The following is a 109185-nucleotide window of genomic DNA, read 5'->3' as shown; positions in this document are numbered from 1 at the left end:
TTCACCAAGATTATTTGAAAGATGTAAATTAACATCTATCGGGGTCTTTATTGGTACAATGTCTAGATTCTTGCATTTTCCAATAATCTTTTCTATATAGTGAGACTGTGATAGTGCTAATCCTTCAGATTTTTTATGGATTTTAATTTCCAAAATAACATCTGCGACCCCTATGTCTTTCATATCAAATTTACTTGTGAGCATGCGTTTGGTTGTCTTAACAACCTCACTATTGCTGCCTATTATAAGCATATCGTCTACATACAAATACAAAATGACAAAGCCCTTATGAATATTCTTAACAAATACACATTTATCACACTCATTAATTTTAAAATCATTTAACAACATGACTTGGTTGAATTTAGCATGCTATTGTTTCGGTACTTGTTTCAAGTCATAGAGAGACTTGACAAGTCGACATACTTTCTTTTCTTATCCTGAAATAATAAACCCTTCAGGTTGTTCCAAATATATTTCTTCTTCTAAATCCCCATTTAAGAAAGTCGTTTTCACATCCATTTGATGGATTTCAAGCTTATACACCACTGCTATGGCAATTAGCATCCTTATAGATGTAATTCTTGTAACAGCTGAATAAGTGTCAAAATAATCAAGACTTTCTCGTTGCTTGTAGCCTTTTACTACAAGTTTAGCCTTTTATTTATCAATAGTACCATTCGCTTTTATTTTCTTTTTGAAAATCCACTTACATTGCGGTGGTTTATTACTATGAGGGAGGTCAACCAACTCCCAAATATAGTTTGAAAAGATGGATTCAACTTCACTATTAATAGCCTCTTTTCAAAACGAGGCTTCTAGGGATGCCACAGCTTCTTTAAAGGTCAAAGGTGCACTCTTTAACAAATATGTTAGAAAATCAGGTCCAAAAGACTTAGAAGTCCTTTGTCGTTTATTACGTCTAGATTCATCCTCCAAAGGATTGCTTCTAGATGCAGTGTTCCGAGGCTTCTTATCATTATCAATTGGTTCATATACTGTGTTATACGAAAATATATTCTCAAAGAACGAAGCGTCCGTTGACTCAATGAACGTATTAAAATGTATATCCGGGACCTCGGATTTATGAACAAGAAATCGATATACACTACTATTAAGAGGATATCCAAGAAAGACATAATTAACAGCTTTCAGTCCTATCTTAACCTTTTTAGGCTTGGGAATTGCAACCTTAGCTAAATACCCTCACACTTTGAGATATTTTAAATTAGGCGTTACGCCTTTCCATTTCTCATAGGGAGTTTGTTGTATCTTTTTGTGAGGTACTCTATTTAAGATAAAATTCGATGTCAAAACAGTTTCCCCCACAAATTATGTGGTAAACCGGAACTATCCAGCAATGCATTCATTGTTTCCTTTAAAGATCGGTTTTTCCTTTCCGCCGCTCCATTAGCTTGTGGCGTATAGGGAGGGATGATTTGGTGAATGATACTCGACTCGGAGAAAATTTCCTCAAAAAGAAATTCATATTCACCTCCTCTATCACTTATTATCATTTTAATTTTCTTATTTAACCGAGTTTTAACTTCAGACTTATAAGTTCTAAAAGCACTTACAACCTCATCTTTGCTACTAAGCAAGTAAACATAACAATACCTCAAATAGTCATCTATAAATGTAACAAAATACTCCTTACCACCCTTTGACAGTATTGTTTTCATATCACATATGTCCGTGTATTAAATCTAAAGGTTCCGTGATTCTATTATCTACGTAATGAAAATGAGGCTTCAAAAACTTAGATTCAACATACACTTGGCATTTTTCACTTGGTCACTCAAACTTTGGCAATAACCCCATGTTCATTAATTTCTTTATTGACTTATAATTAACATGTCCTAATCTAGCATGCCATATATTAGGAGATTCAAGCACATAAACAGAAACAACTTTATTCATATCATAATTGGGTATAACAGTTATTACATTCAACTTGAAAAGACCATCACTAAGATAACCCTTTCCTACATACATCTCATTTTTGGATAATACAAACTTATTAGATACAAACACCAACTTGAAACCATTTTTGCTAAGGAGAAATCCGGACACTAAATTCTTGTGTATGTCCGGCACATGTAGCACATTGTTTAGTGTCAATATTTTCCCGCATGTTATCTTCAGAGTAACCTTTCCAACACCTTCAACCTTAGGGGTCGATGAATTACGCATGTAGAGTTTTTATCACCTCCCACAGGCGTGTAAGATGAGAAAATCAATTTGTTGGCGCAGATATGACGAGTTGCTCCATTATCAATCTACCATTCTTTGGGATTTCCCACCATGTTGCACTCGGATATCATACGAGAAGATTGATATCATCAATGCCACTAGAAATCTGTTCCACCACATTCGCTTGAGTCTCCTGTCTTTTCTTGGCTCTATAGTCTTTGGCACGATGTCCAGACTTTCCACAATTGTGGCATTTGCTAATGAACTTTTTCAGGCTTGGGTGGATCCTTCTCCGTACTTTTTCCTCTTCTTGTTGGGTTTCGATCCTTCCTCAATAACGTTGGCCCGTGAGACCTCCAGATTTCTACCAACTTTCTTCTCAGCAAGCCTATTGTCTTCCTCTATCCTCAATTGAACAATTTATTATTCAAGTGATAAATCATTTCTCTTGTGTTTGAGATAATTCTTGAAATCTTTTCAACACAGTGGTAACTTTTCAATGAAAGCATCCACTTGAAATGATTCACTAATCATCATACCTTCAGCATGAATGTCGGGCATGATCACTTGAAGTTCTTGAAATTGACTTAAGACTATCTTGGAATCTACCATCTTGAAGTCCAAAAATTTGCCGACAATGAATTTCTTCTATCTAGCATCTTTTGTTTTGTACGTCTTGTCCAAACTTTCCCACAACTCCTTACCCATTTTCAGCAGATTATAAACGTTGTAAAGGGAATTGTCTAGAACATTGAGGATATAGTTGCGACACAAGAAGTCGAAATGCTTTCATGCATCTACAGCAACAATCCTTTCCTTGTTTGTCTCTCCTTCATCCTCATTGAGAAACCTTACCAAATTCAAAGTTGTGAGATAGAACAACATTTTCTGTTGCCATCTTTCATTGAACTTATCCGGCTTCTCTCCATGAGTCGGAACAGACACAATAGGCTTCATCGATGTTGAAACCGGTTCTATTACAAAAAACAGAACACTTACAACGAAAAATGAACCAAGCACACAAATTTGTCTTAAGATTGTAGTTGCCTAAGCATTTGTATATATATAAAGTAAGGTTGATCGACAAACTTGAAACAAGCGTAAATGAGTAATCCAAATGTAAACGAATGATTCGAGCCCAACGAATTCAAGTTGTGTCCTTAAGACAAATTTGTCCCCTTTACCGGTACCCAAGGTTCTTGGACAATTACCTCATAGGATAGAACGGATCGCCTTTCCTCTAAAGCGGTACTTCTTTAGAGGAAATCTTCGAACACAATTTTGCAGAATAATCGCACAAATGATGAAGATGGAAAATGAATGGCGAAAAAATATATATTGGTTTGAATGCAGCAGTCAATGTTTATATTTATAGGCAATGAAGGGAAGAGTCACGAAATGGTAATGAAGAAGTTAAGTATGATGAGTCACGAACCCGAACGGATCTCTTTCAAAGGAATATGTTTGTTCAAAGAAAGATTTCAGAAAAACGTGTCCGTTCGGACAAGAAAATGTTTCCAGACAAACACTGTCTGTTCGAACAAAAGGAATTTTCCAAACAAACATGTCTATTCGAACAAGAAAAATTTACAAACATGTCTGTTTGGTTAAATAAAAATAAAATAAAACTGATGGGTTTAAAAAAAATGAGAACAAGCCAGCCTAGGCCCGGGTCCAGAGCCGAGGCGGCCAACGGGCCACAGTGGCTGCGCACGTGTGGATCAACCTTAGCAAAGCCTGGGTCCTCTCCCTTCCACAAAAGTGGGGTACCTCTTGAGGCCCATCTCTCAACTACTTTTTTTCTAAAGTGAGACTCTCCATCCCTCACTTCTCATTCAACTTTCTTATGGGACTTGGAGTTCAAGTTCTCAATAATTAAAAGTTCGGAGACTACATTACACATTGAGTCAAAGTTCACAATTATTTATGTCATTTTTCCTTTCTTTAGGTGAAGTCGCGAAATTTTATTTAAGTTCTGCAAATAAATTAAACTGTGTTGATTATTTTGCGGCCGAAGAAGTGGTTTGTTTTGGAAAGCCCCGCCGAAGGAATTGGATAAAAATATTTGGTTGAAGAAGTCGCTTACTGCGGCTTTCAAAGTCGTCCTAGTCGAAATCACAGCTAAAAAGAATTATGCAAGCTTTACCCCTCAAGAAAAGTTAAAAGCATGGATGTCGAACGGTACTACTTGTATTGACCAATTTCATGGGCCGGAACCTTTCGTATATATATCATTTGTTGCCTTGTCATGTTTCGTTAGTGAAAACTCTGAAGCTGTCAAGTCCCGCTCGATCTCCACATATTCATTCAAGTTCATTGACCGACGTTTATCGGGGAAATTGTAAAAAAAAAAAGTCCTAAAACTTTCGTACTTTTACCAATTCAATCTTAAACCTTTTAAGTTTGCTGATTCAGTCCCAAACCTTTTCACCTTTTGTCGATTCCAGTCCTATCGGTCGAAAATTGCTGGCGTGGACGCCGGATGTCCTACGTGGCACCGCCGTCCTCGACGTGGACAATTTATGATAATATTCTAATATTTTCTAGAATTTTAATATTTTTTCTTTCTTTTTTCCAAATTTTTTTCTTCAAAGCCAGGCCAACAGCTCCTCTGACCATCGACAGAGGCCGGCGACCCCTTCCGAACACCGGGCGAGGGCCGTGACCCCTCGCCTCCGGCTACGAGGGCTTTGCGGCCCTTGTCCAGTGTCCAATAGGAGTCGTCGGCCCTCGCCGGCTCTTTCTAAGGGTCACCGGTAGACATGGTCACGGGCCGGTTTGGGCCCGGAGCTAGCCCGTGGAAGAACCGGAACCGGCCCGGCCCGTCACGGGCCGATTCCAATTTAAAAAAATTAGGAACCGGCCAAAAAAAAAAATAGGGAAAGAGCCGTTGCTCTTTCCCTTCCCCCCGAGCCCCACCGCGGAACCGGAACCGCCCCTTCAAGGGCCGGTTCCGGTTTCATAGTGGCCACGAATCGGAACCGGCGGTTCACGGCCCGTGGCCATGCCTAGTCACTGCTGATCGTCGGCCTCTGCCGATGGCCAGAGGAGCCGCTAGCCTGGCTGTGAAGGAAAAAAAATTAGAAAAAGAAAGAAATAAAAATAATATTAAAATTCAAACAAATGTTAAAATCTTATTATAATTTGTCCACGTTAGCACCGACGGTGCCACGTAGGATGTCCAAAGTCCAGGTTAACAATTTCTGGTCAATAGGACTGAATTGGTGAAAGGTGAAAATGTTTAGAATTGAATCGGCAAACTTAAAAGGTTTATAACTGAATTAGCAAAAATGCGAAAGGTTTAGAACTTTTTTTACAATTTTCCCAACGTTCACCCGAACCTCTTTGGACGAGTTTAATCGGCAGTCGTGGTTGAAAATCCCTTCTTGTCATGATTGGTTTTGGAACATTGCTTTTAGTCATTTCATGAATGAAGATTTAGTTTGAAGTTGTTGCGACAAAATATGTTTTATCGAAAGTGGTTTTTCAGCTCGGAGACCAGATTGTGTGCCAACTCCGAATAGGAGATATCTAGACGAGTATAAAAGCTAACAGCTTTATTCCAAACGGGATTATACAATCGCAAATCATGCCAAAATTCAATCGACGACAAGCTTGGAAAGTACAATCGGTACAAACGAGGCACACGTTGAAACCTGCCAGAACTTAATCGACGACAAAGTTGATAATCTTGCTCGAGGAATTCGAGGGAGGGTTTTCTTCAGTTTTGTGTTGCAAATTGTCAATCTAACAAAACAGACTATACCAAGGTATTATGTTCATAATTTCACATGTTTTTAAAAAAATACCAACCGCCAATTCCTAATGCGGAATCATCATCTATCCTCTCGCTAGAGACAGCCAAAGTTTCAAATCACGTCCGATGTGTACTGAAAAATGGAGGATAATTCATGTCTCTACCGGCAACTGGGGAGGAGGTTACAAGATAAAAGAGATCGACCGATACTTTGTAGGAATTGTTTGTCCCGGATGGATGTAATACTAATGCAATTTGTACTCTACGTGATCTACAGAAGATGAAGTGAGAACTCCATGGGTGTTCTCATAGTAACATCTACTGAGAAAGTTTTGAGGACTTGTAATTGAGCTTAATTCGCATAGTAAAGTATATAGTGCACACACTACAAAAAAACACGGATTTAGCCACGAAAAATTTGCCACGAAAAAAATTCGTCGCTAATTTCCGATGAAAATAGTGACAAAATGAATATTCGTCGCTAATTGCGACGAAATAAGTGACTAAAACATTCGTCGCCCATTAGTGACGACTATAGCGACGAAAAATAATTCGTCGCTAATTAGCGACGAAAATGGCCACGAAAAAATTTTCGTGGCTAATTAGCGACAAAAATTGCCACGAAAAATTTTTCGTGGCTAATTAGTGACGAAAATAGCCACGAAAAATTTTTCGTGGCTAATTAGCTACGAAAATGGCCATGAAATAATTATTCGTCGCTATCTCCTTTGCGACGAAAACGAGCTTCGTCGCGAATTAGCGACGAACGTCCTTTTTCGTCACAAATTCTTTTATTAAAAGTTAGCGACGAAAATGGACGTTTGTCGCTAATTAGCGACGAAAATAAATGTTCGTCGCTAATTAGCGACGAACTTTTGTTTTCGTCACAAAATTAGCACTATGAATAAAAATAACAAAGAAAATATTAAAATTAGCGACGATTCATTATTTTCGTCGCTAATTTAGCGACGAAATGTATTATTCGTCGCTAACATGAAGGAAATAAAAAAAATAAAATGTTCAATTTATTTAATTTATTCTGGAAATTAGTGACGAAATTATTTTTTCGTTGCTAATTATTTTTTTTATTTTTTATTTAATTTATATCAGCAATTTGCGACCAAATGAGAATTTTCGTGGCTAATTAGCGACGAAAATGACCATGAAATAATTATTCGTCGCTATCTCCTTTTCGACGAAAACGGGCTTCGTCGCCAATTAGCGACGAACGTCCTTTTTCGTCACAAATTCTTTTATTAAAAGTTAGCGACGAAAATCGACGTTGGTCGCTAATTAGCGACGAAAATAAACGTTCGTCGCTAATTAGCGACGAACTTTTGTTTTCGTCGCAAAATTAGCACTATGAATAAAAATAACAAAGAAAATATTAAAATTAGCGACGATTCATTATTTTCGTTGCTAATTTAGCGACGAAATGTATTATTCGTCGCTAACATGAAGGAAATAAAAAAAATAAAATGTTCAATTTATTTAATTTATTCTGGAAATTAGTGACGAAATTATTTTTTCGTTGCTAATTATTTTTTTTATTTTTTATTTAATTTATATCAGCAATTTGCGACCAAATGAGAATTTTCGTGGCTAATTAGCGACGAAAATGGCCATGAAATAATTATTCGTCGCTATCTCCTTTTCGACGAAAACGGGCTTCGTCGCCAATTAGCGACGAACGTCCTTTTTCGTCACAAATTCTTTTATTAAAAGTTAGCGACGAAAATCGACGTTGGTCGCTAATTAGCGACGAAAATAAACGTTCGTCGTTAATTAGCGACGAACTTTTGTTTTCGTCGCAAAATTAGCACTATGAATAAAAATAACAAAGAAAATATTAAAATTAGCGACGATTCATTATTTTCGTTGCTAATTTAGCGACGAAATGTATTATTCGTCGCTAACATGAAGGAAATAAAAAAAATAAAATCTTCAATTTATTTAATTTGCGACGAAAAAACAGTGTTAGTCGCTAAATTTGCAACGAAATAATACATTTTGTCGCAAATTTATTTAATTTATTCTGGAAATTAGTGACGAAATTATTTTTTCGTCGCTAATTTTTTTTTATTTTTTTTTTAATTTATATCAGCAATTTGCGACGAAATGAGAATTGGTCGCAAATTTTGCGACGAAATTATGTGTTTCGTCGCTAATTAGCGACGAAGGACTTTATTTCGTCGCTAAATTTTTGATGGAGCTTTTGAAATTTTGCGATTCCCACTCTCTCCTCCCGCCTAATCCCATTCTATAAACTCTCCCGCCCCCTTTCTATCATTCCCCCCACTCACCTTCTCTCTCTTCGTCCTTCTCTCTCTTCCCCCCACTCACCTTCCTCCTCTTGGTGCGAACAGACCCCCCTTCCCCCTGTTCATCATCTTCTTCTTCATCTTCTTCTTCATTCGGCAGCCCCCCCAGCCGACGCCAGCCTCCGGCTGACCACCACCCACCTTTGTCGTCACCCCGCCGTTGCGACCGTCGCCGCTCGCCCGCCAGCCCCGCGTAGCCGTCGTCGACCTCCACCCCACCGCCTCTCTGTTCCCCACAACTCAGGCCGCGACGCCCACAGCCTCTCTCCGTGGCGGAAGGTCGAGTACATGCTGGCCAGGTGGCTGAGCCCGCACACAAGAGCCGCCTCCGAGGGCGAGGTCGAGGCCGAGGCCGGCGCCGGCGTCCCCGATCCGGAGAAGACCGGAGGCGAGAAGGAGGAGAGCGAGTACGGCGAGTTCGAGTTGATATTCGGCGTGGAGGAGTCCGCACCGCTGGCGGAGAGCTGGGAGGCGTCGTCGGGGGGTGGTGCTGCGACGGGAGAGTGGCGGCCGCCGGCGGTGAGGCCGAAGAGCGTGGAGATGGGAGGAGCCAAGGTGGTCACCGGACTGGCTTCCCTCCTCAAGGAGAAACCCTAACCAATTTTTGGAATTTTCATTTTTTTTTTAACCCTCACCCTCAACCCCCCACCCCCCCCACCCCCCGCCCCCCCGGGTTTTTTTTTTCTTTATTTGGCCCTTTCCCCAGCAATTTTCTTCGGCTAAAAAGAAAAGGAAGAGAATATCTCCATAAATATGTAAAATGGAAAATGAAAATATAAATATATATATGTACCGAGGTATATATCCCATATCTAATATATATAGATATCGGAGCTCGTGCAATTCGTGCTGTCCTTTCTAAACGACGGATGATAAACAAGAGTAAAAAAAACGGGAAAATAGAAAATCTAATATGCTTTTTTTTTTAATTATCCACATAAAAAAAGGGGGGAAGAAGCGGGGGAGGGGGGGGTTGGGATGGAACTGCAAGTTGCAGGGTGGTGGGAGAACCCTGGGTATACTGGGTCGGACCGCTCATCGGCGCCGGCATCGCGGCCATTGTGTACGACAACATTTTCATCGGAGACAACACGCATGAGCCTCTTTCGGCAGCCGATTTCTAGGGCTTTTTCGTTAATCTTGTTTAATTCGGCGAAATGCAAAAATAATTGTCTTTTTTGTCAGGCATGATAGAGAGAAGTTGGATTTGTTACATTGTAGCAAACAAAGGTGCTTGTTTTGTGTCTTAGAATTTTTATTGTCGGGGTATGGTTGAAATGTTTCTTGTACTCTGTTAAGATCATGAGAGGTTTGTTATGGTTTGTTCTAGACCTTTTGTCTTTTTCCACGTTTAGTTCTAGTCCTTGCATTTACACGTCGTTCGGGGCAATTTTGTCATTGAAAAGGAAACAGAGACGAGGAGAACCATCCTCTGGTGGGATGCTAAGATGATTCGTTGACACCTTGCGTTCGGTTGGGTCCGGAACTTGAGCAACCGAAGAGAGAGAGTTGACACCTATGAATGCAAATTTTGCCACGAAAAATTCGATAAAATTCGTCGCTAATTGGGTTTTGCGATGAATTTTGCCACGAAAAAAAATTTGTGGCTAATCCGGCGTCGCAAAATTTAGCGACGAATAGAAAATTGGTCGCTAAATTTAGTGACGACATTTTTTTTTTGTGGCTAATTAGCAACGAATAAGTTTCGTCGCTAATTTGCCATGGAGAGTAATTAGTCGCAAAATTCGTGGCTAATTTGCGACGAAACTTATTCGTCGCTAATTAGCCACGGATAAATGGTCGTCGCAAAATTCGTCGCTAATTAGCCACGGATAAATAGTTGTAGCAAAATTCGTCGCTAATTAGTGACGAACTTTATTTTTTCGTCGCTAAATTTTGCGACGCCGAATTGGCGACGAATAATTTTTCGTCGCTAATTTTCGTCGCAAATCGGTTTAGCGACGAATTTTGGTCAATTTTTCGTGGCAAAATCTGTGGCTAAATCCTTGTTTTTTTGTAGTGACACATATTATGATTATGATTACCGGCATTTCGAATAACCACGACATATAATTTGTACTGAAAAAGAAATAAACAGAACATGTGCGGATCCACATTTGCATGGCATCTTCTCTGATGATTGTTTGGTTTAATAAGATAGTTGCCCTCCATTGAGAATATACATATTCATCCTCCGGTCGCTGGATGTTTGTGCATCTCTTCCTAAGGTTTTATTTCCAAGGAGTTCTTGGAGTTCAGATGTGTAATGACTTTACACGTTGGTGTGATTTCATTCGATACTTCTAATGTAGTATCTTTGTCTATCGAAAATATGATACCGTGGTATAGTGGGATCTCTATGAGTTTCTCGTAACATCACGTGCTGCTGTTGACCTGAAAAACATTTCTATATCGTCCAGCAATCTCCCCATGCCGATTTGAAGTCCTCCATAAGACTCTGCTCGTCGTGAATCAGATGTAATCAGATCGTTGAGAAAATCGATAGTTGCTGCCGTGCCATCGTCAACGGCGATAACCTTCTTCAGACATTTCTCTTTGCTTTCTGCTTTCAGGTTTCCACCGTACGTGTGGCTCCTGGATTCCTGCATAACATAGATTTGTCATCTTATTGGTCCGGCGTTACCTTTCCTCGCATTCTTTAAACAGTAGTTAAAATCAACTTTCATTATCCACACAAGTTGGGCATTATCTAGCCATCTAGACGATAGGATGAAAAATGTAAAGACTGGACATGAGGAAGCTACTCAGCCGCAGGTGACTACCAAGCTCATGGGAACCATGCCAATGGGCAAGCAACACTAGTAGCAGAGCAAGATGAAAGGAAAAAAAATGCCTGAAGCACCCTGTTTAGGTTAGCCACATGATCAGCAGCACGCAGGAGCTTAGAGTTCAACAGCTCACGCAATAGGAGGAAAATCTCTGCGCTCAAGTTACTGCCTGTGAGGTTTCCAAGTATACCAGTCAAGAAGGTATCATTAAACACAGACCGCAGCCATTCTGGAACTTTAGGTAGCTTCAGTAGTGCTACAGCTACGATGATAGCAGCCTTGTGATGATTAGTAGAAGATTTAGATGCTAAAGACGGAGCTGCCAGAGATATCACCAACTCTTCCAAAATCATTCTGCACCACATACTTCTCCTGTTGAATATTTTTGCTACTTCCTGTTTTACCCACTTTAAGCTCATTGCGAGGCAAAGGCTACTGTTCATTGCCACTCTGTTATCATTGTACAAAAACAAGCCTTCAAATACAGCCATCAGTGACATCCAGTATTTATTCGTGCATAGGTCCTCATGCTCGCTGTCTCTCTGTTCAGATAACCTAATAAACAACTCCAGCAGACAGTATGAAGCGACGAGCTTGACAAGAGGAAGTCCGAAATGCATCACCCTGCACAAGTCATGGCACTTGATGCTTAAGAAAGGACATGTCCCAATGCATGTTGATTGACCAATCAGATTATCCCAGTCCACTGCACTGAGTAAAACGGCATGCATGCTAAGAAAGGTATGTGTCAGTACTTTTTCTTAAGAATGAATTCCAATTTGGGACATCCAATCAAATAGCTAACCTTTCTCTTTGATAAACCAAAAAGTTCAGATAGCTAACCTTTTGAAAGCAAAATATTGCAATAAAAGCACATGTAACAAAGTTTCTCCATCCGTTGTTCCCTCATCAATGTTATGCATTGCTGGTCCATTTGGACAGGCCACATGAATAGCACTGGACAAGGTTGATGCCAATGAAGTGTTGAGAAGAACAGTTTTTGAAGCCTCCACTAGTGCTCCATTTGTTCAGTGGTGCAAAACCAAACACAAAATGCCCAGAATCAAGCAACAAGTAGAGCACTTTCCTATGTCACCCGAGTAAATCAAGTGATCCATCAACTATATGAAAAAGAAACAAAGTGGAGTCAGCTACCCTGCATTAATAGTGAGATCTAGGGCAGAACTTATACCAGGTGGAGTTATCTAGACAGTCACCTTCAAAGCAACTGCAACCCAAGCTTCATCATCAGCAAGAACATCTGAGTCAACTGAACTCATATGTTGAAAATGAAAATTGCCGTGGCTGTGTATACCTGTGAGGATGGGCTTGACTCATTATAGAAGATGTGAATTGCCTTTGCTATTCCATTTAAGCAAAATCTGTTAGAAGCCTCAGGAAAAATACGTATGACATCTTCCATGAGATTCAATACTGAAGTCAAGTCATTCTCTAGGTTATTTTCTGTGACAACCTCTTCAAATATGTACACAAGTAGTTTTGCAGCGTAATTGTCTTCTGCTGCCACCAATTCTGCAATCAACTGCACATCCAGACCATGAATCTTTTTCCCATGGACAATTAATGGGTTGTCGGATTTAGGACTAATTCTGCAGAATGTCAAGATCTGACAAGACAGTGATTCGCAGGGTTTCTCTTGTTGAAACAACCATTTAAGTGACGTAGGGTGAATTCTAGCAGACAACAGATCCCATGCACTTTTGGTGACTAGTTGTATAAAGAGCCTCTCAGCTTCTGGACTCTATGGCATTTGGTAGCTCATCTTGGCAAGACCCCTATACAGACTATATACAGCAACTAGTTGAATAACAGCTGATGAACTCATAGAAGTGCGTGTTGGATCACACCCATTGACAAGGATAAATTGTTCAAGGGAAGCTAACACTATTTTATCAGCTGCAAGCCTGCCAAAGATGCTTATGTCAAGTACGATATGGGAATTAATGGGCTACACTGGACCACACATCATATTGCTAAATACGTGAATTCAGGATAGACAGGCTAAATACCTTTCATCAAACAAAGAACTGCAATACAAAATTTGGAGGGCCGCAGATTGACAAAAGGATAACTGCATATTATGGGAGCACTGTTGCCCTGGCAGAAACAGCAAGGCATTTGGATCAGATGGAAGGTAAGACACAGCATCCCTAATGTTCTGCCCACAATCATTTCCAAGTAGAACTTCCATAAGTGAACTCATCATCAAATAAATTCGGCTTTTCATCCTCTCTGTTGGATATAAAGCCAGACAGCTGGATGAGAAGCAGAACCAAGAACTAGAGATCGGGTCCTCTGTGAATTCACTAGTTTGGTCGTCATAGCTGTGAATAAGTATTGCATGAAAAATATCAAGCATACCCAGGAGAGTCTCCTCATCCTCCACTTCTCCTTTGATGGATGTCCATAGCCAAGGCAATAGCCAATGTCTACATATATCGATGACACAATGTTGCAATCCATTCTTGTTGGAGCTGTTGACAGGGTAACCTCCACAACCATAAGCAAAGCCTCTTTCAGTAGAAGCAAGGAATGCAGGAGGAGGTCTGTATGCTCTCTGGTGGCACTTAGACAAGCCAAAATGGCATCTTTTAATGACTCTTGAATGCACGTTGTTAGATTTAAGACATCATGAGAAGTTGGGGAATTCATCGTACTCATCAAGATAGAGCATACCAGCATGAATGATTCTGAAAGCATGCCTGTTTCACCATCATTATATCTTCTAAGCATCCTCGCCAAAATAACAGCTAGTTGTTCACTTTGTGAAATTGATGCCACTCCAGGGCAGTCAGAAATGCAACTAAGGACGAGCTTCAGTGGCTGAAACTGACCAGGATGAAACGGCACTTCGGCAACATAAGCAAAGACAGGAATTAGAGAGGCAAAGCCAACCGCAAGTCTCTGTGTAAAAGCTTGTCCAGCATTTGACAGGAGATCAAGAACTCCAAGGCAAGAGCTGATGACAGGATCTTTGCATTTTATTTATCAATGAACAACAACAATCCTTTGTCATGAGAATGAGGATTTTCAATTATAGAGGATTAAGGCATTTAAGGAAGTGTGATTTTAGTTAATCCATAAAAGAAGGTAAAAGACACTCAAACATCCCAAGACCCTGGAATGTTTCTTCTCTTGAACCGGGAAATGCCAGAGACCATGTGTGCCATTTTCTCGTGAAGAAACAACCAAGCAATCTACTTGGGTTTCCGGAGGATCTCCCAATATATTGATCAGAAGTACTTATGAAGTACATGGAATGAACAAATGGCTACTTTCACCCACATAAAGCATCAAATTCATGATTTGGAAAGCTAATTGTTAATGCCTTTTTCCGTGTATGAAAAATGATCCAGCAATCATTCGAGTAAAAGATTACTTGCCTGATAACCTGAGAATTTCAAATACATAATCCGCAATATTAGCTTCCACCAAAAGTTGAAACTGCTTGACTGAATTTAGTTCACGTAAATAATAGGCAATTAACTCTAATGTGCCCATTTGGACTTGACCATCTGATGAAAGCAATGGACCTTTAATGGCCTCTGAAAATAAGGTGCAGAGGGAAGAGATATCTGATAAATCAACTGTAATTTGTACGAGACTATCAGCTTCAACAGAACTCAAGTTGCTCATACAACCTTCATATGGATCTTTGAGAAACCCTCTTTGAACCAGCATTGACAAAAATGCTAACCAAGGAAAAACGAAATTAGTTGTGGGTAAGAAATGTTCATAGGTACAAAGATTCTGCTAAAATAAATGATGCAAACGAGTTGTTTCAAACAGATGTATCTAAGTTCATTTAATGGCAATCAATCAAATGACAAACTGTCAATCAATGATAGATAAGCACCGTTGCCAGTTGCCAAACCTCACATATAGGCACAACCCGACACTGAGCGATTTTAACACAATTCCAAGTAATACAGAAGTTGACAGACCTACACAATTCAGGCGAACATCATCACTTTGGGTCTTCAAGAGGACATCCAATGACAGATGAATGAGCTTGGGACTACAAGTAACAAAAGGCTCACTTTTGTCACTCTTGCGACCTAAAAAAATCAATTTAGGTTAATGGATTATTAGGTTAATTAGATGAATTAACTAACCTAATACGGACTCTCCCAAGCCCTACCAATTCGCAACTTAGGTTTGATTTTTGATTTAGGAGCCGCCACTAATCTTTTTTGGTAGGTAGATTAGATACCTAAATAAAGTACGGGAGAATAGTTTATTTTCCGCGAACCAGAGATTTAGGGTTCGGGGACTTGATTATGTTAATTTTTAATTAACACCCTTTCGGTATCAAATTTCATGAAAATGCCTTTTCCTGATTGATGATTTGTGATTTTCATTTCCTTTTTTTTTGGATTTTCCATTTTTTTTTTATTTTTTCGAATTTTTGAATTGAAAATGATGAATTTGAACAAAATTAAATAAAAATGCCCATAATATACCTTTAAATCCAATTTTCCGATAAATCTTCTCATTCCCGAAGATCCGGGCTAGAGTGAGATTTTATTCGCTACATTCTCGGAGATTTGAGCTAGTATGCGGATAGTGGTATAAGATATCAACGTCCTTTCTCGCCAAAGGGCAGAATACGAAATCTTATACTAAATTGCCGTCCCATCCTATAAGATCATGGTTAAGGCTTGCAATTTAATATTCTGAAGGGTCAGGCACAAGGGAGCATATATTATAGGCAATTTTGTTTAAAAATGTTCAAATATTTATTGAATTTTTTAAAATCCTTAAGGGATTCTGAAATTTTCAAGGAGATAAGCTCCTATCCACAAAGGATTGATATCTTTTAATTCAAGAAAAGTTATCTCTCGAGATCTGAAATTTTTTAGATAATTCCTTGAATTTTAAAGATATATTCAGAATTCCCAATTGAGATACGAATCTTATCCGATATGCTTAGGATTCGGAAATTTTCAATAGAGCAACAAAAGATGTCAAATATTCTAGAGATAAGCATAATATCCACAAGATTTGCTCGAAATTCAAGTTAAGCAATTATCACGTAGATATTAGAAGATCAATCCATATTCACCCAATATTCACTCAACATTCAAATTAAGCAAGCAATTCTCAGAATATTTCAAATCAAGATCGTTACCTAATCCCGAGATCATGTTGCCAAATTCAAAACGATGACAGACTGGACAGCAACTACTTTGAAAGAGCTCGGTCCGTCACAGTGACTACGTTTGCTATGAATATCGCTTGACGTCTCTTGGAAACTCACCGAACGATTTTTCTTACGTAATCGGTGAACTCGTCGGATGTTGTCCATGACCTATCCAGGATTCTCGAAGTGTCAGAGAGGAGTTTCAGCATTATTGATCTTGCTGAATTGTGGTTGAGTAACCTGTGAAAATGCCAAAAAGTGCTGCCAACAAATCAAAAGCAATAAAGGATTAAAGTAACAAGGCTTAAAGTGCTGGAGATCGCCAGAACGTGGTCAAAGGCTACTCAAGAGGGTCTTCGCTCGCGGATCAGGATCAGTGCAACTGGTTAGAGGACTGACGCAGGCTCGCAGTTAACGCCTATCGGGTGCTCCTGGACTTTTAAATAGAAATCTTTGGTCAAATAATGAATTTTTGACCCCAAGCTGCCCTCCATTAAATCCCAGCATAATGAATATTAAGCAAGCGAGAAAGGCCTTCCTCCTGCGTGTTCTTATATCTTCTTTCTATGGATGACTCCCCATCTCTTTTGTGTCGGGACTTTGAAGCGGAAAATTAGATTGCAAGGATACTAACAGGATTTGACCAAGGAAAATTCTGGTTCAAAAGTATTGTTCTTCTCTTCTCCGTTGACGTGAATCTCCAAATATGACGAAGAACACTTTTTGGCCTCTTCTTCACGTGTTGGACGTATCTCTTATGTGACACTGGGCCGTGTCTCTCATCTCAATGAATGAAAGCCATGAATGTCTCCTTTTGATGACTTCCGGAGAAGCCGTCTGCTTCTTTCTTCAGTTGATCCCACCCAATGACCCGACACAAATCTTCGCTAGGCAACAACAATGGTGGGCTGAAGGATAAAGCAAAATCAGAAGAAAAAAAAGTTAATCGGTGCCAGAGTTTAATGGAAAAAGAAACGACCCATCTCGTGGTAGAAATAAAGATTCGCTAGGAACTCAGTGGATGGCGTCGCTGAGGTTGCACAGCTGTAAGGTGGTGAGGAAACCCATAGAGGCATCAATCTGTTGTGGGGAAGCTAGAGCGCAGGCGGCGTTGATGGAGGAGAGCTGGCAGCTATTGCTAGTGCGCCGATTTAAGAAGCCGATATTGCTGGCGTTGCAGGTTTAGGGAGCTTGGCAAAGTTTCTGATCTTGGTTGTACAGGACAAAGGCGCAATCTTGAAGGTGCTGCGAGTGTCTCAGCGTTGGTGAGGCAACCGGCATGGTATGGGCGTGAGGAGTGGCAAGCACCACGGGGCGAGACCTTCTCTTCTCAAGATTTTTCTCACGCTTTCTTCCTCTGAAGATTAACCTCGTATGGCCGTATATGACAATTGTATTCCCCCCCAAATGTGAACCCTACATGTGTATTTATAACGGTGAGGTAGGGTTTACGTGTTATTTTCATTATTTGCAAAATTATGCCTCAACTTGTGATAATCGCAATTTGATCCGGAGACAAAATTCATCCATGAAGCCTCTTTTTTTTTCAAATTAATGGACATTTTTAATTAAAAGGATTTTCCCAAATTAAACAGTAAATGGGCTGATTTAAGCTCAAAATTATTCCAATATTGTTAATTTTCAGCACACTCCTTCTTGACTGCCGAAAAATCCAAACTAAGCCTAATCTAGTCCTCTGTCAAATTGAGCTCAATTGCTTTGCCTCCGGCCCGAATGCAATGATATGCATGACTGACAAAAAGTAAATATGTAGTGCATGAGAAATTAATTTTTGTGAGAACTATGATAATTCTCATTTTATACTTAAATGAATGATTTACTAAAAATCAAAATTTAGGTGTCAACAGTCACCATCCCCATATTCCCGCTGGAGGACTGACAACTTGTACAGCACAAATAATATCTCCCCCTGGATGTCGTCACTGCATGGATGGACAAAATGAGCATGACACTCGAGATGTGCGTGAGAGTATGTATAAAGTCTTGATCTCTCATCATATATTGCTTGTTACCTCGGTAGTTGAAGACCATCCATAAGATGAACAACAAGGGCATGTTTATCTTTAATTGAGGCATAAACATCAATTGTCCCATGGTTTAGAAGGATTCCAAAGCAGTGGAGCTGCAATTGTGGGCCACGATGCGTTAAGATGGGTGCAATTCTGTCCAGTTGCTACCCTATTGCCCAATGCACAACTCTTAAATTGAAACGACCTCATCTTGCGGAAAAGGAGGAAAATGAGTTCATCACGGACAGAAGGAATCAAAATTTCAAACACTTACGCCTGCATGTGCGAGTTCACACGCAAACACAGAGGAAACGGAGAGGAGAAAGATACGAGCAGGAAAACCAAATACGAGAAAAGAATGAACCAAAATTTTGCGAATCAGAACTAAATTGCACAGTCAACGTCCATTTTCGTCGTTTTCTCGTCACACGCCATCAAATTCGCGAAGTGGCTCTTACCACATAAACCTGGCGTCGACTCCACCCCAGCGCGCGAGAACAGAGCAGGCCCGAAACCCTAGACGCGAACTCACAAGCCAATGCCGATTCGCGGCCGGAATCCGACAGTAGGATGACCAGGTGGATGACCTGGCAAGCTATCGGCTCGTCGTCGGAGGTGGAGAGCGCGTGGACGAGAGGGAAGACGAGGAGGTGGGCGTGGAAGGTGAGGAGAGATCGGAGGAACGGGGGGTCGGAGAAGGCTCGAGAGAGCTGGGAGAGGGCGTAGGAGACGTGGACGGTGGGCGGGCGAGGGGCGGTGAGGAGGTTGGAGAGGCAGAGCAAGCAAATGGCGCCTCCATGTCGAGTCCTGAGGTTGAGAGAACATCTGTGGCCTTGCGAGCAAGAGCTTGGAGGCGACGATGAATCCTCTGTTCCTCCTCCTTCTCCTCCTTCTCCTTCTTCTTCTTCAACTTCGTCTGCGAGCTCCGAGGATGTAGCATTATTACATAGAGTTTCCCGGCGAGCAAATTTTCATTTATTTCTTTTGTTTTCAAATTAACCGCTCGAAAACGGCGTTAATTTGACTCGTCGAGAAGAAAGGAAAACTATGTATAGACTTTTTTTTTATTTTTTGGGCCGACAACTATGTATCGACTCGAGAATTGCGGCACGTGGTAGATAAAATCAGTCATATGTGATTCACTTAATCAATGAAAGATCTGGGATTCAGGGCGAGGAGGACGAAAGTCGGACGCCGAGATACGTCGTCGAAAAATTTCGTTGCCTGAGGGCCTTTCATAAACTTATGCAAGGTGAACCATAAATTGATTGAAGTTAAAAAGAAAAAATGGAACAGAAAGTTCAATTTGAATTTTTGTAATTTGCTATCTTAAATCTCATACATGGATAATTCCTTTTTAGAGAGTCCTAATTCCTACTATGTCAAGGTCGTCATGGATAGCATCTCATCGCCCGTTAAAGATCGGCTCATCTATTATCATTAGCTGAGAAAAGTAGAAAAAAAAGTAATTAATTTATTGCATTAGTGTCAATTCAGTCCTAAACATTTTAATTTGATCAATTCAATTCTAAACATTTTTGTATTTGTGCCAATTGAGTCAATCTAATCAACTTTGGCTGGAAATCACTGCAGTCGATGCCGAAAGCGCCACGTTGAACGGCCAACCCCGATGTGAATATTTTGTTAAACAATATTGTGAATTTTTATTTATCTTTTATTCTTTGTTTTTTTTTTCCTTGAGAGCAGCAAGGGCTATTGGTTAACTCTTGCTAGACCATCTTTGATAGAATAATTAAATAATAATTCGTGCATTTATTTAATAGCTTGATCTTTTAGGATAGTTAATAGTGGTCCCATAAAAATCTGACATGATATCAAAATTTATTTACCTCCTCGATACAACAATTGACAGTGATCTCATAAAAATCTCATATCGTGTCGATGATTATTATGCCTATTAATGCACGTCTTCGGTAGTTACCCAGTCCCCTGGCCAGTCATGTCAGCAATTATTGTGCCCATTAATGCACTGTCTTTTGGTAATTCCCAGTCGCTATGGTGGGCAACAAAATGAATTAGACCATGTTGATTTTTCTGTTGCTGAAGAAGTGACACTATTAGCACCACCGAGGTTCGTTTTCAGAAAATTAGTTAGCACTTCATTTCCTTAATCAATCATATCCTATTTTGCTAGATGATTGTTGTCCCATTCTCCATCGTGACTACGGTTCCAACTCAAATGTGTGCGACGAATCGTAATTTCATTTGCTAAGTCGAGTGATAGATTTGGGCGAGACGAGAATTCAAACGTTCGGCATGCATTGAAGAATTCCAGTTTTGGGTTACTTTGGAAAATCGATAAATATGGTTGACCGACTTTTGAAACAAAAGTGTGTGAAGGGCAAAAGATTCAAGCGGCGGAGAATGCGGTTTCCTGGAAGCCATGGCGAAGTTTTCCATTGGAGGGAAAGCAATGAAGGTCGCGCAGTTGGGAGAAGGCCTAGTGATATTCATTGTCGACGTACCATCACTGTCTTCTGCATGTGAAAAATTTGGGGGTGTGAACGCGACGGTGATTCGTAGACCAACCTTTGGATTGTCAGGAGCGGTGTCGTTTTGGGATCTTCTTTTCACATGGAGGGAATTGGATTCCCCAAAGTAGTAATGGTGGTGGGGGGTGCGGCTTTCACATTCTCTGCTAAAAAAAATTCTCATTCTTCCTTCTCGAGGGAACTTTGGAGCGGGGAACACTGCACAAGGCCATCTCTTTTTTCTTTCTTTTTCTTCTTTTTTTTTTGGTAATTTTTTTTAATGTTTTTAATTTTTTTAATTTTTTTTTCTTTGCTTCCTTTCAATGGACCCACAATGCAAAGACAAGGAAGGTTATTATAATTTTATCGGGACTGTTTCGCTGTGCTTTCCTCCGACCAGTTTTCGGATCGGTGGATTACAAACACGGTCGTGCTTTGTCTTTACTCAGATATACTTTTTTGTAATTTCATATTTGCTAATATTTTTTTTTTGGGTGGTTTATTTTAATCTTAATTGGTTAGTTTGCTTTTCTTTTGGGTGAGAGACAAGAATTCATTAGTCAATACGCGTCAAAAGTTTTCACTTTTTGGTCACTTCAAAATAATGAAAAATATGAGGGGCCCACCTTTGAAGCAAAAGCTCATATACTCCAATATGCGCAAAAAAAAAAACTAAAAATGACATATTTTCTGAGTAGTCACGAATTGCTATTTAGAATATGCAAAAAAGAAAGAAAAGAAAGACAAATCTAGATTGGTTGTTGAGCCATTTCCTGGAGCCACAGCGAAGTATTTCATTAAGGAGCCAATGGAGTAGCTGTCCTTTTTCAACGAGATGACATAGTTTATATATATATAGTGGAGATGAGAAATTTTAACTTTCATATTAAAGAAAGAAAAGAATGACAAAATCTCATTGGTTGCTGTCCTTTTCTAATGAGATGACGTACTTTTTTTTTTTTTTTAGAGATATGTTCACTAGAAGTCTTAAAACTAGTCACGAAAGTGTAATTGAGTCATACGACTTGCAAAAAGTGCAATCAAGTCATAAAACTTGTGAAATTGATTCAATAAAGCCTTTTTGTTAACATCATCAATTTGTCAAATGAAAAATGCTGACATGACATTTTTAAATCAATTTTGTTATCTTACGGGGCATTTTTAGCGAAATTTTGTTTAAATTAAATTAAAAACTGAAAAATCGACAACATTTATTTGAAGAAAAAAAACAAAACTAGGAAAAAAAAAGGGTGAAAGCTCAGCGGTGAGTCCCTGCTACCGCCGTTGCCCATTGCTGGCCCTAGGCAAAGGCCGTTAGGCACATGTGAGACCTCGACCAGATCCGGGTTGCCCATATTTGGGTCGAAGGTTTCTTCAACCCGCATTTGGGCATTGACGAGGTAGCAAATAAGAACCCAAATTTAAAAAACTACCGCTAAAATGGCACGGATTGAAGAAATAACAATTAGAACACATAACCAACGAAGATCCAAAGCTTTAAGTCCATGGAACGATCGTAGTTGCAAAACAGAGCATCGAGCGAATTTCCAACCGAAAGCACTAAAAGAAATAGTCTTGAGGTCTGGGTTTCTTTAGCCCAAATATGGGTGAGGCCTCGGCCAAGCCTAGCGAGCCTTGGCCGAGGCCAGGGAGGGCCGCCCACCCTCGCCCACGGGAACTCTTGCACTTTTTCCAGTTTTATTTTCTTTTTCAAATTAATTTTGGTTTTTTTTTCAATTTTTAATTTAATTTAAACAAAATTTTGAAAAATAAAATAATTAAAAATGCCATTCGAAAAATAAAATAATTAAAAATACCACATAAGGTAAGAAAATTAATTTAAAAAAGTCCCGTCAGTATTTGTCGTTAGATAAATTGATGGTGTTAACAAAAAGACTCTATTGAATCAACTTGATAAGTTTAAAGACTTGATTGTAAGTTTTAAGACTCAATTGCACTTTCATGATAGGTTTTAGGATTTATAGTAAACATATATTTTTTTTTATAATGGAGATGAGATATTTAAACTTTTATATTACAGAAAGAAAAGCAAAGGGCTAAAGTTCTTTTCTACTTTATTCGAATTCAGTGTGTGTGGGTGCCGAAAGGGGGAGTTAAAGTTGACGGTGGGGGCTACCGGAAAGATGTAAAGACTTTGACCCAAAACAAAAATGAAGAAGAAGAAAGAAGTAAAGGCAAAAGGCTGAGAGGGCAGCGTGGGTTAAGCCAAATTTTTTGGCAGTGTCGCTTTGTGCCATTATTGCGATCATTATTACTATTGTTATTATAATTAACATGTCTTCAGAATTTGTTGGCTTTTACTACGCTTGATTCTAGGGAGAATTATTAAAAAAAATTATAAATATTTTTTTGTCAATTTAATATTAAATATTTTGCATTTATATCAATTTAGTCCATTCACCTAATTTTTACCGGTTGACGTTGACGTGGACTTTTTTATAAGTTTTTAAAAAAAAAATTTATTTTCTTTAGTTTTTTTTCTTGGACCTAGGTCCGATGAGGGCCGCACGAAAAGAGAAAAAAAAAAAGAAAAATTCAAAATATTAATTAGTATTCTTAAAATGTATCCTAGTGCACTAACGTTTGAGAATGACGGACTGTGGTTCATCCGACAATGAAATATATTGCCTCGACCAATAATTTCCTTTCAAAGACGAGATTAATGACCAAGTGGTGTGTGCCTTAAGAGACTCAAACCTCCGACCAAAAATTAAGAAGAAAAAAAATATAATAATTACACCAATTTCAATTTTTTTTCCCTTCTTATATGAAAAGGCCTCAACTTTCTCTTTTCGTGGCAAATAATAATTTAATAGATTGAAAATACTGTGAAAATAGCAAGTGTCACCTGTGTTTTTATGGTTTTGCCAAACGTTGAGAATCAAAATTGAGCCCTCTCATCATCTGCTCGCCTAATTTTTTTTTTTATAATCCCATCATTTTCGTCGTCGTCGCCGTCGCCGTCGCTTGCTTTGCGAGACAGAGAGGAGGGGGTGACGCAAGATGAGAGAGAGCGCTGGGAAGACACAGGATGAGATGAGAAGATGAGCGAGGAGACAGAGTGTTAGCGTGGGGAACGAGATGTTTCCAAAAAGTAAAGACGATCTTTTTCCACGATCAACGATCAACGATCTTTTTTCAAAAAGTAAAGTAAAGGGGACGATCTTTTTCCACGATCAACGATCTTTTTCCAAAAAGTAAAGGGGACGATCTTTTTCCAAAAAGTAAAGAGAGAGTGGGGTAGGGGCGCGGCACAAAATCAGAGAGAGGAGAGAGATCATTGGGAAAACGCAAGATGAGAAGATGAAGATGAGAGAGGCATTAGCGTGGGAAAGACGAAAGATGACAGGAGAGAGAGAGAGAGAGAGAGCATTGAGTTAATCTAATCAACTTTGGCTAGAAATCACTAAAGTCGATGCCGATAGCGCCACGTTGAACGGCCAACCCTGATGTGAATATTTTGTTAAATAATATTGTGAATTTTTATTTATCTTTTATTCTCTATTTTTTTTTTCCTTGAGAGCGGCAAGGGCTATTGGCTAACTCTTGCTAGACCATCTTTGATAGAATAATTAAATAATAAATCGTGCATTTATTTAATAGCTTGATCTTTTAGGATAGTTAATAGTGGTCTCATAAAAATCTGACATGATATCAAAATTTATTTACCTCCTCGATACAACAATTGACAGGGGTCTCATAAAAATTTCATATCGTGTCAACGATTATTATGCCCATTAATGCACTGTCTTTAGGTAATTCCCAGTCGCTATGGTGGGCAACAAAATGAATTAGACCATGTTGATTTTTCTGTTGCCAAAGAAGTGATGATACTAGTAGCACCACCGAGGTTCGTTTTCAGAAAATTAGTTAGCACTTCATTTCCTTAATCAATCATATCCTATTTTGCTAGATGCTTGTTGTCCCATTGTCCATCGTGACTACGGTTCCAACTCAAATGTGTACGACGAATCGTAATGTCCATTTGCTAAGTTGAGTGATAGATTTGGGCGAGACGAGGATTCAAACGTTCGACATGCATCGAAGAATCCCAGTTTTTGGTTACTTTGGAAAATCGATAAATATGGTTGACCGACTTTTGAAGCAAAAGCGTGTGAAGGGCAAAAGATTCAAGCGGCGGTGAATGCCATTTCCTGGAAGCCATGGCGAAGTTTTCCATTGGAGGGAAGCAATGAAGGTCGTGCAGTTGGGAAAAGACCTAATGATATTCATAGTTGACGTAACATCACTGTCTTCTGCATGTGAAAAATTTGGGGGTGTGAACGCGGCGGTGATTCGTTGACCAACCTTTGGATTGTCAGGAGCGGTGTCGTTTTGGGATCTTCTTTTCACATGGAAGTAGTAATGGTGGTGGGGGTGGGGCTTTCACATTCTCTGCTAAAAAAAATTCTCATTCTTCCTTCTCGAGGGAACTTTGGAGCGGGGAACACTGCACAAGGCCATCTCTTTTTTCTTTCTTTTTTTTTTTTTTTTTGGTAATTTTTTAAATTTTTTTAAATTTTATTTTTTTTTCCTTTGCTTCCTTTCAATGGACCCACAATGCAAAGACAAGGAAGGTTATTATAATTTTATCGGGACCGTTTCGCTGTGCTTTCCTCCGACCAGTTTTCGGATCGGTGGATTACAAACACGGTCGTGCTTTATCTTTACTTAGATATACTTTTTTGTAATTTCGTATTTGGCTAATTTTTTTTTTTGGGTGGTTTATTTTAATCTTAATTGGTTAGTTTGCTTTTCTTTTGGGTGAGAGACAAGAATTCATTAGTCAATACGCGTCAAAGGTTTTCACTTTTTGGTCACTTCAAAATAATGAAAAATATGAGTGACCCACTTTTGAAGCAAAAGCTCATATACTCCAATATGCGCAAAAAAAAAAAATGACATTTTTTGAGTAGTCACGAATTGCTATTTAGAATATGCAAAAAAGAAAGAAAAGAAAGACAAATCTAGATTGGTTGCTGAGCCATTTCCTGGAGCCACAGCGAAGAATTTCATTAAGGAGCCAATGGAGTAGCTGTCCTTTTTCAACGAGATGACATAGTTTATATATACATATATATTTATAGTGGAGATGAGAAATTTTAACTTTCATATTAAAGAAAGAAAAGAATGACAAAATCTCATTAGTTGCTGTCCTTTTCTAATGAGATGATGTACTTTTTTAAAAAAAGAGATATATTCACTAGAAGTCCTAAAACTAATCACGAAAGTGTAATTGAGTCCTACAACTTGCAAAAAGTATAATCAAGTCATAAAACTTGTCAAATTGATTCAATAAAGTCCTTTTTTTAACATCATCAATTTGTCAAATGAAAAATGCTGACATGACATTTTTAAATTAATTTTGTTATCTTACATGGCATTTTTAGCGAAATTTTGTTTAAATTAAATTAAAAACTGAAAAATCTACAACATTTATTTGAAAAAAAAACAAAACTAGGAAAAAAAGGGCAAAAGCTCGGCGGTGAGTCCCTACCGCCACCGTTGCCCATTGCCGGCCCTAGGCAAAGGCCATTAGGCACATGTGAGACCTCGCCTAGATCCGGGTTGCCCATATTTGGGTCAAAGGTTTCTTCAACCCGGATTTGGGCATTGATGAGGTAGCAAATAAGAACCCAAATTTAAAAAACTACCGCTAAAATGGTACGGATTGAAGAAATAACAATTAGAACACATAACCAATGAAGATCCAAAGCTTTAAGTCCATGGAATGATCGTAGTTGCAAAACAGAGCATCGAGCGAATTTCCAACCAAAAGCACTAAAGGAAATAGTCTTGAGGTATGGGTTTCTTTAGCCCAAATATGGGCGAGGCCTCGCCCACGCCTAGCGAGCCTTGCTCGAGGCCAGGGAGGGCCGCCCACCCTCGCCCACGGGAACTCTTGCACTTTTTCTAGTTTTATTTTCTTTTTCAAATTAATTTTGGTTTTTTTTTCAATTTTTAATTTAATTAAAACAAAATTTTGAAAAATAAAATAATTAAAAATGCCATTCGAAAAATAAAATAATTAAAAATACCACATAAGATAAGAAAATTAATTTAAAAATGCCCGTCAGTATTTGTCGTTAGATAAATTGATGGTGTTAACAAAAAGACTCTATTGAATCAACTTGATAAGTTTAAAGACTTGATTGCACGTTTTGCAAGTTTTAAAACTCAATTGCACTTTCATGATAAGTTTTAGGATTTCTAGTAAACATATTATTTTTTTTTATAATGGAGATGAGATATTTGAACTTTTATATTACAGAAAGAAAAGCAAAGGGCTGAAGTTCTTTTCTACTTTATTCGAATTCAGTGTGTGTCGGTGCCGAAAGGGGGAGTTGAAGTTGACGGTGGGGGCTACCGGAAAGATGTAAAGACTTTGACCCAAAACAAAAATGAAGAAGAAGAAAGAAGTAAAGGCAAAAGGCTGAGAGGGCAGCGTGGGTTAAGCTAATTTTTTGGCAGTGTCGCTTTGTGCCATTATTGCGATCATTATTACTATTGTTATTATAATTAACATGTCTTCATAATTAATCGGCTTTTACTACGCTTGATCCTAGGGAGAATTATTAAAAAAATTATAAATATTTTTTTATCAAATTAGTACTAAACCTTTTATATTTATATAAATTCAATCCATCCTGTTAATTTTGGCCTGATGCTTACGTGAACGACTTTTTTAACTTTTTTTTATTTTCTTTAGTTTTTTTTTCTTGGACCTAGGGCCGATGAGGGCCAAATAAAAAGAAAAAAAAAGGAAAATTTATAAAAAAAAATTCAAAATATTAATAAGTATTCTTAAAAAGTATTCTAGTGCTCTGCTAACGTTTGAGAATGATGGACCCGACAGCATTTGTACGGAGAAAATGGCGTGTAGGGCACACTAGAATACTTTTCCACCACACTTTTCAAAGGGTTTCTTTCCGGAGACCAATCAATTCATCGGGCCTACAACTATGGTGTGAAATTATTGTCATAAAAAATCTTCTCTTGTTGACTCAACAAATTAATTGGCCATATCAATTAACAATAAATCCAACATTAATGAAAGATTTGTGTCCCTCAGGTATCTAATTAGCACAGCAAATGTGATCTTTAATAAAGAAAAGTTCCGCACGCAAATTTTCACCGCCTTTGTGCGCGCAAAATAATATTTCTAAAAGACCTAGTAATATTCACCGTTGACCCACAAAAAGGAAAGTCATGGCACCTTGGTATAAAGAATGTGCCGAGACCATCAAGTGGTGAGCAAACTACCTCAAACAAAGAACCAAATCTTCGGCAACTCATTGCTCATTGTTAACCTCCTCTCTTCCTTGATTTCCAATGGCTTCTTCTTCTTCTTCCAAACCTAGAAAGAGTTATGACGTCTTCTTGAGTTTTAGAGGTCCAGATGTCCGCAATTACTTCCTTGGTCATCTCTACACAGCTCTAGACCGGGTGGGAATAAGCACTTACAAGGACGATGAAGAACTGAGGAAGGGAGAGCGAATATCAACCGAGCTCATGAAGGCGATTTGGGAGTCGCGCATTGCGGTCGTCGTTTTCTCCAAGAACTACGCCTCTTCGACGTGGTGTTTGGAAGAGTTGGTGGAGATCATGGAGTGCAAGGAGCAAGGAGACCTCATGGTCTTTCCGGTGTTTTACAAAGTGGATCCTCATGAAGTGAGAACACCGAGAGAGAGTTACCTAGAAGCTATGGCTAAGCATGAGCGAAAATTCGGGAAGGATTTGGAGAGAGTAGGGAGATGGAAGAATGCTCTTTCCGAGGCTGGTAGCTTGTCCGGGTGGCATTTTACTGATGGGTATGGCAGAACACTTCTACTTTCAATTAGACTTAAGTCTTTTCATACTTAATTTGCTCTGAGGTTTGGGATCTCTGACGATAGGGGGTAAGTTTGCCCTTAACTCTCTTTCTCTCTCGCTTGCACACACTCTCATTAAATACTCGCACAGCACAGAGCACACTTAAGAAGAAAAAAAACTAGAGCACCACCATGTATGAGCCGTTCGTCTTCTCCGAGCCTCTGCTAATTCTTGACACGCTGCCGCCCAAGTACTCCGTCCCCATGCCGCTCCAGCCGCGTCACTTCAGCCCCTCTCCGTCTCTCCGTGTCAAGCGGCTTTGACGAAGCTAGGCATGCAACTCCAGATCTAAGGTGTCAAGCCCGGGTCGACTTGACAAAAACAAAGAAAGGGAGTTGCGAGAACCGCTGGGTCACGAGAAGGTGACCAGATGCGGCATGGTGGCAGGGGCGCGACGGTGGGGGGAACGCAATGAGGGCGGCCGTGGGGCCAGTGGTGAAGGCGGAGGGGAGCATATTCTTTTCTCACTTTGTCTCAGAGTCAGTTATTCCAAATTTGTAGAATAACTCTCTACTTCCTTCTCCAGACACGGGGCATCTTGCTAGTTGAGCATATTTTGACATTCATCTCCAAATATATTGTGGAAAAGTTTCTTGCTCAGTGATTCTCTTTGAATATGTAATCATTTCTATGGATTGCTCTAAAAGCAATTTCTAACTAAATTTCCCTTGTCAGATATGAAGCAGGCTTTATACAGCATATCGTAGAGGAAATCTCAACTCAACTGGATCGAGTGCCACTAGATGTAGCCAAATATCCGGTTGGGATAGATTCCCGAGTACAACAACTTAGAACAATCTTGAATCTACAGTCCAAGGATGATGTTCTTATTGTAGGATTATGGGGACAAGGAGGTGTAGGGAAGACAACCCTTGCTAAAGCCATTTATAATGCTGTGTTTAGAGAGTTTCAAGGTTCTAGTTTCTTGGAACGTGTTAGAGAAAATAGCAAAAGTCCCAGTGGTATGGTTGCTTTGCAAGAAAAATTGCTATCGGAGGTATTATTGGGGAAGACCTTTACAGTTTATAGTGTTGCAAGAGGAAGTCGTTTGATTCAAGATAGACTCCATAATAAAAGAGTTCTCATTATCCTCGATGATGTTGATGATGCATGGCAGCTAGATGCTTTAGCTGGAAATTGCCAATGGTTCGGCAATGGAAGTAGGATAATTATCACAACAAGAGATAAGCATATTCTAGTTTCTCATGGGGTAAATCGGGATCATATGTATGAAGTTGAAGCTCTTGACAATAGTGCAGCTCTTGAACTTTTTAGAAAGCATGCTTTTCAAGGAAATCAAGAAATAGAAATAAGCAGCAATCTTGTTGACAGGGTTTTACATTATGCTAGAGGCCTTCCTTTGGCTCTTGAAGTGTTGGGTTCTTCCTTGTGTGGTAGAGGAGAAAATGAATGGAAAAATACCCTGCAAAAACTTGCAAAAAGTCCTGACAAAAAAGTCAATGACGTGCTAAAGGTAAGTTATGATGGATTGGAGAACTATGCAAAGGAGATTTTTCTCGACATTGCTTGTTTCTTCAAAGGACGAGATGCAGAGTACATTAAGAAAGTTCTTGATAGTTGTGATTTTGACACGATTATTGGGTTAAGCATTCTCATTGAGCGCTCCTTGATTAGGGAAGAGCAAGGGACCTTACAAATGCATGACTTAATACAATCAATGGGTATGGATATCGTTAAAGAAGAATGTCGAGATGATCCCGAAAAACGCAGTAGGTTATGGCTTTATGATGATGTTCTTGATGTTCTACTAGGAGATGTGGTAAGGCTTGTTATCGTATAGGAATTCATATTATGTTCTTGGCTTTGACTTTGTTTACTATAATTGCAAAGTAAATCTGATTATATTCGAATAAATATACAGGGAACAGATTCGATAAAAGCCATAGTACTGAAGCTACCAAAGCCAGAAGTGACGTACATTGGCCCAAATGCTTTCACAAACATGAGAAAGTTGAGGTTGCTCATCCTGCATAATGTAGAGAATTCTTTTTCTGGTCCCATCCATCTGCCTAATGAGTTAAGGTGGTTTGAATGGCCTCAATGTGCCTCGATTCCAGAATTTAGAGATGGTCCAAAGAAGTTAGTTGGACTTGATCTATCGAACACCAACATCGCAGGAGTGGTGAAACAATTTAAGGTGCGCATCTACTCGGTCCTTTTTTTTATTCTTCACTTTTTATAGCTATATATATGAAATCTTACCATGTTTATATTGTCCTTAGGAAAGAATCCACAATGATTTTATACTTTATACATATTAAAGCATCAAATGTAGGTTGTCAATCTATATGTACTTCAACTGCTGTTCTAATCAAGCCCATGTTTTTTAAAATTTTCTAATCATGTAACTCTACTTACATAAATTGTCTAATAAAGTCTGTCCAGCATTAAATCCAGCCTACGTGGCCATTTGAGATTGCCGAAGTGTGACGTTGATTGAATATTGCTTGCGTGGATATCCCCATGGATAGTGAATGGTGGGAGATGCCATAAGCTGTTTGACTAGCTTCCGCTTTAAGCTAATTCTAAGAGTGCACATACATACGGGTTGTTCAACGGCCACTTTAGCTAGATTTGATACTAGAAATACTTGATTAAAATTTTGTAAATAGGACTCAATTAGAAAAATAAAAACTATAGGGACTTTGTTAAAAAATTGTGGGGATAAAAGTGAAAAAAAATAATACATATAGGAAAAATGCCAAAATTGAGCTCAAACCACCATGACTTTGAGCTGAAAATTGAAACAAAAACTTCTTAGTATGTAATTTAACATTTGAATACCGAATGTGTTTAAGATATGCCATGATTTTTTTTTTATTTGTCGGTTTTTGACATGTAGTTGGTAGTAGTCTAAATGTTTTTGAAGATCCTTACATTCAGAGAATTATGAAGCCACGTCTTTATAACTCTTTCGATGGTAATAGGTATATCTCCTTTACTTGTTAAGTTTCAAGTAGTGTGCTAGATAAAAATATTAGAATTTCATAACGAATTCAACGAGAATCAGCAATTCTATCAATGTGATTGAGGTTGCTCCATCTTATATTATGAAATATTTAAAACGCTATATTTATAATTAAGTACAAACAAACCTTCAGAGAAAAGTCATTGTTCTGTTTTAATTAGTTAAAACCAATTCTAAAGATGTAATAGCATCATTATGTAATGCAAATTCTGGCACAACCTTTCCTGAAAATACAATATACTGTTTCATGCTACTAATGTCTTGTAGTGTAAATTTCAAAATCATTGGTAACTAAATTTTGATCGGATCAGCAACTTATTTTGCGTGTCGCATGTTAGTAAATTACCAATAGTTTTATGGAAACAACAATACTCATTTACCCTGGAAATATGTTAGTAAGTCACAAAAATTTTTCTGGAAGTACCGACAATTATTTCATTATTCTAGATTACAAACTCATTTTTGTAAATAACCAATTTTACTTGTGCAACTTACCAGCATATTAAAATAACTAACTTTTATAAAAACTTACTAACTCCTATTTAAGTCTATTCACTAACTCTTATTTGATTGTATTCAAATTGTCAATTATTTCAAGAACTTATCAACAGTTATTTGCTACAGTTACCATCGTACTAAAGTCACTAACTATTATGGCAAGTTACCATCAATAATTTGAATGATTTTCCAGCTCCTCACACAGTAGGTTAACATCAAGTTTTAGTTTTTTAATGAATATTTGATTCCTTTGATGACGTTTATTTAATGTTTTGGAGATCACTTCCAAATATAATAATTTACCAACATTTAATTTGCAAATGTTATCGGCATGTTAAAGTTTCCAACTCTTACAAAAACTACTTATTTCTATTTCAATCCATTTATCAAAGTCTATTTGATTGTTACTTAAACAAGTTGGAACGTTCCCCAAGCAAATGTGGTAGATTATGTGAATAGTTGATACTTTTGAAACAATCAAATAAAAGTTGATAAGTGACTCAAATAATATTATGTATCTTAATCACCACAAATAAATGATGGTAAATTTTTGTAATGATGTTGGGTAATGGTCAACAGAATTGGTAATTTCATATGAGGGTATAATGTTAACATGCAAGCAGACTTTCCAAATTAACGCTGGTAAACTATTGAAACAGTGGGTACTTCTTAAACAATTAAATTATATTGGTAATTAACTCAAATAAGAGTCGACAATATTGGATATGAAATATTAACCTTTCTAGTTGGTAAGTTGCCACAAATGTTATTAGATTATTGGAACGGTTGGTACTTTTGAAACTGCCAAATAAATATCGATAATTAACTCAAAGATCCGTTGGTAGTTTCATGTAAGAGTTCTTAAATTAGCTCCGCATATAATTGTTGGTAAATTATTGGACTAGTTGATAATTTTGGGAATAGTTGTTAATTTAGGATAAGAGTTAGTTTAACTCGTCGATAACTTCAACAAATAATATCAGTAAACTATAGGGATAACTTTAATTTCTAAAGAAGATCTAATAAACATTGGTAAGTGGATTCAAATAACAGTTGGTAATTTTCTAGAAGAGATAAACAAATTGGTAAGCTGGAAAATAAACATCCATAGATTATTATAGCGGTTGATAATTTCAAAACACTAGGAAAAACATTAGTAGATACTCAAGTGTGTACTGTACAAATACTACGACATTTGTGGTATCCTTATCCTCTTCCCATGCTTCATATGGGACAAATTTATGATCTCTCAAATTTCCTATCCCGGTCGGTCGGCGGACCCATAGACATCGATTGTGTTGGAGGGTAATTTAGGTCTCCCTTAGCCTAACCGCCACTTTGGTAAGCCACTTCAAGGACACAACACTCTCTTGATCACTCATGAAATTAACAGTGTTTACAGTGAGGAACCAAGAGGTTGTTTATAGCTAGGAGGCCTAGGATAACTTTGAATAACATACAAGTTTAGAAAATACAACCTACCTAAAATGCGAACTTCGAATAAGCAACAATATTACCATAATTTTGGTCAACATCAACGCATTCTTAAAAACATTATAAACAAACTTACAGATCAAGAAAATGTCATATCCATACTATTGAAGTCACAAGAGAGGATCCTGAGATCTTCTAATACGGATTCGATGTACTTCCAATATCAAAATAATTTAAAAATTCGAATAAAATTTTTCCACATCGGCGCCAAAGGCGCCATCGTTAGTGCCACCTGGCCAAATGGACTAAATTGGCACAATTACAAGAGGCTTATGACTGAATAGGCAAAAAAAAAGTTTCAAGATTGAATTGACATAATTACAATAGATTATGAATTTTTTTTATTTATAATTTTCTCTATAGTAAACTTTGAGCTCTTACACTACACCAACGTATATGTAGCTAAAACGCAAAAGCTAAGCAAGATGGCTTGGACTTTATTATTGTCCAATTTTTGGTTATATCTATGATCTTCTAGGCGTACAAAATAAGCCATTTAAAAAAAAAAACAATCAACCAACCACCACTTCCTGACTCTATTTATTTCGCGCAAAACGAGTGATTTGAAAAATATTTTCCTGAAAATGATCACATGTATCGCTTGAAATAATTAGTCACATTATCCTCTGAAACATTTACTTAGATGTTGAAAATATTTTCCGCTTATTCATTTTTGTAAGAGATATAATCGATTATTTTTTAAAAAATTTTCAAATCACATATTTTTTGCAAAACATACGGAGTCTAAGTGATGATTAGAAGAGATTCCCAACCTTCCACCGCCTTGCGAGATCTACAGGTTGGTTGCGAATCCCTACATAAGATTCCAGATGTTAGCTTAAATTCATGTGACGAATTAGTTGGCAAAGGATTGACCGTGGCTCATGTGCTCCCACTTGAGGTTACACTCTCTTTTTCTGTTTGAATCACAAGTACCGTTTCCGCACGTAAATATCGTGGAAGTGGCCACGCCGCTCTAGTGCGTGGTGAAATTATGATTATTATTCTTTTTATTTTCTCTCTTTTGACGGATTCATTGTTCTTGCAGAGCTTTGGAAAGTTGAAATTCATTAAACTCAGCATGTGCCAGTCGTTGGTTTGTATGCCGGACATCTCTTGTACTCCAACTCTCGAGGAATTGGATCTCTCTTGTTGCGAAAACTTGGAGCGCACCCATGAATCAATTGCATATCATGGCAAGTTACAAAAGTTAAATCTAGGTGGGTGCTCTAAATTGCAAAGATTTCCTCATATTCCAAATAAAAACAACAGCTTGAGAGAAATTTATTTATCACGGACTTCAATTGAGGAACTTCCTGCATCCATAGAAAATCTTGTCTCTCTTGAGGAAATGCAATTAAGTTATTGCGAGAAACTGGCGGTCCTTCCATCTAGCATTTACAAGCTGCAAAATCTTCTCGAGCTAGGACTTAACGGCTGCTCAAAACTAATCAAGTTTCCAAAGGAGGAGAAGGATTCGAGTGGTCCTCATACAAAGACAGGATTTCCTATGTTATCACAGTTGAACCTTGGAAGGTGCCATCTATCAGAAGTAGAGTTCCTGGAGAATTTTTCCTGTTTTCCCCGCTTAGAATTTTTGGATTTGTCGGGAAACAATTTTACTAACGTTCCCACATGCGAGAAACTATATTACTTGGAAAGTTTGTATATTTCTGATTGCCAACAACTACAAGAGATCCCCAAGATTCCAAGAAAATTGAGACAACTAAAGGCGACTGGCTGCAAATCTCTGAATAGAATTCCGTCCACCATATTTGACGTGGAGAGCGTTGAGTTAGATTCATGTCATGAACTAATCCGAAATGGGTTGTCCGTGAATGATTGGTTCAAGTTTGAGGTTAGACTCTCTCTCTATACAATATATAGTGTGTTTGTGTGATTAATATGGAGTCGTGTACATATTGGCTGCATTGAGCGTTTGTATATTGCAAAAGGTTGAAAATTTTGGATTGGTGGGCTAATTAATTAGAAAAAAAAACGTATAGAAAGTGATTCTGCATGTATATGTTGTGGAGGTTGCTATAGAGAAAAGCAAAGGATATTCTCTTTTTTTTTATAGAACTCTAGTTCGCTGTTGAATTACAGGGATCACTCAATGAAAACCCTCAATAATGCATGTTCATCCAGTTACAAAATCTTAAACAATACATGTCATGTTTCCACCAATTAAGTACAAAAAACCTTCTCAATGCTTTTACTAAATATATGTAAACTCTAGGACTACGCACTTAATTCATTGAAACTCCTCTTTTTAGTGCCAATTTTGAAAAACTATCTAACAGTCCAAATCTATTACAGAAACTTCATCGCAAAGCACAAGGCCAAGTTATTCTACCTGGAGGAGAGATGCCAAAGTGGTTGCTCCCTAATAAAGAAGGTTATATATCTTTCGTGGCATCAAAGAAATTGTATAAGAAGTTTCTAGGAGTAGCTTTCTGTATTGTATTCCAAGCAAAGGGAAAGAGGTTTTGCAGCTTTAAGCTCGATGCATCCGTTGGTGGTAGACAAGGTAAGGTTTATCGTGGTACTCTCCATTCATATAATTTGGACCATGTTTGCCTTGGGTATCGGGAAACAAAGGATTTGTGGAGATTAGATGATTTTGGTCCAAATGACTCAAGTCATTTCCACGTTAGCATTAGAGTATATGATAATGTAGGCAGCAGAGTAATTGTGAAAAAGTGTGGATTCCGACTAATATGCAAGCCATTGGAGAATGATTTGGAGGTTTTGCTTCAAGACGATCAGTTTTTGGATCCAGCCTTACTTTACGAAGTTGGGTATGAAGATAGTCAAATAAGCACCGAGGAAGATAATTCAAGTGAAACAGAAGATTTACAAGATAGTCAAGTGAGCACCGGGGAAGATAGTTTAAGCGACACAGGATTGAACGTTGCTGACTTCTCAATTGAGGTCTCTCTCTCTCTCTCTCTCTATATATATATTGTTTGTATAATGCAAAAGCTGAAAATCCTAGACACAGGAACAAATCTAATATAAAGTGACTCTGTACATAGATAAAGCTAAACAAAATCTCACAATGATGCAATGACAGAGACCCAATTTTCATACTTCCAACATTGAAAAATAAATGTTAAAATTTAAGAAAATCTAACAAACACTGGACACGAAGATATTGATGTTACGATTGATCATAACAACCATTCTCTATGACTTTAGGGTAAGCATATCTGTAATCGTTGTTGTATGAAAGGGCAAATTGAAACAACAGCTGTATGATTATATTGTTGAGTAAGGACAGTGGTTTATATTAAAGAAAGCTATAGACTGAGTAGACCATTAAATAATGGGTTATATTGAACACTAAAACAAAAACATAAAAAATTACTTAATATACAAATTTTGTGAGTTGATTTTAGTAAGTCTAACAACCTTTTGTAGTATAACGGAAACAAGTTCCAAGCAAATTATTCATTCCTGGATTGCCAAAATCTTACTTTGATATAAAAGAAGACAAGCCGCATCAATCAATCAAATGAAAGTTATCAAAACAATAGAATAATTGCTGGTTATACTTTCATGAACTTTAACATGGAATAATTGCTGACCCTAATCCACATTTCTATTTTTGAGCATCACAATATAGTTTCATCTACTCATTGCACTACGTGCCTCGCTAGGTAACACGTGTCAATTGCCACACGCATTTGATTTTCCTTTTTTTTTTGTTTAATTTAAGTGCAAGTAGAAGTATTTTTCTTTCATTTATTTGAATAATGTCAAGTTAGTTGCAAGTAAATTGGAGTTCAATTAGGACAGGTTGCACTGAAGAATCGGCGATGTGTAAGGTGAATACTTAACAATGAACATTAGACTGTCGGGTCAACATGGGAGATGTCTATCTAATAGTAGGGGTGGCTACGACGCTTGCAGGGGAATGAGTTCTATCGTAATGCATATAACGCAAGCAAGGATCAATATGTTTAATTATTATATAACTCTAGCTTTCATTGAATTACTAGATACATGCTCAAATCAACCTCTTCTTCTTGAACTAATCACAAATTTTCATACTGCTAATAAAATTTACCCATATGATATGACAGGAGCATCGCTATTCCCGTATTCATCCTCATTACCGTAATGTTCGCCCTGGAGGAGAGATACCAAAGGAGTTCGTCCTTGTTGAAGATAGTACCATATCATTCATGGCATCACAGGACTTGTATGACAACTTCGTAGGATTGGTCCTCTGTGTTGTCTTCGGTGTAGAAGATGGAAAAAAAGAAATATCTTTCGACATCATGCCGCATGTTAACGGCGAAAGACGGAATGTGCTAGCGGGGACTCTCGGTTCATTTGATTCGGATCACATGTGGATCCAATATCTTGTACCAAATGTGTTGTGGGGAGTGTTGGAGGGAGCAGTTGATTTTGGTCAATTCGAGGAGAGTTATCTACGATTTAGCCTTGCAGTTAGAATACTGGGTGGAACTGTGAAAAAATTGGGATACTTGCTGAGTTGCATGAGACTAGAGGATGATTTGAAGGTTGCGCTTGAACACAATCAATTAATGGATCCAGCTTCACTCTGTGAGGATTTTGATTCAGAAGACGATGACGTGAGATTTCGTTTACCGAAATACTTATGCAGATTTCACATTTTTCCAAGCGCAACAAATTAAGTGGGAAGAGGCGAGTGGAGTATTGTTGGCATGCAGATCTTAAGGAAGCAACAGATGGCATTCAGTTCAATCTCTAATGTCAGATTCAAACATGTGAAATTGGATGGAGGGTGACTTGGCACACAACATTCATAGCAATTGTTTGTTTTTCATATTTCTTCGTACTTTTATCTGAACTCCAGATCATTTTTTTTTATCACAATTGCACCTACTTTCTTTACCAGGGTTCCAAGCATGGTTAATTTTCTAATATGGCTGTTAGATTTTGAAAAACAATAAATTAAGAAGATGAGATTGGGTGGCAATTGCCAATAAGTATTTTGTGTTTCATTGATAGAATTTTTGTACATGCTTCGGCTATGCAGAGTGGTGTCTTTATATAATACAAGCTAGAGTTACATAATTAATGAAGGACACAATCATGATCTCTTCTCTTTGGAAAGAATTGATCTTTATTGATGAGCAAGTGGTAGAGAGATTGCAGCTGATGAGATTGTGCTTGATGAGCAAGTGATGGAGAAATTGTAGCTGAATCATGACACATCATCGTTTCCTTTGACAGGTTTATCCAATTGGTAAAGTTACATAACTGGCAATTTTCAAAAGAGGAGGGTAATTCCTCTCTCTCTCTCTCTCTCTCTCATAGAACAAAATGGCCAGAAATTGTAATTGCAAAGAATGCTAATTGGAGCGGTGTTTTCTAACAATTTTTGGATGTTCCTTAGGGCTTCTTGTTCTTGAAATTGTAAAAGAGGTTCTCGAGTGGATGGAAGGAATGTGATTTTGGGGCACTCTAGGGAGCATTTTCTTTTTGTTTGCGATAATCCCATGATCCAATCTTATATGTCCTTTCAACTTTAGCTACAGCAATTGGGAAACTGATATTGTCCTATTCCTCATTTTTTCAGAGTAGTAATATTGAGCTATGATGATCATCGGTAGGGAACACATCTCGTAATATTAATTTGTTATCGCGTTCTTGTTGTGTGATTTCTTTAAGAAAATTCGATTAATCGTCTGACCTCATTTTACAATATGGGTCTTGACCACTAAAATTAATAATAACTTGTACCAACACTTTGAAAATTGACTGAATCAACAAATAAAAAAAAAACACCTACTTCGATTAGAAATATTTATATTTCTAAATCACAATGAGCGCCCTTTAACAAATCCATATTTAAAACTACAGGAGTCAGAATCCAAAGGTAAGGAAGATTTTTTTTTACCATTTTCAAAATCCTATGAAAAAAAATACTTAAATACAACGATATACTTGCAAATAACAAATTACATATGCGAGTGAATTTAATGATCAACAAAATTGATCTAGGGTCAACATAGACCTAGTTCTATAACTCTCAAGGATAGTTTGACAAAATATCTCTTCATATAGCGTGTATAAGTTTTTTAATGAAAATATTTGCATGATCGAAAACAATAGTTTGGAACCTCAAGGAGATAAAATTGTGAATAGTTTTAGAAGTGCAGGGACCGTCACTATCCCATGTTGATTATTTTTGCAAGTCCTACTCGACTCTTGTGAGGATATTTTTTTAAAGGCATAATGACATAAATGATCTATGAACTTTGATCCAACATACAATATGGTTCATGAATGTTTAATTTGTTTAATGTGATCTTTGAACATTAGCCCATTGTGTAATTTGATTTTGAACTTTCAATTTATTCAATGTGGTCCCTGGACTTTTGGTGCATGTTTAATATAGTCCATGAACTATATGAAAATGTTTAATGATGTCCTTCCATGTTTCAAGTTCGGGGACAACATTGAACATTTTATATAATCTAAGGACTAAATTGAACATGTATCAAAAGTTTAGGGACCACATTGAACAAATTGAAAGTTCGGGGATCAAATTGTACATTGGACTAACGTTCATGGACCACATTGAACAAGTTAAAGATTTAGGGGGCGACATTACATATTGAGTCAAAGTTCAAGGATCATTTGTGTCATTTTCCTTTTCTTTAGGTGAAGTGGTCAAAATTTTATATAAGTCCTACAAAAAATTAAACCGTGTTGATTATTTTGCAGCCGAACAAATGGCTTGTTTGGGAAGCCCGTAGATGGAATTGGATAAAAATTTTTGGTTGAAGAAGTGGCTTATTGCGGCTTTCAAAGTTGTCTTAGTCTTTGAACAAATTCATTTCTTAATTTTAAAAAAATTTTTAAAAAAGATCCTTTAAAAAAATTTAAAAAAAATAACAATTAAATTTATTAATTTTGAGCCACTATAAAAAACGATAACTCTTTCATACCTAATGAGAAATGAATAATGCACTGAAACACCCAGAGATGCCACGTTTTTTTCAAAAATTGATATTAGGTCACTTTTTAAAAAAATACTTTACTAAATATTTATACTTAAACAGTTTTTTATTTTAAAATAAAAAATAAACATACTTTAAAAAAATATCTTATGATTCTTTGAAAATAAAAAAAAAAAAAAAATAAAAAAAATAATAAACAAAAAAAAAAAAATAAAATAAAAATTTTTTTTTTTTTTTATTTTTTTTTTTTTTTTTTTTTTTTTTTTTTTTTATTTTTTTTTTTTTTTTTTCTTTTAATAAAAAATACCAAAAAAAAAAAAAACTTATATTTATTCATTATTATATTTTCCTGTCAATTTTAAAAAATGTTAGTCGAAATTGCAAGAATTGGACAAAAGATTATCTTTACTTTATTTCTTATGAGTATTTAAAGTGCAAGATAGCTAATGCCTTATGGAAAGACATTAACTAGAATAACTATAATACGATAACTTTCCTAACCTATAGCTTTTACACATGGAAAAATAAAATCCTATATACAAAGAAAGATAAAAATATTTGTTAACTTTGGAAACTCTCGCTACACTTTCCAAGAGTATAATAATTGCTTGACTGATCTTGATCCGATTGAGAACAATCTTTGGAAGTACTTTGATCTTGATCTGATTGAGATATGCTTTCTCCAATGGATTGAGATATGTTCTCCAACACGCCCTCGCAAGAGAGTCGTTCCATCGCGAATGCGGATACCATAAATGAGTAAACCATTGTCGTGCAAGAGGCTTTGTTAGTACATCCGCCAGTTGATCAAGAGTAGACACATGACTCACTCATAACAGACCTTTGTTAATCATGTCACAAACAAAGTGGTAGTCAATGGCAATGTGTTTCATCTTGGAGTGAAAAACAAGATTAGCTCACACATACGTAGCACCAATATTATCGCAATAGATGTTAGGTGTAGTCGAAGAATATACTCTAAGTTCATGCAGGAGTGATTGAATCCATGTGAGCTTAGAAGCTGTCGCAACAACCGCATAATACTCGACTTTGGTTGATGAACGAGCAACGGATCGTGGCTTTTGAGAGCACCACGATATAGGATTATTGTCAATATAAATTATGTATACGGTTGTAGAATTACGATCATCCCGATTGCCCACCCAATTAGCATCAAAGAAAGCATGGAGCAATGGAGAGGGACTACTTTGCAAGTGTAGGCCAAGATTTATAGTCCCTTTTAGATAACGTAAAGTACATTTAATAACACTCCAATGTAATTCTGTTGGCTGGTGCATAAACCGAGAGAGTTTGTTGATGACCAAAGCAATATCAAGCCTTGTAAATGCAAGATATTGAAGAGCACCAATGATGTTCCTATATTTTGTTGCATTTGTGCGAGGTGACCCATCAATAAGAGTGAGAGAGCTCCCGGTAGCCATTTGGGTGGTAATCTCCTTAGCTCCTAACATGGTTGCATGATCAAGAATGTTTCTTATATATTTGTGTTGTGTGAGAAAGGAACTAGACTTCGTGCGAATCACCTCAACTCCCAAGAAGTAATGTAGATCTCCTAGATTCTTTAATAAAAATTTACCTGCAAGAGCACTCACGAACTTTTGCAAAAAATTCGTATCACTTTTTGTTAGGATCGGATCATCTACATAAATCAAGAAATAAGCAATGATGCCATTATGTTTGTATATAAAGAGCGAGGAATTTGATTTGGATTGCATAAATCCAAATGAGATAACAAAGGAATTGAGTGCTTGATACCATGCACAATGGGCTTCTTCAAGACCGTTAATAGCCTTCTTTAATCGACATATGTGATTAGGATGTGATTGATCAACAAATCCCAATGGTTGTTGCATATAGACTTCCAAGATAAGAGTGCCATGAAAGAAGGCATTGTTGACATCCAACTATAGAAGAGGCCAACTGTTTGATAATGCCAGAAAAAGGATGACCCGTATTGTGGCGGATTTAACAACTAGACTAAATGTACCTAAGCCATTCGACTCCCAAATAGTCGTGGTTGAGAAATCACCTTTCATGCGAAAGTACCATTCACGGAAGTTTTGGTTGAACGAGGGGAATCCTCGGAACTTGGAAGGTTTAGTGGTCATATGTCGAATAGGCCAATCCTCTGAAAAGGAAGCGGTTCCATGCATTTCATTGGAAAGCAACTTTGAAGAGAAGAAGGGATTTCCAGATGATGGAAGATCAAGGCGGCAGTTGCTAGAGCATTCGCGGCATTTTAGTTTGTCAAAGCTGGCTATGAGATCTTCGGGAAGAGTTTCGGGAGAAGTTTGGGAAGGAATTTTGGAATAACGTGGCACCATTGAAACTTGAAACTCAAGGAAGCAATAGAAGGGTTTAGGGTTTAAGGGTTTGAGAAGGAAGAAGCAAAAAGTTTTAATTTTTATTCTCCTTGAAATCGAAACCCGAAAGACGCCGATCCGAGAAGATCATGATTACAAAACTCAAAAATCGCAAGATCAGATGACGTTGTAGGGCATTACGGGATTATGCATAACTATCATAGTGTAGAATACGAAGCGTCTTGATCAAAGCCATGCTCAACCAAGGAAGCCGCGAAAGACCAAGGTACGGTTTAAAGAATTAAAACTCTTTTAATTCTTTTAAAGGGGGCATATGTTGACACTCAATATAACTAGCTTGCTGAAGCACATGCTATACACGTGAAAGATCAATACATGTGCAGAGCATTTAAGGGATCAACACACATGCAAAGCACATGAGGAGTCAACACATGAGCAGAATACATGAAGAATCAATGCACGTGGTAGACACGTAAAGAATAGGCATTTCGATAGGGAATGAAAAGCCTTATGCAAAACACATGATTGTACATATAGGCATTCATTGATGAGGTCATCAAATCAATCATCAAATTTGAGTGCCAACAAGATGCAATCCTACCAGATTTAAGGTCTTTCGGGGAGCGCCAAAAAGTATGAAGAATGCCCCCTTAAACTCCATGGCGGGAGGACAGTTTTGAGGAAAAAATAAGCCCTCCACAATAGGTCAAGGAGCCCGCGGAATGCGGGAAACATGGAGAAAACCTCATAATCTAAAAAGGTCGGTGAATGTCCTAGTGATAGCTATTGAGATTTTTTGAGCTTGGAGATCTCCAAGAAACGGAGAACGTGGGCACGACTAACCTTAGTGGAAGGAACAAACAAGGTAGCCAACATTATCGGTTATCTTAGGGCGAATAACTGTTCGAAGACTAGGTAAAGAGGATTTGAAGAAAGTAAAGAGCGTGGCAACTTTCGGCGCGCAAGAACTATAACCGTTGAAGGGCGCTTACCACCCCAATTATTATAAATACTATTGGGTAACTACAGAGAAGCCCCCCGAACAAATCAACAAATTTATCTTATCTTTACTTATCATACTACATTTACTTTTCTTAATTGTGGCCTTTAGATTTTCGTTGTCGAGTCAAACTCCGGCCATGGAGTCAAACGTTGGTGTATTATAGAAGCGTATTCAAGGCATTGTCATTGAGTCAAACTTTGACACTATTTTGGGTACGTTGGTTCATTATCCTTGAAGGGCATTGTGTTTGACAAGCCATACCATCGAGTCAAACTTTGATTTGGTTTGCATTTGTGCACCTTTTTTCAATTTCACCTGTATCAATTCCTTTGGATTTGTATTTGTGGACTCTCACCATCGAGTTAAACTCTTGTCGAGATAATATTTGTGTAATTCTATTGGATTATTTACAACTTCGCGCGTTGATTTTCTAATTATCCGGAACTCTCCTGTCTTGCTCCACATTGAGCATGCGAGGGTCTCAAGGGAGCACCATCCTCTGTCTCTCTGGATACCATAAGGCTTTTATAGTTTGAGTCTATATTTTTTAATTTGTAGTTTGGACTTGGGCTCATGAATAGCTATTGCTATATATACTATTTTTCGCTTGTAATTGAGTGGTGTAATGGGAGGTGCGAGATGTTAATTATAGTGGAATCCTTTGCTTGATGTAGTATTAGTTTAAGGGTGAATCCGAATAAACTCTCGTGTTGATTTCTCTTTCTCATTTTACGTTTTACTTCATTGTGATTGTACGCCAAATCGTAACTAATATTACCTACGTAGTAAGCTGTAAAAAATAGATGAGCTTTGGCAAAAAGATTAGAGCAATTTTCAGGTTTGTTTTAGACCATGGAAAAGATGTTGGGAAAAAAGGCAGGTATGCGAAAGCGAACCCTTTTTCCCTTTTTGTGTGATTGAGATAGGTAAGAGAAAAATAAAGAAATGTAGAGACGGGGACACATTGATTTTTATGTGGAAAACCCCTCAAAAATGAAGGGAAAAACCATGAAATCTTCCACTATAGTAGTAGGATTACAACAGTATTTTCTCACGAATTCGGTGGATCACCCTCACCTTTGTGGTGGAATTCACTCTAGTTCAAGAATCTCTCAAACTCTTCACTCAGTAGTGGCTTTCTCTCTCTCTCTCTCTCTCTCCCTTGGAGGATCTCTCTTGCTTGTGGGTTGTGGATTGTTGGATTGTCGGATGCTACAACCCATCTCTTCCTCTCCCATTTATAGATGGCCAAGGGACCCCTCTTCCATGCTCTAGAATTTTCACCAATTAATTAGGAGGATTCACGAAGATGACAAGCATCTTTTCAATGTATGGAGCCTTGAAAAAATTCATTTTCCCATGCTTGGAGGTTGCATTGGAATTACGTAGTCAACAAAGCTTTAATGTTTTGATTCACCCAACTAATTTAAGGAGAATCCCAACAAATCTCCCCTATTCCACTTAATTAGAGGGGGTTACCACCACACCGGCACCTTCGCAACAATCTTCGAACTTCTTCGTTGGAATGACCTTGGTCATCATGTCGGACTAGTTCTTGTCGGTGTGAACTTTGTCAAGCTGTAAATGCTTCTCCTCTATCACATCCCGAATCCAATGGTAACGAATATCGATATGTTTTGAGCAACAGTGATATGCTGAATTTTTTGCCAAGTGTATGGCACTTTGGTTATCACATCTCAACACATGCTTTTCTTGCTTGTAGCCCAACTCAAGCAAGAAGTTCTTCATCCACAACATTTCTTTACATGCTTCTGTTGCTGCAATATATTCAGCCTCGGTGGTAGACAAGGCAACATATTTTTGGAGCTTAGAATGCCAAGACATAGGTCCCCTTGCAAAGGTAGTCAAGTACCACGACATTGACTTTCTTGAATAAATATCACCACCTAAATCTGCATCCGTGAGTCCTTCTAACACGGGTTTTCCTTTGTCAAAACACAAGCACCTTTTAGATGTACCCCGGAGGTATCTAAATATCCATTTGACAGTGGCCCAATGTTCCTTCCTTGGGTTTGAAAGAAATTGACTCATAAGACCGATGGCATGAGCAATGTCGGGCCTAGTACATATCATTGCATACATGAGGCTGCCAATCGCCGATGAATATGACACATTCTTCATTTCTTCTTTCTCTTTCTCACTCTACTTCTTGCTTAATTTGAAATGTGCAGCAAGAGGAGTACTTACTGGTTTGGCCTTGTGCATATTAAATTTCTTGAGAACTTTCTCGATATATTTCCCTTGGGATATCCATAACAGCTTCTTTGAACGATCTCGAATAATTTTTATCCCAAGGATCTGCTTTGCCGGGCCTAGATATTTCATAACAAAAGACATGCTCAAGGCCTTCTTAAGGGCAGCAATTTTCTTCGAGTCTCGCCCGACTATCAACATATTATCAACATAAAGTAAAAGAATGATGAAATCACCACCGGCATACCTCTTAATAAACACACAGTGATCGGCATGAGTCTTCTTAAAGTCATGTTGTGCTATGAATGAATCAAACTTCTTGTACTATTGTCTTGGTGCTTGTTTTAAACCATAGATGCTCTTTTTGAGATGACGTAGCAAGTGCTATTTGCCCGAAACTTTGAAACCCTCGGGTTGCTTCATGTAGATCTCTTCCTCTAGATCTCCGTGAAGAAAGGCGATCTTCACATCGAGTTGTTCAATCTCCAAGTGTAGAGTGGCGGCTATACTAAGGACAGCTCGGATCGATGATATCTTCACCACAAGAGAAAGTATCTCTTCGAAATCGATGCCCTTCTTATGGTTGCATCCTTTGACAACAATTCGAGCTTTGTACCTCGGTCGCGAGCTGTTTTTATCGATTTTGAGTCTATACGCCCATTTATTTTTCAACGATCGCCTTCCCTTCGGTAACTCAACTAGATCATAGGTATGATTCTCATGCAAAGACTGCATCTCCTCCCGCATGGCTTTCACCATTCTTCTTTCTCATTGCTGATCATAGCTTCTTCATAGCTTTGAGGCTCCCCCTCTTCTGCAAGAACCGTATAATCATCTGCAGGATATCCGGTGGAGGGATGCCTGATTCTAGTGGATTGCCTCAATTGAGATTGAACTTGGGGCTCTAGTTGGGTAGGCTTTGATTGGTTTAGTTCTGTTTCAGCCGTCTCAACAGGCTCCTCTATTGGTGGTTCAACATTGCCATCACTAACTTCTTCATTATTGTTCTGCGATGATTCTCCCCCTGAATCATCACGCTCCTTAGAAGATAATACAAGATTGGAATGGGTAACGACTTTGGTCTTGGGCTTCTTGATGTCTTCAAGAGTTGGGTCTTCAAAGAATACAACATCACGATTTCTCACAATCTTCTTTTTGATGGGATCCCATAAGTAGTAACCAAAATCATCTCTTGGTGAACCAAGGTAGATACACTCCTTGGTCTTTGCATTGAGTTTAGATCATTCGTATTTAGGAATATGGACGAACGCTCAGCAACCAAACACTTTCAAATGATTGTACGATGCTTGCATTCTTGTCCAAACCTCCTCTGGAATTTCTCCATCCAAAGGATTTGATGGTGATAGATTGATTATATCAATTGCGATCTTCATGGCCTCACCCCAAAATGACTTGGGTAGTTTGGCATGAGATAACATGCATAAGACTCTCTCCTCAATGGTTCGGTTCATCCTCTCAACTACACCATTTAGTTGTGGCGTTTTTGGAGGCGTCTTCTCTAGTTTAATACCATGTGACTTGCAGTATGCATTCGAATGGACCATGGTACTCGCCACCATTATTAGCTCGCACGCACTTTAATTTCCTCCCTATCTCTCGTTCTACCATGGCATGGTACTCCTTGAATGCTTGGAGAACTTGATCTTTCGTGCTCAACAAAAATACCCATACTTTTCTTGAGTGATCGTCAATAAAGGTGCCGAAGTAGTATGCACCGCCGAGAGATTTCTTTGTCATGGAACAAACATATGTGGGGACTAGATCAAGAGCATACTTTCTCCTTCCGGGTCGATCTGGTTTTTGGAATGACACTAGGCGTTGTTTGCCGGCTAAGCGGTGAGTGCGGGGTTCCAGTAATTGGCCTTTTACGTCGGAGAGTAGTTCTTTCTTGGCAAGGACTTGTAATCCTTTCTCGCTTATATGGCCAAGTCTCTTGTGCCATAGCTCCAAGCTTGAGTTACCGTGGGCAACGTTAGCCTCTTCATTGCATACTCTACCTTGCATGATGTACAAGGAGCCTTCTTTCTTTCCTCGAGCGATAACCATACTCCCTTTGGCAAGTTTCCATTTGCTTGCACCAAAGTGATTCACCAACCTAGCATCGTCTTGCTTCCCAGCTAAGATAAGGTTGAGACACATATCCGGAACATGCCTCACCTCCTTCAATACTAACTTATATTCCAAGTTGGTCATCAAAGTGACTTCACCAATTCTGACAATTTTGCTGATGATGCGGTTTCCCATCTTGACTGTGCCAAAGTCACCACTTTGGTGGGTTGAAAAGAAGCCTTCATGTGGAGTAACGTGGAAGGATGCACCTGAGTTAACGATCCACGAACTATCATCGTAGGCAACGTTGAGGTAGTTGGCTTCTCCAATTAGGAAGACATCATCATCTTCGGTTCTTGCGACGGCCGTAGTGCTTTTCTCCTCCTCCTCCTTCTTTGGGTCAACTTGGTCTGGCTTGACCTTGCCGGACTTTTTGATCTCTCATAAGAATCCGACACTTCGATTTCTTGTGACCCGACTTCCCACAATAATAACAAGTTACTTTGGAGCGAGATTTAGACTGCCCCCAAGACTTGTCATTACCGCGGCTTTTTCTTCTTCCACGGGTCTCACTTCTCCCATGATTGTCGGCGACGTTGGCCTCATATTGGTTGGACGTACCTCGTTCTTTTCTCCTATCTTCTTCATTCAATAAGCTGTTGGCTACGACATCCATGGTGAGCTTCCCTTCCGGGGCTAAGTTACTTAGAGTGACGACCAACGTATCCCACCTTTCTAGTAGGGAACCGAGGAGTAGAAGGGCTTGCAACTCATCATCAATCTTCATCTCAACCTTCGTCAATTGATTCACGAAGCCCCTTAAAAGTGTTTAAGTGCTCGATCATACTTTGACCATCCTTATACTCCAGCTTCACCAATCATCGCACTAGGTGAGCTTTATTACGAGGCGTCTTCTTTTGAATCATGGACTCTAGCTTTGTCCATAATTCATAAGCATTAGTGTATGTTGACACATGCTCGAACAAATTTTTATCGATGTATTTGCGGATCATGGCGACCACTTTGCGATTTAAGAGTTCCCACTCTTTATTGCTCTTTTCCCTCGGCTTCCCCTCATTTATGATTGGCTCGTACAAACCCTTGCAATATAGGTGGTCCTCCATCATGGGCTTCCAATAGGAATAGTTCTCCGCAGTGAGTTTGAACATATCACCATCATGGGTGATGGTAGCCTCCATCTTAAATCATACAATGCCCTTGAAACAATCTCTAATACCACTGTTGGGAAAAAAGGCGGGTATGTGGAAGCGAACCCTTTTTCCCTCTTTGTGTGATTGAGATAGGCAAGAGAAAAATAAAGAAATGTAGAGACGGGGACACACTAATTTTTTTGTGCAAAATCCCCCAAAAACAAAGGGAAAAACCACGAAATCTTCCACTATAGTAGTAGGATTACAACAGTATTTTCTCATTGAATTTGGTGGATCACCCTTACCTTTGTGGTGAAATTCACTCTAGTTCAAAAATCTCTCAAACTCTTCACTCAATAGTGACTTTCTCTCTCTCTCTCTTGGAGGATCTCTCTTGCTTGTGGGTTGTGGATTGTTGGATTGTCAGATGCTACAACCCATCTCTTCCTCTCCTATTTATAGATGGCCAAGGGACCCCTCTTCCATATTCTAGAATTTTCATCAATTAATTAAGAGGATTTACGAAGGTGATAAGCATCTTTTCAATGTATGGAGCCTTGCAAAAATTCATTTTCCCATGCTTGGAGGTTGCATTTGAATTACGTAGTCAACAAAGCTTTAATGCTTTGATTCACCCAACTAATTTAAGGAGAATCCCAACAAAAGAACACCTAGAATTTGTGGATTCCGTCTTATGCGCAAGAAGAAAGACGGCGATCTGGGGGTCCAGCTCAAGCCGGTAGATGTAACTCAATTCTACCGTTTTGAGGATCGAAGGAAGAAAGGGTTGGGAAATATGAACAGGAAGTTCACTGAGGGAGAGGAAAATAGTCAGTCAAACAGATCTTGGGGAAGATGGGGAATGAGCTAAGAGAGAGATGGTTCAACATATTCCAAGGAAGAAACGATATGCTTATACTCCTGAAAGGTATGAGAATCAGGACTCCAGCGTCAGTGAGTAGCAATGGAAGTGTTAGCTTGCAACTCGTGTTGTCAAATTGTTTCAGGTCTTGTTGTGGAAGCAATTCTGAGGTGGCTGAACTGGCCCATTTTGATTCTAATGCCTTGTCTTGCCCATTTTAATTCTGAGGGGGGGCTCTCTAGTAGATGACTAGCGTCATTTATAATGGCCCGGTGGTAACTACTCTCCAGCGGTCATGTCCTCGCGATCGGTTATCTCTGTAACTTTCGAGCCCATGTTTCCATGATCCCTTGATTTTGCTTTCCGGCGGTTGCTTTTGCTCGATTGTGTGTTATCCACCCTGTGATCTTATTCTTGAATGATTGTTGCTCCACGGTTTTCTTCATCAAGCGATGGCTGTGTCGAGGTCCCACTATCCTGTTTCATAGTGGCAATTGTTCCCCTCAAATATGTATGTCTAGTCTTTCTAGATCTTAGCTGCATGCTGATTCAGTCCTGCTCTGATGCTCTCTAAGCAAATACTCCTATTTCTTCTTCGTCCCACTGGTTTGTCTCGTCGAACTATTCCCATGCTCCTCATGCTTTCAAAGAACTTTGATTGTATTCTATCAATTCACCAATTACTAGTGTCCATATCGGTAAATTATTAACCGTTCGTTATACAAGTGGCTATCCATGTTCATATGCCAACCATGTGCTTTGCGCATGTCGATGACTCGATTATTTTTGGTGCACACAGGTGGACAAATCCAAATTCAAAAGGGAAAAGTGTCAAAGAAGTCCTAAACTTATTGCATTGGTGTCAATTCAGTCCTAAATAATTTTTTAGTGCCAATTCATCCTAAACCTTTTGCATTTGTGTCAATTTAGTCCTAAACCTTTTATTGGTGCCAATTTAGTCCTAAACCTTATGGATTGGTGCCAATTCATTATTTTAAACATTTTGTATTTATACCAATTGAGTCAATACAATCAATTTTAGTCGGAAATCGTTGATGTGGACGTCGGTTGTCCTACGTGGAATAGCAGCGACGTAGATATTTTTTTAAATATTATTTAAATATTTTAAATAATTAAAATAATATTAAAAATGTGCACGTTAGCGCTAGCCGTGCCACGTAGGACAATCGATGTCCACGATCAGCGATTTTCGGTTGAAATTGATCGGAATGACTCAATTGGCATAAATACAAAAAGTCTTAGGACTAAATTAGCACCAATGCAAAAGGTTCATGATTGAATTGACATAAATACAATAGATTTAAGACTTTTTGTACACGTTTTCCAATTCAAAACTGTAGGAGTTGGGCGTTCGGAGGTAAACTGGTCGGCTAGTCTGCCTCGGGTTTTAGGGCAAGGATGTTCCTTTTTACTCTTTGAAATCTATCATTAAATGCTTAGCTACAGCAAGTACATTTTCGAATAAAAAATCACATATCTGAATCAGTTTTATAATCATCAAAACCAGATTAGGGTCGACATAGACCTGATTCTGGAATTCTTGAGGATGGTTGTGATATTTCTTTCATGTAAGGTGTATTATTTTTTCTCTAGAATTTTTTTTACGGTGAATTTCGTTTAAGTGCTGAAAATGAATTAGACCACGTTGATTATACTGCGGCCAAAGAAGTGATAGTAGTAGCACCGAGGCTCGTTTTTCAAAAAAAAAAATGAGTTGACACTTTATTTCCTTGATGAATCCTACTTTATTTTGTTAGATGCTTTGTATCCCATTTTCCATAGTGACTGTGGTTCCAACTCAAGTATGTGCGACAGATTGTAATTTCATTTTCTAAGTTAGCGATAGATTTGGGTGAGACGAGATTTCAGATGTTCGACATACGTCAAGGAATTCCACCTTTTGGTTACGTTGAAAAATTAATAAATATGGTTGACCAACTTTTGAAGCACAAGCGTTTCTAGGGATGAATCGACTAAAGGTTCCATTGCTAGAATTTGTGTTGGGGTTCGCTTGCTTGTATTTTGGTATGTGGCGATTGGCTTCATGAATTCAAATTGAATTCTTTCATGGATCCTTATATAATTTGCTTTGTTTTGCTCAGATATATTGTTAGTAATTTCTTATTTGCTAATTTTTTTTCCGTATTTAGTCTATTTTTAATTGGTTAGTTTGCTTTTCTTTTGGGTGAGACAAGAATTCAATTGTCAATACGCGTAAAAGGATTTCACTTTTTGGTCACTTTAAATAAAATGAAAAAATATGAGTGATCAACTTTTGAAGCAAAAGCGCCTGCACACGGGCTCATATACTCCAATATGAGTAAAAAAATAAAAATAAAAAATAAAACTAAAAATGACATATTTTTGGAGTAGTCATGAATTGCTATTTATAATATGCAAAAAAAAAAAAAAGGGAAGAAGAAAGAAAAGAAAGAAAAAATCTCATTGGTTGCTAATGCCATTTTCTTTTCTTTTTTTTAATGAGATGAGATAATTTAGATTTCATATCATAAAAAGAAAAGCAAAAGAGCTAAAGTGATTTTATGCTTTATGAGAATTCAATGTATGATGATGCCGAAAGGTGGAAGCAAAAGTCGACGGTGGGGGCTATTGGAAAGAAGTAAAGACAAAAAAGAGAGAGAGAGAGAGAGAGAGAGAGAGAGGGGAACGAGGGTTAAGCTAATTTTTTTGGTTGTCCCCCATCTCTTTGTCTATCCAATTCCATCCATGCCTTTTTATCGTCGTTGTCGTCGTCATTATCATTATTATTATTATTATTAAAAAAATCATAAACCTATTAAAATAGTGTCAATTCAGTCTTAAACTTTTTTTCTATCCAATTCAATCATAAGCCTTTTGCATTTGTACCAATATAATCCATTATCGGCATAGATATAAATTCTTTTATAATTTTTTTTTTTTTTATTTTATTTTCTTTTTTTTCTCTTTGGACCATAGGGACGACGAGGGCCGCAACACCCTAGCTTGGGACCGGCGAGAGCATCTCGATCCTAGTGTCCAAAAAAACCCCTAAAGAAAAGAAAAAAAGAAAAAAATTATTAAAAAATTCAGAAAATCATTAAAATTATTCTAAAAAAAGTCCAAGTCAATGTCGGTAGCGCCAAGCCATCGTCGGCCAACCAAAATTGATCGGATGAGGATTGAATGAGCACAGATACAAAAGATTTAGGATTGAATTGGCAAAAAGAAGGTTAATGACTGAGTTGGTACAATTACAATAAGTTTAAGACTTTTTCAGTAAATTTTCCCTTGATTCTTTGCCGATTTTTGGGTTTTATTATGTGTTAGGATGCTATTAGCCAAGGCCTATCAGCTTGTAACAGTGATTACAAGTTAATAATTAAGATAATGTTACCTTGGGAAAAGTTATTAAAAAAATCCTTTACTCCAAAAAAAAAAAAAAAGCCTTAGCATTTTTTTTTTTTTTTTGGGGGTTAGAAAAGAAACGATTGCAATACCAGAACATTAAGGATCCTTACAAGAAAAGCCCGACAAAGGGGCATCAATGCAAAGCAAACGGTGGTTTTTGGCTAACCAATCAGTAACTCGATTGGCTTTTCTATTGCAGTGGGCTAAAGTAACGTCGGGCAAACGGGCCAGAATAACTTAAGCTTCTCTGACGTGGGCTTTGGCCTCCCAGCATAGCTCCTTGGTACCATTGACTGCTTCAACAAGAGTACTACAATCGGATTCTAAGTAGATTTTCCTTCTTTCAACGACTCCAGCTCTCCCCACGTTGCTAGAGAAGTCAGTTCCTTCTCTCTCCTAACTCCAAAATGATCAGACCTTGAACTAGGACTTCGGCTTCTGCCTGAATTGGAGCGCCGGCTCGGATCTTTGCTATGAAGCCATCGAGAGGAATTCCTTCCGAGTCGAGAAGAATCCCAGCGATGGCTCCATCCACAGGGTCCTTGCCCATAGAAGCGTCCACATTCAGCTTCAGATCTGGGTTCTTCGGCGGTGTCCAATGGCAAGGTGGGTTTAGATCTGACTCAGGAAAGCTTGAGTCTTTGTAATTCCATCTGTTGTAGCTGCTCAGAATATCTTTTGCATCCTGAATATCTTTTCCGGGAGCAAAGAACTTTACCCTGTTCCAAAGGAGACCTTCTCGTATGTCCAATGAGCGTAAACTCAAAGCAAAGCTTCCCCCAGAGCAGAAACCCTTTTCCTCATCCCTTTCGTGGCATCGAATGGAGCATAAAGAATATGCCGAGACGATCAAGTGGTGAGCAAACTACCTCAAACAAAGGACCAAATCTTCGGCAACTCATTGCTCATTGTTAACCTCCTCTCTTCGTTGATTCCAATGGCTTCTTCTTCTTCTTCTTCTTCTTCCAAACCTAGAAAGAGTTATGACGTCTTCTTGAGTTTCAGAGGTCCAGATGTCCGCAATTACTTCCTTGGTCATCTCTACACAGCTCTAGATGGGGCGGGAATAAGCACTTACAAGGACGATGAAGAACTGAGGAAGGGAGAGCGAATATCGACCGAGCTCATGAAGGCGATTTGGGAGTCGCGCATTGCGGTCGTCGTTTTCTCCAAGAGCTACGCCTCTTCGATGTGGTGTTTGGAAGAGTTGGCGGAAATCATGAAGCGCAAGGAGCAAGGAGACCTCATGGTCTTTCCGGTGTTTTATAAAGTGGAACCCTGTGAAGTGAGAACACCGAGAGAGAGTTACTTAGAAGGTATGGCTAAGCATGAGGGCAAGTTCGGGAAGGATTCGGTGAGAGTAACGAGATGGAAGAATGCTCTTTCTGATGCTGGTAGCTTGTCCGGATGGCATTTTACTGATGGGTATGGCAGAACACTTCTACTTTCAATTAGTCTTGGTCTTTTCATACTTAATTTGCTCTGAGGTTTGGGATCTTATGACGTTAGGGGTAAGTTTGCCCCTAACTCTCTTTCTCTCTCGCGTGTACACACTGATCAGACACTCGCACAGCACAAAGCACACTTAAGAAGCACAAGAACTAGAGCACCACCATGTACGAACCGCTCGTCTTGTCCGAGCCTCCTCTAATTCTTGACACGCTGCTGCCCAAGTGCTCATGTCCCCACGCCGCTCCAGCCGCGTCACTTCAGCCCCTCTCCGTCTCTCTGTGTCAAGTGGCTTTGACGAATCTAGGGTATCAAGCCCAGGTCGACATGACCAAAACAGAGAAAGAAAGTTGCTAGAACCGCGAAGGTGTCTGATGCGGTATGATGGTAGGGGCGCAACGGTGGAGGGAACGCAATGAGAGCGGCTGTGGGGCCAGTGGTGAAGGCGGAGGGGAGCATGTTCTTTTCTCACTTTGTCTCAGAGTCAGTTATTCCAAATTTCTGGAATAGCTCTCTACTTCCTTCTGTAGACACGCGGCATCTTGCCACTTGAACATATTTTGACATTCATCTCCAAATATATTGTGGACAAGTTTATTGCTCAGTGATTCTCTTTGAATACATAATCATTTCTATGGATTCCTCTAAAAGCAGTTTCTAACAAATTTTCCCTTGTCAGATATGAAGCGGGGCTTATACAACATATTGTACAGGAGATCTCAACTCAACTAGATCGAGTGCCACTAGATGTAGCCAAATATCCGGTTGGGATAGATTCCCGAGTACAAAAGCTTAGAACAATCTTGAATCTACAGTCCAAGGATGATGTTCTTATGGTAGGATTATGGGGACAAGGAGGCGTAGGGAAGACAACCCTTGCTAAAGCCATTTATAACGAGGTGTTTAGAGAGTTTCAAGGTTCTAGTTTCTCAGAACGTGTTAGGGAAAATTGCAAAAGTCCCAGTGGTATGGTTGCTTTGCAAGAAAAATTGCTATCGGAGTTATTATTGGGGAAGACCTTTACAGTTTATAGTGTTGCAAGAGGAAGTCGTTTGATTCAAGATAGACTCCATAATAAAAGAGTTCTCATTATCCTCGATGATGTTGATGATGCATGGCAACTAGATGCTTTAGCTGGAAATTGCCAATGGTTCGGCAATGGAAGTAGGATAATTATCACAACAAGAGATAAGCATATTCTAGTTTCTCATGGGGTAAATCGGGATCATATGTATGAAGTTGAAGCTCTTGACAATAGTGCAGCTCTTGAACTTTTTAGAAAGCATGCTTTTCAAGGAAATCAAGAAATAGAAATAAGCAACAATCTTGTTGACAGGGTTTTACATTATGCTAGAGGCCTTCCTTTGGCTCTTGAAGTATTGGGTTCTTCCTTGTGTGGTAGAGGAGAAAATGAATGGAAAAGTACCCTGCAAAAACTTGCCAAAAGTCCCAACAAAAAAATCAATGACGTGCTAAAGGTAAGTTATGATGGATTGGAAGACTATGCAAAGGAGATTTTTCTCGATATTGCTTGTTTCTTCAAGGGGCGTCGTCCAGAGTACATCAAGAAAATTCTTGATAGTTGTGATTTTGACACAACTATCGGGATAAGCAATCTCATTGAGCGCTCCTTGATTAGGGAAGAGAAAGGGACCTTACAAATGCATGACTTAATACAATCAATGGGTATGGATATTGTTAAAGAAGAATGTCGAGATGATCCTGGAAAACGCAGTAGGTTATGGCTTTATGATGATGTTCTTGATGTTCTACTTGGAGATGTGGTAAGGCTTGTTATTGTATAGGAATTCATATTATGTTCTTAGCTTTGACTTTGTTTACTGTAATTACAAAGTAAATCTGAATATATTCGAACGAATATACAGGGAACAGATTCGATAAAAGCCATAGTGTTGGAGCTTCCAAAGCCAGAAGTGAAGTATATCGGCCCAAATGCTTTCACAAACATGAGAAAGTTGAGGTTACTCATCCTGCATAATGTAGAGAATTCTTTTTCTGGTCCCATCCATCTGCCTAATGAGTTAAGGTGGTTTGAATGGCCTCGATGTGCCTCGATTCCAGAATTTAGAGATGGTCCAAAGAAGTTAGTTGGACTTGATCTATCAAATACCAACATCGGAGGACTGCTGACACAATTTAAGGTGCATATTTACTTGGTCCTTTTTTTTTCACTACTTATAACTATATATATAACAAATCTGATCATGTTTATATTGTCCTTAGGAAAACATCTACAATGATTTTATACTTTATACATAGTAAGGCTTTTAATTTATATGTACTTCAACTGCTTTTCTAATCATGTCCATGTTTTTAAATTTTTTAATCAAATAACTCTACTTACATAAATTGTCTAATCAAGTTTGTCCAGCATCAAATCCAGCCTACGTGGCCATTGGAGAATGCCCGAGTGTGACGTTGATTGAATATTGCCTGCGTGGAAACCCCCCATGGATAGTGAATAGTGGCAGATGCCATAAGCTGTTTGACTAGCTTCCAATTTAAGCTAATTCTTAGGGTGCCCATGTATGTGCAATACTTAATCCACATCACACTAAGGGATTATCCAATGGTCACGTTAGCTAGATTTGATACTAGAGAGAGTTAATTAAACATTTTTTGTAAATATGACTCCATCAGAAATATAAAAACTATAGGGACTTTATTAAGAAAAATTATGGGGATGAAAAGGTAAAAATTCAAACATATATGAAAAATGCCAAAATTGAGCTCAAACCATCATGACTTTCAGCTGAAAATTGAAAAAAAAAAAAACACTTCTTAGTATGTAATTTAATATTTGAATGCCGAATGTGCTTAAGATATATCATGAAATGTTTTATTCGGTTTGTAGGTTTTTGTCATATGGTTGGTAATAGTCTAAATGTTTTTTAAGATCCTTCCATACAGAGAATTGTGAAGCTACGTCTTTATAACTCTTCCGATGGTAATAGGTATATCTCCTTTACTTGTTAAGTTTCAAGTATTGCACTTGATAAAATAGTAGATTGTCATAATCAAATTTAACTGATTTGAACAGAATCAACAATTCTATCAATGGGATTGAGCCTGCTCCATCTCATATTATAAAATTTTAAAAAATGCTATATTCGTAATGAAGTACAAACAAACCTTCATAGAAAAAGTCATTGTTCTGTTTTAATTAGTTAAACCCAATTCTAAAGATGTGATAGAATTATTATGCAAGTGCAAATTTCTAGCATAACCGTGCGTGAAAAAAGAATATACTGTTTCATGCTAGTAATTTCTCGAGTGTTGTACACGTAAATTATTCTGCGTGTTGCATGTTAGTAAATTACCAATAGGTTTATGGAAATACCAATACTTTTAGCTTGGAAATGTGTTAGTAAGTCACCAAAAGATTTGTGGAAGGACCAACAATTATTTCATTACTATAGATTAAAACTAATTTTTGTAAACAACCAATTTTACTTGTGCAAATTACCAACGTATCAAAATATCTAACCATTATTAAAAAAATTACCAACTCCTATTAGAGTTTGTTTACTAACTCTTATTTGATTGTATTAAAATTGCCAATTATTTAAAGAACTTATCGATATTTGTTTGCTACAGTTACCATAGTACTAAAGTCACTAACTATTATAGTACGTTAACATTATTAATTTGAGTAATTTCCAGCTCCTCATGCGGTAGGTTACCATCAAGTTTTAGTTTTTCTAACTATTATTTGATTCTGCTGATGACATTTATTTAATTATTTGATTCCGATGTTTATTTGATTGCGACTTAAAGTTGGAACATTCCCCAAGCAAATGTGGTAAATTATGTGAATAGTTGATACTTTTGAAACAATCAAATAAAAGTTGATAAGTGACTCAAATAAATTGTGTAAATCATTGTAATGATGTTGGGTAAAAGTCAACAGAATTGGCAATTTCATATAAGAGTAGTAATGTTAACATGCTAGCAAACTTTCTATATTGACGTTGGTAAACTATTGAATTAGTGGGTACTTCTTAAACAATTCAATAAATGTTGGTAATTAACTCAAATACAAATCGAAAATTTTGTATATAAGTTACTAATTTTTTCTAGTTGGTAAGTTGCCACAAATGTTAGTAAATTAATGGAATGGTTGGTACTTTTGAAACAATCAAATAAATATTGATAACAAACTCAAATATCCGTTGCTCTATTATTTTTCATTTTTTGTATTATTTCTATGACCATATAGGCGCATTTTTTCCACTAAACATACGGAGTCTACGTGATGATTTGAAGAGATTCCCGACCTTCCACCGCCTCTGCGGGATCTACAGGCGGGTGGTCGCGAATCTCTACATGTTATTCTTTCTATTTGATCTCCTTTTACGAATTTACAAGGAGTACCTACCAAACTCATATTTCAAAAGGGAGAGGGAGTGCGCTATGTACACCATTTGAATTGAATATTTAACTCAGTTTTGTTTTGTTCGTCCGGAATGTCTATCAAAGTTGGATTCATTGTTCTTGCAGTGCTTTGAAAAATTGAAATTCATGAACCTCAGCATGTGTCAGTCGCTGGTTTATATGCCGGACCTCTCTTGTACTCCGAATCTTGAGGAATTAAATCTCTCTTGGTGCGAAAACTTGGAGCATGCCCATGAATCAGTTGCATATCATGGCAAGTTACGGAAGTTAGATTTAGGTTGGTGTTCCAAATTGCAAAGATTCCCTGAGATTCCAAATAAAAACAAAAGGTTGCGAGAAGTAATTTTACAACGGACTTCAATTGAGGAACTTCCTGCATCCATAGAAAACCTTGTCTCTCTCGAGAAAATGGATTTACATTTTTGCAAGAAACTAGCAATCCTTCCATCTAGCATTTACAGGTTGCAAAATCTTCTCGAGCTGGGGCTTTATGGCTGCTCAAAGCTAATCAAGTTTCCAAAGGAGGAGGATTCGAGTGATCCTCATACAAAGATGGGATTTCCTATGTTGTTGCAGTTGGATATTAAAGGGTGCCATCTCTCAGAAGTAGAGTTCCTGGAGAATTTTTCTTGTTTTCCCCGCTTAGAATCTTTGGATTTGTCGGGGAACAATTTTACTAATGTTCCCACATGCGAGAAACTATATTCTTTGGAGCATCTGTATATTTCTGATTGCCAACAACTACAAGAGATCCCTAAGGTTCCAGAGAAATTGAGAAAATTGAAGGCGACTAGTTGCAAATCTCTGAGTAGAATTCCCCCCAACTTATTTGATGTGGAGGATGTTGAGTTATGTTCATGTCATGAGCTGGTCCGTAATGGGTTGTCCGTGAATGATTGGTTCAAGCTTGAGGAGGTTAGACTCTCTCTCTTTCTCTATGTGATTAATATGGAGTCGTGTACATGTTGGCCGCATTGAGTGTTTGTGTATGGCAAAAGGCTGAAAATCTTGAATTGGTGGGCTAATTAAACAAAAAAACACCCACTAAACTTATTGAAACTCCTCTTTTTGGGTGTCAATTTCAAAAAACTATCTAACAGTCTACATCTATTACAGAAATTTCATGGCAAAACTCATCGCCGCACTGTTCTACCTGGAGGAGAGATGCCAAAGTGGTTGCTCCCTAATAAAGAAGGTTATATATCGTTCGTGGTTTCAAAGGATTTGTATAAGAAATTCCTAGGAGTAGCTTTCTGTTTTGTATTTCGAGCAGAAGGAAAGGAGGTTTGCAGCTTTACGCTCAACGTATCTGTTAATGGTAACCAAGGTACGGATTATTATGATTCTTTCCGTTCATCTAATTTGGATCACGTGTATCTTGGGTATCGGAAAACAAAGGATATGTGGAGAGGAGATGATTTTGGTCCAAATGGCCCGAGTCATTTTCACTTTAGCATTAAAGTAGATGGAGACCCAAGTAGCAAGACAATTGTCAAAAAGTGTGGATTTCGACTAATATGCAAGCCATTGGAGAATGATTTGGAGGTTTTGCTTCAAGACGGTCAGTTGCTGGATCCAGCTTTACTCTACGAAGTTGGGTATGAAGACAGTCAAATGAGCTTAGAGAAGGAAAGTTCAAGTGAAACAGGAGATTTACAAGATAGTCAAACTAGCACCGAAGAAGAAGGTTCAAGCGAATTAGTTTACAAAGGATTCGACATTGCTGACTTCTCAATTGAGGTCTCTCTCTCTCTCTCTCTCTCTCTCTCTCTCTCTATTTATATATATATGTGTGGGGCGCACTGTGTTTTTATAATGCAAAAGCTGAAAATTCTAGACACACAAACAAATATGATATAAAGTGATACTGTACATAGATAAAGCTAAACAAAACCTCATAATGACGCAATAACAGAGACCCGATGTTCATTGGAATATTGAAAAAATACATGTTAAAAGTTAAGAAAATCTAACAAACACTAGACACGATGATCTTGATGTTACGGTCAATTATAACAACCAAAACGATTAAAAGTGCTAGATCAACTCTCTGGATCAAGATAAATTTTAGTCCAATAATTTTACATGAGAGCCACTCTTTAGGGTGAGCAATTGTTGTGGCCAAAGTCTCGTGACTGTAGCAATAAAAGAGAAAATGGAAACAATAGCTTTATGATTGTATTGTAGAGTAATGATGAGGGTATTAGAGAGAGCGATTGACTGAGTAGACCATTAAATAGTGGGTTATATCAAACACTCGAATAAGAACATAATAAATTAGTAAATATGCAAATTTTCTGAATTAATTTTAATAAGTCTAACATCATTTTATAGTATAACGGCAATAACTTCTAAGCCAATAATTCATCCCTCGATTGCCAAATCTTACTTTGATATAAAAGAAAACAAGACGCATCAATTAGTCAAAATCAAAGTTCTCAAAACAATAATCAAAACAAAGGGGCGAAAAAGTGGTAGAAAGCAACAAAACGAAATGGTATTGGATAAGCTACATTTTAGGGAGATGTCTGTCTAATAGTAGGGCCGGCTACAACACGTGCAAGGGAATGAGTTCTATCGTAATGCATATGACACAAGCAAGGATTAATATGTCTAATTATTATAGCTCTAGCTTTGGTTTAATTACTAGAAAAACGCTCAAATAAAACTCTTCTTGTTGAACTAATCACAAATTTGTGTACTTCTAACAATTTACCCGTTTGACAGAAGCATCGCTATTCCCATATTAATTCTCGTTATCGAAATGTTCGCCCTGGTGGAGAGATGCCAAAGGAGTTTGTCCTTGTTGAAGATTGTGCCATATCATTCATGGCTTCACAGGACTTGTATGACAAGTTCCTAGGATTGGTCCTCTGTGTTGTTTTCGGTGTTGAAGATGGAAAAAAGGAAATATCTTTCGATATCGTGCCACATGTTGGCGGCCAAAGGCGGAATGAGCTAGCGGGAACTCTCGGTTCATTTGATTCAGATCACATGTGGATTCAATATCTCGTACCATATGTGCTTTGGGGGAATGTTGGAGGGAGCAGTTGATTTCGATCAATTTGAGGAGAGTTATTTACGATTTAGCCTTGCAATCAGAGTGTCCGGTGGAACTGTGAAAAAATTGGGATATTTACTAAGTTGCAGGAGACTAGAGTATGATTTGAAGGTTGTGCTTGAAGAAAATCAATTAATGGATGCAGCTTCACTCCGTGAAGAGTTTGATGCAGAAGACATTGGCTGGAGATTTCGTTCATCAGAATACCTAAGCAAATTTCACATTTTTCCAAGCGAAACAGATTCAACATCCGTGTTGTTGTTGAAGTAAGAGATGGTGTTCGATTTAATCTCTAGTGTCGGATTCAAATATATGAATGGAGGGTGACTTGGCATACAATATTCGGAGCAAGTGTTTGTTTCTCAAAATACTTTGTACTTTTATCCGAACTCCGGATCATTTTTTTTATATGGAAAAAGATGGAGGGTGACCGACTTTACCAGGGACATTGTTCCAAGCATGGTTAATTTTCTAATATGGTTGTTAGATTTATCCTATTGGTAAAACTATATAACTGGCAACCTATTGGTCGGGGATGCTCATAGCAATTTATCAACAAGAAATGCAATAATTAGCTATCAACTTTCTCATAGATTTATCACTCGAAAACAACTCGATGGTGAACACGGTGGTTTACCGACGTAAAAATGGCTAGACACCGGTTGAACTGGGCGGACGAATCCATATTCAATATTGCATGAGTCGGTTATCCAAAGGTAAATTGGCCTGGTACCTAGCCCCGTATTTTAGAGTAAGGATGATTTTCCCGTAAAAGCAATACTTAAATACAAAGATGTAGTTTCAAATATAACATACTTGAGTGAACTTTTATGATCAACAAAAATAATCTAGGGTAAACGAAGTCCTTGTTCTATGATTCTCAAGGATAGTTTTGTTGGAGAAACATCTCATAAAATATTTTGATAATTTCCAAACTATCCTTTGGTATTTTGTTTACCCTTGAAGTGCAGATGTTTATTGCTTATGGTTAAGGATCACGAGACGGTCATCGGGTAAAGATCATATGAAGACTGAAGCACTTTTGGGAAATATTTGCTGGGGACCTCAAAAGATCCGGTCGCCGAATATTTGATATCAGAGCTTGAAAGATCGAGTCAAATGAAGAGTATAAAGTCCATACATGCCAATGTTTTGAAAAGATTAGTTGAAGTTGGCCACGTATGATGGAAATGGTCAACGGGAAGAATTCTGTCTTTTTGGGAACAGTTCTCCGCTATGTCGAAAAAGACCGAAACCGTCAACGCGGAAAAGCAAGTCAGCACATATTTTAGGAAAGTCTTGTCTAACGAAGGGAAAGCGGTTCAGTAGCAAAGACAATCTATCCCATCGAATTCCAAGGGCTCTTTTGCTCTTCCGAGAATACTCCAACGGCTATTTTGCTGAGGCTTATAAAAGGAGGAGGTCGTGATGGCCAAAGGAGAGAGAGAACCCGAACTAATTGAATAGCCAAGTGTTGCTCTAGAAAGTGTTCTAGTTGAAAAGTATAAGTGGAAAAGATCTTGTGCTCTATTGTTACCTTGTAATCGTGCAAAAACAAGTGTACATCTCCGAGTAGTGAGGCAGTATAAAGATAGTGTGATCTATCGTGTGAAAGATCAACTCACATACTGTTTGTAGCTTGAGAGGCAATTTACTAGAGCATTCCAGCTCGGGTTGTGGCCGTTAGTTGTGTGGAGTGGACGTACGCTTGGTATATAAGCCAAACCACTATGTATCTAATGTGCTAATTTTTTTCTATCTCATATCTCTACTTGCATTTACCCGCATATTGTTTAGTGAAATATTTGCTCACCCGTTCTTTTTTATATCACATATGCTTATGTTGCTAAATTTAATTCACGTAAAACTTTGGGCTTCAAGCACAAGAGCAACTATAAATTCAACAACAAAAGGAAGGAGATTAGTCAGGCACCTAAGAGAGCTAAAACCCTCTAACGCAAGTAGCAAGGTAGAAAGAAGGACAAGACCAAGATGAAATGCTATAAATGTGACAAGATAGGTCACTTCAATCGTGAATGTCTTGAGCCGAAAGGGGTAGCAAATTATCTATTGCTTTAACCAATGCTCTTGTCTCTAGTACTGTAATGCTTGCTTAATGATATCCTATGAGAACTGTGGACTCGGGAGCAATAGACAATATAGTTAGAGACCTAGGAGGCATAAGTGAAGTATCGTCGGATATCTCCTAGAGATAGATGGATATATGTTGAAAATAACTCTAAAATTAAGGTGAAAGGTATTGGCCTATATAAATTGAACTTACGTTGTGGTCGAACTCAATTCCTACATGATGTCCTCTATGCTCCCGATGTTCGGTGGAACTTGGTCTCTATAGTTGTCTTTCTAAGCTTAAGTTATGTTTTAAATTTTCATGGTGATTGTGTTGATATAAAGTTTGGATCAGTTGATTATGGTTCTGGTTATGTATTGAATGGTTTTATATTTTGAGACATTGACTTTGTTGTGTTTAATATCAAAGTTGATGGTTGTTTTTCCTTTAATTGCATCTTTTAGTAATGTGAATATAGATGCAAATGTTTGGCAAGTTAGACTAGGTCACATTGGGTTAAAAAAAATGAAAAGATTAGTTAGAGAAGACCTTTTAGGGTAACTCACTAATATTGATCTACCCATTTTGTGAACATTATCTAGTAGGAAAAACAACTAGAAACCATTTAGTAAAGGAACCGGTGTTGAACTTCTATTGCAACTTGTACATTCTAACATTTGTTATCCATTGAATGTGAGGGCGAGGCATGGAGTATCATATTTTATCACATTTATAGATGACTTTACATGATTCGGTTATGTTTTTCTGATCTCCTATAAGTCAGAAGCATTGAATTGCTTTAGACGAAATATGAGTTTGATAGAGAATCAATTAAACAAAACAATAATGACATTAAAAATCGATCGCTAACGTGAGTATCTATGTGAGATATTCAAGTCTCTTTGTGATGAAAAGGATGCTATAAGAATTTAGACTATTCCTTATACCAAGCAACATCATGGGTTTGGTGAGAGAAGGAATAGGACCTTATTGAAAATGGTTAAGTCTATGATGGTGCATGCAAATTTACCGATCTCATACTAGTGAGATGCGTTATTGATTATCGTGTATATACTTAACCGTGTGTCCTCTAAATCGATCACTTCCACTCATTATGAATTATGGACTAGTAGAAAATCATATTTGAGCAATCTGCGACCTTGTGGGTGCGCAGGTTATGGTTATAGCTCTTCCCATAAATATGAAAAATTAGGTCTTAGAGGGAAGAAAAATATATTCATTAAATATTCTGAATACTCCAAAAGGTATGTGTTCAGAGGCAAACAAGCTGATGGAAGTGTGATTGAAATGGAGTCACAAGATGTCGTGCTCTTGGAGAACGATTTTCCTAGTAAATGTGAGATTGACGGGGGTTCCCAGTTGTATGAGATGGAAGATCCCGATAACACACCCACAAATGTTAATTGAGAAAATTAATAATTTACCTCAATATATTGGACCTAGTAGGAGCGTTGCATCGTTTAGTGAACCGAATCCACAAGGACTTTAGTTACGTAATAGTGATCGTATAAGCATTCCCCATCGTCATTTTTGAGATTGAAGGGAAAGTATTACTACACAAGACGATGCATAGCCTAAGACAGTTGAACAAGCTCTCTCATCCCTTGATAAAGCAGAATGGAGAAATGCTTTGGAAGATTAAATGGAGTTTATAAGAGCAAACCACGTATGGGACTTGGTTAACCTTCCACCCGCATGCAAGGTTATTGAAATAAATGGATTTTTGAAATCAAGTGTAGGGCGATGAATCCGTTGGAAAGTATAAGGCTCGCATTATGGCGAAAGGCTATGCTCGATAAGAGGGCATAATTTATGAGGAAACCTTTTCGCCGGTTGTAAGGTTTGACTCCATATGCTTTATCCTAACTTTAGTCGCAGAGGGAAGAAAAGTATATTCATTAAATAATTTGAATACTCCAAAAGGTATGTGTTCGGAGGCGAACAAGCTAATGGAAGTGTGAATGAAATGAAGTCACGAGATGTCATGTTCTCGGAGAATGATTTTCCTAGTAAAGGTGAGATTGATAGGGGTTCCTAGTTGTATGAGATGGACGATCCCGATAACACACCCACAAATGTTAATTGAGAAAATTAATAATTTACCTCAATATATTGGACCTAGTAGGAGTGTTGCATCGTTTAGTGAACTAAATCCGCAAGGACTTTGGTTACGTAAGAGTGGTCGTATAAGCATTCCCCATTGTCATTTTTTAGATTGAAGGGAAAGCATTACTACACAAGACGATGCACAACCTAAGACAGTTGAACAGGCTCTCTCATCCCTTGACAAAGAAGAATAGAGAAATGCTTTGGAAGATTAAATGGAGCTTATAAGAGCAAACCACGTCGCGGACTTGGTTAACCTTCCACCCGCATGCAAGGTGATTGAAATAAATAGATTTTTGAGATCAAGCGTAGGGCGATGAATCCGTTGGAAAGTATAAAGCTCGCATTATGGCGAAAGGCTATACTCGACAATATGGCATAGATTATGAGAAAACCTTTTCGCCGGTTGTAAGGTTTGCCTCTATATGCTTTATCCTAACTTTAGTCGCAAATTTGGACTTAGAATTACTTCAAATGAATGTAAAGACGACATTTCTCAATGGAGAACTAGATGAGGAAATCTATATAAAGCAACCGATAGGTTTCATAGCTAAAGGTCAAGAGCGAAAAGTTTGCACGCTTCATTGTTCGATATATGGCCTTAAGCAATCATCTAGACAATGGTACATTTGTTTTCATCGAACCATAACTTCTTCTAGGTTTACGATGATCGAAGAAGATGAATGTATATATGTCAAACGGCTTGAGGATAAATTTGTGATATCATCACTTTATGTGGATAGTATTACATTAGCTGGAAATGGTAAGGGTTTGGTTATTACCATAAAAGAATGGTTTCCCCTTAATTTTCGAAATGAAGGACTTGGGAGAAGCTGCTTTTATATTGAGAGTTAAGATAGAAAGTGATCGTTCAAAGGAGCATTTTTGTTCTATCTCAAGAGTCTTATATTTAAAAAAAAAATCTTAAACGTAACAATATGCAGCATTGTAATCCCAATGATATCCTTATCATACAAGGTGAATGCCTGAACTCTGACATGTTTCTCAAGGCTCCAAAAAAGAAAGAAAGAAATGAAAACTGTTCCTTACTCTAGTGCATTCGAAAGTTCGATGTATGCTATGATGTGTACCTGACGCGATCTTTATGATGCTATTGGGTTAGTGAGTCACTACCACTCAAATCCCGACCAAGCATACAGGAAAGCAAGATAGAGGATTTTGAGATACTTTGAAAGCAATATGGACTATTTACTCCATTATTAAGGGAGTTATTTACATTTAGTTGGTTACTCCGATGCTAATTAGAGAGGAGACCTAGATGAGCGTAAATCAATATTATGAACTGAATTTGCTCTTTCGGCATCCTTCGTGCATATCATCTCATCTCAACTCACTTTGCATAGCACTTGAGACGGTTGCTCGTGTGAGCGAGCCAATCATTGCCTGGGGACATACCTTTCAACAATACATGTGTGTTCGTGCTAGTTTTATCATATCTCTAATGAAGTTATCCTTTATGTCAATGTGCTCCGGCGTACCATGATACTTAGAATTTTTCACATAGGTAATGATTGCTTCACTATCAGAATAAACTGTCACTAATATTGGAATATCGGTGATTTATGTGACAAGACCGAGCATGATAGTCCCACAATCATGTATGCCCGATAGAAGCCTAATGCGAGTGCTTAATTGGGCACTATTGAGAGCGAGTTAATATAGCACTCGGGTTAAACATATGTACGTGAGAAGCATCTAACTATGTTATAGTGGATATGTTTTGATAGATGACATACGCTCTTATGAAAAGAGAAATCCGCTATAGCATTTAATTCATACTACATGTGCATTATTTGAACGATAAGGGGATGAGTATAATTATCCCTGTTTACTTATCATGTGAGTCCTTGAGGTAATTTATGTATTGATTACCTCATTTTGTACCCTATGTTACTTCTAACTATGTTCTCAAAGTGACGGATCAATGTTGCTACTTTAGTATGTTACTCACGGTCATGAAATTAATATGGCTTTATGCAACACATATAGGAAATCGGTTGTCCCGAAATGAAGAAAGGCATGAGTATGAAGGAAGACTATTGTTGTTTTACATCTACACATGTATTTACTGGTCGATCAATTATATTGCCTTTTGTGAGTGCGGATATAATTGTAGATATATAAGGGTAAAGAATAGTCAAGTCTAGCCTTAAGAAATATGTATACTTGGATTGATGTAGCAAAATATGTTTGGGTACTGTGAGACATTATTTTACTTTTTGGGGTTGTGGCTGTTATATATTTCTAATAGGTGCATAACCGAGCTTGCAAGTGCGGGTGTACTCACTGGTCACACAACAGATCTGCAAGTATGAATTGATTCTCAAGTAGACTATGTTAATTGCCTTATATTCTTGATATATAATTATCAAGCCCATCATGTCCGAGTGAAAGATGTAAGTTAAGGTCTATGACAGGGTGCGATTGAGAGAGGGCCCCATGAAGAGGTGCTTCTCAAACAGGTGTCTTATTATTTATAAATAAGATAGATAACTTTCAAGGGCCAACTGCCCTTAGATTTCTAACGACATAAACGTTCGTTCATTCATTCTCTCTCCCACAAAACACAAACGGATACATTAATCGTTGCTTTGAGAATCAATTGGCACTTACATTATGGAGCATGAATATCTTCCTCTGTGATCATATTCGGACCATAGTGGGTTGAAGTTTCGATAGATGACGCGTCGGTGATTCGATGACATTCTTGGGCAATTCCGCACTCGAACGTCAATAGAGGTTAGTAGAATTTCGTCAATGTTAAATTCCAACAAGAAAAGAGTAGGAATTTCACATAAAACTTTCGTTGACATGATTGTTGATTTAATTACTCTATTTAGTTAATTGGAACTCGAGATGATTTTGTGTTCTTTAATAAGGGAAGGGAGAGAAAAAAAAATTGGGAAAAAAAATGATTGAAGCAAATAACAATAACTTCCCATCATCAATTTCCTACCCAAAATATTACAATTTACTGAAACAGAAATTTCTGTTGAAAGGAATAAACCACACATCGAATAAGCATGTACGAACGAAGAAAGGAAAATTATGTCTAGATTTAAGTTATGCGATATGTGGTGCATAAAATAGTCACATGCGAATCAATTAATAGTGAAGATCTAGGATGTAGAGCGAGGAGAGCGCAAAAGTAAGCGATGAAATATGTTGTCGAGAAATTTCATTACCTGCGTTTTCGATAAACTTATGTAAGGTAAATGGCATATCGATTCTTCTACATAGAATGCTAAGGGTTTTTCTTATCTAGAGCTTTTTCATTATAATATTTCATTGACCTTGGCTTCATTCTTATCCAAACAGGGAAAAAAAAAGTCTTAAACATATTGCAATTGTGTCAATTCAATCATAAATCTTTTTTTATACCAATTAAGTCCTAAACCTTTTTCATTTTTATCAATCAATCCATTTGGCTGATCGAGTCGACGTGAATAATTTTTAATGATATTTTAATATTTTTTATTTCTTTTTTATTTTTTTCTTCGACAAGCGGCAAAGCCCTCGCCATCTGCCGTCGAGCTTGGGTGACCCTTGCCGGCCAAAGGAAGGGAAGAAAAAAGAAAGAGAAAGAAAGAAAATAAAAACAAAATAAAATATAAAAAATTTGAGAAATATGATTGAAAATTGTCCATTTCAGTGGTAGCCGGCCAAATAGTCCGAATTGGCACAAATGCAAAAGATTTAGAACTCAATTGGAAAAAAAAATAAGATTAACTTGACACAATTGTAATAGATAGAAAACATTTTTGGTAATTTTCTTTATCCAAATAATACTTTGCAAGTATTTAAAAGATTTAACTAACCATCGTTAATTTTTTTACGTGTACAAGGCATCAAATAACAAATCACATTTTCACACAAGAAAATAGTAATGAAAAAAAGAGAGAGAATGGTATAGAATTTAAACCGAATTTAGGTATCCCTGCCCTAATTTTAACTTGGTGAAGAATGCTTATTATTTTTTCTTTTCGTTGAATTGGAGAAAATTGCCTTTCTTAGGGTTTTTTCATGGACGACTTGCTCAAAACTCTAGCAGAAAGTAGGGCATTTTTTGAAAATGTGTCCAAAAATTTTTATCAAATTAGGTCTAAAATTACGAAAAGGGGGCCCGTGCGGCAACCACACTGTTGCACAGGGCCCGATCGCTTTTTTTTTTTTAATTTCATTTTTTTTTTATGTTTTTAAAATTATTTTATATTTATAACATTTATATTTATATAAATTTGTAAATATAACTTTTTTCCCTTTAAAGCTTATTTTTATAACATAATTATCAATAATTAATTGAAACTTGTGTTAAGATATATAATTAATAAAAAATATTCATAAAATAAAATTGGTAAGATATATGAAGATGACATATCCAGATTAAAAGAACGCGAATAACAATCCATGAGCTAAAAAATTGCAGCAAATCAAAATTGTAATAATAGATAATAACCCTCAATCCTAATTACATTCAATGAAGATGATGCCCTCCTACGTGGCCTCCTGTTCCGCAATCAGGTCGTCTCCATTATTCGGCGGGTCTAGCATTGTACCGAGAACAAGGACAAGGTTCCGAATGAGTAGGATGTATAGATAATGAAGACATATCCCGTGATGGGAAGCATGGCTGTGATGTTGATGCATTAACAAAGTGAAAAAATATCCCATGCTCAGATGGTACATATCCTACTGTAAAAGGGCATGGAAACAGAGGAGAGAAATAAGATCCATAAGAACTCGGAGAATGAGCTGGAGTTTGGGACCTTTGATTGTAACGGAAAGCAAAATCGGATCCCTCATGAAATGGGCCGGTAAACTGGCTAAACCACGCATTGAAATCTGTCTTTCCGAACCTTGGAGTGAAATCTGTGATATGATAGACCAAGGTGTAAGGGACGACATCATTAACTGGATGAGCTCGAGTGGTCCTCCGGATTGACCGAACAATCTCGGGTGGATCATCCTTGTGCGGCCCAATGGTTGCTCCTGTAGGTGCTGGTTGGGTGGTGGCATCATTGTCATCCGCATCTCATAATTGTAGGCGTATAACATTGCCCTAGCTATTTTGTCTATAGCTCGCATGTTCTCCCGAGATGTAACGGAACTTAATTGTATGATTTGTTCCACGCCATCACCCTATTCATGAAATCAAAGTCAACAGAAGTTATCAAATGCCAATAACTTATGTTACTAAAAAAATAATTAATGAAGTAAGTTAAAATCGTTTACACGAACCGCTGCACCCATTGACCTCCCTTGTAAGAAATTCACCTCTGTGTGTGTCTATGGTACCACTTTATATATTCCGAATGATAGTAAAATGGCTCCGTTATAAGAATACCATGGACTATATAGTCAAGACGATCGTCCCGTATATCAATTCACCGCTTGTGCAAATCGACCCAATCCCTTGCAACCGGCCTTAATTCAATATCACGAAAGGCTGTATGATTACGGGGAGGAGTGGGTATTGCCTGTTGCATACCAAACCGACAAAGTACTCGGTCCGGATAATGTCACTCGACGTTGTGGAAATAAATGAGTGGGACACGAGCCATCCAAATGTGTTGTCCCTACAGTCAGTAATCTGGTAGAATCCGGAGAATTTCATCGGTGTAGGGCTGCCAAGTAATCAGTTATCATATTAAAACATATCAAATTAAATGAAGAATCAATTTAAAAGATAACATTACGTTGAACTCGTTGGTTACTATCATTACTTACATCTGCGGATGTCATTTTATGAAATTGGTAGCACATATGTGACAAAACATGTGTGGGGACCTCTATTATCTATCGAGCTTGACTCCAGCTGCATAAAAAAAAAAAAAAGAAAGTTACATGCATTATACGCACTAAAAAAAAATTATTACTCATGAACTGAAAAAGCAATAGATCACATACCGACTACCAAGAGACGCATCGAGTAAAGAATCACGGTTTCTGATGGATGGAGAGATATAGCTGAAGCGATCCCACACCCAATCTGCAATACTTATAGGGCACCACCGATTTGGTGCATTAATGATTCAGTCACATTGTATAGCTCCGGATACAACCACGTAAGTACTGCTAACCCCAACTGTACTACGTAAGATGCTCGAGGTGCTCTAGTAGTGGAAGAAAAATCAAACTAACCCTCTCACCTAATTTTTCCGAAAAGATAGATCCTTCAAGCAATTGGAGAATGAATGCCCTAATATGTTGTAGTATGGTAATCTCATCGGCATCGTAAGGAATTAGAGCAAAGAGTTCTCTCAGCCAGCTTAACTTTGCCACCGAACCACGCAACCGGGGTGGTCACCCACCAAGTATATTATCACAAAAAGTACCCTAATTCATATTAGTGGGGCCGGTGATCGTATCTTCATCAATGGGAAGCCCTGTTAGAACCACGATATCCTGTAATGTGATCGTACATTCACCTTTCGGCATATAGAATGTGTGATCTTGAGCCTCTACCGCTCGACCAAAGCTGTAATCAAATGCCAATTAAGTTGCCAAAATTCCATTGAATAAACTCCGTAAAATCTCGAAGCTCGAAGATACGGTACTATGCGATCATCAAGTTCAGGTACGTGTAGCGTCGATCCACCTCGTTAACATTTAAGAACTTGATTCTCATCTATTTGTAAAAAGTTTCATTAACCATTAGTAGCAATTTTATTACGATATAGCTGTTAGAAATGACAAATTAATTGCAAAATTTCGTAATTACATCAGCGCCCCATATAGCCCGGGATCTATGTCGGGCCCGCTATATAAGTAATGAATCATCCTCGAGTCCTGGCTGAATGTAATTCCTATGTGCCATGTCTACACATGGAGCAAAGAAACTTAATAAAGAAATTATAAATTATTTTGCATCTAAAATTTAATAAATATTTTCCCCTACACATTAACAAATTGAAATGAATGTTCAGATTCATTTCGTTTTTGTAATAGCCCTTTCTCATTATCAAATCAATAAATATTTTTAAAGAATGCCTAAATTTGTAAATATTTTTTTTACCTTATTTTTCAAAAAAGCCCATAGCAACCGATAAAGAACGTAAAAACATTATAACTCTAACTAAAACATTAATGAAAAATTAAAACATATTACTAACAACCTATAAGTAGCATAGATGATTCATGTATAAATAATAACAAAATAAATAAATCTATACCAAAAAAAATTGAAAAAAAAAATAACTACATCGAAACTTACCTCAAACTGTCAAGGAAGCACGCACCGAATGAGGAGCTCAAATTGCCAAGAGAAAGCATTGAGTGAGGAGGCCGGCTTTGCTTTTATCTTAAATTCGACTAAATAAAAAATTCATAAATTAATTTAAAATTTAAGAAAATATTAACAATAAAATAAAAATATGTTACTAACAACCTATAAATAACATAAAATTACATAAAAAATTAATATTTAATTAAAAATCATTTAATACGGATAAAAGCGCCCGAGGCGAGGGAGGATCTCTTTCAATGAGCAAGAGAGGATGATGAAGAGAAAGTGCCGAGTGAGGGAGAATGAGCGAGAGGGAAAATGAACGAGAGCAATGAAAAATGAATGCGGGCAAGGGAGAAAATGAGGCGAGGGAGGATCGCCTTAGTTAGAGGATCGTCTTCAACCGGAGAAAATGAGGCAAGGCAAGGGAGGGTTGGCTTTGCTATAAAGAAAAGCCGAATGTGCCCTCACAGGTGCCCGAGGTGCTTGAAAAAGGCGCCCGATATAGGCGCCGTCACGGGCACCTTTATCAAGTGCCCGATAAAGGCGCTCGTAGGGGTCCGCTGCACGAGCCTCGTGCGGCGGGTCGAGCTTGGGCGGCACTCTGATCGTCGCAAGAGCCTCGTGCGGCAGCACAAGCCCCATGTGGCACTTGGGCTGCCGCACGAGGCTCATGCGGCATCAAGACTGTTGCACGGGGTCCAAATTGATAAATAAAAAAAAATTGATCTAATCTGATAAAAAAAAAATTATCCATTTTCGAAAAAAGCCCCAGAAAGCACGGATGGTCTGACTCACTGAGTCGGGCACTCGGGATGCGTCTTCTCGAAAGAGATCTTTCTGGAACTGTCCCGTTGGAACTCTCTAGACACACTCTCCCCATTCTCTCCCATTAAAGCCTCCCCCTCCCCTCTCTCATGGCTGATCAACGAGAAGAAGTCGAAGGACCTGCATTTCAAGAACCTTGCTGCATTCGCTTCCCTTGCAATCGTTCCTCTGTTTCCTGAGCCCGTCCGAAGCCAACGCTAGCCATGGACGACGACTTGGAGTTCCCCACTTCGGGCAACGTCGAGGACAACGAGGACATGGACATGGACGTCCCCGAGGACGACCCGGTGAGCCCCGTTCTCAAGGTCGGCGAAGAGCGAGAGATCGGGAAGGCGGGGCTCAAGAAGAAGCTCGTCAAGGAAGGCGAAGGGTGGGAGACCCCGAATGCCGGCGATGATGTCGAAGGTGCGTCTCGCTTCTTGGTTGACTGATCGATGGATTGGCTTGTGTTCTTGCGATGCTGATGGTGGCTTCCCTTTGTGCAGTTCATTACACGGGGACTCTGCTCGATGGGACCAAGTTCGATTCGAGCCGCGATCGTGGGACGCCATTCAAATTCAAGCTCGGTCGAGGTACCTCTGCTCTTCTCCAGCATTTTGCGCTCTTACCTGCAGTGGTCACTTCCATCGAGATGGATGAATGCACGACATTCTAATTTTGAGGATCCAATTGCAAAAATTGGGCTAAGTTTGGAGGACTGAATATGGAACTCATCTCTTTTCTTCTCACGTACCGGGGCAAGAAAGAGAGCACAAAAATTAGATGTGGGTTCTTCCGAGAAAACCAATCTTGAATTCTTGCTGGATGAGAAAATCTTGATTTCAATCTGAACGAGGGACTAATGGGATAAAGATGGAACTGTTGAAGCAAAACGGGTTTTGCGTCGTAACTTACTGACCTTGATAAGGTGATTAAACTTACATTTGATTAAGAGAAGTTACGCTGAATGTGGAAAATTGAGGACGCATAGGTTGCAACACTTTACGTCGTGTAGAACAAAGTTACGTTCAATTAAACATTTGTGGTACATTGGGAATTGTGTGACCTGCAGAATATACGAGGATGAGGCAAATTGTGGCTTTGAAATACATGATTTCTTTTCTAGAGTATGAGAGGACTGACAACAGTGAATAAAATGTGTAAAGAAAAGGCTAATGATGCTGGCCTCACTATTCTGTCGGCCTGTGATGGGATTTTGGTGCCTCTTGGAACTAAACTAGATTTTTTCTTCTCTTCACTTAGTGGTGATTGCTATGAATGTCAAGGTCATAACATGTTTAATTATGTCGCGAGGAGAATTGGTTTTATCTAAAGCTGCTATGCACTTAATCTTCCTAAGGCGACTGATTCCCATTTGAGCTATAAGTAGGACTAGACAAACAAGGTGCTCTTCTTATTGTAAAAGCCACTTACATTGTCATGGTTGTGGTTGGTTTATATGGTTTTCAAGTCGGATGTCCATTTGCAGTTTGAAGGTAATGCAGTAGTTATCATAGCAACACAGTTAATCATCGATGAGGCTTGTGGCCATTTTGTACCTTTATGGAGTGTGCACCTCAGTAAACTGCAGTTGACTTCTAGTGTTGTTTATTGTCAATGCTACCCAGAGTGAAAACAACTTCTAAACCTTCACTGGACTTAAAATCTGATCTTCTCTGCATACTTATGCTTTCTATTGACGCTTTACGAATAAAGTGTCATAATAGTCTGAAATGAGTTTTAACACGCTGTGCTGGGGCAGGTCAAGTGATCAGGGGATGGGATGAAGGAATCAAGACTATGAAGAAGGGCGAGAATGCCATATTCACCATCCCTCCGGAACTTGCCTATGGTGAAGCGGGATCCCCTCCCACCATTCCTCCTAATGCTACCCTTCAATTTGATGTGGAGTTGCTCTCGTGGACGAGCGTCAAAGATATATGCAAGGATGGAGGGATCCTCAAGAAAGTTCTTGTGGAAGGAGAGAAGTGGGAGAATCCCAAGGACCTAGATGAGGTCTTTGGTATGTCCCCTGTCAGCTTATAGTTCCCCATTGCAGATGTGGTTTTTTGACGTAGCCTGTATTGATTTTCACTTCTATTTGTGTCAGTTGAATGTGAAGCAAGCCTTGAAGACGGGACACCCATTTGGAAATCAGATGGAGTGGAGTTCACTGTGGGTGATGGTATGCTTCCTGTCTGTACACACTTCTCTTTCCAAAATATTATTTTAGGCATCGATGTTAAGTTGACTATTGGTGCGCATTTTGTAGGGTATTTCTGCCCAGCTTTGGCTAAGGCTGTAAAGACGATGAAGAAAGGAGAGAAGGTTCTGTTGACTGTGATGCCGCAATGTAAGTGCAAAGCTTTTACCTTTTTCTACTTTTGTGCTCTGTTTGAATATTGAAATGATGCTGAATCTTCAACTTATACAGATGCATTTGGGGAGACTGGTAGACCGGCTTCTGGGGATGAGGTCGCTGTTCCCCCCAATGCTAGCCTCCAAATTATGCTTGAGTTAGTCTCTTGGAAAACTGTTTCTGATGTGACCAAAGACAAGAAGGTCTTGAAGAAAATTTTGAAGGAAGGAGAGGGGTATGAGCGTCCGAATGATGGGGCAGTGGTTCAAGGTAAAGTACATGAGACCGATCATTTTCAAAGCTCTGAGTCTGTTGGCTTTGTTGGATATAATTTCTAAACTTTTCAATGTTATTGTCAGTGAAACTCTCTGGTAAACTGCATGATGGAACTGTGTTTGTGAAGAAGGGAGACAACGAGGAGCCATTTGAGTTTAAAATAGACGAGGGTACAGTATTGCCATTTTAAATTGTGAAACCTTTTCTTCTCTGCTAGGCATCTTAATTTTCAGTCTTGTCATCTTTAGCTCTCTTCTCCATAGTGCTGATGTTGTCTCTTGATTCAGAACAAGTGATCGATGGACTTGACAGAGCTGTCAAAAACATGAAGAAAGGGGAGGTGGCATTGGTAACAATTCAGCCGGAGTATGCTTTTGGCCTGACCGAGTCTCAACAAGATCTGGCAGTGGTTCCTGCCAACTCAACTTTGTATTATGAGGTCGAGCTGCTATCATTTGTTAAGGTTGGTGTGAAGCTCTACTGAGGGCATGATAAGGTCATTACTTCTTGTTGAGGAGGGAACACCTCTAACTGTACATTCATAATACTTTCTGCAGGAGAAAGAATCATGGGAGATGAACAATCAGGAGAAGATTGAAGCTGCAGCAAGGAAGAAGGAAGAGGGTAATGCTTCGTTCAAGGCTGGAAAATATGAGAGGGCTTCAAGGAGATATGAGAAGGTAGGGATGGCAAATTCAACAGTTAGTATCTGGGAAAGTGTAAGAAATTTTCCTACGAGTCCAAGTTGATTCAATGATTTTCTTTAACAGGCAGCGAGGTTTATCGAATATGATTCATCATTCAGTGATGAGGAGAAGCAGCAGGCAAGGACCCTGAAGATCAGCTGTAACCTTAATAATGCAGCTTGCAAATTGAAACTCAGAGACTTCAAGGAGGCCGAGAAATTGTGCACTAAGGTGCAGTATTTGGATCTCTTTAAACTTCACTCTCTGACACTCCAGTGAGATGTTAAGTCAATTGCTTCACCGAGTCTTGGGTATGGCTTTTTATGTTGACAGGTATTGGAAGCGGACAGTAAAAATGTTAAGGCGCTCTACCGGAGGGCTCAAGCTCACATACAACTTGTTGATTTGGATCTAGCAGAACAGGACATCAAAAAGGCGTTAGAAATCGACCCTAACAACAGGTGTTTCTCTTCATTAGTTCTAGGGATAAATATGCACCTCACATGGTATTAGCTGTTGATGGCACGGAATTTGCATCATATCATTAGTTCTAGGGATAAATATGCACCTCACAAGCATGTGACTTTTTGCATGCTCAACACAATCTAATTAGGGGGACACGTGCTATACATTACACTGCAGAGCACCCACTTCACTTAGAAGATAACAGTTTTTAGCATGATGAAAATTAGAGAAAGGAAAACACTACAGCACCGTTCGGTTATCGGGGTTATTGGGGGTAAAACCTATTGGATAGTTCTGCCGGATGAACGCTTCTGCATTTGTTTGTTTATTGAAGCTTTTACTCGTGTTTAACTGGGGTTTAGGGAAGTGAAACTGGAGTACAAGATACTGAAAGAGAAAGTGAGGGAGTATAATAAGAGAGATGCCCAATTCTATGGAAATATGTTCCCCAAGATGAACAAACTGGAGCAAGCAAGAACAGCGGTACGTCCTCTGTCACTTCTGAATCTAGCGTTCGGCCGGGTTCTGTTGCTTCTTGCGGTCCTAGTGTTGCTGCTTCTTGGTCTGATGCAGGGCATGGCGGCAAAGCACGGGGCATCGCCTATGACAGTAGATAGCAAAGCGTAAACTGTATGCCATGAATAAGCTGATGTTGATGTATGTCAGGAAACGTTTTTAATAAAATGTACCTCCATGAGCGAGCTGTGTGCTTCTAAATTTACGCTAAAAACATGACCATCTTATAAAACTCTTGAAATGTGCATGACATACTGTATCTTGGATCTGACTTTCGTCATCTCATTTTTGTTAAGAATAATATCTAAACTGTATGCTGAGAATAGCTACTGGTGATGTACGTTTGGAAGCGTTTTAGTAATATGCACCCGCGTCAGCTAGCTGCATACTTCTAAATTTCCCCTAAAAGTGCATGACCATTGATGTAACTCTCTTTTATGTGCATCACAGACTATTTTGGGTCACATTTTGTAGAAATTGAGAAATATTTATGGGGTTTAAGATAGTTGTTCTTGTGCTAAAAGTAACGTTGGTTGTATTGGGAAAAATTGTAATAACCGTATGTAAAATCTAGCAACAATGCTGGTGAAAATGCGACTGAAGCGTCGCAGGCGTTTTGGGAGGATCACTGGTTTTAAGGACATGGCAAGCTGGGCGGAACCCTGGTTTGATGTAGAGCGAACGGGTCTCTATTGTAAGGCAATGCTGACGGGAATTTGAACTTCCGCTGCAGAAATATAGCTTAAAGTATCAAAGAATCTCCTGGACAATGCACCGGCTAAAACATTGATGGCCCTAACATCTGGACTCGATTTCTTTCAAGAAACCCTGTTATTAAGGCAATGTCTGAAGAAAGTTCCAAGCATGTGAAAAGCGATAACGTTCGAGTCGTCTCACGATTGTTTTTTAATGCTAATGATATGACCAGAAGGATGTTCGTCAGGGGAATTTCATTAGTAGGCCTCGTCATGGGTCTGACAGCCCAGTAGATACGCAGAACAGTCATCTTGGCCGAAAAAAAAAAAAAAAAAGATTAATGCTACGAAAAATTTTAAATTGATAGATGTGTGATAAATTTATTTTAAATTGATTTTTTAATCATCAAAAGCTTCAAAATGGTACGTTTATGATGAATTTATTTTAAATTAATTTTTTATCATGAAAAATTTTAAATTTATATATTTGTGACAAATTTATTTTAAATTATTACACATATGATAAATTTATCATTTGTTAATTTTCGTAAAATTGAGTTAATATTACGAAAATTTTTAAATTGGTACATCTGTGATAAAAGAGTAAAAATCTCAGACTAATAAATCCGTTAACTATCACGTGTTGTCTAATTTAATAATTTGATTGTAAAATTTAACAGAAATTAATGAAAGGTAAATTTATCATATGTGTATCAGTTTGAGGTAAATTTATCGCGGATATATCAATTTGAGTTTTTTGTGATCAAAAAATTAACTTAAAAGTAAATTTATCATAGATGTATTAATTTAAATTTTTTCGTGATATTAATTTAAAAAAAAAATATCCAGTTCCGAAATCAATGGGATAAGTTTAGGCAATGACTTTTAGGCCGGCTACGTAGTAGGGATTAAGGCTTGAGCCTTTAGTACTCTCTGAATGGGATGCACACAGAAGGGAGCTGAGCTTGAAATGCTGTGACTTCCAGACTTTGCATTAATACTAGAGACCTTGATTTTATGTCTTTACTATAGGAATAAGTATGGTACGAGTGTCATAACTTTTGTACGACATTCATTTGAATGTCATAATTTTTTTTTTTTGCTCACTTGAGTGCCATATCGAAGGAAAATCGTTTATTTGAGTGCCACTTCCGGCGAATCATCCTATGTAGACTTTTTATTTATTTTTTATTTATTTTTCAGCAACACGAATTTTTTGAATTTTTTTATTTATTTTGATATTGTTCTTTTTTTTTTTTGGTTCCTTTTTCGGTCTTTGTTGGCAAGGGTCACCGATGACCTTCGTCGGCCACAACCAACGGGCCTAGGGGCGAGGGCCGCCTCGCCCTACGACAGTGGGGCGTGGACGGCCCTAGACGACGATTGTCGCGCCCTCGGCAACGACAAGCGAGGGTGCAAAGGCCCTTGCTAGATCCGGGCGAGGGTGCAACAGCCCTCACCCCGGGCCGACGGGGTCGCGAGGCCCCTTGCCCGGATCTGGTGAGGGCCTTCGCGCCCTCACTTGCCGCCATTGAGGCCGCGATAGCCTTGGGCGAGGGTCATCGCGACCTCACCGGCCCAGGTCGAGGGGGCCCTCGCCCCTAGGGTCACCGATCATGGCCGGCGAGGGTCGTCAATGACCCTCGCCGACCAAGGGAGAAAAAATCAAAAGAAAAAGAAAAATTACAAAATAAATTTAAAAAAATTAGGAAAAATTTCACGTGTACATTAAAATATTCAATAAAATGGTTTCGTTGGTGCTACGTCGGTTTTTTCGACGTCTACGATAGTGATAACACTTAAGTGATCGATTTTTCAAAATTATAGCACTCAAGTGAACGAAAAAAAGTTATGACACTCAAGTGAGTGCCATGCAAAAGTTATGACACTCGTAATGTACTTATTCCCTTAACTATGAAAGCAACTTTGAATAGTCATATTACAAATTTGGGTGCTAATTGGGAAAATTCCAATGAAATTGTAAACTATGTTTAATGAAGTTAAGAAATATGATTTTCTTTTATTTTCATGATTCCTATATTTCCTTGGTTGGATAGGGTTTCTAGCGCCGGGGGCAATGTTGAGGAAAAACACAAGTGACAAGACCCGGATCTGCACCAAGCGTCATCAATTTGAGAAGGATATTTCAAGTGGATATGGAGGGCCCATCTGTGGACACCAGCAGCAGATGACAGCCATGGCGATTTTCCGAGTGTTGGAGATCCATTTATTTCTCTTGGCTGTGGAGATGTCGAGTGGATGGGAAGAAACTCTCAAAGTGGGGTCGAGCCAGCAGGATGCCCATGGTCCTACCCTCGCGTTTTGCTGCTGGAGCCCAAACCAGACAACTCCACGAGCGACTGTTCCTTGGCAGATCCGTCAAGCCATGGAAACCGTGGAACAAAAAGCTGCTGGGTCTTGTCTTCTGTGACATGAATCTTTTGCCCTAGCTCCCTGTGGACCAATGCTGTTTCGGTTTTAGACTTGGGATGAAAGGAAGGAAGGAAGGAAGGAAGGGAGAAGGGGGAAGGCAGCCAGTACCACCAGAAACCCTAGCCACTCGTCCTGTCGTCATCAGTATGCGTATTCAAATGGGATGGTATTGAATGATGTAGGGTGGTGTTTGTTGTGTACCATCTAACGCAAATGAGGCCAAGGGCAATTTAATGTTCGGGTGTGTGGGGCTTGAGAGTGACCAATACATTCAACACCAAGCATTTCGTCTGCCTGCCTAAATGGGAGAAGAGAAGTTATCAGCAAGAAGTCAGGATTTTGTCCTTGGAAGATGTTGCTGAATGCCTAATGGAGGGAGAACAGAGATTGAAGGCTGGGTTTTGCTCGGTTTTGCTCCTCTTTTCCCACAGGAAACACATGAATCCGCCGGACGGACGGACATTACTTAGAGGGACAATGACATAAACGGTCATTAAATTTTTAGTTTGTTCAATGTGCCTCTGAGTTTTTGGCAATGTTCAACTTAGTTTCTGAATTAGATAAAAGCTATTCAGTGTTTTCCTTCCATTAATTTAAGTTTAGGAACATCATTGAACATTTTCATATAATTTTGAGATCAAATTAGACATGTATAAAAAATTTAAAAATCACATTTAACAAATTAAAAATTTAAGAATCACGTTATATATCGGGCTAAAGTTTAAGGATTACATTGAACAAATTAATAATTCATGAATCACATTACATATTAGATTAAAGTTCTAGATTATTTATGGCATTTTCTCTTATTCAGATGAAAAGAGAGAGAGATCCGCCACGTTCGTTTCTCTATACTAAATTTTGACTTGCGGGGTGAATTCATGAAACAGAGATTGTTCCCCCAATGCCAGTGTCTAAGAATCGCGGAACGCGTTCACGTGATTGGCTATGTTACTTGATCCTCTGCCATCCTTTGTCGGCGCTCGTGCTTGGAGGTGACTTGTTTTTGGAGATGACGACAATGGAGATGTAACTTGTACTCCTTTGGTCGAAAGAGCGCACGTCGCATGTGTTATGGCCCAGAACTTTTCTCTTTAAAGCCTTTGTTAATATTTCCATTTTTTTAGTTGATCTTTTTTCTTCCACTGTGGCCAGTAAGGGTCGCCGAAGCCCGTTGGCCGAGGGTCATCAGAGCTCGTCGGACGAGGCCAAACTCACTATAGCCTAGCCGGCTGCTGGCAAAGGCGGTTGGCAAGGCCATGGCCTCTCCTGGGCCTTGCCTTGACCATCACGCGACTGCCTAGCCGAGGCTTTGCTAGCCACGGGCAAGGCTTCCTCAACTCGTGGCCAGCTAGGCCTTGGCGTGGGCGGCATTGCCGGGGCTGGCCGGCTTCGGCAACTCTCGCTCAACAATCGGCAAGTTCCGACAACCCTCGCCGGTCATAGTGGAAAATAAAAAGAAGGAAAAGGGAAGAAAATAAAAAAGAAAAGAGAAAATAATTAAAATTAAAAAATACGGAAAAAGTAAAAAATTATTAAAAAAAATGTCTACTTCAAGACTAGTCGGGCCACATAGAATGATCGTCGTCCACAGCGGTTCTTGACCTAAATTGATCGGATTGACTCAATTAACAAAACTTGACAAGATTTAAGACTAACTTGGTTCAATTAAAACATTCATTTATATGTAAATTAGGGAATTATGCAACATTATATGATAACCGAGGAATGTGGTAAAGGCCCTCAGATTAAACCTTTGCGTAAAATAACGATATGTAAACTAGGAGATCTCTGACCCCAAAAAAGAAAAAAGAAAAAATAGGAGATCACCCCCTCACGTGCAACGGAACACCAGCACTTAGATATTTACTTTGTGGAATAAGATGAACCCCAGGTGATTAGTGCTTCTTCTTTTTTCCGAAAACCCTAAGTAATTAGTTGACTTGCCCTTAATACATAGGATTTTAGGTTCCTAACGGACATGAAAATGATTGGTGGCGACTCCTAAAACGACAAGATTCGAAGAGCAAGAACCCACCCGACATCGCCATAGACCAAGAGAGGGATTTTCGAAATTGTGATTTCTTTTCACGACTTATTTGGTTTTAGTTTTGAAAGCAAAACTTTCCTCTCTTTGAGCAAAAATATTATCCCACGGCACAAGGGGAAAAGCAGAGAGGTGAGGTGCAACGATCGGCACAATAAATTATTTTTTTTTTAGAGAGAGAGCAGGGCTTAAGTATAAAATAAATTTCACTTTTGGTCCTTGTACTGTTGAAGCGTTCAAATCGAGTCCATGTACTTGGGTTTTTCAACAGTACTAGTCCTTGTACCATTGATGAATCGGATTGTGAGCACGATTTTTCACGTGTCCCATTTTGAGTAAGACTACGATGTCATTGCCTATTATTAGATGCATAATATGTAAATGTGTAACTCGCTATAGTTACTATTATCAATCCTCTATCTCTCTCCCTCCCTATGCCCCTCCCCTGCCCTTTCTATCTTTCTACCTGTTTTTTTTCTCTCATGTTCAAGATTTTTATTGATTTCGAGCAAATTCAAGCGTTGAACATTTAGAGATCTTCTATTGGAGTTCAAGACTTTTTTTTCTTTGCTTTGATTGTCTTTCCTTTTCTCTCCTACTATGTTTTGGGAGGTTGTGAGCGTAAATAATTTTTTGCAGCTGATCTTGGATGAATGTGGAGACCGGAGACCAGTTCGATCATTCGTCCGATCGACAACCATTGAAGAGGATATTCGCGACGTGACTCTATAAATTCTTTGAGATTAGGCCGCTCTCTTCTTCCGATTTAGATTTAGACTTAGATTAGGGATTTTACTCTCTCGAATTAGATTTAGATATGGATCTAGGAGTTCCTTACATATATTTGATATGTGTTCTTTTAAGTCATTGCAATTGGTGTGGAAGTTATCGATGTGTACTCGTCATCGAATCCGGTGATCCTCCACTGAAATTTTATTGTTGCAGATCTATTTTTGGGGATGAGAGTACGTTTCTAGCTGCAGAATATACTTTGTTATCTTTTTTTTTTGGCATTAGAATTATTTGGGTACTTGAAAGTATTCTATGTATCTCTCAAATACTATCCCGATGATCGAATGAAATCTTTTTTTAAAAAAAAATACTATTATTGGATTTATTAGTAAAGATGGACAATTTTTTTTCCTAAAGCTATTTAAATATTCAAAGGTTGAGAATGAACCAGGAGAATTCCCCTATGTGCCTGAAATATTCCCCTAGCTAGAATAGATTGTCAACGGTGTGGTCATATCAATTAACAGATGATTATCTAAAAAGTCTAAAACCTATTGTACAGTGGCTAATCCAATCCTAAAACTTTTAATTGTATTAATTTATTCTTAACCATATTGCGAACTTACCATTTTAATCCTTAACCTATCAATTGTGCTAATTTAGCTTTAAATTTTTTGATGATTTGCCGAGATAGTCTCAATACTTTTGACAACTTGTCAATTTAGTCCTTCCGGACAATTTTGGTTGGAATCTACTGACATGGATGTCAATGAGTTTATGACTAAATTAACGCAATTGAAAGGTTTAGAACTGAATTGACTACGGTAGAATCGGTTGAGGACTTTTTGTATGATTTTCCCTACTATTTAAAGTATTTTTTAAGAGCGCTTCTAGGTACATCTTTTTGGATCTAAACTGAAAATAAGGATCCTATTGTTGAACACTGTGGAGTTAAATTCAGTTAAATTGTTAATCGAATTGGGTGCAGTTTGTAGTTAATAAAAATTTCGTGACATTTTCAGATTTTTTTAATAGTCGACAATTTACCGATTAACGTTTAGTCTCGATTTCACATTTTGGTAAGATTGTTGATGGAATATGATGAAAGTAATTTGAGCACACATGGACCAAAATTGATCATTCCTACAAGTGCGGGAAGCAAGGGTGTAATTTCTTTTAGGAGTTTGCACATGTAAGCCGCTCGGTGTCGATAGCCGATGTCGACTCAACAATTTTCGATGAATTCTGATCGAAAATTTTAGTGGAATGACTTATATTATCACGAAACCCCCAAAAAATAAGAACCAAAATAAAAATGCAAAAGTTTGCCGAATACCCTAAGACGGGCATAGAGAATGCGATCGAGCTCTTAACGTTTCAATCCACGCGAATAAACTTTTACCTAAACGATATCACGAATTGCTTCTATGAATCTATGGCACTCGGAATCGCGTAGCCAACGACCTTCGATTGCATCAATGGATGAGAAGACTATGATGATACTTTGTAGTCAAGATTTAGGACGTACATGCCTCAATGTGAAGACTTACGATTTGAAAAATGGAAAGTAAAAAAAAAAAAAAAAGCCCTAATTTCGATATCCATCTTTTCAAGCAGCAATCTAAACCTAATTTGAAGAACAAACAGCCTTCGCTGTCGTTAGGTACGTGGAAAACCGGAGAACTGCAGAAAGTTTTCCTCAAAGCTCACTTTGGATTCCAGCTAATATAAAAGAGTAGTAGAGCTGACCAGTCATTCTCAGAATGGGATTGGACTTAAGACACCGTTTTGTCCTTACTAAGTACGATACCCAGCTGGTTTCCAGGCCTAACGAATCTAATCTCCCCACAAGTTACGGGATGTTTCTTTCTTTTTTCCACGTTATATCATCCGAATCATGGGGCCCCGTAATGGATTTCCCATCTTCTCTTACCAGGAAAAAAGAAAAAAGAAAAATTGATGGGATACAGAAGCAGCGTCGTCCTCACTGGAACTGTTCTTGTCTGGTTGCTGGGAAGGTAGGTGAAAATGATGGAGGATTTGGAAGTTTGTCAACATTTTAAGTTGATGATGATGGCGATGATGATGGCGGTGGTGGTGATGGAGGAGAAGGAAATGTTTGATTGCTAGATTGCTTCCTTCATTTTCTCCGCCTTTTCCGCGATCAAAGATCGAGTCGAGTCGAGTGGAGCGGGGTCATTCTGAGGGATGGACCAGACAGGGAATGCCGACCGTGTGAAAAAATTTTATCCATGGCGCGTCCCGAGGTTGATTGGTTGACGAGCATGCATAGAAAATTTTACATGGTCTTTGTGGGACCTTAGGTGGAATTATTACAAGACATCTCCTTCTTTCTTCTTCCAGTTGGAAGGTGCACAATGTTCATGATCTTGCTCTGTCAGAAACTTGAGAGAACATTTTTGATTCGGAGAGCACGAACCGCAGGATGTGTCATCGTTGTCAAGTTACAGCGTCTGTTCAATATCACTCTTGTTCACGGTTACAAACACAATGTGATTTCCCGATGCCGGTAAATTGCCGGTCGAATCTCTGAATGAACAAATTGCAGCATTTTAGAAATGGCGAGGTAACGCTAGAGACCGAAACAAATGCTTATATATCAGATACAAGATTCCCAATTAGTTCTACTGTCAACAATCTTGGAAAGATTTCCTTCAAAGAATGACTAAGCAATTACTGAAACCGAAGAATCGGTCCCGTATATACATAGGCCTTTGTCTCTTTCTCTTCTCTCTCTGTCTGTGGAAGGGGCCCTTGTCAATTGTCGGGCTCATACCCGTACTGTTCGTTAATGCCGGGCACTACAACTCGATTTTCATCTGACCGGCGTCCAGGGAGCCTGAAAATTTTGCATCATGTGTCAATGACAAAGTTGGATTTTCAGTTGTGATATATGAAAGCTCGATCGGCGTCGAATTCATAGATCCGTGTACCTTGTTCTATTCTATGAGACTCATTTTGGCCGAGACCCATTTGGACTACACTTTGGAGGTCATCCTCCCATAGAGCTTGGCCCTGAAGATGAATGCAACACTAAGATTTTGAAATCCTACAAACTTCAATTCCAAAAGAAAAAAAGATCAATGTCCATGGCTGCAGTTCAATTACCGGAGCGGGAGCTTCGCCGTAATTGTCCATGACAGGCAAGTTCAAGCTGGCATTTCTGTGAATTCCGGAATTCAAAAGATCTGCTGGGAATTGGGTATCCATGTTGCTGGAAACAACGCTCAGCATTGGCATTAGTCCTTGTCGGGGCTCATAACCATATGACATGGATCCGGACGAATCGACTGGATAGAGAGAATCCGGCAACGGTCCTCGAGGGTGCAAGATCTGCAAGTTGAATGCATTAGAGCCGGCCAATTCGTTTCAATTTTCGCATATGATTACATCGCGATTAGACTAGAAGCGAGACTGCCTGTTCAGCTTACATCTTTCGACAGGAAGGCTTCCAGATTGAAATCCATTCTGGGGTTCAGGGTTGCCATCTTCATGGAGAGAAACTGCAAGGAGAAGCGAACTGCATCAATGCCCGACTTTCAGAAAGTTTCAACAAAACTGGCGAGCCCGAGTAGCATTTTTTTTAACGTACCTCGACTTGACGCTGCAAGGACTGCACATAGTTAATGATCTCATCGAGCATCATTGCTTTCCCAGTCACCTGAAATTCATAAGGTCGAAAAACTTCTCCATCACATTCTCCATTTCGGAATTCCTTGGAAAAGTACATTACCAACGACCAGAGTGTCGCTAGAAAATGGCGCACCTTGTTACAGCCAGGAACGAGATCCTGAAGGGCCTTCATCTTCTGGCTTATCTTCTCTCTTCTGACCTGTCGGAAAACGGAAAGCAGGGACAAAATAGGATCAGCAATCATTGGCCGGAAGCTGGTCAGGATCAGTAAAAGTGGAAACTAACGGAAACGGATGAAGCTAGTACTCTTTCGGCAAGGCTATGGCTGTCAGTGGCTTGACCCCTTCTTGCTCTCACGTGGATGTAGTCCTTCGGCGGCTCCGGAGGCTTCGAACTCTCCTTGCTCTGCTTCTGATCCCCGTTCACCGTGTCTTTCTCGTTGCCGTCGGCCTCAGCGGGTTTGATTTTCTTCGTCATCTGTTCTTCATTCTCTGTGGCAACCTGCAAAATGCAATCTCTCTTTTAAATTTCCATCACAATGCCATGTAAAGGAGAAAGTCTTTCCGGGAGAGCACAAATTCAAGAAACAGGGTCATGTTCACCTCGGAATCTTTAGCAGATTGAGGAGAAGCGACCGATTCTCGCGCTTTCCCTTTCGGGATCGATTTTCTCTTCCTTGAATTCACGTCGATTTGTCCCCTGGCGTGCATCTCTCCGTGCGCAACCTGGTCGGAGATCGAAGACCCCTCGCGGGAATCCCCCATTTCTCCATTTTCGGGGGTCGAAGCGGAGATTCCTGACTGGAGGAAGATTCTATCATTCCCCTGTACACAGATTTGAGATCCGTCATTAGCCTTCAGCGACCGACTGCTCGGAACTCTGCAAAATCTCCCCGAATCGAGCATATTGCCCTGTTTCCCCGGGAATTCTGATGCATTCAACCCGAGGCCACTGTTTAGATTTGCGACATTCACATTCCTAGCGCCGAAGGAAGAGAATCTCGCCGCCCTGTGGGCGAACCCCGGATCAGCCATGACCGGCACGAAAGGCGGGTGCCCTGGAAAATGGCATCCGGGGGCCGGGAAGCCGCCGCCGCCGCCGCCGCCGCGGACATGCTGATCCGCCATCGAGAGGCTGAGCTTGGGCGGCGAGTTCAGAGGGGTGTTGTAACAGGAAGTGTTGGCGGCGCTGTTGTTGTAGGACCCCGGTGAGGTCTGGCCGGAATCGCAAATGCTGCCGAGCCTCCCGATCAGCTCTCGGATCATGACGGCGTCATCGCCCTCGCCGGCAGCCAGGGGCGGCGCCACGGGAGACGACACCATGGAGCTCAGGGCGGACTCAAAGGGATCGCCCCGATCCAACGCATCCTCCCAGCCGGCGACGAGGAAGCAGCTGGGGAGCTGGTCGTTGGGGTGGATTCCAATGGCGAAGGTGGATGAATTCTGAGTCAACGGAGTGGAACTTCCTTCCATTTTTTTTTTTTCCAGAGGAGCGAAGTAAAGTCTTGCTCTTTCCAGTGGAGAAAGAATGGTATGAGTTAAAGCAGAGGATTGAAGGGGAAGGAGGAGGAGGAGGAGGAGGAGAAGAAGAAGACTATTGAGATGAGAATGGGGGGTTTGAGTTTTGTGTTGGGAGATATAGGAGGGGAGCAAAAGAAGATACAAGTGACAAGGACAAGCAATGATAGCGGTGGAGTTCTTGTTTGTCACTCAAACGGGGGTGAGAGGAAGAGAGAGAGAAAGTAAAAACAGAGAGAGAGAAGAGAGAGAGAGAGAGAGAGATGTGGAAAGTAGTGGAGAAGGGAGGAAGATAAAGAAAGGCAGTGTTTGTTTGACTTTTCTCTTAAAAAAATGTGGAAGGGAAGAGGGATTTTTGTTTTATACCCAAGGGTGAAAATTTGGTTCATTTCATCTAGTAAAGTTGAGATATTGCTTAGAGCTTAAAAAATATATATATACAGAGTTAAGATATTGCAATTTTATTTTCACTTTTGGGGGCCAAACGAAGCCCCATAATGGCCAAGCACGGCCCCACATTTTTTTGATTTTTTTTAATCATATTATTAATACTTGTAATGAGATGAATATGAATACTATTTCCAATTTTTGGTTGCAAAGTAGAAAAAAAAACATTTAATTCTTCAGTTCAGCTCCTTGATTGATCAAATTATTGAATTAGGAAATCATTTATATGGGGGGCAAAAAATTAAATGATTAAACATTAGATGGGCAAACATGGTGGTGTTAGGGGTCGATTATGGGGAAATGGCCCAAAACATGTCAAAAAAGTGGACAATAGCTTTAAGTAAGTTAAAGCAAGAGTGCTATAATATATGGTATAAGAGTGAGACCCCCTCTAACTGGTGTGCGGTTTGATGATGATCCTCATGGAAGCTAGGAGGCTAGTGACAACCCGATCATACAAGGGCGGAGAATGACTGCCGAGGCAAGAGGGCTTGGACAAAGCACTACTCCCGATAGGCTTCGAGATCGGCAAATGAGGCAAGAGCGAACTAAATTGTGCATTGAACATGGGGGAAAATGTTCCTAAATTATAATATGTAAAAATAGAGTTTAACTCATAAAAAGCATTTTTCGATGCAATGGTATCGTCTAGCATTGGAACTATCAGGTGAGAGAACTACTAGTATGTGTGACCCTTGAGAAAATACTTACATATAGGTCAAAAGATAAAATCTTAAACCCGGTATAGCGTGAATCAAAGCGAACAACATCTCAAGAGTAATTCATATTTGTCACACATGCACCTCTAGCCTTCAGCCCATGGAAACAAGTCTCGTAACTCCACCAATAGACTGTTATGCTCCGTCAAAGTTCGAACATGAGACTTTGGTTTCTTATATCAAATTTGCATATCTTTAAGTAGTTTTATCTTCATTATTTAATAGTTGTAACTTAGAGATTTGATAACGAATATTTTTTTATGAACTTTCGAACATGAAATGAACTCAAATTTTCGTCCAAACCCCGGCCTCGATCGAACTGAATAAACTTCCTTCTTCTTCTTTTTTTTTTTTCTATTTCCATGGATCTGGATTACGGATTGGCTTTAATCAAATGAGTTTTACATAGCATCTCTCATAATAGAAACTTCATGGGCAATATACCCGATAAATAATTGGAGGAAACTTCAAAATGCATGTTATGCAAGAAAAGATAAAGAAGGGAGAGGCTCCTACGAAAAGCCTTCCTATCCGCACTTGCTCCAACCTTTTTAGATAAAAATATGTGGCTTCTACTTCTCGATCACTCAACTCGGGATTCGATAACACTTTCGATTACCAACTTTCAAATATCGAGGTCACTAGGCTGCATTTGTTTTAGTTCATTTCAAATAAAACAAAATGCTTAATCACTTTCATGTGAACTTTTTGAATATTAAATTAACTCTACAAATAATGACGATTATGCGTGAATCAAAATGTCAAAAAATTTGTGTGTTGCACAATGTCAAAACAAATGCTAAATGTTATTTTCAATTGGGAAGTTTCTAATTGAAATGCTAACTGAACTTGATATCTTCATTCGATCTAAAAGGAAACGTATCGACGAATAGCATTGATGCCAAAAGCAGGTTGATGTTGCACTTGGTTGTTGTCTTAACCTCGGAAAGCTGTCTGAAGAAGCACTAACAGTAGTAATTCCAGTTTCACAAATGTTCACATAATATGAAGTTCATTGTTATTTTCAGTCAACATATGCTTTTTTCAGAAAGGAACCTTAAACTCATTAGGGTTGACACAATTGGTTGAGACTCAGAGAATTTCTAGGTCGAGAATTAAAGATCTAATATTTAAATCCCACCAACTACGTGCAAACGGCCTTTTATCAGTATAAACCAAAGGCTTGAATTTAACCAATTCATGGGACTTACAAAATATTTCCCGGATCTCCAAATAGTCAAGCCTCTGTGCTTATGCTCCTGTATAATAAAAAAAGACACCCTAAGCAAGTGGGAAGGATCACGCACAGTGTTTTAAACATTGTTATGCAAGAAAAGAAGAGTCCACGATAGTATAATTGCACCGAGGCATACAATGTGGTATAGTAAAGAACCTCATTTTTAGATATTTAATTTCGTATTTGACTTAGTTCTCGTAAATAATTGTTAATCTATGTAATGATATGAGTATAATTACGCATGGGAATCGAAAGTAAACATGAAGAATGATAGACATTAGTAGATAAGAAATTAATGTTTCGTTTGGAAAGATAAGGGGGTGGTGAATGAGAGTGAGATCGGTGGTAGTAATGAGGACGACATTCTAACGAGAGAGAGAGAGAGAGAGAGAGAGAGAGAGAGAGAGAGAGTGGACGTAATACAAAACTGAAAAACTTTAAATATCATCTCTACATCCATCAATTCGCATTCTCATTTTTTGAAAACCTATGTTTTGCTCCTTCAATTTTTTTACTAGATGTCAACTTTTTGCCACATATATCTCAATTTCGAATTAAGTGGATTTTGTTCAAAATTATTTTCATTTTCCATCTCTTCCTAAACAATTTGCTTAAAAAAATATTCAAGATGGCTATAATTTAAAATAAGTGGACCATAAAAGAAGGAAATAAAACTAAATGAAATTTACTTTCCAAATAAGTTGCAATTTTTATGCATTTATTGTCATTTTCAATCTAGTGAATGTCAAGTTAAATTCATCCAAGTAATGAGATAAGCCATCAAAATGTCAGTATTATTAATGTAATAAGATATGTTTCTCTTTGTGACTTAAGTTCAATTAAATGAACAGATTACATATTTGTAATGTTATATGTTTATTCGTAGTTTTTCAAATTTAAAGTCAATGAGATGAGTGAAAAGCAGCAAAAATTTCGGAAGAGTAACATAATACCTCCGGATAATTTGTCTTCATATCTTTAACTATCTTGTGGGTCAGACACATAAAAAAGGCGACACGTTCATCAAAAATCTTAAAACTTATTATGAAAGTGCAACTGAGTCCTAAAACTTGCAAAAAGTGAATCAATTGCTAATACTTATTAAATTGGTGCAATCAAATCCTCTCATTGACTCCGTCTAACTCGGCCAACAGAAAATGCTAACGTGACTTTTTTTAATATTTTATCTCTCTCCTACGTGGCTAAAACGCTGTCATTTTGATCCAAATATGATATTAAAAATCAGATTTTGATAAAACGACGTTGTTTAACCATGTAATCACCACACGTAGAAAAGAGAAAATATTTTAAAAAGCCACATTAGAATTTTTTGGTAGTCAAGTTGGACGAAGTTAACATAAGGACTCGGTTATATCAATTTGATAAGTTTTAGGACTTGATTGCACTTTTTGCAAGTTTTTAGACTAAATTGCACTTTCGGGACAAGTTTTAGAACTTTTATTATACATATTCCTATAAAATTATGTTAGAAGACACTTTTCCTTTACTTCGAAACCAAAGTTTAAGAAATGATAGAAGTTTGAGGATGATAAATCACTAAGCTAACGAGTCTTAATTGCATATTGGTTATGTCACTCGCCACATGATAATCACGAAGGTAAAATTAAGTGCGGCGTGGTAAGCACATGTGCAGATATTCTCCCGATTCAGATTTTAACTGTATAGAACAGATAAATTTGCTTACGTATATAATAATACTAATAAGGGAGGGAAAAAGTTTGGATTCATAAGTCATTGTCCCCTAATGAAGCTATGTTAACTGTGGCTTGTGTCGTCAGCTTTTAAGATTGGTCGGTCGGATTGTATACTCCACTTTCGTACTTGTTGGCCACGGATGAGCACATGCAAAGGTAGAGCCAAGAACCAAAAACTCCTCGCTCACCATTCTTCCTTTTTTTTTCTTCTTCTCCTCGCAAAATATTATATTGTTCAAGACTTTTTGGGCACTCGATTAATTCTTATTAAATAGAAGTTCTTTTATTGCAATTGCATAGCGGGTAATGATCCGAGACTCTCGAATATGTGCCCTTAGGACAATCTTAAAAGAACGAGTTGAGTGTGATAGATTCGAATCCGGATCTTAATTGAAGTCGGATGGCGAAATCGCCAACACGCTATTTTGAAATGCTTTCAAATTAGTTATTTTGTTTTATTTTTTCCATTATTTTTTTTCTTTTTTACTTTTCTAAGTGCAGAGAGCTCCAACGATGACTTGCCGTATGTCAAAAGCTTATTTTTTTTGCTTTTACAAGTTAAACGACGACTGATCTAACACACTAACAAATGCAGCACTCTATCTAGTATTAAGTAAGTTATGTGACTTGCAAGTAAAAGAGGAATCTCCAACTAACAGAGAATAACTTAGACATGTAGATTTTGTCTGTTCTATGATGGGTAAATTTTCCAGGCCATAGTCGGCGAAATTGTAGGTAGGTATCTTTCTTCTTCTTCTTCTTCTTCTTCTTTGACGATTTTTAGCATTATTCAACCGATGTGATCGTATTCATTTTGAAAATAATTATGTGTAATTATGTGAAGCAGGAGAGACATGAAAATAATCATATCGGCAATAGTTGTGATGAGTCAAAACATTATACCTTTGACAAATTTTCATAATAGAAGAAAGGGTTAATATCATAAAAAAACATCAAATCGGCCTACATGTATCATATTTATCTCAAAAAAATTTCCATGTCACAAAAAATGGCAAACTAGTAGTCTAGTACATCCATGATTTCTTAATAGAAGAAAGGGTTAATATCGTAAAAAAGGTCAAACCAGCCTACATGTATCATATTTATCTCATAATAATTTCCATATCACAAAAAATGGCAAATTAGTATATTCATGACAAATTTACCCTCGGTTAGTTTCCATTCAATATCCCTATTAAATTGTTGGCGTGGATCCGACATAAAAATTCAACATAAATGGGGTTTTTACGCGATGTTGTTTTGGGAAGCCAAATCTATAAAAAAAAAAAAAAAATGAACTAAGACTAGGAATTATGACAACATTGAAATGCTCCTTCTATGTCTCCTAAACCACCAAAATCTTAGGGAAAAATTTGGACGAAATTAAAGATTTTAGCAGATTTTCGAGACATGAGTGAGCTCTTAGGGAATAATTAGGACAAATGCTAAAGTTTTATCAGAAACTAATTTCAAACGGGTGCATATATGAGCGACCTCTTAGGACAAAAGTAAAAGTTAGGGATTTTTTCTAAGACAATATATATAAAATTGGGACAAATGCTAAAGCTGAGGGGTTTTTTTTGGGCATTGAGCCTAAAATTTTCAATCTAAAAATTTAATGATTTGTGATACCAAAATTAGTTTCGGACAAGCGTGGCATGGATGTACTGTTCTGAAATTTTTTTATGATATAAAAATTAGTTTTTGGTAAATATGACATGAGTATTCTTGTTTCGGATTTTTTGTGATATTAAACGAAGAGAAATTTGTCCATATAATTTTAGAAATGAAGTTAAGAAATAGAGTAAGATAGCTCACAAGTTGTAGGGTAGATATTATCAAATCACCTCATCTACTTCATGGCATTATTTGTAGCTTGATTTCTTGAATTTCTTGCCCACGCGACTGTGATTTTTCAAGTGATTTGTAGCTTAACTACGAACTGGCGACCCCGATTCACACCATCACATTAAGAAACACCACATGTTCACATACGCAAAGGTATTCAAAATGTGGGTATACAACTGGATCTTATAATTTGTATTTGATTAATTAACTTGGAATGCGACTGGATCTTATGCAAGGACTTTTAGAGTGGGTATTTATTCAATCTAGGGAAACCAATTTTCACAAACAATGACAAATCCAGAAGTGGTTTTACATTGGCATTCATTTAATGGTCATTTCCAACAGTGAAAAACAAACATCTTTACATATCTATTCAGAACGAACTTCAAAAAACGAAAAAAATGAATTGTAAAGATAAAAATAATATCACAAATTTTCACTTTCCAATTCCCTTTACTTTCTCTGCTCATCAAGGCTTTTTTTGTTTTACGAAAAATTAACGATTCGGAAAATATATTTTCCTAAAAATAATTGATTATATCGATTGAGATTAATAGTCAATTGAAAATGTTTTCACTATCAACAACACTGTCGTGGATGAATAAAAATGTTATGTTCATTTGTTTGTTGCAAGCGATATAAAAGATCCTTTTTAGAAAAATATTTTCCAGATCACTCATTTCATGCGAAACAAGCTAGGCCTAAAATTCAATTGTTGCAAGTGATACTAACAATCCTTTTTAGAAAAACATTTTTCAGATGACCCATTTCCTGCGAAACAAGCCAAGCCTAAAATCCAAACACATTGGTGCTCCCCATTAAGGGCGAGACAGATCCGAATCATTTCCCCATCAAAGTCAACTGTTTTGTTTGGGCGATTGCAATGCAGACGATGCACAGAACAACTCTTACCTACTTCAAATCATGAAGGAAAAGCAGATCGATCTTGGTATCCGTCCCGTGATTTATGAGGATGAGATGCTTCGTCAACCTTGGGTCTTGTCTTGACCTTTGATGGCATGCACTGCTTCAACACTTAGTTTATTTTGTCGTCGATTTCTACTGTTCTTCGAATGGAGCAGTTAAAGCGAGATCAAACGAATGTTTTATAATAAACGAGAAACGACAAGATCCAGCAACCACTATTTCAGACGGCCAGTTCACACCCCTCTCTGTCCCTCTCTCTGACGGTGAATAACCTTAAACAATTTTGCGGACGATGAACATTGATACCACAAGATGCTTTCCTTGAAAATTTTTGGAGCAACCCTTGCTTTTTAATCTTATTGTCTTAGGGCGTGTTCACTTCGTAAAAAATGAGTGATCTGAAAAATACTTTTCGTAGAATAATCGCTTACAAAAATAAATATATGTAAAATTTTTTCATCACCGATGAAAATAGTTAGGCATAGATTATTATCGATAATGAAAACGCTTTTCGTTGACTAATTTTTCTAAATGATATAAACAATCATTAAATCATTAATTTTTTACAAAATGAACGCACTTTAACCTAAAATTATAGCATTTTCAATTAAAAAAGTTTGCTACCTACAGGCTACAGTTGTAACACGAGGCTGCATGTTGGAGTGAAAATCACTTGTACTTGGTCATTGGAGAAAGTAAATTTAGCACGTCGATCTGGGGTCTTTCTATGCATGATTTCTCCTTTTAATATTAAGGGCAGTAAATTAGAAGAAATCGGCCACTACAATTTCTCGGCTTATGTATTTGAATGTACTCGTGTCCACTTTTTGCTTTCTAACAACTGCGCATGAACTTCATTTCACACGGAAGACCAAAAAAATACTCAAAGAAAATCATCAGCAAAGATTTTTAAGGTCTTAGGGTGCATGGATTTACAGAACAATGAAAGATTTAAAAAATATTTTTTTAAAAATGATCATATGTATCACTTAAAATAATCAGTCAATGTTTTTTTTTTTTTTTCACTATTGACAAAAAAATTGTGTATAAACATCTTTGTAGACGATAAAAATATTTTTCTTTCATTATTTGAGCGATAGAAGCGATCACTTTTAGAAAAATATTTTTCAAATCATACATTTTCTGTGAAGCAAATAGAGCCTTAGTGTAGGAAAAATTCCTCGCATACTTTCGACGGGATTGGGCAAGCTCCGAGCTCTCTGGGATCCGGAGAACCTCGAGCTCATAGGCCCACATTTGTAGCCAGCCGCAGGCCATGGCCAAAAGGCAACTAGCGGATGAAGAAGAAAAATAAAAAAAAATAAAGAATAAGAAAATTAAAAATTTAAAGTTAAACATTGAAATATAAAATGTAAAATAAAATAAATAAAATATTAAAAGTTCGAGATGAGCAATTCTAGAAAGTAATTTGACCTTTTTAAATTTAAAAATTCATTTTCCTATTTTTAGGCATGAATTTTTCTATTAATTGGAAATAGTTTTCCGTCAACTAAAGGTCTATTTGGTAACACTCCTATTTCTCCGATTCCTATATTTTTTGTTCTCCAGAATAAAAAAAGAACATAAATCTGTTTGGTAACGTCAATTAATTTTTATGTTTTCGAGAACGGATCAATGGTCAGGAACAAAGTTTGAATAGAGATAAGAAGCAAAAAAAAAAAAAATTTCCTCTTTGTTATAGAAAACAGAATTATAAAAAATCATTTTTACTCATAAATTGTTCTCGGGAATAAAATTGATACCAAATAGGCCCTAAGTTATTTTCAGGGAAACAAATGAAGGGAAGTCCGAAAAATCAATTCCCGAAAAATACTTTCATTGAAATTTACGCACCCTAAGTTTTGTTGAAAATTGTCACCAAAACAAAGTAGTAGGATTAAAATTGATCGTTTCTAAGAGTAAGGGGACCAAATATGTAATTTGCTTCAGAAGCTTGTCTAAGTAGGTACCACATGTTAATTAACCAGTGCCGACTCAGCAAAGTTCGAGCGAATTTTCGATGGAAGTCTTGATGGAATGTAATTGCACGAAGTACAAGGACCAAAAACGAAATCCCATCAAACTATCAACCAGTGCCGACTCAGCAAACCGAACTTCAATCTCAAGTTGAAATTGCGAAAGATTCCTCTCCAGTGTCGGCAGAGAAAATAATCTATCGACCCATACAATTTTCTCTCTTTCGTTTGAAAAAAAAAAAGGAAAATCTAATTAATTACAGGTCTGCGCACGAGCTTTCTTCGTCTTCATCTCACCTGACCATCAATCATTGACGCACACTTTCACATGCACCCTTCTCACATTTGACCAGAACCCCTGTTCTTCTGATGACACGTGTCGATCTGGACTGGTCTGAAAGGAGTGAAACCCTAAAGCGGATCCTTTTCCTGTTTTGTTTTCTCTGCGCTTTGGAAAAACATGACACCTGACACAACTGCTCTTCTCTCAATGGTTTAGTTTCAGATTTTTCTGCTCGCCGTGTTTTAAATTAGGTTTTTGCACAAAACGTCAAAATTAAAATAAAAAAAACGAGTTCCCAAAATAATTAGAAGTTAATCATTTATACTGCAGAGGGTGAATGATTAGGGTTAGCCAACCTCCAGGTTTTAAATTTGGGATTGTCAGAGTTTAATCTTAATTTTCTGACATAATGCTTTGACGTTTCCGTAGTTTATGCCTGCTGCTTTTTCTTATCTGGATAAAAAAATTTCTGTCGGCGGAAAAGAAAAAAATAGATCACATTTAGTTTATTTGTCTGGAAGATTATACTTTCGATCTGGAAACGTTAGTTGTGCGTCTTAGACTATTAGTGGCAGCCGAATAACACACAGACATATATATATATATATATATAATATATATTAAATATGTCGGATCTTATCAATATTCAGTTAATTTTAACTTGGCCTAATGGTGTTATAAAATTTAGGGTTCATTTTTCTGGGCTTCTAGAAAGTCAAAAACTGATTATTTTTTTTATTTTCCCCCCTATAACTTAAAATATTATCTCATTGTAAGAAATTTATGGTAAAATATGTGTAAATCTACATATCCATATGGGATCGGTTTTAAATATTTTTGGTATTTGCATTACAGAAAGGTCAAAGTGGGTAACCCGTTGTAAAGAAAAAAGTTAAAAAGAAAAAAATCGTTTCTAAGTATAATTTCATATTCTACATAAAGTAGTATGCAAGTAAGATGTGATAATTCATGGAACACTTACAAGTAGGATATGACAAGTGGCCAATGATAAATGATTCATAGCACCTTGCCATGGCTGTTACGTTGTATGAATGTCAAATAAAATGTTTTCCCCATGTGAGTAGACAAATTTGGTTTGCATCGATTGATTCCTAACATGAGCTAACATTAATGGAAACTTCTAAGAACGGAACAAGATAATCTTAACAACAATAAAATGCTGTCACCATACAAATGTCTGGCTCAACTATGAAAATGAATAAGAAATCATTTGAATTTTGAAAAGTTACGAGAAATATATACACGGCTCTACAAATCAATGTTAATATTTTGATTGGTATTAAATTTCCCCTGTTAGAAAAAATTTAAAAATATTTGTGTCGCAAAATTTATAGAAAGTCAATAGTTAAAAAAGTAAAGGTCAATGTCAAACAGGTATTTAGCTAGCTGCGAAAAATAATTCCCTTAAAAAATGGCACTTCGTTCGGGATAGCGTAACTTATATCCAATTGAAAAATTGTCTATGTATATAACTGTCTATTAACATTTTCTATTTCTTTCAAAACGTTTTATAGACTATGCCATAAACCTATGTTTTATAGTATAAACTGTTTTTAATTACCTTAATTGAGGATTATAAAAATTCAAATTTGATTTCATATATTAAATAGTAACTAGAGACGAAATTCATCTTTAACAATATATTGGAATTTTAGATATATCCAATAGCCCAAGAATTTAGTTTCGTTGTGACAAAGCCTGAGTGCCTTTGTATGGCGAAAAAGAAAGTCCGAAACGTTGAGATTTCTTTTTTCTCCTTCTGCAAATTTAAAGCCAAAATGGAATTTAGCTATTTATATAGAAAAAGTTTGGCAATTGCTAGTTTTTGTGTGACGTCCCAAGGCATCCGTCATGCTTACTACTAACGAGCTATGCTTTAATATGTTATTATATATAATAGAGGGCACATGTGGAAGCTTAGGGTGCATATGGCAACGCTCCAGAAAAAGTGTTTATGTTCTCAAAGTGTTCCGAGTTATTATATGTAATAGAGGGCACATGTGAAAGCGTAAGGTGTATATGGCAACGCTCCGTAAACGCATATGGTAAAAAATTGTTCCCAAAGAACACTCTGAGAACACAAACGCATATGATAAAAAATTGTTCCCAAAGTGTTCTCGGAACACTTTTTAAAAAAACTTTTGGAACACTTTTTAGAAAAACTTCTCAACGCTATAGGAACACTTTTGAAGACCCCATCAGCTACTCCCTCACACTCTCTTTTAAAGACATAAGCAGCTCCTCCCTTTATTCCTCGACAGCTAACGCCATTCCTCGACCAGCTGAAGCCATCACTCCTCCGATGAGTATCCGCCGCTTCATCCTCTTCTTTTTCATCTTCTCGGCAATGCGGCACCCGATACAGGGAGAGCTTGCGCGAGCACGGGTCAGCCTCGTACTCGCCGCGCGAGTCCGAGCCCCTCCCAAATCCGGGTAGGGCTTGCTCGGGTGACCGACCCTTGGCGGGGATCACCTAGGCGATCCACCCGGGGGTTGACCGAGCGCATGTCGCTCGAGCCGAGCCCAGCCATCACCGGTCGAGGTTCGACCTCGGCCATTGTCGTTTACTTGTCATTTGGTTTTTAACGTGTCCTTGAGAACTGTCTATAGCCATTGTTGTTTACTTGTTCTTTGTTTGTTTTTTTTTTTTTTGGTTTGTGCGGCTTGGTATGTTATACTTGCCCACTTCATTGGTTTTGGCATGCCCGCGCAATCCATCTTACTTATGTTTGATCAACATGTTTTTGATTTGCCATGGTTCCTCTCATTGCTCTCACGTTCTTTTCTCACTCCAATGGCTTCTCCCCTCTACATCCGTTGAGCTCGTAATGAAAAAAAGCTAACTTTTGATGCAGATATGAGATTCCTCATATGATCTTTGCAACGAGGATTTTTGCTTTCAACTCTGTTGGGTAATGTGATGGATGACTGGAACTAGTATTAACGTGACATGTCAAATATATTTGCCTTGCACATGCTCAAGCGATCAAATGCTTACATGATTTTACCTTCTTCTTTTTTGATGAAAACTTGAGTGAATGTAGCTAATCAAAGATGCAGATCTTAGGTTTTTATTTCCTTTATTCTTGGTTTCTTCATTGGTGCTGGAGTATATGCCTATAACTTAAATAAGAAAGTAGTTACCTTACTAGCACTTTATTTAAATTCTTAGTTCATGCTACATCTTAGGACTTGTTGCGAGAAAGTATCTATGCTTGTTTTGAAGGCTCTTGTAACATTGCATTCAAAGTGTTTTGGTGCTCATATGAGCATAAGTTCATTGTGTGTTCATGCCGGTAATAGTGCACTTTTGTTTATTGAGCTTGTGATTGCATTGTTAATATGATGATGCATTAGTCAACAACAAGATGACATCCCAAAATAGACATTCTTGACAAAATGGACCGAGACTTCCACCAACTTGCTTGTGAGTTCAATGGTACAAGAGGTAAAAAAAGGGAATCGTACCTCTTGTATTTTCAATAAACCAAGGTGGAAAAACATAAGGACCGCATTCAACAACAAGATGTGAGTCCAATATACCCAAGGACAACTAAGACATAAGGCGAACAAATTGAGAGCACAATATGGTAGTTTCAAGAAGCTTCTTTCACAATCTGGATTTGGTTGGAAGAATGTCAATAAAAGAGTGACCGTCGATGATCCAAGCATATGGAAACTTCACGTGAAGGTATCATTTTATCATTTTTAGATCATTATATTTGTCAGTTTTAAAAGGTTTGATTATGTTACTAATGTACGCTATTTATTGCGAAAATTGCAGGATAATAGTGAGTAGGAGAAGTTCAAGAAGGTTGGGTTTCCTCTTTATCCCGACTTGTGTATTGTATTTGGTGATACATATGCTACCGGGGAGCAAGCAATAAGAAGTGGCCACAATTTGACACTGTCGGATGATGAGGACAATTGTGAGGATGATAGTAACGATTTTCTGGAGGGTTTTGGTGATCACCATCTTGATAAGGAAAGCTTCACACCTGGCAATCCTAGTACTTTAGTTCATGATAAACACAACTTGAATAGGACTCTGAATGCAAAGAGAAGAAGAAAAAATAGCCAATACAATTTAACCACGACATGTAAAGCCATTGAAGATATGATCAAATCCTCATCGGCCACCTCCCGTGAACCCATATTCCGTGGCTGTTATGGTTAATATCCTACTTGCCATATCTGAGTTGGACGATGATCTTTACACCAAAGGAGTGGACAAAGCATGTGTTAGTGCTGAACGAAGGGAGGCTTTCATCACAAGCACCTTCGAAAGGAGGAATACACTTCCCCGAAATCTATAGTAGATGTTGGGAAATGTATTGTGGATTATGTGGTGTTCAGTTTCATTTTATTTTGTGACCCATCTCGTCGGTTGTTGTTTGGTTTTAAGGATATTAATATTGAGACTTTTCTGTTTGTATTTGCTATGACTATTGTGGATTGTGTGAAATCTATGTTTTTTTTTTCCAAGTACCTACATTAATGTCATTGTATTTGTGTGATGGTACAGGTACAATGGAAGATAAATCAAATGTTGTGTCTACTAGATAGTTAGCTCAAGTTGGAACATGCTTGAATGAGTTTCATATTAAGATAATACGTTCATGGATTTATGGTTAGATACTGGATAAGTGCTTGCACATGAAAGAACCATATAGGGATGGTAAACAATCGGGAGCTGAATGGATAAGCGAGATTATTCGTGGACACTCGGATAGAATATACGAGGCCTTTAGGTTGGAAAGACATGTTTTTTTGAATCTATGTGATTTAATGATAGAAAAGAGGTAGTTAAAAAATAGTCGGTATATTAAGGCGGATAAATAACTAGGTATCTTCTTGTTGATAGTTGGTCATAAGAGCTTTATGAGAACTTTATGCGAGAGATTCCAACATTCCTCACAAATAGTTAGCAAGTATTTTATTATAGTGATGAAAGCAATGATAAAAATTTCAAATGAAGTCATCAAAGCACATTCTTTTGATGTTATCCCAGAGGAGATTATGCTGGATCCTAACACCTCGCACTACTTTAAGGTCTGTTTTCAATATTAAGTTTACATCATCAAATACTTATAACTGATAATCTTGTATAACACTATACTTTTGTAAAATCGCAAGGCTGCATAGGTGCTATTGATGGTGCACACATTAGTGCTGTTGTGCCTATGTCGAAGGAGGTTTCATGTACAAATAGGAAAGGCACCACCACCCAGAATGTGCTATGTACTTATTCCCTTGACATGAAATTTACGTATGTGTATGCTGGATAGGAAGGATTAGCCAACGATTATCGAGTGCACTCGGCCGCACTCGAGTATCTCGAACAGAATTTTCCTAGACCACCACTAGGTATTTTCTTTGTCTATCGGTAGTAGTTTGCTTATGATCATATTGCGGTTGCATATCATAACAAGCCTATATTGTACCTTGTTGTAGGCAAATACTACGTGGTAGATTCTGATTATGCAACACTTTCATGATTTTTAACGCCATTTAAAGGTCAACGGTACCATTTGAATGATTATAGTGGTAGAGGGAGACAAGCTACAACAACAAGAGAAATGTTCAACCATAAGCACTCTTCACTTCGAAACGTAATTGAGAGAGCATTTGGGGCACTAAAAAAATAATTTTTTATATTGCAACACATGCCTTTCTTTCCAATTCGGAAGCAAGCCTTCATTGTGATTGCATGTTGTGCTTTTCATAATTATATTCGCAACCAAGATAGGATAGATAGAGACTTTTCCGAAAATGATGATCCTAACTACGCATATGGGCCTACGGAAGAAGAAGTTGCTAATGATATATCGGATGTACTGGCAAGTGAGATAAACATACTTAGGAAAAGTATTGCAAATAAAATGGCAAGGGACTACAATATGCCTGGAATTCCATACCGTTGTATTTTTCAATTATGTAATCATTTTTGTAACTACTTGGGAAAATTTACGTATGGCTCATAATTGTATTTTTTCCTATCTATGAAAAACATATTTGATGTTCTCATTGTTTAATTTCAATTTGTTTTCTCTTTCAGTTTTTTATATAGTTGATCTCATCCATATTGTAATTTGATAAATCATGCATAAACTACTTATACATATATTGGTCTAATTTGATTTAATAAATTGAAAAAATAAGATATAGTTTGATTTAGTAAGTTAAAAAGATAAAGGCATCTTAAATTTAATATATATTTAGTTGCCTTAATTAAATTAAAAAATTAAGAACGGATTTTTTTTCGGTTACCAAATGAGTTTCCGTTCTTTTTTTGTTCTGGAAACAGATTTTTTTTGCAATTACCAAACGCGTTTCTGTTCCAAAAAATCGTTACCGGGAACAGCAACAGAAAAAAGTGTTTCTATTCTAAAAGTTGTTCTAGAAACAGAAACGTTACGATACGCAACCTTGATGAACTAGAAACAATCAGCAGCCATACATTACAAACAAGTGCATGCAAACAATGCGGGCATGACACCTAAAAGGGTATGACCTTAATAGGGTTCCCTAACTTATATAACATGCATTAAATAGCATACATAAGCCACGCGTCTCAAAAACATCTATTTTCATATAATAGATAACCGTTTAATTACATCTTTTTTTTATTCAAATGAACACGAGAATACACTAGGAGGATTAAAAGGGTACTCCTACTCGAGAGTATTACCCCCATCATCGTCGGCGTACTCCAACGCCATCACCGACAACTAGAGTCACAAGAACCCGAGTATCCGAAAAAGGGTTTAACAACAAGGGATTAGCGAATGCTCGGGAAGTAAAGTATCTAACCTACCGACTAAACGAACTATTATTCACCTAACCAAGCAAGACTCGACACTAATGACATACAACCATCCATCGGCATGCATGAGACTCGACAACGACTCCACACATTGTGACATCCTAGATTCCGACTCGTTTTTGAAGCCTTGAATAAATGAAAAGTTTCATTGATGTATTTCAGTCTAATCTCACTCGGAATTGATCCCTCTCGAGCAGACTAACCAAATGGGAATGGCTAGCTAGGAAAATCAAGTACGTGGACCTAAGAACTTGATCCTAGATTGACTCTTTGGCCATGAAAATTGTTGAGGGAATATTTTGGACCAATATAGGTCGATTCTAGAATGATTAAGGATCGATTTAGGTAATACCCTACGCTTGGATCACGGGTGATTTCGTTTGACCTCATATGGGTTCCAAACGTCCCTAAATTATTTTCTAACGATCGTGTCCATCGGGACTAGTGATTGACCCTCCCAATTTAATGACAACCAAAGTCGTCATGGCTCGAGAAATTCTTAAACGTGATATTAATCACGGGTCGATACGCGTAACTCCTAAAAGCCGCCCGTTAGTTTGAGATACGCTGAAATTGCAATTGATCGAGAATCGAGCCTTAGAATTTGACGTCGGACCTTCAGGAATTTCAATAATTAAATTTTGGACGTTTCCTCATCTAGTGTACAATTTCTTCGTAGTTCGCCCCAAAGGGCTCAGGAAAAATAAATTTGGACTAGAAATGGAAAAAGACCAATTTACCCTTGGAGAATACCCAATTTTTCACTTGGACCGAAGGGCATTTCAGTCAAAGCACCCCCTTGGCCGAAATTTGACTAGTCTTTGTGGGGGGAATTTCCATTTTTGCCCTTCTTGACTTTGAAGACCCAAAATATCTCTCCCAAAAATTATCCAACCTTTTATTAATCAATTCCCTTAGCCTTCTTCTTGATTACTTCAAGACAACTTTCTCTCTCTACCTCACTCCCCCCTTGGCCGAAAATTCCCTCTCCCCCATCTCCATTGCCGAAAAATTCCCAAGCTTCCCCGGTGTCGCCTTGAACCGCCGGAGCTCAATTCTCCACCGTGAACCGCCGGAATAACTTGGGTTGAAGTTGATCAAGGGGAGTTGTCGGAGCTGCCGGTTGGAATAAAAAACTTCTCTCTATTTCTTGCCGGAAAATTTGCTAGATTTGTGGTAAGTTGGTTTCTAACCTTAGATTAGGTATCTAGGTTGCTAATGGACATTAGATCGAGTTGTTTGGATGAAAGATTGGTTGAGTTTACTCAAGAACTTCCCTTGGCCGAATGTGAAGAGGAGGAGAGAGAAAAAAATGTGTTCTTGAGTGAATAGTGAATATGCATGATTGGTAATGGATGGCTAGGATTTAATGTAGCTTGATCTTGCTTTATTTGAACGATCGGTATTGAATCTTGCTTAGGAAGATTGATCGATCGGAAGAATTTAAGAGATCATGTGGTATCGGACGAGCGATCGAGGAATTATTGTTGTCATATGGTTTTTATGAGGATTATTTGAGAGGAAATGTGGAATTTTTACCCTGAAGCGTTAAGACGCGGGGTTCGTATTTTTATAAGACCATACTTTGCCCGAGATGTTATGACGCGAGCTCTGTCATTATTATTTTACCCCGAGGCGTTAAACGTGGGGTTGTGCTTATTATATTATCCTGAGGCGTTAAGCGCGGGACGGTGACCTGAGGCGTTATTACGCGGGTTTGTCCAGTTATAATATAGCCTGATACGTTAAACGCGGGCTCTAGACCAACATAGAATTTTATATGATAGTCTGATGCGTTAAACGCGGGCTTTGGATCCACGTGGAATATTTATATTATAGCTTGAGGCGTTAAACGCTGGCTCTGGAGCAACGTGGAATATTTTATTGACGATCCGAGGCATGGAACGCCATTATGGGAGTAACGTGGAATATTTGTGAAGGTATGGCAATTTTTGGAGAAAGAATGAAATATTCGAGAATTTATTTGTGGAATTTTTTATTCAAGGAAAAATTGTTGGAAATTGCTCACCTAGGGTGTGTCCGGAGGCACTAGCGCCCTAACCTAGGATTAGGGATTGGCTTACTGAGATTTATTCTCACCCCGTCGTGGGCTCGTCTTTTTTTTTTTTCAAACCCTCCTCCGCAACAATGAATGACCCACCTCGGAGGTTCGGCATTCCGCGGGATATGGAAACGGTAGTGAAAAGTATCCGATTGGGGAAGATCAGGTGTACTTTAGGCACACGACAACTATTTGGGTGGATACCGGAGAGCTCTTTTGGAAGATCCATACGTACGTGACGTGGACGTACCGCTACGGGGATTTGACAGTGGGTCTGCCGACTGATTTCGATATTCCCTATGATGGTGTTGGGGAATGAGACCCCACTAGCGCTGCACCTCCGGATGGCGTAGTGGTGCACCCCAACGCCGGTCCCGATGATGCGGAGTCCAGCCCGCAGGTCGTGGCGCCCGAAGAGGATGGGGAAGTTGTGGAGCCTTCGGATGCGGAGCAACCACCGAAAGTGGACAAGGACTTGTTGGCAGCTTGGGAAGAGATAGTAGCTGATAGCGAGAACAAGGCTTAGGATAGTTAGCCTCTCGACTTTTGTAGAGCGTTTATTTTGGAGGTATAGTGGGCTTCGATTACGGAATCTTTTTGTTATAGGTGGTCACGGGCTTGTACAGTGGCCTCTGAAGCCCTAGGTCTGAAAGTTTGTAACAACTATGTATATGTACATAAGTTTGTTTTTACCATCCCAAGTTATCGTTTTTGTTGTTGGTTTCTATACTGGGATTTGTTTCTACTTCCGCATGTGTTTTGTTTTGTTGGCCTTTTGATCCTGGAGAACTGTACATAAGCGTGGTCGGAGGGGATGTTTTCGGGCTCGTAGGGTTCGGGTCGTGACACACGTTGTGCAACATGAACCTCACATGCATGAATATGCACATGATTTGTTTAGTTTTCAGTTTCCACTTCAAAACCGTTTC

At 38.2% G+C, this 109185-nt stretch overlaps 5 protein-coding genes and 1 long non-coding RNA gene across 11 annotated transcripts; 3 read left to right on the top strand and 3 right to left on the bottom strand.

Annotated features, from left to right (window-relative positions):
- Positions 1-10628: 10628 nt before the first annotated feature.
- Positions 10629-22131, bottom strand: LOC115731204 (protein PUTATIVE RECOMBINATION INITIATION DEFECT 1-like). The gene is given in 14 exon segments (XM_048277041.1): positions 10629-10874; positions 11126-11684; positions 11904-12181; positions 12278-12375; positions 12468-12670; positions 12830-12985; positions 13091-13592; positions 13595-14062; positions 14465-14773; positions 15026-15139; positions 18097-18167; positions 18258-18367; positions 18713-19170; positions 22026-22131. Coding segments are annotated over 14 exon segments (3678 nt in total).
- Positions 22132-27958: 5827 nt separating this feature from the next.
- On the top strand, positions 27959-62696 carry LOC115733052 (TMV resistance protein N-like). Of its 2 annotated transcripts, none has more exons than XM_048285406.1 (6): positions 27959-28578; positions 55767-56871; positions 56974-57249; positions 59609-60418; positions 60620-61243; positions 62231-62696. In XM_048285406.1, exons 1-6 carry the CDS (start codon positions 28100-28102, stop codon positions 62555-62557), a joined length of 3621 nt encoding a protein of 1206 aa, XP_048141363.1. In that variant the 5' UTR covers positions 27959-28099; the 3' UTR covers positions 62558-62696. The 2 variants fall into 2 exon arrangements, with proteins under 2 accessions (XP_048141363.1, XP_048141359.1); XM_048285402.1 differs by lacking the exon at positions 27959-28578 and adding an exon at positions 54479-55063.
- LOC125316613 lies at positions 35511-38512 on the top strand. Its single transcript, XM_048285409.1, has 2 exons — positions 35511-36554; positions 37709-38512. The coding sequence occupies exons 1-2, from the start codon at positions 35988-35990 to the stop codon at positions 38285-38287; spliced, it is 1146 nt and encodes a 381-aa protein (XP_048141366.1). The 5' UTR covers positions 35511-35987; the 3' UTR covers positions 38288-38512.
- LOC125316618 lies at positions 38391-63042 on the bottom strand. Its single transcript, XR_007199747.1, has 3 exons — positions 63000-63042; positions 48620-48624; positions 38391-38498 (listed from the first exon to the last, which is right to left on the bottom strand). It is a non-coding gene; the product is annotated as an uncharacterized LOC125316618 (long non-coding RNA).
- Positions 63043-74799: 11757 nt separating this feature from the next.
- LOC115757200 (peptidyl-prolyl cis-trans isomerase FKBP62-like) lies at positions 74800-82916 on the top strand. 4 transcript variants are annotated; one of them, XM_048283394.1, is made up of 14 exons: positions 74801-75241; positions 75322-75408; positions 76578-76838; positions 76926-77000; positions 77088-77168; positions 77250-77444; positions 77534-77620; positions 77738-77913; positions 78008-78130; positions 78221-78367; positions 78470-78597; positions 78964-79084; positions 79175-79249; positions 79285-79393. In XM_048283394.1, exons 1-13 carry the CDS (start codon positions 75040-75042, stop codon positions 79226-79228), a joined length of 1737 nt encoding a protein of 578 aa, XP_048139351.1. In that variant the 5' UTR covers positions 74801-75039; the 3' UTR covers positions 79229-79249; positions 79285-79393. The 4 variants fall into 4 exon arrangements, with proteins under 4 accessions (XP_048139346.1, XP_048139351.1, XP_048139353.1 ...); XM_048283396.1 differs by lacking the exons at positions 79175-79249; positions 79285-79393 and adding an exon at positions 81865-82916; XM_048283391.1 differs by having other exon boundaries at positions 78964-79249.
- A 4710-nt stretch (positions 82917-87626) lies between these two features.
- Positions 87627-90449, bottom strand: LOC115757201 (transcription factor bHLH77-like). Of its 2 annotated transcripts, XM_030697340.2 has the most exons (8): positions 89281-90448; positions 88985-89179; positions 88812-88877; positions 88638-88706; positions 88477-88548; positions 88154-88378; positions 87979-88060; positions 87627-87884 (listed from the first exon to the last, which is right to left on the bottom strand). In XM_030697340.2, exons 1-8 carry the CDS (start codon positions 90148-90150, stop codon positions 87847-87849), a joined length of 1617 nt encoding a protein of 538 aa, XP_030553200.1. In that variant the 5' UTR covers positions 90151-90448; the 3' UTR covers positions 87627-87846. The 2 variants fall into 2 exon arrangements, with proteins under 2 accessions (XP_030553200.1, XP_030553199.1); XM_030697339.2 differs by having other exon boundaries at positions 87627-88060; positions 89281-90449.
- Between the last annotated feature and the right edge of the window lie 18736 nt (positions 90450-109185).

Source organism: Rhodamnia argentea, chromosome 1 (genome assembly GCF_020921035.1).
Source record: "Rhodamnia argentea isolate NSW1041297 chromosome 1, ASM2092103v1, whole genome shotgun sequence".
NCBI lineage: Eukaryota > Viridiplantae > Streptophyta > Magnoliopsida > Myrtales > Myrtaceae > Rhodamnia > Rhodamnia argentea.
Note: the sequence above shows the minus strand (reverse complement) of the source record. Positions and strands in the feature narration are given on the sequence as shown.

Bases quoted from the DNA above. Each gene is read 5' to 3' on its own strand.
- LOC125316613 (XM_048285409.1), top strand. From the start codon at position 35,988: ATGCCAAAGTGGTTGCTCCCTAATAAAGAAGGTTATATATCTTTCGTG. The intron at 36,555-37,708 runs GTCTCTCTCTCT...ATGATATGACAG, and splicing joins TTGCTGACTTCTCAATTGAG to GAGCATCGCTATTCCCGTAT.
- LOC115733052 (XM_048285402.1), top strand. From the start codon at position 54,576: ATGGCTTCTTCTTCTTCTTCTTCTTCTTCCAAACCTAGAAAGAGTTAT. The intron at 60,419-60,619 runs GTTAGACTCTCT...CATCTATTACAG, and splicing joins ATTGGTTCAAGCTTGAGGAG to AAATTTCATGGCAAAACTCA. The intron at 61,244-62,230 runs GTCTCTCTCTCT...CCCGTTTGACAG, and splicing joins TTGCTGACTTCTCAATTGAG to AAGCATCGCTATTCCCATAT.
- LOC115757200 (XM_048283389.1), top strand. From the start codon at position 75,040: ATGGACGACGACTTGGAGTTCCCCACTTCGGGCAACGTCGAGGACAAC. The intron at 75,242-75,321 runs GTGCGTCTCGCT...CCCTTTGTGCAG, and splicing joins TGCCGGCGATGATGTCGAAG to TTCATTACACGGGGACTCTG. The intron at 77,169-77,249 runs GTAAGTGCAAAG...CAACTTATACAG, and splicing joins GTTGACTGTGATGCCGCAAT to ATGCATTTGGGGAGACTGGT.
- LOC115757201 (XM_030697339.2), bottom strand. From the start codon at position 90,150: ATGGAAGGAAGTTCCACTCCGTTGACTCAGAATTCATCCACCTTCGCC. The intron at 88,379-88,476 runs GTAAGCTGAACA...TTCAACTTGCAG, and splicing joins AAGCCTTCCTGTCGAAAGAT to ATCTTGCACCCTCGAGGACC. The intron at 88,061-88,153 runs GTAATTGAACTG...ATTCATCTTCAG, and splicing joins ACGGCGAAGCTCCCGCTCCG to GGCCAAGCTCTATGGGAGGA.